At 41.0% G+C, this 142,994-nt stretch overlaps 3 protein-coding genes across 9 annotated transcripts; 1 reads left to right on the forward strand and 2 right to left on the reverse strand.

Moving 5' to 3' along the window:
- Positions 1-296: 296 nt before the first annotated feature.
- POLR3B (RNA polymerase III subunit B) lies at positions 297-79,133 on the reverse strand. 3 transcript variants are annotated; one of them, XM_086611125.1, is made up of 28 exons: positions 79,028-79,133; positions 77,672-77,704; positions 75,203-75,259; positions 75,049-75,113; positions 74,511-74,586; positions 71,176-71,276; positions 67,565-67,656; positions 66,279-66,396; positions 65,130-65,238; positions 57,457-57,579; positions 55,865-55,981; positions 55,241-55,375; positions 49,589-49,750; positions 46,107-46,307; positions 44,882-45,044; positions 42,770-42,923; positions 40,769-40,843; positions 39,904-40,002; positions 36,104-36,231; positions 28,964-29,173; positions 26,960-27,118; positions 25,237-25,354; positions 24,127-24,269; positions 14,524-14,627; positions 13,439-13,605; positions 11,036-11,149; positions 5,281-5,454; positions 297-498 (listed from the first exon to the last, which is right to left on the reverse strand). In XM_086611125.1, the coding sequence occupies exons 1-28, from the start codon at positions 79,097-79,099 to the stop codon at positions 369-371; spliced, it is 3,399 nt and encodes a 1,132-aa protein (XP_086467251.1). In that variant the 5' UTR covers positions 79,100-79,133; the 3' UTR covers positions 297-368. The 3 variants fall into 3 exon arrangements, with proteins under 3 accessions (XP_086467251.1, XP_086467252.1, XP_086467253.1); XM_086611126.1 differs by lacking the exons at positions 297-498; positions 11,036-11,149; positions 13,439-13,605 and having other exon boundaries at positions 5,403-5,454; XM_086611127.1 differs by lacking the exons at positions 297-498; positions 5,281-5,454; positions 13,439-13,605 and having other exon boundaries at positions 11,116-11,149.
- Positions 79,134-80,986: 1,853 nt separating this feature from the next.
- On the reverse strand, positions 80,987-99,284 carry TCP11L2 (t-complex 11 like 2). 5 transcript variants are annotated; one of them, XM_086611130.1, is made up of 11 exons: positions 99,239-99,284; positions 95,607-95,732; positions 93,487-93,656; positions 92,067-92,202; positions 90,968-91,088; positions 90,006-90,226; positions 88,923-89,059; positions 87,728-87,915; positions 85,159-85,340; positions 84,234-84,406; positions 80,987-83,645 (listed from the first exon to the last, which is right to left on the reverse strand). In XM_086611130.1, the coding sequence occupies exons 3-11, from the start codon at positions 93,620-93,622 to the stop codon at positions 83,401-83,403; spliced, it is 1,539 nt and encodes a 512-aa protein (XP_086467256.1). In that variant the 5' UTR covers positions 93,623-93,656; positions 95,607-95,732; positions 99,239-99,284; the 3' UTR covers positions 80,987-83,400. The 5 variants fall into 5 exon arrangements, with proteins under 5 accessions (XP_086467256.1, XP_086467259.1, XP_086467254.1 ...); XM_086611133.1 differs by having other exon boundaries at positions 92,067-92,199; positions 99,147-99,284; XM_086611128.1 differs by having other exon boundaries at positions 99,147-99,284.
- An 11,694-nt stretch (positions 99,285-110,978) lies between these two features.
- Positions 110,979-120,753, forward strand: CKAP4 (cytoskeleton associated protein 4). The gene is made up of 2 exons (XM_086610279.1): positions 110,979-111,341; positions 117,663-120,753. Exons 1-2 carry the CDS (start codon positions 110,979-110,981, stop codon positions 118,992-118,994), a joined length of 1,695 nt encoding a protein of 564 aa, XP_086466405.1. The 3' UTR covers positions 118,995-120,753.
- The last annotated feature ends 22,241 nt before the right edge of the window (positions 120,754-142,994 follow it).

Here is a 142,994-nt window from a genome sequence, read left to right on the forward strand (position 1 = left end):
AGATGTGCATTCAGCTCAGCTCAAGCCTTAGTCCAGCAAAGCACTTTTGAAAACCAAGCATGTGGTAGTTTGAAGTGATGCAAGTGCTTTGCTGGAGCACGGCCTTATTCCACAATTGCCACGTGTCCTGTTCACTCAGACTAAACAAGGCTTTCAGAACTGCTCCTAGTGTACTCTACTGACAGTCTCCCCTGTCAACTTAAAACCAGGTAGAATATGTAAGAATGATTTCTTACACTGTCTTGCACCTCCTTTCTACCCACTCAGGTTTTAGAGTTATTCCAGTTCACAAAAAAAAAAAATCTTCCAGTTATACATGCTGGATTTCAATTTATGTAAAGTACTTTTCTCTCTCTTTTCCATCTCATTCATTCATTGTACTTAGCCAGTTTTAGCCTAGGTATGATGTTCATTGACTGCAATTCTTGGAATAAGAGTTTACAGGCATAAGGTATGCGCAGAGAAGACACATGACATGATGATTTGCAGTAGTGGCACCTAAGGAAACAAAACAAAAAGAAAGTCAGAGTTGGTGCATAAATGAAGCTCTGGAGGAAAAAAACAGTTGCCACTATCCACTGGTTTCTTTGTCTACCTGCATTTAAACACGGCTCAGTTCTAGAAGAAGTCGAGTGCTTGAGACATTTTAGCGCTTACGCAAGTTGTAACTTTAAGCCCTTAAATAATCTGACTGAAGCCAATAGGAGCTTAATGTTAAACCTCCATTGATTCTCTTGGAGGAGAATCACAGTGCTCAGTAGCTAACAGGACTCACTTCTACTTCTTCGTAACTCATGCAACCGCCAACACAAATTCAGCATTGCATAATAAGAGAAAAGAGGTGAACAAACCTATGTATTTCTGAAAACATGGTTAATGGTCCAATGTCTATCTTATATATAGTCACAAAAGAGAGGCAGGAAAAATGTTCATACTTTGTTTTTTTTTTTTTTCCTTATATGCAATTTCACCCTATAATGCCTCAAATCAGTTCATATTCCCAGCTCACAAAAGGGGCATCTCTCACTTGATGTCTCTTTGCATGAACACCCAAAGCTTTAGTCAAGATGGGAAACCAGTAAAACTGCTCTAATACATATTTTCTTTGCACTCTACCCAAAGAATGTTCTTAAAATTCTGGAGGAGAGGGATTTTTTTGTTATATTGATACAATTTTGACCATACCAGTAATAGACAGGCTGGTCACTCAGTCATCTTTCCAGTATCGGGATTCAAATTAAGTGGTGGTGGTAGCAACTGTTTGAATTATTTAATTTCATATTCCATGTACACACATAGGAAATTAGAAATCTTTCTCACAAATATCAGTTTCCCACCTCTCTATTTCCTCTTCTTTATATTCCATCTTCTGGTTTTGGAGAGCTGAGAAAGCCAGGCGTTTGGGAACACAGCGTGACTTGACACTTCCCTAATGGTCTAACAAAGCTCTTTTTTTTTGTTTCTGTGTTTCAAATTTATATTTCTGGCATAAAGTCATGAGAGTCTGAAGTTCCAATTATGGAAGAATTAGCAAAATTCCTACACGCTTCTGTGGTACAGAATGAGGCTGACAATCAACATCTACAATAAAGCCAATGCTTAGTCACTTTTTTCTGTTACCAGTGAACTTGACCCAGAGCACGTGGAAGTCAATGGGGCCAGGTCCAATAAAGTTGGTTAGTGTTAATAAGGTTCTTGGTTATGAGACTCTGCACTAGTCTTCCCGTTGCTTTTTCAGACTCTGCTACTTCTCTTTTACAGACATAGTTAAAGAGCATGTCAAAGAGCTGGTTATTTTCCAAGAAAACTGTGGTTGCCCTGACCTCCACACGCTCGCTCCATACTTGAGGTATTTATTTATTGATTTATTTAAACCAAGAAAGCTTTCAACCAATGGTACAGAAGCCTTAATTACATTTCTGCAGTTTACAATGAGGAATGAAGCTTCACTTATTCCCAGTAACTGCTCTGGCTTTGTCTAGATCTGATTATAAGCAGTAGGAAGGTTACAGACTGAACTAGGTGTTTTCCCTGGAACAGGGTTCTCCTGTAGACACTGTTACATAGGGGAAATGTTACATAGGTACATTTTTATGGCGAGAGGAAGTGACCTAAACAGAAGTAATTTTCTGCTGATAACATAGCAAGCAATTGCTCTCAAAAAAAGCCACCTTGCAAGCTCTGGAAGTGTGATGAGGCACAACTTCTCTGCTATGAGCAGACGTCTACCATCTGATTACAGCTACTAGGGACTGAGAAGCAGCGACTACTCACTGCACCAAGGCTTGAAGCTACACCATTCTGGGCCTCCTTCGTAGAGATCACCCAGATAGGCTAAGGTGCAGTAAGTGCAAAGCTCTGTCAAACAGAGATCACAAAAAATTGATGTACTTTAAAGACTATTTGGTACTAGAATTGATAATAAACTGGACAGAAAAAGGCAACTGTGCCAAAGCTGAATCTGGATCAGAAACAAAAGTTTTTCTGCATGTAGATTTTAAAATACTCAGACTTGAGGGATTGGAATAACTTCTCATCAACAAAAAAAGGACCAAATTCTGCTCATTGTATTCAGTGGAGTCCTGCCCCAGAGCATCTGTACAACAGCAAAGCTGGAAAATCTGCGCAGAACTGGTACGTCACAACAGTACCCTTCTCCTCTGGAAGTACCAGTTCAGGCCCCAACACTGATCTGCTGTTACTGTCTAGCAGAAAAACACACCTAGTGGCTAGTCCTTGTCTTGGACGAAAGGATCACCTTCCTTAAGACAAGTGCCCTTAATGCTAGCCACCAAAAAATATGTTTCTAAAAGGCTTCTTGCAGCAACGTCTTATTAATGCCAGAATCACTGAAAATGCTAGTTCGGAAGTTTCTCTTAATGACTTGGTTTCTACTGTGATGCTCATAATAGGGCCACTTGCTTTAGGGGACTGGTAGGCACAGCATATCATTTACCAGAAACTACCTCTTATTGATTACTCTTATACATCAGACAGCTTTTCACAAAATCAGATTGCAAGAATGTCTGGCTCTGTCTGATGGTAGTTTCTTTCATGGTTATTTTAAAAAGTTACTCAGCTTTGTTAGAAATTTAAAAATATGAACTATATTAACAACACCTTGAAAATAAAATGTAATACTATGTCTAAAGTTCAAATTCCTAATTTTCTTCAAGGTGCCCTCACTTCTTATGGTCTCTGAAAATCTTCAAGGACTGCTCTGAAAGCCAACGTCCTATAAAAAAAAAATATTGAGCTACATCTTCATGTGAGTTTTTTTAAGGTAGTGCTTTACACAGTTAAAAGTGGTTGGCTGTTTGACTTATGGCATGCCCTTCCTTTCAAACAACTTCAACTGTTATTTGCATTGAAGTAGTTTTAAGAGACCTGGATCAGAAAAAGACCTCACTTGTTACATACAGTGTACACACACTCAAGAAAAAAAAGGACTCTCAAAAATACTTACTGCACAAAAGCCAGTAGGACAATGCCCAACTAAAAATCACCACCCACAACAGGATGCACACAGCAGGCCTTGGCTCTCCCCTGGATTTCACATGTATTTACCTACCTCTGTCTGAGCTTCTGCCTCACAAGGAGCAGAACTGCTGCTGCTATTAGCAGACAAACGTGCTGCTTGGTTTCCGGCCAGAAGCCATATGCTTCAGAAGAAAGGTCTGAGCAAGGGCAGGAATGGTAGCTGTCGCTTTTACATATCTACAAACTGAGAACACACCTTACTTTCCTACTTTATTATATCATGGAGAAATCACTCTCGAAGCATTGAAGTGAATGAAGTCCAATTTCCTGCCTCTCTCAATAGATTGATATGGATAACCAAGATGCGGCAAGTTTCCAACAACATTCTTTTGAGGTATTTACAAATGAATCTCTTTCTTTCTCCTTCCAACTCCCCAGCTTCCCCTGACATAAATATTGGAGTAACTAGAACTCGCATTGTTGCTTTTTTCCTCCATTAGTCATGGGATTCCAGGTCACCTGTCTTAACAGAGCTTGCAAGAATTTTGTGTCTCAAATTCCTATTGATCCCACAAGTCTTTTTCTGCCTGGCTAAAACAAAAGCAAGCTAAAGCAAAACATTTCCCTCACCTCTAAAGGACACAAAAAGAAGCGTCCCTATAGTGATGTATTTGATGATAGTGGTGTATTTCCACCATGATACAGTGCAACTTTAAATCTAGCATCTCAAAGTTACTGTAGAGAAAAGATGGTCAAGAGCAAAGCCCATAGTGTTACACATGGTGAGTTTCGCATAGCTTTGACATCCAGTTTTATGCTTCCCCTACTTGAAGAACCAGTTTGTTTGCAGGAGATAAACTCAGTACTGGCTTAGGACCCAAAGTAAGACAGCAAGACCATTAGCTAGTCTAGAGATAAGTTTCTTAGGGACAAGGCAGTTGGTCAGAAGCCAAATGAATTTCCAACCAGACAGCTGCTTGTCTCTCAGGCTCCAAGAAGGGATTGGTGTGTTTGCCTGATGCTTCGAAGAGAAGTTCCTTGTTTTACAAGACTACAAAGCAAAAGGCATTTGGGAGGGGCACAGTCAAGGAAAGCAGTCTGTATGTGATTACGAAGGCCATAGCTACAGAACAAGAAAACAGGAAATGTTGCTTTGTCCTTCCATTCTTCTGTGCCCACTCTCTCTCTTCAGCCTTGTCAGGTTTAACGTGATTGCATAGGGAAGATCTGTGACTAGCCTAGCTAGTAATCTCATTTCTGACGTCAGAAAAATCAAGGACATTGACACAGCTAGTTTCCACTTTCAAAAAACAGATGATATACAGGATTGAGGGTCTGCTAATCCCCTGCAAGGGTAGGAGGAGAGGCAGCAGAGAGGGCGAAGGTATTCTTTCCCAACGGCACAGCTGGCTGTGAAAGAGAATACCTGTGCTTCACAGCAGGAGAGACTCCTGGACCATTGACTACACACTCACTTTAGTCCTAAATTCAATCAAACCGTAACACAGAATTGTCTCTGTCACAAATTCTCCAAATACCATTTTTGAATGTTGACACTGGTTTTGATTAAAGTGCATGGGACTGTTAACCGGTGTCTGTGAGCACTTCAAAAGTGAGAAGCACTATAACCAAGGGCAAGGTTCTATTACATAGAGGCACGTTTACTTTGTACCACTTTGCTTTATGCATTTGAGGTCAAGGGGTTTTTTGAAAATACGAGCATATATGAAACATGTCACATCCACAAAGTGAGGAGAGGACACCATGATTTACAAAAAGCATTACAGTTAGACAACTTACCAGCCAGAGTACCCCAGCAAGCCACACTGCCCACAAACATCCACTTCAAAGGCATCACTTGAAATCATCAGTCTCTCCAATAGAAGCATGCTGGCTCCATAACCTATCAAACAATCCCGTTCCATCTCTCCAAGACGTAAACCACCATCACGGGATCGACCTTCAGTGGGTTGTCTTTGAAACAAATAATTGAAAAACTTAGTAAGTATTTCAGAACATACATTCTACAACTCTAGGAATGCCTGTCTTCAAACTGTAGGAACAGTACAGGATCAACGGACAACAGTTTTCTACAAATCAAGAGCTGCTGATCTCGCAAATGTGTTATTCAAGTTGAAGCACTTGTTCCTGCACTAGCAGCGTGATGTAGTTCTGTGTGTAACAACTGCAGTGTCAGGCCACAACTGTTTACCTCACAGAATGTAGCTGAATAAGTAAGTGAAAACAAAAAACAGACTGAACAGTATTCAAGACAATCTGGAGACAGATTTAGCACTCTGTTTTTGCTGAGACATTCATTGTAGTTTATAGCTAACTAAATGAAACAATATTCAGCAGCTAATAAATGAATCATCAAACTACTGTTTCAGCTGAACTACAGCTAAGTAGTAGTAAGTTTAAATTCTTTAAATAAAACCATTTTTAATCTGGGAGAGAATCCAAAGCGGTAAACAAGTGGTATGCATACTACTAACTCATTATTGAAATCATACTTTTTTCTTTTTTTGCTAAGTAACACTTATCTAGTTCATTTTTTTCATGTCTGACAGTTAACAGACTAATTTTTCCATTGTATAGGCTCCTGGTTCTCTAGTTCCAAAACGCAAATCAAACTCTCATTTCTTGACTGGAAAGACTTCCTTCCCTCATGCTGCTAGAGGAAAGTTTTAACAAAGCAACATAAGTATATGCTAAAGATTTTGAGGTAAAAAAGGCAAAGTATAATACATTATTTAAGAACATTATGATTGTTTAAGCCTTTTTTTTTTGTTGGACAGTCAAAACTTTTAATGTCTTTTTTGTCATTCAGCAGTTTCATACAGTATCAGTTCTCCTTTCACGTACTAGCACAATGCAGTAGTTGCAAACATTAGAGTGAACTATGAGGCAAAACCAGTCTCAAATTCCTGAAGCGTGACAACAAAGCGAAGGAAGGAAAAATGTTACTGGCAATTACAAGAGGGTTCGCTGCTCAGTGAAACCCCATGTTTATGTGCTGTTTCTGATATCAGCAGCAGTGTAATTCACGTAGAACACCAATGACAGCTTGTAACTTTTGGAGGACTTTTTTTTATATTATTTCAAACAACCAAATTTGTTAAGCATACTACAAGTATTAAAAATAAGTTTTTGCCAATTTATTGCAACTCAGAGAAAAGGATTTATAAAAGCCTTCAACATCTAATAATCTTTTGTAACAAGTATAAAAAATATACCTAATTACCAGACCAAAATATCTTCTAAAGATGCAAGCTGTATTTGTTTTTAGGAGGATGAAGTTTCCCTTACTCTGACCACACTGGAACCTTAAAACTAATCTGCTTGTAATTCCAAACACCCTTTTCATTCATATAACCTTGTATTTTTCCCACTGTTGGGTGAATGGATAGAAGTTGTTTACATCCTGATTAAATTCCCTAGGGCCCCCTCCCCAGATGATGCCACCAGCACTGTTCAGATGCTTTTTAAAGGACTAACCTTGTGGTGAACACAGTTTCTCTTCTGAAGTCCCAAGTGGCAGATTTTAAAAGCAGCTGGGGCCTCCAAAGATACAGGCATTTGCTGCTGTGCTGTAAGTGCCTCAGTTCCTTTTACCAACCGACTTCTATAATATTGGTTAATGCACAAGCCTACTTTCAAAAGTTTCACCAGATGCGGTTCTACAGGACAAAATACCAAAATAGCTTTATAAATTTGAGCCCCAATAAAGTCTCAATCCAATTAAGGAAGGAAGGATAAGACATCTTGAAAAATGATGGGGGTCTCAACTCCAGCCCTTTAAGACTTGTTATGGCATGGGTCTTCCAGCAGATATAATATGAAGATTTCTAAGGCAGCTGACATCCCATTTGGGGAAAAAAAAATAAAAAAATCACAAAACCTCACCCAAAACCAAAAACTCCAACTTGAGTCTTAAGCTCTTAAGTGTTTCACTCCCACTGAATGAAAAGATGATCTAATTTAAAAAACAAACCAAAACAAAACGACCAAAATCCTCCCTCCTTAAAAAGTAGTTCTAAAGTATCAAAAATTTTAATATTGAGCTTGGGCCTTTGAAAAGAGTATATCTTATGCTCCCTAAGTCTATCAGATTTTTCTTACAGCTCACATGAGTTTGAAAATTCCTCACACCAAGGGTTGTTTACAATGTTAAAACAGTATTTATAAAGTATTTGTGCTCCCCCTTTCCCTCTATACACATGTACACTGCAGCTGTTGCCCTGGGCAACTACTTCCATTCTTTATTCTAAATATAACATTCTGAAAACAAAGCAGACTCTTGAAAATAAGGTTGGGAATATAATTAAAAAGAGGTATTTTTAATATTTAAAAACTATAAAAAGATAGAAAGTTCTTAAAATTCTTAAGTGCTAAATAAAATGCAGTGATTCTTTAAATAAAAAAAAAATAAGGCTAAGTCATCTTCATACTATTTAACTGCTGCATTTAGAAAAAAAAAGTGTAAAACAATTAACTTCAGCGTTTTTAAGCACATTAAGAATTTATTTGCGCTAATTCTGCATTTTCTGGAAGAACAGTGGGTTCAGCTTTATGGTCCTGTACCTTGTTTCATTGGCCAGTGAGGAGAAATAAGTCTACCCCCATGAATAAGAGCAGGCCTTGTAGGTCTCAGCAGATCTCCCTTGTGCCTGTTACAAAAAACCAGTGGCTAACTCGAAATGGAATTGTTGGCTGAAACACTGATCTCCAAGAAGTGGAGTATTATCTACAAAAACACTGCTTGAAGGAGGAGGGTGTGCTGTGCTCCCACAGCCTCAGAGTGCAGAGATGAACCCTGACCAGCGTCATCATGTTACTCCCTTGCAGTGTAATAGGAACTGGCATATCTGGTAAGTTCAAAAGACACGTAGGTGGCAGCTCTGACAATGTCCATCAAAACGACTATGCATGCAGAAAGCTTATTTTGATCTCTTGTAAGGAAAACTAAAAGCAGGTTATCTATTAAAAAGATTTAGCCCAGGGTATCTGGGCAACACCATATATAGAACTGTTTAAAATTAATTGTCAACTACTCGTGACAAAATAAAGTATTGTGTGATCTAATCTAGGTGGTCCTGCTCAGGCAGGAGGATTGGACTAGATGATCCTTTGGGGTCCCTTCCAATCCCTGACATTCTGTGATTCTGTGATTGCACTTCCTTTAACAAATACCAATTCAGAGGGCAACATTCTGGTGCTTTTTGACTGTGTTGACAAAGAGTGCTGCTTTGCAATTCTATAAAGTCTCGTTTTAACCAGAGCAATATCTAGAATCAGTGATGTTCAAGGAACTCAAAATTTCATCTTCCAGAGGAAATACAGCTTTGCTCTGTCAGTTAAGGTGCATTTGATATATAATACAATGCATTCCCAGACAACAGTCAAATTCCATGTTGGAAGCCATTACAGGATTATTTTTAAAAGCAAAAAACAATGTTAGAGGCAATCTACTCTCCAGGAAGTGCAATGGCTGATAAAACAATAGTAAGTATGAAAGCTGGCAAAGCAGACTCTCTCAGCAGAGGCAATGGCAATAACAAAAGTTTAATTAGTTGAGGAGAGAAAGGAAAACTCCTAAAAGACTAGTCAAGAGGCAGCATAAATTGAACATGCACTAGCTTTCCTGAAAGTCAAATAAAGAGCACTAACTACATAGTATGATGCTACTGACTAGAACAAAGAATTCAAAGAAAGTAAGGGATGGGGGAAATCACCCCACCTTCATCTTTACATGTAAACATTACCTAGACTTGGGATTTAGGTTTCATTTAATTTAAATATCTCTAAACAGATGAGAAGCCGGGGAGACAATACAAAAGCAGATCAAGGGCTCCGGGTGAGCTAGGAGCTCCAGCAAACCAACTGCGTGCATCATTAGCCAAGACAGCGAGTTCTCCTTTTCATGTGAAGCACCAATACCATGACTAACACACTGAAGAACAGAAAATGGGGTAGACAAATGATATTCCCAAATAATGGGCTATGTTCATATTGGCAAACAGCTGTGGTAGGAAATGATGGCTATGCTACACTTGCTCTTCTTAACATGGCTGGAGAAGTTCAGACAAGAAAAATTTTTTGTGATTTCTCTCCCAGTTTAATCACTGGTTATTTACTTCCATGGACACTTCTAAGCCAACTTGCTGTGCAGGCAGACAAGGAAAGAGAAGTGGATCAGCACATGATAAGGGGCATAAAAATAAATCAAGAATTAAAGAATATGCATCATGCTTCTTACAGAGAAGAGTAAGGCAGAATAGACATGATATTGTGCTAACATCTCAAAAACAGTACAAAAGGGACTGATCAAAAAGAAGAGTACCACTATGCAGCAGATGCGGTATGAATGGTGCACGTGAGAGTCCAGAAAGACTGGCAGAAGACATTCAGAATAATATTTGCAAGAATATTCAAGACTAGCTGGCAATTAACTTTCTGGAAAGATTTCGCAAAAAATCCTACTGTGCTGGAGAGAGGTGGACTAAACGATCCACTACAAGCCTCCTCAAAACAAAGCCTGTGCCACTGAACTGTTTCTTGTGAGCCAGGAATATCAGCAACTTAGAACATGACTGCAAGCAGCCACAGAGGTTGGCTTTAAGGAGAAAAAGTAAGTAACATCAGCGAAAGCAAGATGCTTCAAATTCCCCAAAGGTCCATATAATATAAGCCCACCTCCAGGGGCTCATATTAACCTATTACCCAGAGTACATCTGCTTGACTTCAAAATTTCATACCAGAAGACATCAACATAGTAATTAACCTTTTTGTTGGAGAGAAAAACAAATTCAGCCTTAGTGCAATGATCATGACTCCAAAGAAACTGAGAACGCATCTTTAGCTGGGCAAATAAAAATGGAGATTTACCGTTGGCATTTCTGTAACTTCTGCAGTTTATTACTGTGAAGGTGCTGTTCTCCTGCATGGTATTGAGTAACTGTGGACCAGCACATACAACCCTAAATTCAGTTTTAGAGTTGAATGGAAAAGTCTGCAAGGCAAAGTGCAGCATACCAGGGATGCACATTGTTCTAACACTTGTTTGCACTACACTACGGCAGATTTGCTTTGCTTCAACAGGTGAAGACATGGGCCACATCAATGTTAACCTGCTGAATAACGAAGGATGCTGAAATATTAAAAGGAATTCCTTCCTTCTACTCATACTCGACTTGTAAAAGTACAAATTGTTAAATTAAAAAAAAAAATCCTCCTAAAATACCTATGATACGAGCAATCTGAAAGGGAAAAGGGCCAGAGAGTGCACTGTGAGTCAGCAGACGGTATTTTTACCAACTGCTAACAGAAGTCTGAGAAGCAAACTCAGTTTTGGACCACATAGAGCACACCTGGACATTCAGAACAACCTTCTGCCACAGTCTACTGTGAGGGTTTTTAGTCTGTAACAGTATATTAACAGGTAATAGCATTTTGTGTCAAGTATCAAAAGGTAAACTTTGGTTTATACCCATCAGTCAGCTGAGCACACTTCTGAATGTATGCTAAGAGTTCTGCACTTAGCCTGTAACAATACCTGGTGAGCACTGCTCTGGGTCCTCGAGCTCTTGCATGCATTTTATCCAACACCATGTGCTTTAGTTTCTGGTAATACACAGGGCCAAAATAGATATATGCTTCCAAAGGCTCACTGAAGGAAGAAAAAGAACAACCAAAACAAAATCAGAAACAATATTCACAGTTATCACATATTTACCTAAAGAGAGACAAGAGCGTCAGGGTCAGCAGGAATTTGAAACAATTTGGGAATCAGGAGTCCTAGAAAAATGTGTTTGTGCTTTCAGGGCAATCGGTCTGAAAACCCTACAGAGAACCCTTCTGAACACAAGGGCAGTACACTTCCAGCACCACACACTGCTGTATCCACCCTGGTGAAGAACAAGCTCCTGAACTTTCTGCCATAGGCTGTGCTGCTGTAGCTGCAGGTACTTGTTTCAGCTGTACCATGTTTAGTCCCTCCTCTGCCTGTGCAGGAGTGTTTCAATACTGTGATCAGCAACCAATAAAGACTGTGAATGTGTCAGACCCTGCAGAGTGATTTAAGATACTTCTATTTACATTCCTTTGTTCTACACCATTCACACACAAAACAAAGGTAAGCACAAATTTAAACAACTACACACCAGCATAAATGCTTAAAACGTCATTTTTAGAGAAGCATTTCAAGGAATTTGTGTTTGCAAGGATAGTTTAGCACTGGCACACTATGAGCTTGACAGTATTCCCATCCACCAGTTCTCCCTGTGCATCACTTTGAAGCACAACCCAAGGCCCAGATGGGTGGAAGCCCTCCCTGAGCGGCTGTGCATCAGCACAGCTGTCCCTACAGCGCTGCTCGGCAGCTGGATTCATAGGACAAAAACCTCTGCCCTGGCTGGTACTGGGAGCTCAGACGAGCCAGGTAAAAGGGCTCTTGAGAACCATGTTTAGGCACTTGCATCAGCTTGTGAACATCTGTAAGCAGTACGGAGGGTGTTATGCCATTCTGTGAGCTGGATTAATAGCTAAAGATTTCTGTGTTTAAAACACCCCCAACTGTAGGAACAGCCTAAGTGCCTAAAGATCAGAAAGCAATAGTTGAAAGCACTCAGTCATTTCCCAGCTACCACCTTCAGCACTAAGAACGACCAGATTTTACAGACAAACTCAGCATTGCCACTGATTTATTTTTTAAAAATGTATGCACAATGTAAAAAAAAACAAAAACAACAGGAGACAAGTATTGCACCTCCCATTCAGAGTCACTACTGACACCATGCAGTGCTATTCCAAAAGCTGCCTATGAATAAAACTTTAACCAGACATTTGGAATTTGCAAGCTTCCACATTGTTATCAAATCTGACTTCAAATTTTGTAATAAATAGATTAAGTATGTGAAATTTTCTTGGAAGAACATCAGTATCATAAGCAAAGTCTCTAAATAGGGTACTACAAAGTTGAAGTCCGAGGACTTTTTAGAGCTAGATGATTTTATTCTCCCTAGGAAACAAGATTAGTCAGATTTGTTAAAAGTTACCACGATGTATCAACAGAAAGTGTTTCAAACACCAGGATACTTGATATACAATTTATGGAATATAGAGTGGGTAAGGAAAAAAAAAAAATCACCTCTCTGAAACAAAAAGAGAAACAGCATATGGAATAAGTTGCTAGGAAAAGCAATTAAATAAAAAAGTATTAAAAAAAAACCAACTTACAAAAGAGACTTAAACTTGTTCCTTGAGAAGAAGGGGACTGGGAGGATAATAAAAATAGCAGGAAGGTAGGATTAAGATACGTTTTGGAAGGGCAGGCATGTGGAGCCATATGGCCTTTTCCTGTTCCTAAACTATCTTATGTTCTTTGAACTCTGTGTCTCAGAAGCCAGTCTGATCAACACAGCAGGAAGTTTGCAGATTAGAGTTTTATGCCAGACTGAATCATTGTGTAATCAAAAGAAGAAAAAAAAAATAAAAAGAAAAAAGAGCACACACAAAATATTCCCAAGGAATAGACACCTGCCTCCAAATACATACTTTACAGTACTATTAAAGTCAACATGAAAATACTCATCTGATTCCAAGCACATATGAGATTTGCTGCCAACAGAAACTTGAAATTTCTTACAATCTCTCTGAAAGAAAACTTTTTGTCATGCAGTAGAAGTTGGGAAGTTTTCATATGTGCTACAAGGGCCATATGCATTACAGCCAGGCAAACATTACTAATTCTTAAAATGTGGAACCACAAAATACTTCTAAGAGAAGGAAAAAACAAAAACAAAAAAAGTGCACCACTCTTCAGTCCCTTCTTTCCATCTCATAGAGCAGTTTGCAAATAAGGAAAAGTTCCTGAGCTGAGACATGAGATTTTTCAGATGTGTCTCAACAGCATTTCCCCCCTCCCCGAAACATCGAAATCTATACAGCAGATTCTTACCCAGTGATACCAGATGTTACATAGTCCTTCCCTAGGTAGTTATAACCATGGCGAATAAGATCTTCACACACATCCTTAACTTTACTGCCTCCAAAAGCTGTTCCATAGTGAAATCTGCCATCGAGGACCCCAGCCTTTCCAGCCAGGAGTTCAATTAACTTTCCTACCTATGCAAAGAGAAGCAGAGTTAACAGCCTGCTTGCTACTACGGGCACATTGCTGGTTTAGTCACAGCAAAAGTTAGCCAGGCAAAGGGTCTGAGATGGGGGCCTGGGTTATTGCGTGCAATGGGAGGAGAGGAAGAAGCTCAAGAACAGGGACGCTTCTCCCTGTTCACATCCCCTGTGTGAAGGGGTGAAAACCAGACACATTGCAGGGTCTGGGAACACCTTTAAGATCTAGAGTCAAGCAGCTTCATTTTTTCCAGTTGTCTGGAAAATGAGCAGGATCCAGTGTGGCCGTCTCCTCTAGGAAACGGCCTCAGAGATTGACGTGCTACAGTCCAGCAGGGGGAACAGGGAGGAAGAAGCTAACAAAGAAAAAAAAAGATCAGAGGCTGTACGAAATAATCAGTGGAAGTCCCATATAAAGGCCAGGCTGTGATGTATTTAGTGTGACCCTGCAGCACAGGTGCAAGACTTGCACCCAGTTCCAGTGAGGCGTGTGTAATGTTAAGAAGTTACATAGGTCTAGAACTATTCTTGAAACTCCTCTCCAACCTTCATCTTACAGTCTCCTCCAGCTGACTTAGTAGGCATAAGCAACAGGGAAGAAAGAGGGAAAGCAAGAAATTTTCAAACAGAAAGGGTACAAGTGAGGTATTCAGTTGTTTTCCTATTGGCTTGATACACAACAAAAACAGAACAAGGCACAAACAGCCCGCATCCCTACTCCTTTTGCAGTAGGATGTTTCAAAACATGCAAAACAGAGGGCTGAATACTCACAGTGCAGCAAGCGTGTGGTATGATGACTAGAGAATATTCTCAGTGCAACTGTCTTTCAAACTTTTTTTGTTTCTTCTGGCTAATCTGCTTCACTTTCCCTATCGGGGGACACTGTCTCTAATCATAACATAACCACTAACCGTCATACGCGATGGGAAGCCATGAGGGTTCATTATGATATCTGGACAGATTCCTGTATCGCAAAACGGCATGTCCTCCTGAGGAACAATCAGTCCACACACCCCTGCAGAAGAGAAAACATTTCAATTCACAAACAGCAAACCACCAGCAGGGCTGACGCTCATCACCAGATTTTCTTTAGTGTTTTCCTCCTCCTCTCTTTCTCATGGATCACTTTTTACCCAGATTCATTACCATGACCAGTGCTCACAACCTGCAGGCTAGAAGACAGCCCTTGTGACAAGACGCAAAATTAGCATACCCTTACATAATGAATGCTCCCAGTGATTTGTGAGTTAGCAAATTAGGGAAGAAAGCCTTAGATATAGTTTTCAGAGGCAACCAGAAACTTCTGACTAGTCAGACTGGAACATCTCAAGCGAGATCTGTTTTTAAAGCTGATGCTATAATTTCCTGAAAAAAAAAAGAAATCAGGCCTCTTACAGTATCTCTTCAGACATACAAAATTATTATTGATTAAAAATTTGTTTATCATATGTATCTTGGCTAAATACTGTGAATAAAACCAAATCAAGTCAGGACTTTGACAGGGGCTGAGAGGAGGTAAGTAAGGGAAAATAAAAACAAAGATTTTTCAGGTAGCATTCATTTGCTGAGCAAGGATTGCTCTCGATGAATTACAAACTATAATGCACTCCTTAGACTGCTTATATTTTGTCAGTCCATGAACACAAACTGTATCTTCAAAAGTTTTGGAAGTTATTTTTTTTTTAGTCTCCATCAGTATTGGATGTAAAACAAACAAAACCACCCAAATTCTAAAACTATTTAGGACAGATTAAATAGAAACATGAAAACTCTTTTAAATGAGTTTATCATACATTTAAAAATTTTCCTTTCAACCCTTACAACTGCATCTACAGTAATTCTGCAAGTCCAGATACTGCAGCTATAAATGACCAAGAGATCTAACATTCGAATTCAGGTGCTAAAACGCAGCTGCTTAAGCCCATACTCCTTTGAACCAAAGCTACTGTTTCAGTTGGACAATTTCTTCCAGAAACCCTTAGAGCTGAAAAAGCCTGCAACCTATTTGAGATCAGCCTGCTGCAACTGCCAGAGCACACTTTGGGAACAGTTCTGTAGTGGAGGGGGCTCCTGGAAGACTGAGGGTGCTGGTTACATCCCTAAAAAGGCATCCCCTGACCAGCCAGTTCACAGGGGGATATTGGCGTCTGCTCAGGAGGGAGCTCCTCTTCCACTGTCCAAGCAAGACAGGGATAGGTGTATGGGACAGTAGTTAATAGAATAAGAATGGTAAGTATGGGGGGAGGGAGCAGAAAAAAAAAAAGGATTGGAACGTCTAGGGCAAGGAGGGGGTTGCTATATTTAGTTTTTAAACCTATTGAAACTAATTTTCATTGTTCTGTTATGATAAATCAATAACATCCTTCTACCCTCCCCACCAAGCAGCAATCATTTGCTGAAAATGAAAAAAAATCTCAACCCATTATCTCGTGCGCACAGCTTTTTTATCCTAAAATTGTATACATAAATATTTTATTATATATGTATTATGGCATGCACATTCTGCCTTATTCGCATTTACTTCTAAGAAAGCATTAGGCTGCATCTGGACTTCATGGCACCTGTATGCCAAAAATTAAATCTTAGCTAACTTAAAATTACTTTAGGCTCTGAAAACCTTTTATATGCCAAGCCGGTTCCCATAGCAGACAGCCACTGTGTTGTTTGTTTTGTGTGAAAGTGAATGATAAAAGATCCATGAAATCGACACAGAAAGGCAGAACAGCAGAAAGAACTGAGGGCTCTCCATCATAGCGGCTTCTACCCTCCGCTGACTTGTATAACAATGGGACCTACACACCCAACTGCAGATCTAACACAGCTGTGCATTTCATTAGATGAAGAGCACTAGTGACACAAGTAAATAATTAACTTATTCTGGTCCGCTGACTGTGGTTATGAGACCAGTTATAGCTGACAGATTTTAATACAAGTTAACACAAAGAGAGCATAATGAGCTTAGAAGTTAAAAACAAAATATTTAGACAGAATCCAGCAATGTGAAGCTCACTAGGCCGTTTATAAAGTTTCTATTTTACAGAGCGGGGGGGCAGGGGGGGAAGAAAAGTGAAAAAAGAGAAAGCTATAAAACCTCAATTCTAAGCTTCTGTATTTTAAGAAGTTGCTGAGTTTATAACAGATCTATAGCATGCCCACGTGTATTTAGAGAACAGGACAGACCAATGTTTAAAGCAAGTTCATTCTTTCTTATAAAAAAACTGTTTAAAAAGCTGAAAGACACCTTTCCTGCATACAACACTACTTCTAAAAGCAAGTAACTGCAATTCATTTAAAAATGTAAGCTTGATTTCACTTTGCAGTCACTTGCCTTGAGAAGCTCTCTGAGAGACTAATGCTTGCAGGTCTGCACTGTAAGCTTCTGAATTTGCTCCTCTTCTTCATCCTAGATTGCTGAGCCAAGGCTGGCAGCAGGGCAGTAAAAGGCAAGCCTAGCTGTTCCGCATTGCTGAGCAGCTGCGAAAAAGTGGTCAAGTGAATTAATCCATGTAAGTGGAATTATCACTTGCAACTGGTTAATAAAACAGTAAAGGAGAAAAGAAGAGGCTGGATTTAAGACAGCCTCAAGCTCCATATGTTGCTCTGTCCAAGTATGAACTGCATTTCACAACTGAGCTGCCCAACTACTCTCCATAAAATATTCATAAATAAGACATGCTCCAACTAGTAAGTAACTTTGCTCTGGCTCTTACTACAAGTTTTTAAGATTTCCTAATAGTTACTGATTAACATTATCATGTGAAAATTGTTCCCTAGCATTCAGACAAGACAAAATAATTTGGTTTCATTCACTTCCCTTCCCCTCACAATTTTTATATCCTTCATCTGAAATTTAGCAATACAATTTCAAACTAAATGCTATACTGTGATGGGCCTGAATCTGCTCTCACCTATACACTCTGGAGGTCTCATCTAGGACCAGAATCAAACATTAACAACCAGAAAATGCTGCAATTGTTTTTCCAGATGAAACAAAAAACAAATTTTTTTTTAATATGTGAACTAACAAGAGAGTTGTATGTTTGAACAAGAAAGCATCCAGCAGCTTGCTACATCTCATTTCTTTTCAACTGAAAACCAAACTGAATTCTAGAAAAAACTTTGTGTATCGATTTTATAATGTCACTTTAGAGGGAAAATTAGTGAAAATACGAACAATTTCTTTTAAGATAGATATCCCTCTCAAAAAAACCCCAAACCACTGGATCAATAAGCACGGCAGTTTACTGCAAGGATAACAGTTTAAATTAGAATAAACTGAAATCAGATGTCCACAGCAGTTTAACATGCAAGTATAAAACAGCCATGGGCAGAGTTTTTCAATGCTATTGTATGCCAGGCAATAAATGACAGCCCTTTGCCTATGCATGATGGCCCCATCCTCACACACGCTATCAGCATCAATCCCGGCAGCATCTCAACACCCACGGACCTCCCTCCACAAGGCCCAGACAGAGCATAAGGATCTCCCCACCCCTGCACGTTTGTCCTTTAAGAGTTTCTTTTTCTAGTCAGGAGAATTCCAGGTTTCCAGAGTTTCTATCTTTTACGTGGTTGCTTTCAGTTTGCTGACAAACACGAACATACACAGACTTGCAAAACAGCAGCTCAGCGCAGAGGGGGAAGGGGGGCGGCAGGGAGGGAGCAGGGACAAAACACAACAGTATGGGAAAGTTTTTCACCGGCTACGATAAGATGCCTTCTATACACACACGCCAAATGAAAAAAAAAAAATCATCAAATAAGTCAAAACAACCTAAAATAGAAACCTAATTGCTATCAGCAGGAGGGACATTAGAGACCAAAGGAGACTAAGTGAATAGAAGCAGCAGTAATACCAGTTTCTATCAGCAAGATAAAAAGAAGCGCATTACTAAATGTGCTTGTTTACTTATTCTAATGATACGGTGGTAAAAGAGCTAAAACTAACTTGAAAGGCACCTATTTTAGATTTACCACATTTGCCAGAATTTGAAAACACTCCTCTGAGCAGTAAGACTACGTCACGTAATTAAGATGAGACATAATATATGACGCTATAACACAGCGCCATATATCGTGGACCAGTGACAGAGATTTGCAAAAATTAGTAAGGTTAAACAAAAATGTACGTCTGCTTCAAAACTCTCTAATTACATACTGTGTTGGCTAACTAAGCATAAAACAAGTCCAGAAGAAAAAAAGTGCTGCATCACATAAGCTTTGTTCAATATTGAATCATTCACTGATCTATCATATCACTTGCTACATCCCATTTGACATAACAGGTAAAGAACAGAATTAAAATTAACAGATAAATAATGCATAAGTAAACTTGATTAGTTTTCTTATTAAAAACATCACTCTAAATGAGAGGAGGTGCTAGAAGACAATACAGTTTGTACACTGCTTTCCCATGAGCTGCTGAATGGTCTGATGTGATAAATTTGCATAGTCTGAAGCACACAAAGAGCTGATTAATTGAAACCCTTACAATGCTCCTGGAAGCAGCTATTGTAAAACAATAACCATAGGAACTTTACAAAATACACATGGCTGAATGAGTCAAGAGCTTAATAAAATGTGTGTTCAGGATACACTATTTGGAAACAGAATTACAGATTTTTATTCTGTGCCATAAAATGCTAAATCACCCTAATTTCAGAGGTTCAGTTGAGGATTTACTGAAAAGGTCAGAAGGTTACCTGTTTGCTGCCTGAGATAAAAAATGCCGTAATTTTCTTCTTAAGACAGCAAGCTAAGCAGCAGTTTTGTTAAAAATAAATAGAAAAAACGGTATGAAAAGTTTTAATGGCATTCTGACATCTCATTTTCTCATATTCAGCTTCTGAAGATAAAAATAAGGTAAGAAATTCCTACCTTTCCTGATGCCTAATAACTACTAATCATCCCACATTCCTGCAGTTGGTAAGAGCAAATTCTTTCTACTGCCACTTCAACCATCTAATTCCTATAAACCCACTGATGTTTTATTAGAGATAAAGTTACGTCTGACTTGTAACATGGGGGGAAAGACACAAGTAGCCACTCAAAACTAACATCTCACTTCACGTGTTCTGCTTACATGTACTGCACAAGTGTGCATTAAAAGGCGAACGGTAAGTTGTTCTCAACAACTATGAAGTTAGGCAAGCAGAAGGCAGATGCTCAAACTAGTAAAAATTTTAAAAAGCAAGCAAGGTCAGACTTTGGTAGATAAGCCATATTGTCATGACGTTTATGCAGTTGACAATGCTGTGAATGGATTTTGTTTTGACACCAAAGAACATGGTTCATTTAGGAAAACAAAGACCATCTTTCATGAATTTAAACTCGCTTCCTTGTCTTTAGCGTTGTTTAAGTGCAGATACTTCAGAAAGGTTTAATCCTTTATCTTAGATCTTCAGCTATTAAAAAGCTTCTGTTTGCCAGTTCAAACAATCTCTTGCTTAAATACAGTTTTTCCACTCCTCAGGAATACTGTTCAGTATTGCTGCTTAGTTCTGTGATCTACAGGACCTTTGTTGGAGGTGTTAATCCTTTTTCACATGAGAGACTGAGAAATGTTCTTTCAGAGAAGTGATATATTGCTTTTTTTCACATCAAAGGAGCCCAACTTTTTCCTCATTGTGGCTTGTAGCAAAGCAAGAGGAAATCTGGAAATATAATAATTTAGCTTGTATGGAACTCAGATGAAGCTTCTTTAGTTTAACAATCCTTTAGCCTTCTGCGCTTTGAAAAGTGACTTTGCCTGAAGAATGCAAGATTAAAAAACAAAATAATTAACCAAAAACTTTCTTTATCCTTCTGGAAAAAATATGATGCAATATAGTTAAAACAAAGTCCTACAGTGCAAGATAAGTCCTCCCTGGTAGGTATGTGTTTTTTTTGTGAGACATTAGAAGCTTAAGAGCTTAATAGACTAAAGCAACAGTCCCACTCACAAAGATCTTACTGCAACATCCAGTTTGAAGCTGAATATTGAGATTGATCAAAATATTTGCTGCTGCGTTTCCCAACACCACGTGATGGCCTCATTCGGGTTTTTTCTCCTCCTCATACACTTCTTTCTTGACAGGTCTTGAAGGATAGGCTAGCTTTTACAGGCAGTTTGCAAGAAGTGTACTTAAAACACGGACTTGAATGACAAGAGGGTGTAGTGGATAGGCCAGAGTGGTGACTTTTGCCAATACCGTGTTGACATGTGAGAGGACACAAAGAAGGCAGCAAAGACATACTTGGTGGCATAGATCTACATTATTATAGAGTCTACAAAATCTACCTACATATTTAACGAAAGACTCTTCTGTAACAGAAGGTTAAAGCTTGTTTGTGAGATTTGATCTGTCATATCCCAGGCACTTTCCAATTCTGTTACTCTGCTTTCTGCCTCAGCAACAAAGTATAACTTCGGAATACAGGAAAAAGCCCATGAAAAAAACTTGAGAAATGAAGTTTGTGCAATTTCTTATTTTGCACGTAATTAATTATTTTAGAACTACTACTATAATTCCGTGAAATCAAATCTCATCTTCACACATTCCTTCTAGAAAATAAAACTACTTCACAGAAAAGATCAACAACAAAAAAGGAGAGGAACAGTCTCTCTCTCTCCTCACTGAACCAAGGTACTTGTTAGTTTAAATTAATCATAGGTTTAAATGGCCCTATGATTGGCTTAAAGCTAACGTCCACAACTTAAACTTGAACTGATAATCGCCTGCATTCAGATGAAGATGAGAGAACAAATTCAGGGCTAATTAAAAATCCTCTCAATGGAAAATGTTGAACCGTTAGTATTACAATTTCTGTTTCAAAATTGTCTATATTCCTCTGTTATGACTAATCCTTCCCCGATTTGATGTCAGAGAAGGATAACGCTAGCTGTATTTTTAAGCAGGAGATTTTCCCTTTCCTTTTCATGCCTTTTTTTCAGTTCTATCATTGCCTGTAATCTAACATTAATGTCAGTATCTGCTTCTTCACTGTATATTGAAGCTGCAGAACAGTAAACTACACAGTTCTTGTCAGTATTTTTTTTCTTGGTATCTAACACATGTATTTTCTCCACTAAGCACATTTCTCCTTTCTCCCATTTATTCTAAAATTTTTTGCCAAAATATACTACAAGCCAGTGAACTGAGAGGTCTACTACTAGGAAGACTATGTATCTTAGAAGAATGTAATAATTTAGAACATGATCACTGCCCCAATCACAAGAGATTACTACAGACTACAAGCTATGAAGTTACTACTACTAACAAGCTACCAAGCTAACAAGCACATGCCTGCCAACTCTGTAACACAATTGTTGCAATGTTCTGACGCTCTCTCCAAAACTAAGCTGAAAGGGACATTTGCTATTCTGAATAAATTGATGGTTTTGGCCTATTATTATTATAGGTCTAAAGCACAGATAGATGGGGGATCAGTCACCCTAACCTGATGCAATGCCAGGCGTAATTATGGGCACCCTCAAAGCTCCCTACAGTATTTAGGATGTTGTTTTTCATTATCATGGGATTTCCATTTTACACTGGAAAAAAAAAAATTACTAACTTTCTACAGCTTTTGGGATATTAAAGAAAATTCCACCAGATTCCAATACAGTGTGTTAGTTGTTTCTGCATTTGACCACGAATATCAGGTTTGATAAGTAGCAAAAGTACTCGTGAGACGTCTGTGCTTCAAGACATCTAAAATGAGCTTGCTCTAGACTGTGAGATGCCTTATGTGCATTTAGTAGCATGCTAAGGCCATATTGCAGCCTGCCTGATAGAATTCTGTTTCCTTCTGTCATTCTTCCATCTTTTGTCCTCTGTCTGTTCTAGATTTGTGGAGCACCCTTTTTCTTGATTTTTGGAGAAATATGAAAATCAGTCGCATTTAAATCTTGTTCAACTAGGTGAACACCAATAGCCCAAGATAGGAGAAAAAACTTCCCTGATTAAATTTTTCATGCGAATGACCATATTTATCACGATTAACTGAGCAGCTTCTTTAATATAATTTGTAGGCTGAAAGGGATGCTTTCAGAGTGCTCCTCCTAACAAAAAGCACTCTCTTCTATGTGTCTTCTGACAAAAGAGAACACTGCTCACGAAAGGCCAGTTTGTTTGCAAGACAATGTCCACTAGCAAGTATCATTAATTTGATGTATTACTGCAAAGTCCATTGACTACAACTAGTTTTAAGTATTAATGTTTTAAATCTAAGCAGCATCCTCTATTATTTCCTCAGTTCCCTCTCTCTGCCTTCCACATAGACCTAGCAGATACTTGTGTTACCACTGTAAGAGGCTGGTGTTCTTTCTAAACTCCATCTGGTTCCAGCTCCTCAGAAATCAAAGCAATAAAATAAGCATTTTTTTCTTCCAGTAGTTATTAAGACAGTGTCATATTTGCCCAGTAACAGGAGAGGAGTGTATGTGCTGCAATGGAAGGGATTTGGTAATATCAACCTCTTTGCTGACCCAATACATCTGACGAGATCAAGCAATCTTCTCAAACCAAAATAAGACCTAAAAATGTAACAAGATTATAACGTTCAGGTAACAGGTTTAGCACAGCCTATACAGTAAGGCAGAAGGTCATGCTGAAAGTACTAAAAAAACAAATCAAGATTTTTCAAGTGTACAGATAGATGAAAACATGTCAAAACCTGTCCCAATTTGAGATCAATGGGATCAAAACATGCTTTTAAGTCAGTTGGTTAGAAATGTTTTCAGTCACTTTCTTAACACCTGTCCCACACTGCCCAGCCCTTTGAGATTCAGAGAGGATGTTCTGAGTCCCCTTTTTTTGCCATTAAGGTCAAAGGGAGTCCACCGCTTTTTCCAACAGATATGGAAACAGGCTTCTGATTTTCACCTTACCATTAACACTAGACAGCTACATGCCACCAAGCAGTTTTCTAGTAGGTACCCGTTTTCAACTCTGTTTGAAGATCCAGAGGTGCCCCAGATCATGTTCCAGATGTACTTTTAAAAACTTTTTCCCCTTCTTTTCAGTCTCTGCTGGTGTACTCTTAGTTGCATTCCTGATTTGCTTCCTTTTCACACCATGGCTCTGAGCTATCCATCTGTAGTCTTGTTTTTAGAGCAGTATGTCTGCACAGAGGACTTGCAAATATACCATTCCATCTCTCATCTTTTCTGTTCATTTCCTCCAATCTCTTTCGATAACCTATTAACAAATCTATCACTTAAAATCAAATTCATACTTGGGGTGAAAAAACCCCCACCAACCAAAACTCAAAACTCTGTTCTTGTTTAAAATAGGCAACTACTGTATTTTTCAGGTTCATAAGTCAACAGAGAGTTGTGTTTGCCAATTCTTCTCCTCAGTTCCAGAAACATCATTACTAAATTAGGTGAACTTAAACAAAAAAAAGGGATATGGTCTTCTACCACTGCATTCATAAAAGATCTGAAGCATTTACGGAGCATGCATGATAATATTACGTAAGTATAGTAGGCTTATGTATGTATAGTAGGCATACTCGAATATGTAGCTTACCTTTCTGCCCATGACGACTGCTAAATTTATCTCCAATTTCTGGACGTCTAGTTTGCCTCAACAACATTTTGATCAAGAAAGCATCCTCTGCATTTGACGAAATCATGACTTTTTCAATATAAGAATCAGTTGCACCTTTGTAGCTAGTACAAGAAGACAAAACATGAGTTTTACGTCTATGAACCAAACACAAGTTACAAACAGGTATCTGTGCATTGGTAATCTTCTGGCTGAACTATATTCTTCATGGAACTTATATGTGGGAGGTCAATGGAGCAAAGATTATATGTATATGAAGTTCCAGATTAGGGTATGTTTCGGGGGGAAAAAAAAAAAAAAGGCTTAAGAGATACAATAGAAACAAAGGGAGAATTAAGCTGAACTTCTAAAGAACAAGGTATAGTTTTTTTTGTTGCTTGGGCTCTTCTTGACAGGAAAAGAGCTTCCTAGTATATTGCAAATTTCTGGATCTTCAGTTAAACAAACAAAAGCCTAATAGACAGTTATAGTTGAAGAAAGGAGTTTAAGGCACATACCATGATAATTTAAGAACAAAATTAAGGCATAATATCCTGACTGAAACTATGCATCAGGTGCAGGTGTGGAAATGAACCAAGGGCAGAACACAGTATGAAGTACAGAAAGAGATGTCCATTTTCTCTAGAAGCCAGTATGGAGGAGATGTGCCCCCTCACTAAGTACACTCGTGTTCTCTACCTTCCCACTCATCCTGCTTTTCTCCTGTTTCTCCATCACTTTATCCATGAGTGACTCCTCTCCCCTCTACCGCTGTCTTAGCTTTCTCCTCAGATTCTCCTGGGAACCTACTCAGTGATTCCTCTCTATACATACATCTTCAGAAGGATTCCTCCTACTCTTTGCAATTCCAGCCTTTCAGGTGTCAGAATCTAACTCATCAGCGATTAAGCAGCTAGGCACTTCTAAAAACAACCTAGGATCTGAAAAATCCTGTGAAAAATCAAGACCTGGAGAACTAGGTCTAATTTGCAGAGGGAAGTTTATTCCTTTGACTTTTCTAGAATTGAATATTTTCTCAGATACCTTTCCTCCATCTACCTTCCCCAACTATAAAGTTATGATGCAACTTACGTTACTGGCACGTCTTTGTACTGTGGCTGCTGAGGCACGCTACTCCCTTCCAGAGGTGTCTGGGTCACAGTTGGCATAGATTTGTTCACAAGGACTTGCTTATTTTCTACTTTTTCACCTACAAAGAACAAGAAAAAAAAGTATTATGAAAACATATCATAAAAGCTATCTGTGTTAGAAATACATTTTAAGCTTTAAAAAAAGGTAAGCTGGAAGACAAACTGGGAGGAACATGTCCAGGAAGTATATCATGTTATTTTTGTAAATACTGCATGGTAAGGGAATCATTAAACTAGCTTTTTTTGGTAAACAAAATGGAACAGCTTGTATGCTGGGTGCATTATGAGAATAGCTAACATATCCTGAGTCTAAAGAATACACAAAAGCATCTGAAGTAATCTGCCATGAGTATAGAGAAAATTAACAAGCAACACTGTAACTGACAAATTTTAGAAATTCACACCTAAATTCGGGACACACATTCACTTCCACAATGAGTTGTGCGTGCTACTTTCAGCCTCTCCTTGCTATTAGTTTTTCCTATTGCTTCTGATCTCATACATCAGCTATTTTCCCTCCATTCCGTTATCCTTCCCTTCACACAGAAAATCAGACCAGCAGCATGCCCAACAATACTAATGCACATCAAGTACATGCCTCCCACCTCCTCCACAAAATTACACTGAACTTCAGCCTATGTCTCTTTTGTGTCCATATGAACTATTTCAAAGAGGTTTTTACCTAAACACCTGGAACAGCCTCAGTGTGGAGTCCTCCCCAGTCCTATCTATCCTAGTACTTCAGAAGATTCTTGCTCTTTTTTTTGAAATTAACTTCGAAAGCTCCATTGTGATGTGTTAAAGAGCAAAAGTGACCCAATTGTGTTGCTATAATGGAATAACATTTAGTGCCTTTTACAGGACCTTTCTTATTAGATCTTAGCGGATCTATTAAGCTGTTTCGTGACTGAAGGATGACAATAAGGGAAGATTCTTTCTCAAATTTATTACCATTGGGAAGTTATACACCTATCCTCATAACTAAGTGTAGTTGTATTTATTTTCTTATCTCTCTCCAAATAAATTTCTGAAGTGCTAAAACCACTAGGTTTTACTTCCTCAAACAACTGCATTAACTGACAGCATGCTAGGAAGATTTGACATACGAAATCAAAGTAATAAGGAATCTGTCCTTAAAAACCAACAATGACAGAACACATGAGACACAAACAGTAAAAAAACTACAGTATTAAAAGTTTGCCAGTTTGGAGATATAAGAAGCATACAAGTTCTAATGCTTCAACAGATTCACGCTGTTAAAGACTCACTGAAACATAAAGCTCCATTTCCTCATGCACAAAAAAAACCCTGACTGGTACCACACTGCTTTCAGAAATTAACATTTTTTAATTTTCCATTGAAATACTGCCACCTTCAAGAAAAGAAAAAAATACACTAAGCATAAAACAAGGTGCACAAGAAATATTAACAGAACATTAATTTCTACTTCAGATTATGAACATACCATGACTTAAATCCAGAGAAGTTGTGGATGCCCCATCCCTGGGAGTGCTCAAGGCCAGGTTGGATGAGGCTCTGAGCAACCTGGTGTGGTGGAAATTGTCCCTACCCATGGCAGGGGGGTTGAAACCAGATGATCTTCGAGGTCCCTTCCAACCCTAACCGTTCTATGATTCTATGATTAAACATGTAGCTTGACATACCTGGAGAGCAGATACCATCAGCATCTAAAATTTCATGGCGCCAGATTGGTTTACGGGTAGCTGCATCCAACATCGGACCCATAACTTTATCAAATGTCTGGTTTGTGTAACGCTTCAGTGTACACTTGGCATTCTTATATACAAGACACCTTCCGAAACCTAAAATGTAACACAAACTCGTCTGCCTAGGAGTTCAAAGATTCTTTACAACACATTATCAGAATAAAATAAGAATGCTGATCCACTTGATGAGCTACCAAACATAAAATATTTTTTTATTGGTTAGATTATTCACTGTCTTGAATATGCCTAACATTGTACACGGATACTTAGTAGCTCACAATTTAAAAATCAGATCATGCATGCTACTTTTTTCAGACATTGGACTACGGTTCAATTCTGAAGTTGTGCTAATCCCCTTCTATATCTCTGCGCGCACACATCATTTCTCTTACCTTTGGTGGTTCAGAGAGACATAACATAGAACAGACTGTCACAGGACAAGAACAGCACTTCTTCCTTTCGGGAGTTCTAACAAACCTGAACTTTTACTCATGTTTGTGGTTGACACAAGCTAGCCTACTATGAAAGTACTGATTGAATATTTCATATAATCACCCCATTACTCACTCTTCTCCCAGCTGAAAGAATTCTGAATTACAAATATCGTTATAAAATAGATTTGATTTGGGTTTTAGATGAGAAAAGTAGCATATCTGGAATTTCTCTCCAAGTACAGCAACTAGTCACAATACTAAACACTTGCATCTCATTTAGAATTACAGACAGCCAAGAGCAAGGCTTTCTAATAATCCTACGTTATTTTAGTTCATTTGAAAGATGGTTGTGGTCACATACAGTATATCTGTATCTTTAGATTACGTCAAGTAACTCCTGACAAGCACCACAGCTCCCCCTGTAAATGTTACCAGCCTACCAGAAAAGAAAACATTCAGTTTTAAATCATGCCTGTTGTTGTTTTAGAAAAGGAGGCATAAATTAAATGCGGCAGACATTAAGGCCAAAGATACATGTCTAGGAATACTATTATTGCTGCCTAGCAACTAGGAGGAAGGGAGTGTGGGGGGAATAAAGTCATGGAAGGATCTGATTTTGGCCACCCGAAACTAAAACCAATTTCATCACACTGCACTATGTCTTCTCTCAAGGGAATTTATTTAGAAAAGAGAGAGAAAAGAGACTAAGTTTTCAGGCAACTCTCCTCCGACCGCCAGCAGCATTAACATAAAATGCTGAAGAATTGCAGTGAGACAGGCCACAGCAGCACAAACATAAGTTTCACTTAGTTACTTTCTACTTGGTGCTTATTCACTTTTATTTAAAACACACTGCACTTCATAGATTTTTTTTTTTTTTTTTAAGGAAGTGAGTCATTAGTTTATGTCTGATAAACACTACATCATTTTGCTCTAGACAATGCTATTATTTTCCCTCAGAAAGCAGGCAATACTGCTATTGCTCCCTCAGAGTATCAAGTTCACAATGACAAAAATTGCCACGTGTTCCATTCCTTTCCCAAACACATTCAGAAGTCTAATTTCATCTATTGCTTTCATTTCTGGTGAAAATGATGAGACCCCTCTGCTAGTAATGAACAAAGGTTCAGGTAACCATCCAAAAAGCAAGTGCAACAGAACAAATTATCAAATACCTTACATTTTTGTAAACTAAGTATTTTCAAAAAGGGACCGTTTATGCTTTTTTATTTGAGGTCAAAAGTTACTCATTTTTTCTTATAATATCCATACTCAGAAGTTTATTCGCACGTTGGCAACTTGACCGCACTATTGCAAGCATGGAATCATAATTGCTATTCATGCAGAAAACAAACAAAAGCATTCAAAGCAGTTTTGGAATTCGACTTCTTAATTGGAGATGTACTGCTCATAACTGCAATAGAAGTTATTACAGAACAACACCATAAGACAATACGTTTATTAAAACATGTATTAGAACACACAGGAAAGAATTGATGGTTCTTACCTCTGTCCAAAGAGGCCTTGTTTAAGACAAGGGCATCTTCAATATCATAACCACTGTAGCTCATCACAGCAACTGTGGCGTTCTGTCCAGCAGGCAGTTTCTCAAAATCTATCAGTTCAATTGTTTTTGTTTTTACCATTGGCTTTTGCGGATAGGCTAGAAGATACATAAGAGTATCTATCCTGTTTCTTTGATTGTATCCAATAGTACCTGTATGTAAAAGAAAAACAAAAGTGTTTGAACATTAGCAAGTTTCCTAGAAAGGTTTTGGCTAAAAAATTACCAAAATGCAAATGAACTAAAAACCACAAACTGAGGAATTTAAATAGAAATTTTTCAACAAAAGAAGGAGGAAAAAAAAACAACGTAAAAGAGAACAAACCAAAACAACTTTACATTATTATATTTAAATAAAGATGTAAGTGGCTTCTTAACTTAAGCTTCCAGAAAGAATTCTTTATTTTTTTCTTAAACAGGAAAAACCTAAGCATCAAGACAAAAAGATCAACAAAAGAAATCAAAATCAAGTCCTACATGACTGAAAGCAAATAAGATTTCTTTTTTAATCATGACACTGAATAATAGTTCAAGTATGAAGTTGTTTTTTTTTCAGAGAGTTGAACTTGTGTTCCATAGACCTGATCCAAAATTTCATGAGAATCAATAGAAAGACTCCCATTGAGTTCAAGAGGAACTGTGGATCAAGCTTTGTGTCTTCCACATCATATTTCCTTCCTTTTTCTGGGCAATAATTAGTTCAACAGCAGCCTGTGTTAAGAGTGTCACAAAGCATGAACAAAGCATACAGTTAGCAGCAGCCAAGACTGATTTACTTTCTGAAATTAGAGGTGTCATTGCTAGAAAGACTACAGTAGAAATTCACTCACAATATATTTGTCTTTTTACATGAAATTAATTTTAAATTTATGGTTCAGAATTCAATCCTTTGTATAGACCTCCCAGCTTGAGACTGAAATTTTTGGCCCTGTCCCATCAGACTGCCAAAGTGTCTTCTGAAATCTGAGGAAAAAATAATTAACACCCAGCAGGGAAACATAAACTGTTGTATAGCTGAACAAAAGTTAAGGCAATCGTATGTTATTAGAGTTTGCTGTACCAGGACTATGCTATGTCTCTAAGCAATTAAGAAATTATAGTCTGAAAAGTTTGTTTTAGAGTTTTAAGTACTAAATATTCTGCAGTACTTGTACTTAGGAGGTAAGCCTTTCAAAACCTTTCCATGTTCTCCTGCAATTTCAGAGGCTGGTTCCTTTCAAGGAAAGGTCAAAGCAGTCAGTGTGTAATGAAGTCTTCACATAGCTAGAATATAGCACAGCTGAACACAAATCTGCTCTTAGGGGAGGCCAGCTTCATGTTTTATAAGCAACTACTTGCAATTTCCAAATGCCTGCATTTAAATAAAATGTCTAGAAAATCAAATATCTCAAATCAGGCAGCATCAAGGGCAGTTCCAAAGACCTACCCTGTCCATGGCACTAAGCTCGCTCCTAAACCGCCACAGGTCTACACTTCCCAAGGACGAGAACAGGGAGACAGCTCAATAGATACTGTCTGAAAATAGACTGTTATGACCTGCTCTTGCACACCTGGGCTTTCCTTGGTTCTAGAAAATGGATTTGAAGCCACGGGCATTTTCAAACAGCGAGGAAGATTTGGTGGAGCTGACACTTTATTTGTCTCTTGCTTTTGGGCAGTTGCTTTCCTCTCTTTTTGTTGGAGAAGGAAATTAATCATCCTTGAGCAGTATTTTCTGTCTCCAGTAAGAAGCAACCTGGTAGGGCCTGGATTCGTCAACACTGAAGACTCCTCCTGTCCCCTTTTGCAAGGCCCACCATCTGAAGGCCCTATTACTTCTGATATTCCCTTAGCCTAAGTATTAAACATTGTTTTCATTGTACTTTGATAAATAAATTGGTTTTCCCACTATACAGCTAGGAAAATCTACTTCCAAATTAAAAATTTAAGAGGTTTAGACCATTTTTTTCCCTCTGCACCTAGAATGACTAATCTGTGTGCTTTCAGGATAGGTTTTCTGCTGTAGACCTCATCTGAAAAGTTTCATGGATAGGTATATTTTTCTGTTGTTGAGAGAAATCTGCTGCTGCGTATGCCACACCAACTTTCACTTTTGAAATGCTTGCAATTTTTTTCTCCTCTGAGAAGCTTATATGCAGTACCTGCTACAGCTCACTAGCTAGAGACAGTAAGATGGGATGAAGTCTGGAGCACCTGATACTGTCCTTTATACTTCAGTAACAATCTGTTGAAATCCCCTACAGAGCAAAGATTACAGATGACACTTTTACCTATTTTAGGTAATGCAAATTACTTCTCTCAGATGCTTCACGTATTCCAAAACTGGTATTTTTATCAGAGGTTCAGATAAACCTAATAGAACTGTTACTGTTCGTATCACACCAGGAGCCATGAGTGACTGACATTACTGGTATTTTGAGCTTCAATAATAAGCTCTATTCGGGCAATTCTTCAGGAGTTGAATGCTGTATCATATAAAATGGAAAACATAAACATATATATCAGTGATGGATATCCTAGTAGGAAAGAAACTGGCTAGAGAGTGATTGAAGAGCACAAGCGAAATAAATTAGCCAAAAAGCATGCCATACATCAGCACTATTTGTCTTAATTGCTATGATTTAAAGGTTATACAAATAATGCCTTCTCTAGACTGGTCTAACAAACCACAGCCTTAAACCACAATCTGCTTATTTAAAATTAAGAAGCAGTTCTCTTCTTTTGAGGACTGGTGTGTTGGGACGAGATGTCTATGGGGGCGTTGAAATGAAGGAAGTCACTAGTTTTATTTCTGTTTTCTCTCTGAAAGAACAGAGCCCTTGTCTGCTTCAGCCAAACAGCCATGCAAAAGTAAAGTATAATTAAACTTCACCATAACAAACCCTGCTCATAATGACCCATATTTATAATTATCCCAACAGCAAGAACCGATTTTTTTCATTGGTAATTAGCCCGGTTTAAAGCAAAACACACAAGGTTGACCTGGATACAACAAAGATATTTTTCTTGCTTTTCTCAGAACTTGGTATATTGCGAATGCACGTGTGCATTCTTTCCTTTTTTCCATTTGCTGACAAGGTTTTTTTCTCTTTTAAAGTATCATTTGATCATGCTTCAGTGTGAAGTAATCACTATAAAAATGCTATCTATTGATATGTAGCATAAATGGGATACTGTTATTCTGATGTAGAAAGTTTTGAGAACTCACCAGAACACAGAGCCAGATAAAACAAGCGTTTAACCAGATCTCTGGTGTATTTCTTACAGCAACATTAAACTGTATAATCAAAATTAACAAGGATAAAGAAATCAATCTACTTAAGATATGAGCCAAAAGGGCTATTATCGCACATGCCAAGAAAAGAATTGCTGTACTTCTGTATTTCCCCAAATTTCACCATGGATTTTCTACTATTGTGTCCTTTTATATGAGCACAAACCAACAGAGAAAGAAGTATCATATTTAAATGCTGCACTGAACATTGTGGACAGGGCTATAATTCAACTCAGAGAGATTTTCACAGTACACGTATTAAGTGATCTGGATGTTCAGCATTTGAAGTATTCTTTTCACCACAGAAAGATTAAGAAGTCAGTTAAAAAGATTATGGGTAAGCTAGAAGAGGTAGTCTGGCTCATTTCTCTCTCAGCACTTCTGTGTCTGCTACCAGGGAGAGAAGACCTGGCAAAAAGAGACCGTGTTGCAGGGCACAAACACTGCTCCTTGAAGAGCAGCAGCAGAATCAAGCCCTGGCCACAAAGCACCCAGGTCCAGCTGTGATCACCAGCAACACCTGGTTTTGACGTTTGTTTCAAATCTCTGCCAACAGGCTAGCTGTACAAAATTTGGCAGCATTTTGGCTCCCAGCCCACCAAGCAGCCTTTCACAACTAACAACCCCAGCACTCAGTTCCTTCAAACGTGTGTCTTCTCAACTCAATCTTAACACATTCATCTGGTTATAGCACAGCGTATCGAGGGCTCTGCTATTTCACAGAAGCAAAGCAGAAGGTACATGATACAGTGAGAGGTTTTTTTTTTTTGTACTAAAGAAGTTGCTTCAACATAAACCTCAGCAACAAAGTTCTCACCCACCCACCACTCTCCCCTCAAATACCTTCTGCTCCCTCACAGGTTAAAGTAATAATTAACACTCAAACCCTCCTTTCCTTATTCCAGGCTTGTGTGATGACATTTGGGTTGAAACTTCAGTGCACAGTTGGGCTGTGAGAGTGTACAGCTTGCTTTGTGTACCCACAGTGCCGCCTTCACAGATGTGCATGTGCAATATGGTGGATTACTGGCAGGAAAACGTGTATGTTTTCATTTCTTACATTAGGCTTTTATACAATGCTTCACAGTCAGAGGTACAGTGTGTAAAACTGATTGATTTTTGTATGTCTTAATGGAATTGAAAAGCTCCATTTAAAATTATTTCTCTAATTGTAGGTGGCTTTGCTCCTCTTAAACATTATTTTAGAAACACATGGAATGCAAACAGGACAGACTCTTGTATTTTAAATACTTCTCAGATTTTAAGCTACAACTGTTAACTTTGCACTGAAATGTCAACGTTCAACTGAGGTCCTTGCAGCTGCTGTTGTATTTGCCACTGAATCTAACTTCCCCTCAGCCTTAGAATTCAACCTGCAACATATGGTAAATTATCTATGCCAAACCAGAAGGATTTCATGTCAATTTCATTTCACCGAAATTCAGTTTGCTCACTAAGTGCAACCCTAGTCCTCCAACAAGATGACTCATTCTGCTATGAAACGGAGGTATTTTTCAGGATATTTAAGGTTATCCAGCAGTAACATTCATATTTTAATACCTAACACTTGTCAGGGGTACCAGATTACAGAGCTCATTGCAAACTCTGATGCCCACCCTCCACTTAACTTGTGCTTTCACACCTTTCCCTAGCTTGGTGTCGCTTGACAAAGAGCAAAGATGGTCCAGAGCTGCTGGCACAGCCCCATGGCATGGTCAGAGGGGGTCAGCGTTGAAAAGCACAAGGCTCTCCTTTCCCAGCCTGAGCCCCGGGCTCCCTCCATGTCCCCAGGTTTTGACAGCCCAGGGAGTGACACAGTGGGCTTAGATGTGAGACTTTCCACATGGCAATGTTAGACCAGGAGCTGCTCTGCAATTTCAGGATGGTGAAAGAGAGCAAGAAGGGTGGACGGTCACTTAAAGGTGAGAGTTTGAAGCACTACATCACATCTCTTCATAAATACAAAGAGAAAAAAGTACGTGTAATGTTTCAGGAACATCCTCTAGGTCTCATTTTATCAATAAGAGTAAAGAAAAATACGTTCTGCCCCTACATATTGTCACTTACAGTGGCCTTTTTTTAAAGCAGTTATTACAAAAAGCTTCAGGTGTTTGCAGATACTTCAGGCTGAGCAAAATAGAGCTCAGGTCATGTGCCAACTTTTAAAATGTACTTTTATCTAGCTGCTTATTCTTCGAGTCAGGTGTTTTGTCATAACAAACCGAAACAAAGGCTTTTTTTATTGCTCAAGATATTCAATGGCTTTTGTGTTCCTAGCGTCAGCAGGAACGTCAGAGGATTGTATCCAAGGAGCTAAATGTGCAAGACCTAGGGTCAAAGCAGCTGAATACACCAACCTCAGAAAACACAGACAATGAATTGCAAATGACACTCAAAACAAAACGGGAAAAAAACCTTCACACAGAAAACTACAAAAGAACTCCACAGATACTGAATTGGCTTTCTGTACACACTGATCCTGCTTAACTGTGTGTGGTAACTAACCAAACCTTCTGAGACTAATAGTCATAAAATAGAGACTCGGGGGTGGGGGAAGATAATGAGATGGGGGAGAACTGTAAGGAAAAAGATTGCCTTGCCCCTCTTTTTTTCCTTTTTTTTTTTTAAAAAATAAAGTTAAAGGGTGGACACACATCTGTTGCTATTTTCTGCTATTTTGATGTGCTGAACATGACAGTTCAGCACAAGGCAGTTACTTTGCTATTAATTCCGCTGGAGAAGCCTCACAAAAGGTGCAGTGTTTCAGTTTCGGACACACAGCACAAAACAAATGGTTTAGTAAACCCAACAGAAGTGGTAGTTTTTTCATGACACAGAGTCGTTCTACTGTAGCTCTTAACTTGCAAGCAAGCCATCAATACAAGACATAAAACTGGCACGTACAGCACAAGTCTGAATACAGCTGTCTGAATTGATGTACTACTGGTCAGGTTCTTCTCGGGACTCGCTCTGGCTTGATCACAGGCCATATGACTTGGATGCCTTAATGCTAGGTTAGCTGTGCATTAAAGGAAGGATTAGGACTTACCTAGTGTCAATTACCCACCAACAGCAAATTTACAAAATGGTTGGTTTTTGTTGACCAGCTAAAACATTTGTAAAGAGAATTATTAAGTGATTGGGAAATTAATTTTGTTTCAGTTGTTTTGCTGAGAGGCTGTTACTTGCCCTCTTCATCCAAAACAGAAAATCCTAAAATCTAAACTATCACTGCAGGAAGCGGTCAAGTAATTAAGCACTCTCTTGCACATTTGGATTCCTCTTGTTCTCTAATGTCAATGTAACTATTTATTTATTTAATTTTAGGGCACCTACTCCATTATTCAGGGAAATTCTCCTCTCTCCATGCTCTGTCTCTCTTTGTGAGAACACTTTTTTTAAACTCTTTTTGTCTGGAAACCCACAGCACATCACAGCATAAAGAGAGAAAAAAAACATTCTGCCAATCCTGCACCTACACTGAAAACTTGAAAGTCATGATGATTATTAAAAAACCCAAAAAAACACAAAAAAGCAATACTACCGCAGTTTCTCCAATTTTTATTTTAAGACTTGCAGATCTAGTCTCCATTAAGTAAAACTGTTTTTTTTTTCCTTTCAATTTTTCCAACTTTTAAAGGTAAATTCTTTCTTCCTCTAAGCTAAAGAAGTGCTCTTTTCCTCTTCCTAGCAAAGCTTTTATGTGAACTAGGAAAGAAAGAATTTCTCCATTTTGTCACTTTTGCTACATAGCTTCAGAAACATAACATAGCTACATGACACTCCAAAGGGAATAAAGAAAGTCTTACCCATTGCTTGTTTCCCCATGGCACACTGGTAAGTGTTCCTTGGGGACTGGTTGTGGTGAGGATATGGAATCAGCCCAGCACAGACACCAAGAAGCGTGAAAGGCTCAATCTCCAAATGCGTTGTATCTCTAAAAGAAGAAGTACCAATTATAGCAGCCTTGCGAACAAACATCTTAACTAGAATCTATGTAATCTAGTAGTATCACATAATACTTCAGTCCTGTTCAGGAACATGTAAGTCAGTAGGACCTCAAAATACAGATTCACTATGGGATTTTAGTTTTATTATTTTATTTTAGTTTTATTTAAAAAAAAAAAGCTTTTCTTTTGGCTCTCAGTGTTTCCACATGAAAATAAATGAAAGAGAAGTAAATGAAGGTTTATGAATTTCCATCATGGAGAAAGCCCCCAGATAATGACAACCTGAGGGACCTCAGTAAGACAATAAAACATCAGTTTATGCAGTAAGACCCAAAACGCCTTAAGGAACGTCCTCTCATGTAATGAGAGTCCTCTGCACCAAATCACCAATCTCAGAGATCTAGAAATCCACTGGGGAGTTGGAGGAAAGAAAAGCAAGACAGAGGCAGGTATTGAAAAATATAAAAGCGTTGTTTTATTTTTCCAAGGCCAGTTATATAACATGGGTTAGAGGGAAAACATCTGTGTCCAAACCAGACCCAGTGCTATGGGTGATATGGCATAATAAAACACCATTTGAAAAGCTCTGCAAATGTTTTAGACGTGATTATGTTGTTAAAAGGCAGTACTGATGAGAAGTAAAAAGAGCAACAACGAGTAAAGACTGAGAAATAACAAAATTTGTTCTACCTGGCATGAGCTTCCGAGGAGAAAGACAATTAAATCATAGCATGCATTGGGATGTGAGTGGAGTGACTAATAACTAAAGATGGAGTGTACAATAAAGCTTGGCTGGAGCAGATCTGCTTTTTAAATCAAGATAAGTAACTAGGAAATGGGGAATTTTGAAATAAAGATAATTATAACTAAACTGATCCAAAACATATCTTTCACAACGTTCTGGAGTTATTATACAGAGCTTGGGCTTAGGCACACATTGCTTCTCCCACACATTTAAACTCACTACATTTTGAAAATCCCATCTTTAATGTTTGACTTCTCTTGGAAGTCTTTTGGAAGATTGTTTTTTTTTTTTTACTAGTTAAAGAAATTAATTTGCTTACTAAATTTTAAGAGTTTACAAAGGAAATGACTGGAAAAATCTTTATTATGACAACACTCAAATGACAGCAGAGCATCACAAGCTCAAAAAGGCTGAGCAATTACCCACAAGTACATACAGACCAATGACAAGGACCAGCAGGAACTTACATAAAGAATGTATGTACTATTGGAAAAAATGAAATCTGAAAACTGAAAAAAATCTGGAAACTCTGAGGAGTAAACCTTCTTAAATTATCTATCAGTTCCAGAAATCTTTATAAATCACAAATATGCTTGAGCAACCTAAACATCACTCACTGGCCAGAGGATAGCAACTATTTTTCTCCACTTGATAAAAAGCAACTATGTTAATTGAAGCCTGTCTTAAAAAAATATGAATGGTAGAATCCCAATTGCAGTCAAATAATCGCAAAATGGTCTTAAAAGACAGTAGTAAATTTAAAGCACAGACTGCTCCTCCGTTCTGCAGAACTTCTCACAGAACTCTTGACACTTCTCAGAGAAGAAAGCTTAAGACTTACTGACAGTGAAGTCAGCACATTTCTTCAGAAGGTACTAGTGCATGGAACTGCATAAACATTTTCAGACAGGGTATTCAACACAAGTATTTTTCCACTGAGGTCAACTTTTATTTCAATCAAAGAAGATGCAACATACGCAGATCCTAGTATCTCATCAACTATTGCACAGTGCTAATGAGAGACTTTCAAACTTTACAGAGCAATTCAATTTCTGCAAGTCAAAACGCCACTGCCAGAACTGAGCCCAAGAAAGGAAGGCAACCTCACTGGTTTGAAAATCAGAGTTACAAATGGGTAAGGAAGAAACTGAACGCATTAAACAGAGTCAAATCCTCTAAAGAAAAACCCCCTAATTGGATTGCAAAGGTAAAGAGAGGATACTGTAGCTAAAAGAAGCCTACATTACAAAAGCAGGAATGTTAATGGGATACTTCACAATAGTGGATTGTATCAGTTGTATTACCAGAACAAGTTGTACCAACATGGTCGCACCATTTAAAACGCAAGATGATCAGCTGGGGGAAGGGGGTACACAAATCAACTATTCAGGATGTAGGGAATATCATTGCTAAATACAAGAAGCAATGTGCTCATACGGTGCAAGCTCAGATACTTACGGCGCTATTAGCTACCAGCATTGATGCTAAACTCAAAACAAGTTGATGGACAACACAAGAATCTCCCCAACAGTTATCGTGGAGTCATTTTCTCACACTAGCCCACTGGAAGTTCACTTCCTATTTTTGACTAAACAGCGATTTCATGTGATAAGCTCCCATTAAACTTCCTAGCTGAGACAGGTGACCAGTAACTTAAACTTTTCAGCTCTGGTGCTTTGTGGAAGTTATTTCATTTTGGTGCAAGTTACAACAATTGCGTGTGCTGCTCTTTGCTCACACATAGAGCATAAATCTACTGATAACACTTTTCATGGAGATAACTTCTAACATCTTATATGCAGCTTTCAGTTGAGAAACATTAAAAAAAGAGTATAAAGATAGGAAGACTTAAAAATTTTTAAGAATTCTTGTTTTAATGTGGACTCTTTAATCACAGTCAAAAGACAGAGGTCCTTCCTACATGTGGAAAACACAAAAAATCTGACAATCTTTCTAAGTGAAAATAACCTACCAGGAATGGGTTAAACAATTGTGGTAAAGAATACACAGAATGATACAGATATTTTTATCAGGGCCTATTATACATCCAAAAGTCAAAAGGAAGGTCTCATTCCAACATTTCAGACATTTAGTGTTAGTTGTTTAGGGTCCCTCCAGAGCTGTAAGAGAGAGAAATTTTTCCAAATGACAATCATGATATGCTAAGACCATCGTTTAATGTGTGGAACCATTTGCCTTCTGGATTCCTATTGTATAAAATTACTTATGATGAGCAGCCCAATGGTTAGAACAAAAAAGCGCCACATCCAGAGAAATTAAGGATACATCTTTAAGTATTTCATATAAGTATTTCACACTGCAGCCTTCCAGTACTTAAAGGAGGCCTACAGGAAAGCTGGAGAGGGACTTTTTACAAGGGCATGTAGTGATAGAACAAGGGGCAATGGCTTTAAACTGAAAGAGGGGAGATTTAGATGAGATATAAGGAAGAAATTTTTCACTCAGAGGGTGGTGAGGCACTGGAACAGGTTGCCCAGAAAAGTTGTGGATGCGCCATCCCTGGAGGTTTTCAAGGCCAGGCTGGATGAGGCTTTGGGCAACCTGGTGTAGTGGAGGGTTTCCCTGCTCATGGCAGAGAAGTTGGAGCTAGATAATCTTTGAGGTCCCTTCCAACTCTAACCATTCTATGATTCTATATTTTTGAGAATTAGAAGCAGGAACAGACCTCCCAAAACCCAAAAGCTAAACCACTTTTTCTAACTATCCCATGGAAAAATTAGGATATGTGTAAACAGTTTTCTTTTTTTAGCTTTCATTTGGAGTTGTTTCAACCATTAGCAAGAGAGCAGTGTGTATGTGTGAAAACAGTAACATTATTAATATGCTTGCATTTCAGAGAGTCACTCTATGAAAGTTTTTCCTGTACCAGTGTTTAGTCTGAATGCATACTTACTTATTAATCGTATGTTCATATAGTGCAATGTTACAGTCGTTTTCTTCATTCACATCCAAATACTCAACAAGGCCTTCGTGCAAGAAGTCTTCAAAATTCCTACAGTTACATTAAAAAATTACGCTAAAAGTATTGTCTTACATTTCTGCAAAAATAAAACTACATAATACATATATGGAAGGAATGTAATGTGTACAAGTTAAACTAAAGAAATACTTTTACATTAAAAGTTCTATGCATTTTACGTATTTAAAGAAACTGTATTTTTTTTCATTAATCCCCTTGCTCATTCACTGCTTCACACAGTCTGACTGACCAAGGTTACTTATTTGAACAACTAAATAAAATCTTCCTGCATGTAGCCATCATCACTATAAATGTAGGCAAGTATAAGGGTGATCTAGTAAGTTTTTGTGATGGTTTTGCAAAATTTAGTTAACGCTAAATTTAAACGCCTTTGTGTAAGTGGGTTTTTTTTTTGAACACTCAAACTAAGAATTTGCAAGTAGTTTCAAAACTAATTCTGAATATGCCTAGTTTAGGGTAGTTAAGTTGATATTCCTTTGTTTGGTTTTTCTATCAGGAGAAGCACAATACTGCCTCAGGCCTTCCACTTGCAGAAAGATGGGCTGTGAGATGTATTTATTCTGTATAATCACCAAATTTCATAGACAAAGTAAGATGACTAGACTTAATTCAAATTTAAACAGAAAACCTTCAATACTTTGATCATTAATTTATACAGGAGAGTAGACTTGTCTACATAGCTAACCCCAAGATCGTGAAATACTGAATGATTGAAGTATTTCCACACAGTATTTACAGATAGATGTGAAGATGAATATGGTCTATTTGAATCATGTACCTGTATCCCTGAGCCAGTTCTTCCATATGCTTGTTTGTAACCGCAGGTTTTTGCTTCTTGACAATTATGTAGGGTCTACAATTGAGGAAAAAAAAATATTAACATAGCAAAATACTTAGGTAACTTAATTTCTACTTACAGTAAGAACTCTGCCTACGCACAATTTATTTTATAAATCACTTTTTAAATTTATCCACCTTTAACTGATATAGCCACATAAATACAATCAGTAATTATTCAGACCTTGGTTTGATACACAGATCTCCTGAACTGACATATTGCCTATGAAGTACCCAAAAAGCGTAAAACAATTAAGATTTCAATTTTGAGGAGAAAGCCTTTTTTTCCTCCCCCTCTCTACATCTTTAAATTAACATTTTATTAGTTTTACTTACACATTTTGCTGATGGCTTTAAAAGATTTAATATTTCCCAATCTACAAAGTTAAGAACAGCGTTAAGTTCTATGGATATTGCAGGGACTTCGTACAACAATTTGCGATGAAGCGTCCGCATGCAAGAATATATTTTGCTGTTACTTACATGATGTAAAGTACTGGCATTTACTATGGGTGACCTCAGATGAATCCATGAATTTGAACAGCACATGGATCTCTGAAGGCTTCCTTACCGCAAGGAAACACTGACACAAAGGATGGCATGCAAGAATGAAACGTCAAGGGCTGTTGCTATTTGGACAAGTTGCTCTTATAAGCAGCAAATAGCTACAAGACACTTGTGGAGTCCACTCTGAAGTCTAAATAACTGATTGAAGACTATTGAGCACTTTTAAATGGTTAACAGGGGTATCTGAACAATTGCAGGGCGGGGGGTGCCACAAAGCAAACTTGGTAAGCTCCTGGAAATCCACATGATTTCACTTGTCTTTATTTTACAAGTCGGAAGTTTTGCTGCACCTCCAAACCTGCAGAATGGCCGGTATTAGCCCTGACTGGAGATTTTTCTGCCACTGAATATGCCCCTGCTCTGGACCTCTTGACCAAAATGACTAACTCATGGTTTGTACACGTACTATTTTGGAGCCTCTAGTGTGCCTCAAACCACATTCAACACACTCTGAGTTTCAATCAATGAATTAGGCGGAATGCCAACTGTAGTTGTGACTGCTACTTCTTTAAAGTACGCACAAAATATGCACACAGCTAGTCAATGCTAAAATATGCATATATTTATTAACTCACTCTGCCTCTCCCAATCTCTGCTTTGTTCTTTAGGCTAATTACTTGGGCCTAGAGATGTTTTACTTGTAAATAACCTAGCACAGTACTGCCATAAGCTGACTGAAGTCTCTAGCTTCTACGATAAAACAACCTGATTTTCTGTCTCAAAATCTTATCATCTTCCACTCTTTCCTCTGTGACATGACTGCTATTCAGACACTCTTTCTAGCAAAGAGTATAAGCATCTCAAGGTGGAGACCTTCCTTATAGGTTTATTGAATTCCCTATCCACTTAAGGGTAAGCAATGAAAAAAAAGAAAATTGTGAGACGTAGTTCTTGGTATTATAGCAAACAGCTATACATGCCTGAAGAAGTTTTGCACCAGAAGTAAAGGTCCTTGAAGAGAAAGAGTAGCTTCTCATCCTAAAATGTGATGTCACACCCACGGGATTATCAGGCGAGTGGCTGCTTGCTTCTTGCTTCACAGGAAGCAAAACATTCCATTGGACATTACTGCAGTTGCCAATCAGGTTGATTTTAACTCCTCCTCCTTTTTTTTTTTTTTTCAAGAAGATGGAAGCAACATTTTGTTTTGACTTTTGTTTAAAGATAAAATGGGCTTATTTAAGTTGCTTGACTATACAGTATGTTTCTCATATCTGTTTTGAATGGGGGCTATTTAAGGAGAAGGGAGATGCTCAAGTTCTACTGAATTTGCTTAAATCTGTACTAGTGAAAGTCTTAGCCCTGCATATTTACATTGCATAAACCAGTGTTTATAGTAAGTACACTAGTGAGATAATTCTGATGACATGTTTACCTGCACAGTCTCCCACCATCAGAGGAAATGTAGACACATCTGTCCGAAAGATTTGTAGAAATGGAAACAAATTCATTGATGTAACCCGCTCGACGCATTATCCGAAACGTGTTGACTAATTTCTGATGATCTCGTATGACACCAAGGATGTTACCTATTCATAACGAGAGTACATTCATAGTGAATTCTTTGCATATCCAAAACTCTACTTACAAATTCTGATCATGTCTAGCACGCATAGAATTAATTCCTACTTCTTGCAAATAATAAGAGTTGTCATAAAATTTCCCTTTTCTGGCATGAATAAGAATTGGCTCCTTTTTTCTCTCAGTAAACATAAAAAAAAAGTGTCAGATTTTCACAGGTCATCTATTTGTTTGCTTCCAAATAGCTTCAGAAACCAAATGCTGTGCTTCATCCAGCTTTCTTCAAATATGTTTCTGTTCAGGTGCCCATTCATGAATTAGTATACAAGCAAATAAGACTTCTGAAGCCTGTAATTTCAGCTGTACTGAAATGGAACCAAGTTTTCCAAGAACATACCAAGGGACTGTCCTGCTGCCTTGTTAGAAGTTTTAGAAAGACCTGGTATTTTTGATATATGTGATCACTGACAACAGCACCAGAATTCCTCCTTCAGGAACTTAGCTCAATATGCTATTGCTATCTTAGCAGGGCACTTTAGCACATACTTAAGTATTCTGATGCATGATGAACAAACGAGAGTAAAATTCATTTTTAAAGAGTCACTGACCAAAGTCATCTTAATATATAAAATAAAAATAAGTATGGTGTAATTTTAAACAAAACTTTAAAGGAGGAGGCACAGCATGATAGTTTAGGGAGTTCATAAGACAATACAAGGTCTTTATAGCTTAAGGGATTTGTACTCAACAGATTCTTCTGCCCTCTTATGTCACAATTTTAAATCAGAATCAAGTCAGCCATTCACAAATCTGGATTTTTTTTTTATGGATTAAATCCACAAACTAGTAGACTGAAGAGTAGATGGTTCTGCCTCACTTACTACTACATCATGTACATTTGGGAACATAACTATGTGAATGAAGAGTCCAGTATTTCTGCTCTGCATTCCCCTTTGGACCATAAAAAAAGAAAGAGTGCATGTGGTTTCACTGAACCTTATCTTTAACATACTGCTACAGAAAAGCAGAGCAAAGGAATGCAGGTTGGTCAAGTGTTGCTTTTATGTTACTGAGAGAAGGGAGGATTGAAGAACAACTGCTGTTTAATTCAAAGGTAAATGGAGAACTATTCATGGTGACAGACATTAAATACTGTTCCCTGGAAGTGGATGCTGTTGACAAAAAGCTATTTTTAAATCACAGTTGTATTTTGTAAAATGTCCGTATTTTGAAATCTGATATCAAGGTACCTGCTGAGTTAGAAATGCTAAAGATCAGTTGTAAAAGGAAAATAACCGTGCAGATGCAAAGCACATATGCCAAATCATGTCTTTAGCAAAGCAAAAAGGCCTGTTTTCCAAGGTCTGATTTTTTCTAATCATTCACAAAACAATTTGCCCTTTAAAAGGTAGTTTTAAAAAACAATAGCATTGCTAAACTTTGCAAACAATTGCTGTTTCCTTTCTGTTTTTAAAGGCACTTGCATGAATATATATAATACATAAAGATCACAGTAAAATGAAATACTTTCTGTGAATGAGGCTCTGACTTTGTAAATCTAAGTTATTATAAATTTAGCAGCGTTATTCTCTTTTAAAAGTACTTAATGAATGGCACCTCGTTTGGTGAATGTCTGAAAAAACAAACAAATCTGTAAGAAAATGTACATGTTTTTGTGCCTATTCATGCAAGTGTGCTTAAAAAAAGTACTGAAATTTGAAAAAGTTTCCATTTCCCAGCTACACACATCTGTAGTCAGAGTTCTGAGGACACAACTTCAGACAACTAAGTGCCATCATCTGCCCTGTCTACTCTGCCTAACCCTATAAAAATATTTACTGATTACATTATCCGCACGTGGAAAACAGCATCTGCAGTTGACTGTGCTCCAAAAATTGTCGGAGGGTTTCTGAAGCCTCTCTCTCCATCAGCAACAAATCAGTCAGACTGCTGAAAAGTTACATACCATTAAGGAAAACAAGGAACACATTTGGATAAGAAAGTTCTTCACCACAGAGCAAGTTGACATCTTCAACTCCAAGATTACTGGCTAATTTAATAATTGGGCCATCTTCCATATCCGTAGTAATGTGAGTCATGAGGGCAAGATTTTTAACCAAACCACAAGCCTAAAATAAAAAAAATACATTTTTTATCCATTTTATTCCAAAATATTAATACTCTCTCTACATTTCTCTTCCAAAACTGTACTTATGAACAGCAACAAAAAATCAACATATAAAGTGAATGAAATTAAACAAATCAACTACACTGAAAATTAAGAAGGAAGAAAGGAAGAATTTTCAATATCACACTGAAATGAAATCTTTTAGCATTTACAAACTAATAAAAAATATAGGCAATAGAGTTGCAGTTCTTAAGTTATCTGACCATGTATAACCTGTATTTCTCTCTTCAAAGCAACAGCTACTAAAAAGCATAATGGAAATACAAAATTAGTCTATTTATCAATTTGCCAGATATCCTGTGTGCTCTAACACAAACTTTAGCATTTTAAAATAAAAAATATTCAAGTATCTTACACAGTGCAATTTTATTAGCTCATATTGATCACATATTGATGCCAGAAATTCAGAGTTTCCTCAGTACTTTCTAGTCAGGAAAAAAAGAAAAAAGGAAAATCAGAAAAACTAAGACTGTCAGCGTCAATTGTTTGGTTGAAACAGCTGGATGATGTCTTTAAAGTAAAACATATAAAGGTGTTTTTCTTCCTCAATCTAAAGGCTAAAGCTGTTTCTGTATTGTAATATATGTTTCTAGAAAAATCATAGGTTGACACTGCCATTTCAAAACAGAACATTTATTACAGAACAAAGGGATAAGAGTTTAGGACTCCTCTCTTTCTGCCCTGATAAAAAGAAAGCAAGTAGCTCTGCTGCAAAAACGGGAGGCCTCATGTCAGTCTCATATACCCAAATGATTTATGAACAGCTTCCAGCCAGTCCACTCCAGTAGGAGAAAAAAGGCAATCTAGTACAGAGGACCAGGATGTAAATAGATGGGATGTGAGAAGACACATAAGTTGTGTTATCAGGCTGAGGACAATTTATCTCTCCAGAAATCTCCTCATTAGGATTATTCCTCTTGAGGGAGGCTCACTTGCTTCAAAATAAACGGTATCTCCATTCCTCAGGACAAGAAATACTGGAAGCAAAACAGAAGTTCCTCACCTCTCCTTCAGGCGTGTCAGATGGGCAGAGCATCCCCCACTGAGATGGTTGCAGCGACCGAGGACCACTCACTTTCCTTGTCTTTTCAAACTGAGAAGAGATTCTAGTCATCATTCCCAGAGCAGATATATAAGACAAGCGGGACAATACTTGCGTCACACCTTGGCGGTCCATTTTGAATCTCTTCAGAGACCAATTTCCCTGTAGAACAAAAAGAACATTTCAAAAAAGTTATTGCAGTTTATCCCTGTCTCAACACTATGTGCCTTTTTCAGCAAATGTTGCTTGTTTATATAAAATGACTTTCTAATTACTTATCTGCATATCAACTACTAGTTAGAACACACTTGTACTAAGTATTAAAAAAAAGTTGAAACAAAAGAACTGCTCTTTCAGATGAGAGGATATTTTTGCTATTATATATTCAATGACACAAACTTTCTTCATCATCTGTGCCTCACAAGTAAATCAATACTCAAATTTAGCTAAATTCAATTATTTTCTGTTGTCCCTTTATTGATTTTTTGAAGTATTATTTTTTAAAAAAGTATTTTGAGTGAAATACATTTTTACAATAGCTCTCACATTTTCAGTTCTGCCTTTTTCGTGATTTGTTTTCTTGGTAGAAAACACAGGCATTTATGCTGGAGAAGTCTGACATCAAAGTCGACGGCACTTTCTTGAAGCCTTTTGTTTTTAGAACCTAGATGAGAAAGACTGACTGATGTGTCTTCTCACAGAAGAAGAGTGTGTAGGGTCAGGCCTATCCAACTTCTCTGGCAGGATTACACTACCTATGAAATCCAAGATCCCTACCTATGTCAGAGGTTTCATGTTTCAGGACTGTCACAGGCAGTGTCACTTGTGGTTTTAATTAGGAGAACAGAGGAGTTCAGAGAACGTTCTAGGACACAATTATGTTTCTATGCCAAGCAGATTTAATAATCTCTTCTGTAAGATCTTGAAATTTGGTGCTACATTTTTGGACTTCATGACATCTACTCTCATCTACAGTTCCCAGCACCTGAGTCAGTGGATACAGTAAGTTTCTGTCCCAATTATTACTATTTACTCCAGCCACCATGTTACTGGTCAGCCTAAAGGCAATGACAATCTCAAAGGTAACACTTTCCCAAGGACTGCCTTCTGCTAATTCCTGCGGCCTTTTGGATAAACTCCGCTCACCAATGTTAACAAATAATTTGAAGCTCGCTTGCTGTACTATACTGAAATCCTTTTAAAAGGTGATTTGCTTGGCTGATTGATTTATACAGTAACAACTGTATAATCCCATTTTGTGATGTACAGCAAGAAACCACCACCCATCCCAATGATTTTGCTGTTTGCTTCCACTGAAGAGACTACCAAATAGTCTGCAGAACTTCTCTTTTTCCCTTGTTACTGAAAATGGGAAGACACGATGCCCAAAGGTAATTCAGTCAGAAGAAATCTGTCCACTTGTTCACTCTTCTCAGGAACAGTTTACTCACTGACCATTTAATTCTTTAAGGCCTGGGAGTTATCAAATTTAAGTGGAAGAATACAATAAATAAGTAGTTTTTCCTCCTACTGGAAATGATTGCATCTGTAGTCTAAACTAGCAGTGGTTTCTTCTTTGCTGCCCATAAGACTCTGAAATCTCAAAGACAGGAGTGAAGGGGAGGTAAAAATGCTGCCTGAAGAAATAACATGAAAAATTATTTGTGCTTTCGAAGTGAAAGACTGACTAAATCCTTCAAAAGTTGTCCAAAACACCCAAAATTGGGCCAGGGCTGTTGTGAGATCATCCGCAGTATACAACTTCCTGCTGAAAACTCCTGTGAACCGAAAATTGCTCCCTCAGCGGCACTGGATGATTCTGCAGACGCTGACTGTCTACGAGGCCTGTGGCATTCCTGCCTGACCTACCCTCTCTTCTGGTATTTTCCTGGGTAAAAAGATGACCTACAGAAAACATGACTGAACATCACTGCACAGTTGCTGTAGTGGCGCTACGAATTCTGTTGCATGCTACTGGTGTAATTATGAATCCATTGAGTTATTTCATGCTCTTTGAGACTATCACTGAAGCATTCTGGTGAGATTGGAGATCGTCATTTCCAAGAATGATTTTTATGGTATTTGCTTAATCTCTTGAATAGTATGTACTGGCCATTGTTCCTGCGAAATTATTTTCAATGCTTAAGAGCAGATGGTGTTTAACTGCTTATGTGGCAGTAAAAAAAAGTCCAAAGATAGTGGAAGAAGGAAGACTTTACAATATGTACTGAATAGTTTGCAGATTTATCTCTGTCAGTCCAAATGGAAAAACTGGCACTGGCTAGAAGAAAACACTAGCATTTAGAGAAATAAATCTGTCAATTGTTTTGGTTACGTGCACTGTGGAGATTTAACTACATTTGGGGCACTCGTAAAATTAAATAATGATAAGCTTTAACACTGGGATTTGTAAGTAACAGACCGTTGGTGGTTTTGGATACAATTTGTGGAGTTAATTTTGTTTACAAGAACTGAAGAGAAACCTCAGTTTCATAATAGGCAGAACAGCCCTCTCAAGAGTTCCAAAGATTAAAAATTAAGTTGCACAATTTTTACCAGCTACTAAAATACTCAGACTAATCTAATTTCTTAAAAAATAATGGATTTCAAAGTCGTTTACAAGCTAGTAGCTAGATTTCAGGAACTATCTCACAAATTGCTCTTGCAGATGTGTGAAGAGACAAAGTTAGTAACGCGTTTTTGTTCCTGTCCACTGGCATGAATGAAAATATCCATTCTAGTAAAGGCAGACATAGGCTAAAATCTAACCAAGACAAATATTTAAAGGCTTAATTATGTTTTTCTTTTTTCCAATAATGTGGTATGTAGCAGTTTTCCATGTTGAATAGTTCAGTATCATTAGCAGAGATATACTAATTTCTATGATGCAAATCTGCTCATACTAGCAACTTCATATGACTAAAAAGGTACCACTCTTAAAGAGCTCAAAATGAAGCATTTTTTTTTTTTTTTTTTTTCTTTTTGCTTCCCACTCCCCTCCAGTTGCCTTTTGTTCCTGATGTTTTCCTGCTGTTTTTCAACCACCTTTTGGACATATAATGTAACCTGACACTAGCTAAATCCAGATAATAAAAAAATACCATGAAACACATAGTCAAGTAGAATCTAGAAGACAGTAAGTTGGATAAACACAAACATGGTTATTTTAAATTTTACTGTTTCTACAATTCCTTCACAAATACTAAAACATCACCTTGAAATAAATGTTGAAATAAAAAGTGGTTTGATGATTAATGATTCTTTAGTGAATTCCAAAAGCCCTGCCTTTGACAGAGTTTTGCAAGTTTAATCTGTAAAGAATGTCAAATGGATTTGCTTTTATGACCAAAGATAGAAGAGTCATCAGAACAAAATTTACACATTTCCATCATTCACTATGGTGGAAAAACTCTACATACTAGAAAGAAAACAAAAATACTTACTGTGGATATGGCATTGACCATGCCATTGGTGATTTGGTCTTGACGCATATGCTTCACAACATCAAACTGGGCTGCACGTTGCTTGGGGATGACCTGGTCAGCAATCTTTTTCAGTTCAGAGTTAAATTTTTTGAACAAATCTTCAAATAGAAGAGAAAGAAGCTGGAAATACAACACAATTGGATTAAAGGAAGGCACCTTTAATATTTCTACCTTTGTACTTCTTGTCAGTTAAAAATATGCTGTTTCTCAAATCATTTTTCTCACAAGTTTTTTGCCTTGTTAAAGTGCAATATTAGATAAATTATCTCACAATAGAAAGTAAATTAAGTAGAAAAATGGTCTAAACCTATGCATTTATCCTTTTCGGGTTGCTTTAATCCTTCTTTCACAATATTTCAGCATACCCATCCATCTCTACGCTGTCCATCTACTAACTGTTTTCCCTAATCTGCTACATTATAATTCAGTTGATGTACTTCTTTCTTCCTAAAGTCACAAACTCTTTTAAAAGATTTAACATCCTAAATGTACAACCCTGAATTGCATATAAGATTCAGAGGAAAGACCAGCTTCTATTCTAATACTGGATGGAATAACTGCAGTAAAGCAATACATAAAGAGTCAATTTGAGATATTCTATTATCAGAAGTGAAAAAGTCTGTTTAAAGTGCCCCTTCCCAGGAGCTACTTAAAAGAGACAAGACAGACACCCAAGTGACTGTAAAGGGCCCTTAGGTGAAGCAACTCAGCAGCACGGAGTTGCAAGATCAGACTGAAGCACAAAAGGTACACAGTTACCATTGCTTCTGGACAAGCAGAACTAAAAGAGACCTTTTTAGGGGCCCGGAAGCAATCTCTGCTCTTGACAGTGGGCAAGACATATCTCAAGTTATGTAGGGAGCTTACTCAATCAGTAACCTGCTACTTTCTGCCAATCACAATCTATGTAAAACCAATTACACCCACAGAGAGTTTACTTGGTTCAACACCTGCCATCATTTTCTGGAAGTGCTACTATCTGGAAAAAGTGCAATGCTCTTTGCTCTGTATCTTTCCCTTAAAAAAAAAAAAAGGTCTATAGTTTAAGCAAAGAAGCTACTTAACTGAATTGAAAAACAACCCAACCCAAACCAGCAACACAACCCTTAAAAAGCACTGAAATTAAAGCCCATTATTTCCTGTGTAGTTATATTACTTCTAGTTCTTAAAACGGCTATAAAAGAAGAAGGCTACCAAAGTTTGTGATGTGACTTCTTTTGCTCTCCAACCTGCTTTCCTTTTGCAGTTTGCTCAACAACTTCTTGCAGACACTTACAGCTTCCCAAAACACTTAAATCTGCATTACATGATACATTTTAAGTGTTCACAATGATTAGCTTTGCAAGTAAGCAGTGTAAATTCTAAAGCTTGGCAGTCCTCTCCTGTGACTCTATTGACAGCGGCTCCAAGTGTCAGAAGAGCTAAAAATGCAGTAGCTACCAATGCCAGGAATGGTAGTTCCCAGTGTGCTAAGCATTGTAGGGCTGAACAAGCTAGGTATTCAGCCACCACAAACTAAGACATTCTGGAGTCAGTTGTACAATCTAATTTCTGTACGTGCAGAATTAAACTGAATTTTAACTGTCTCCATCAGACATAGTCCCAACTTTTCCTCACCTTCTGGAAACAAAAAAGCAAACCATTCATTCCTCTATCACTGGAACAGGCCGCTAGCTTTCATTTGCTTTCTTCTACTTACAGGCCTCAGCTGGGCTGACCAAAGTGTTCAACAAATGACACTGTAAAGCAGCTAACTAAATTATAAGATACCCTTTTTACTGGCATCACAAATGCATTCAGGAACTTTAAAAAATAACAAGTAAGACCTGGAAACTCAAGACAGACACCTGATTTGCAATAAAACACTCCCCCTGGTCTTCATGGAAGCAAGACTGGATTATCTTTGACAGTCTACTCTACAAGACATAAGGAACACTTAGTGTTTAGTCACTAAGTTGTAAATCCAGCGATAACACACGCTGTTATGCTAACTCTTGACAAAAATGGGATCCTATTTCCACTCTGGACAGAGAGCTGAAAACTGGTTAAGTGGATTTTTTTAGACCTGGCCTTGACATGAGAGGAAGGTGTTGTAGACTCTCTTTCCCTTCCTGATGGTTGTAGTACCAGTAACAAGGCGATACCTTCTCACCATTGTCAAAAGAAATCCAGTCACCTGTGATGTCACAGCTCATTTAAATCAGATTTCCATCGGAAATAAAAGCATCTTTTATGAAGCATCGTATTAGGAAGGAGAACCCACTGGAGTCTCCAAAAACTAGATTATGAGGGAACTATTTCAAAAGTAGGGAAAAAGTAAAAGGAAGGAACGTGTACAGTTTTAAAACGTCTGATAGTCTTGTCAAATAAGAACTAGACTCTTTTGAAATCAATCATGTTATACACTTGATCTTAACAGGTTTGAGCAGGACTTAAAACATTTAACAAAACATTTAACAGAACATTTGAAAAAAATGATTCAGAACATGTTTTCATATTCGATTTCTTAATCATAAAATTGCAAGTCTCCTAATTCCGCATGCCATAAGGATTACAAAGCCACGTCATCCTTCTTCTCTGAACTAATAAAGTAAGTTACACTCCAAGTGCATCAACTTGCTACTATTTGCCAGACTGAAAAGCCTCATACTTTGCTAATTTCACTCACAGACTCTCGGTCTGAGAGAGCTCTGACTATCTGGCAAAGCAGAGTCTCACAATAATCACATTATTTAGGTCAAGAGCAAGTGATTAAAGAAAAAGGATGGAATGCCAGTGATAATATTCAATGGATTTCGTAGTTAGTCCAGGCCTTTCAGCCTGCTTCAGACAGGAGCACTAAAGAGCAAATTATATTTAAGAAAGAAAAATACTGACAGCTCATCAATTGATTTTCATTGAAAATCCTGAGAAAAATTAATAAAGAAGTTAAGCTGCTGAAATACAGTTTCACCAATTAGCTTAATGTCAGAGAATTCTAATTAGGCGCCTTGAGATTGCTATTTAGTGTTTAAGCCTTTAGAGTGCCAAATTCTCCCTTTCACACAAACTGGTTGCAAAATTAAAGACATTAGGCAGCCTTAATTATATTATCAGAACAGCTGGGATTAGGCAATCTCTGAAGTCAAGGCGGTATTCTTTTGTCACAGGGTAGAAATCCCTTGCTTTCCAGGGTGCCGGATTTTGGTGCTGTTCCATATCTCACCCATACAAAGCAAGCTGCATTAGAAACAAAAAAAAAAAAATGAAGACAAAGAACAGAGTAATGCTTAGCAAATAATGAACACATTAAGGAAAGAGAAAAGGTAGGTGAAAAGATTAAGCCTGAAATCGGTAGGTTTTGCTAACACCTCAGCTGGCACCCAGCCTACCGAGCCTCTAGTGGCAGAAAGACTAAGAGAAAGCTCTGTAAACCAGCTTGGCTAGTGGATACAACTCTGTTATCTAAAGCTAAAGCACATTTTGTACTCTCTTGTCCCATGGGGTGTGAAATTAGCAGCTATTGTTTTCACACATTTTTATAAACACAATGCCTTTTATGTCTTTACATTGTTTAGACTGCTATGTTTTTCTCCTCACAAGGGAATCTTTTTTTTCCTCTTTATTCAAATTTTAAACCGACAGGATTTTTATTCTAAGAACACGCTGGCTTTAAAAAAAAACAAACAAACGCACCATTTTATCGACACAAACTTTAGCTCAACACAAACATTTAGAAACTGGTAAAAAAAAAAATCTCTACACTTTTTAGTCTGTAATTCAATCAAATTACTATTACACAGATAACATGGCAGAGAGGAGTTCAAGTGTTCAGCTTGAAACAAGCTTTTAATATATCACAAGGGAGCCAGAACTACTCTTAATCAAGTGTTACAACCTCCCTTACATAGTTCTCCTTGATGTAGAAAAAAATACGCATTGGCTTTGTTATGATGATCCTCTACATTTAAAACCTCTCCCCAGTTAATTTGAAACGACTTCGGTTGTGAACATCTGTGTGGGCAGAGGCCTTTTTCTTACAGTTTGTAGAAAACTTTTTAACTGCTCTACTTTCTGCCTCTAAAAACATTAGGAAAAACCAAACTACTCCTTCAATCCAGTTAAATAAGAACAACATAATGACAAAGCAACAACTAATTTTCCTGATTACAGTCACACTGAACTACAGCAACAACACTGCAGCAGAAACAAAATAAATCCATTACAGCTTAAAACATCTGCCCCATTGGAATATTGCACTAATGCCCTCTTACAACTCCTTACACTTTAGAAACATGTTCTGCTTCAGCACAGAAGTTTGAAGAACAGTCACCATATTAATTTGAAGAAAGAATTTTTTTTCCCCTATCAGGTTAAGAGGTTTTTTTTCCTTGTATTTGGGCTTAGATTGTGTTCAAGAGTGGTATCTTAGCTTTTTCAGAAACTAGGAAGCAAAGTACATGTTTTTACTCTAAAATGACTGTACAGTCTGTGTGTGCGTTCACATATGTGCATGGAGGATGGGGCATGGTGGGAAGAAGAACAGGAGTATGAGACAATACGCAAGTATACATCCTAAAAAGCACAATAAGGTGAGACTTCCCACTGGATACGAACAACAAGGAATGGATATTCTTATTTGCACTGCAACAGAAATTCCAAGACAAAGGATGTGGGCAGCAGAGATGCATGGTTTCTCCAACCTGGTGCATCATGTATACTTGTCTGAATTTCTGATGCATGATCAATAACCAGAGATGACACTGACCGCCAAAACTCCAACTTAAGCTAATACAGAGCACAGCAAGGAAATCCAATCCTTATCTAAATCGGTTAATCAAATAACCACACATAGGAAGGAAAAATCCATGCCATGGTAACTATGCAGTTCCTTCATCTGATAGACAAATTCCTACTGCGTTCAGAGAATGCAGTTTGGCCAACAGCTGTGAACTGCCACCCTCTCTGCAAAGGAACAGTGCTAGTAAGATACCTCAAACCGTTCCCTCCTTCACAGCCCTTTGTCACTGCTTCTACCTCCAGTGTCAAAATTCTGCAAGCAGAGAAGTCCACAAAAGCCACTATCATTAGTTGCTCAAGTTACCTTTAAACCACTTACTTTGTTAATTCATGCTATGCTAGAGGCTAGAAAAGCAGTTGACATCAAATAAGTAATCTTACGGGCTTCTCCAAATTTCAGGAGGCTTGAATGGCTGTTCTGTTAAGTTGCTACACAATCTGGGTTCTCCAGAGCTGGACAGCCTGGACCTCACATGCAGCCACCTACTTGGTCACAGTTTAATCCCTTATCCAGTTGCTCAGAGGAGGTCACTGGAAGATGGATCTGCTGCCTTCTTGGCACTAACAGTGTTACAATGGAACTAGAACCAATGCCATATTTACACTGCTGCTGTTTTACTGGTATAAAGAGGCAATACAGAAGTGAGGATATAATTTATTAGTCCCAATCAGGGAAGCATATCTGTGAGTCAACACAGCAAAGCCAACAAAAATTAAATGAGAGGAAAAACACTTCAATCGAGAAGACAGAGATGCTCCTTATTCTGCATCTTTTAAAAGCAGATAGTACAAGACTCCAAAAGACCACTTTGCTCTGAAGCAAAAACTCACCTGCCCTGCCAACTCCAAACGTTTATTTCCATAGTAGTCTCTGTCATCTACTTTATTTTCTCCTTGAGCCAAAATTACTCTGCGCACCATCACTGCTGTGTATATGCACTTGGCACGAAAATTGAATTCCTTTACCTGTAAACAAACAAGAAAAAAAAACACATACTCATGTTTCAGGATAAGTTCCTTAGTTCTTATTCAGACAAACACATCCATTTAAATCAATGGGTAATCTGGGCTGACTGAGGAGTTACGAAAGAGATTTATGTGCTTTACCCTCTTAAAAAAATGCTAAAAGTAATATAAATTAGCGACATTCAAACAAATAGTAAGTGAAAACAAATCAGAATAAAGGTATAGATCGTGAGAACAAGTTCCTGAACTAACAGCTAATACTGCCTGAATATGCCGAAAAAATGCACAGTATGATAAATAATTCAATGGTACAACATTTCATAAACATACAGATTACTTTTGACTCAATCCAAATCTCCTTTATTTTGAGGATTATTTACTTTATCTCAGCTACAAAGCAATCAAAGACATTTTTCCCTGCCAGCACTGCTCACACCATAAATTAACCACACAAATTTACTCCAGTTTAAAAAAACCCACGTTACTTACAAGAACGTGGGTCAGAATAGTTGATGCTAGCAGCTCTCGTGCTTCTTCCATCTTTGTCTTCTTTGGGCCTCCCCACATTCTTTGCCTTCGTACTTTATTTCCAATGTACTTCAATGCCTGTCAAGGAGTGAAATTAATTCGAGTTAGTATCAGAATTGTAACCTATACAAATACACACACACACACACAGAGATCTGTATGTATTCTTCAGTCAGTGCAATCCCACCAGCCACAGATGATACAAACTCCAAGCAAAGTGCAAAATACTAAACATGTAAGTGATGCTAATAAAAAAAAAATTCTTGGAAATAGACACAATTGATTATCATTAAATATATATGTTGTTTATCATATGCTGATAACATCTGGAAAGAGAAGTGCTGAAAAACCATGATTATCACAATATTAAAAGAAAGAGGATAGCAGAGATATAGGAAAAAGGATTAGAGGAATTCAAAAAATATCTAGTTTATTTAATTTGACTTTTCACCTCCAGTTCTTTTGTGTACTTGCTAAGCTTCATTCAGATATTAAACCATGAGGTGGTACTCACTGTTTAATAGGCCCAAACTCTAACCGTGTGGCATCCACATCTGTCTCCAAGAGTACCTCCCCATGATTAATGGATTCTTACTCTCTTACCAGTTGTCGAAGAAACAGAATCAGTCTGCAGAATTCGGGGTCAGATGAGTCAAAGAAACTATCCAGGTCCACAGAGGAAGATCCTGCCTCGAAATGAAGCCATGTGCCCTATGCCTAAGAACTATCCTCTCCACTAAACGATAGACTATCCTTTCCATCTGTTACTTTCTTCCCCAAATAGCTCAATTTCTTTTCATTTCATTTGGCATTTGTTGCACAGATTAACTTCTGTATTTCTGGCTTTCTACTTTCCTGGATGCTTCACCTTTCTCTATGTTCCTCCAGCATTACCGTTTTACTCTTCTGACTCTGAATTAGAAAGGTCTTCATGCTACCTCTAACCCTGAAAAGCCCCAAAAGATGCAAACTAGAAAGACGTTCAATTTACAACACTCAACATCACACATGGATAGACTTGATAAATTTTACAATAAAATAGCAGTCAACAAAATGGCCTATGTTCTGGCTAAAAAAGTACACGAGCTGAAGAGAATTCTGGCGAGTCTTTAGCAGGACGGAGGGTGGCTATTATTGTGGGCTTTATGTAAGAGACTGGAATTGGAGAACACCTACTCATGATGAAATGGTCATGTCCACAACAATGGGGCTTCCGCAAAATGGGGCATGCAATTCGTTTTTTAAAAAAATGGGCATCATCCTCAACAAAACCCTCTAATCTTACGAACATCCCTACTTGTCACATACATTAAAACATAACCCTGGGCTTCTGAAAAGAAAGCATTTCTTGACTTGTTTTTTTTCCAGTTAGGCCATGAGAGCAAAGCCTCATTTTTGACAAGTCCTGTCCCCTTAAAAAACCTCAGCTTGAAATAACCCCCCAAAAAACAAACCTCAAAACACAAAGTGTATGTCGATTGCTGACACAGCAAAGTGGTCAATACCCACCGTCTTTAGATTCTTATAGCCTCTGGCCATGTGAAAAGACACACCTGCATCTGTGTAAAAATCTGAGCTTTTTGGCATTCTTCCAGACTAGGAGCAAATGCAGCCATCACATGTTCCTCTGTGCCAATCATTTGTACAATCTCTTGGTCACTCTCAACACCCATGGCCTAGGAAAAGAAGAAAGGACAGAAATAGCACAGGCTTTATGTTAACTCACTGACATTTGCTTATGCTAATTTGGTATTGTTTGTCTGCATTACTACTAAGCAAGAGCTAGTTCTTCTCTAAGAAACTGTGCCATCTGGCACTGGCAGCACATATTCTAGCTATGGAAGAACGCTAAATGGAAATCTTGATAAGCAGAACACACACACTCTTTGGAGAGCGTCTTTTTCTTCGCTGACAGGAGTTAAAATCTATGCTTTTTCTTAAGAAAAAATAAATACTAGGTAATAACAATTCTACATGCGTAACAACAAAACCAATTCAGAATCTACAACAAACACAGGAAGGTGAAATTTCTTAAAAGATTACACACAGCCTCTCATCACAAGCAATTCTGCAAACTCAGGTGACTGTGATGTAGCACGTCCCATTTGAAAAACGTTTACAATTTACCTCTTTTGCAGCTCTCTGCATTTAGAAGATGACTTCACTACACAATTCCACTTGAAAAGCCATTCCATTATTCCACTGATCCTTGGGACACCTTGTTAGACTTTATACTTCGGAAAAAGCTTAATAAACTAGGAAAGCGCTTAACAGGTTTAGAAAAATCTCCCTAAGTGTTTCAAGGTGGCAGCCAGCAGCGAAGGCCTTTGTGGATTCCAGATGGTGCTAAAGCTCTCCCCTTCACACATTTGCCTGGAGCTCTGCCATATCAAGAAACAGAATAATCTCACTAAACCTCTTCTGGCTGAGTTATAATATGTTTCTCAGAACTCTGTGAGGAAGTTACGTTCGCATTCATACTATTCTTCAAACTGCCTGCCACAAAGACCGTTGTAAATAATGGCCTATGAAGACCCTAGTATTCTGGTTCTTATTAAAAATTGGCAGCATCCCAAAAAGTTACATTTTCCTCAAAAATGCACAAATACCTTCCCTTCTTATTGCCTTCATTAGGTGTCACTTTGCTTAACACCTAGCTAAGCTATCCTCTTGCAAAACTGTTGCTCTAATTGTGAAGTATCCAGCTTTTTTTTTTTTCTCCTTTTTTCTTTCATTTCTTCTGTATTTTTCAAGAAAGAAATGGTTGGTTGAAGTCACTTTAACTTAAAACTCTGTCTCTTCACATTGTGGTTTATTTGAAATTAAAAGCAGTGCAAATGTATTACTACACATCCTCACCCTTTTAAATAAGGTCACACAGTAGCCAAAAAACCTCAGCAAAGAAGTTAACAAAATCCCTCATTACCTGAAAGCTGGACTCATAAGAAAGTCTACAAAAGCATGAAAGCTTCACAACAGTCATTTTCCATGCGCCTAGGACTTCACAGTTGACCAGCAAACCAATTTAGGAACTACGACTGCACTCAAACAATTATTGCACTCAGACTACAGAAGAAAGTTTTATTCAAGTAATCTTTGTGCCGTTCTAGGCACATATACCAGGAATATATTTATCTAAAGCACATCAAATGCAAGCTGATAAGATCACCCTATTTCTGTCCACCAGGTTAATTTTAGGATTGCAACCAGATCGTAAAAGTCTTGTGAAAAGTGAACAACACAACTGGTGGGGAAAAAAGTCAACCTGTAGTTTTACTATGCTCTTTTGTCCGTTAAAAAAAAAAAAAGCCACAGTAGATTCAAGAGAGTTGATAATTTCTTCTAACTTGATTAATTCTTTGATCAAAAGTCTGACAGCAAAAAGATGAGAACAGGACATGTCTTTACGCCTGTGTACATTTTCTAATTGAAGTCTGAAGCAGCAAACTCACTTGAGAATTCTGAATTTGTTTGTGGGAAAGGCTGGGATCTGCCACCAAACAATGTATGTTGTATTGTTAGATAAGTGCAAATTAGGGGAAATTAATTTAAGAGTAATGACTAAAAACTTAGGCAAATGACTGAAAAAGATGTGCTGATACAATAGGCTATAAGTAAACCCTTTTATTCACCTCTGTGCTCTCAACAATCAAAGGCAGAGCTGCACGCACAAATCCATCTACATGAAACACTAACAGGGCAAGCAACAGGCTCATGCTGGTACCAGGTAGATTTGTAATCTTAACATTTTCTTTTTTAGTAAATTAGGCCCTGGCGTCGCACTTCTAAAAAAAAACAAAACCAAACCCAAAAAAGTACTCCAGAATTAGCCTATAGCATCACTAGGATAGAAACAAAACGTTCCTGGGTTGTTGCTTGCATTACAGAAACACTGAGGACATGAAAAGTAGGAACGGGTCTTACACTTACAGTGCTCATGACGCCAGGACAAAGCTGAGGGAAAGGGAATTAACATAAAAGCAAAGCAGGAGACAAGATGTCTTGTTTATTTTTGATTGGAAGGCAATGTTACAAAGGGATAATTTTACAGGATTGTGGAGGGGAAGGAGACATTGCAAAGGGATAACTGAACAGTAGCAGTGAAAGGATGAGGAGGGAGACAGTAGCAGGCTGTTGAAGAGCATGGTTGGAAAGCTAGTATGGACATAAGACAGACCAGTCAAAGAAAACATTCAGAATATCCAGACCATCTTGAGTTCAAGTGGGAGAAAGCAGTCCAGCTGGGTCAACAGCTTCCTAGAACTGGGGAGGTTCCTGCTGCCCAAAACATGTGTGTGTGCACGAGCATGTGTGTGTGCGCACACACACACGTATATATGAGAGAGTGTACATGAGAGAGTGCAAGCCCAGCTATTCCTGCCACAGCTTGCGTCTTACTGGTGATGTCTAGGCGTTTCCATGGCACTTTCCCAGAATGTGGTTCTGCAGTCCATCAGGCTAAATTACAGAACGGAGACAGGCAGATGACTGGATTAAAAAGATGTCAGGGAAGTTCAAGGTTGACATCACAGACAGAATTGGTCTGAAGCTTTCATAATTCAAAAGATACGAGCTATGAAACTGCAGCCATGGGAACCTGTAATTCTGCAGATCCAGTGAGACCACCATTCAGCTGTTCCTCTAGAGTTGCATCTTAACAGCTCCAAGACTAACACAAGTTTGTAAAAATGAAACTTGACCTGCTGTTCAAATATTTTTCTGCAGGTCCTAGAGCAGCTCCTTATAGCTCCCACATAAACTAAAGATGCTTCACCTAATGATTCAGGTTGTAAAATTCAACTTTCAAGTTGCCTTAGGTTACTTCTAATTCTCTTCCTTCCCCAGTCAGTTTTGGTGCTGCATGCAACCTTCATTTACTTCAGCCCCCAGGACTCACTCAAGTCCACCAAATCAAGATGACGCATCCAAAAGAAAAATAGCCCCTACCTTAAAAGAGCTCTAACTCCCTGCCATGTAGGGAGCTTCCTGCAAAAGCAGCAGCCTCACCTCACCTGTAACCCTGATGTTTTTCATGACAGAAGCACCCTTAAGTACTACACAAATACTCCACACCTCCTCTAATGCTGATTGCTACCTAAAACTGTCCAAGCTCCCCCAGATAAAGCGTGCATAGCTCATAGCTTGACATACTCAAAAACCCCACTGTGCACTGTCACACAGCGCTGTCATCGGTGCACAACTGACACACAGCTAAAACAAAGGTCTCTTGGGGTTGCAAATCAACTCAGGACATCCTAAATATCATTCTGGTTGCATGTGTATATTAACTAATGAAGCAGTGTTACACAGTAAGCAGGAAGCAAATTAGTTGTATCTGTTTCCCATTACAAGGCAGTTAACAGCCCTTTAAAAACCTCAACAAATACATACTTTGGGAACACAACTGTCCAATTTACAGCACTATTTCAATCAAAAAATTGCATGCACGTATAAAAGGGCTGCACAAACACCTCTGTCACTTTCAGGAAGAAAGGTTAGGGAAAAAGTGTTTAAGCTAGCACAGCAACAAAGCACTAACTCCCCCGCATCTGAAGAGCAGATGCTTCAAGTCTATCCTAGAATAGTGCCAGAAACGTGCCTTTTGTAGCCTACCAAATTCCAGTTAGCTGTGGTCAATACATTAAACTTTACAAAACCACAACTTACATGTGTTCAGCACAACTAGCTGTTAAATCTCTGAACATACCAATCGCAAAGATCCTTACAGGTCTCGATGGCAGAAAAGCAAAGCAGTGGAACACGTCATTCGTGCTTGCAGTTTAGAAAAGACTATGGATAAAGATGAACTGCAAGGCAGATGCCCCCTTTAGGGTGATACTACACAGTCGAGTCCCCCTACCTACCCAGATCAAGGGACCTTTACATCCACACTACTATTCCCACCCCTCTCCACAAAACATGCACCTGCGTATCCTTCCTCTTCATGAAAGAAAAGAAAAAAAGGGTGGATAATACTCAGATATTGCTCGGGTCTTGCCCCAGCATGTAGCTAACGTGTCCGTGACTCATGCCTGAAACATGGAAGTGTTCTTAAATTCTAGTTAAAGGGAGCTCTTCATGAATTTTAGGCCCCAGGCCTGAAGGTGGGTGGTATCTGTAATGCTCTCTATTTCACAGCCCTTGCTTTAGATGAAGATGTCTAAGGGATATTAGTATACCTCCACTTTACAGTTGCAGTAGCTTTAAACCCAAATGAGATCACAAATCTCCAATACTTGCTTCCTTTTCTATAAAGCTACAATGATTTTCCGTACCTGACCTACATCTTAAGCCATCTACAGGAACACTGGGCCATTTAACACTTTGGGATTAGAAAGACAGTCCAAAATTGCCCAACTTTCTCCTACTGACTCTCAGATAGTCCCTGACAAAACGGTCCCCTCTAGCTGGCCCATGCACTGGACAGCAGCCCTCTACTAATTACCAGTCATTTTCTTAGTCAAAACACAAAGGTCTGTGGAACCTGGTTGCAACCTAAATGTTGGTCTGGGAGGAAATGCAGAGCAATAGATTTTTGTCAGTCTTCTCGGTTTATTTTTTAATTAGAAATTAAACAAGCAGTTAAGCAAAGTTAAGGATGCAAAGGCACCCAAAACTTCAGACTTTAGATCTCTGCTTAACTGTACCCCTTGCAGATGTTTATCTCTATGTTACAAGAAGCAGAACACTTACTAGTAATGAGGAAGAGCCATCTCCATGCCCAAGGCTTGGGTCTCAGAAGAAAGGCATTATTCTCCTTGCTTTTCCAACAAATATCCTGTGTATAATACCACCACGTGAGAGACCTGAGACTACATGAGGATCCTTAACCTAGGGATTTTCCAGTTTCAGGGCTATAGTGTCTGTAACATCACTTCTAGCAGTTAAATATAACAAAGTAATATCTGTGTTACAGCAATGCCCAAGAAATAAAGATCAGAGGCTGGTGCCTTTCTAAGAATCCACTGAAAAGACTGTCTGGGATTTTTAGTTTCCATCTGGAAACTCATCAAAAGCGGACAGAAGATGCCTCAAGTTCACATGTCATTAAAGGAAAAATAAGGAAAATGACCACTCATGAGTACAGTTAAGTGCCAGTAAAGAATGTAACAGTCATAATAGTTAAAATGGGTGCAGCAATTCGCTAATGGATTAAATTAATATAAATCTTTGAAAAGTACTACTGCTGAGAGCTTCTCACAACTGTAACCCCTTATTTAATAAATAAATGAAAAATTAAGCAACATTATATAGAATATAAAAGATATATATAAGCAGGGGGATAATTAGAGCAAGGATTGTCAGAAGATGATCAAATAGTCAGTACAATGCTGCTTAAAAAAAACCAACCACAACCTCCTCAGACTTAATAACTCAGAGCAGTTACTCTTCTGTGAGCAGATATTTATCTATACCAGCAGGGGGTGACAAAATGTAATAAAAGTCTGCAAGTGAAGCTGGAATCCAGCCGTTTGGTACTTGGAGCAAATGGATTAAGAGCCACATTAACACTTTCCCGCAACAGAAAATGGTGAACTTAATTCTGACACTTTCACGTGCATTTCTGCCCACAAATCATTTCTTAACACTGGTCACGAAAACCAGATGATCTTCTCCAACTACTTGAAGAGATTAGCTTAATCAGAGATAGCAGACATTTGTTTCTCAAGTCTAAATCCAATTATTAAACTATTTTCTAGTACCAAACTCAAAGTGCTTCCTAGAAGAAAACGGATTCTCATAACTCTCTATCAGCCAAAGAGCTGTGGTACTGCAGAAAAGTCTATAGTTGCTAACGCCAACAGATGAGCACAGCTGGCAGAAACTGTTTGGATGCTGTGAGCAAGTGCTGCCCTCTCCTGGCAATTAATTTCCTTGAGCGATTATCACCTTGACAAAACTTCAGTGCTGTAAACCATTACAGTGAAGACCAAAAGGGAGCTATAGGATTTACTTCTGTTGGTTGCTAGATCTAGTTGGAGGCATTTTTTGTGCCTAAGCCACCTTCCTCACGAACAGTACCTCCAAGACTGCTGCCCAGTTTCCTTCCGCACATGCACTGCACCAGGCTGCAAACCCACAGGCAGCAGCAAAGCCTACGGGACAGGAAGGAGCTACCAGCTCTTCGGAGACCAGGTTGTAGGCTAAGGCCTGGCCATGCCCTGCTGTCCTCTCCAGCAGTCAGACAATGCACGTCTGCCCACCACCTTCCCTTGCTGTAGTCCATGCATTCAATATCACAGACAGATGTGCTGCCAGCTCACTTCCAGTCCTGTTGGGCAGCTAGGGAGTAGTCATCATTACGTCTTCAGTTGTGTGCACCCTTGAGGGAACTAAGATGAGAGAAGCTGAGGGTGAAAGAAAGCAGTTCTGGCAGTTTTACAGGAAACGTGAGGCACTGTCACCAGCTCAGCTGGCAGGGCAAATACTCCCCAATTCTTGCCCAGAATCAGTGGTGGATGCCTCTCACAGCCCTTTGCCAGTCCCACTGGAGATCACTTCAAAGTTACAACGCCTTGTCCGTGCATTCACTGCACTGAAGATACTGGTGAGTGCTCCTGACTCAGGCAGGGACTCTGCAGAATCCTGACTGAGGCAGAGTTCATTCTCAGGGAAAGGAAGTACACTGCCAAGAAATGCAAGCCGCTCTAGTACTCTTAGAGGATTAAGGAACAGGTCTAAGAATGCAAGACTTCCCCAAAGGCTATCAGTTTTGATTACGGTTATGAGTGGAAGTCATGTATAACAAGCTCACGGCTCTGTCATGTCCCCAGATCCGAAACAAAGGTTGTTGAGCTACTCAGCAGTCCACAAATTGGAGGCGGGGGTGGCAGAGACCAAAACCAGAAACTAAGACCCTTAACACAAGTTTGCAACATAGCTCCTAACAAAAGAAACCAAAACGCTTCTGACTTTCTGTAGCAACAGGAGCACAGGCCACAGTGCAGAGGGACCTTACAAAGCAGTAAGGGGGTGGCAGCGTTTGTCTTGGCACAGCAATGCTCTCCTTGGAGAAAAATACAGTGCTTTTTCTCCTTTCTGCTGTACAATAAAGACGACTTCTCAGGGGAAAAAAGCTTGCATTCTCTAAGCCCTGCCGAGTCCTTCTGTACGTACTGACTTCTGAGAGCTACTGCTGATCTTCATTCTTGAGTTGCAGCACGGCTTTTTTTTTTTTTCCTTTTTCTTTTTTTTTTTTTTCCCTCCAAACCGACAGTCGTATTACCTTAAATATGATGGCAATGGGAATATCTTCTGACAGAGTGTTGTGCCTCAGGTAAAATCTTCCTTGTTTAACAACCATATTTGTTCTGCTCTTCTTCTCATGAGTGGAACTGAAGTTAAAAAAAAGTAAATATGTCCAACAGAAAGATTGCACTGATGTTCCTAGAGTCTTCTGTATAAAACTGATCAAGCTTGAGCAATCTTTCAGCTGAATTAATCCCACTTTCTCCTCTTTTAAAAATTACATTAAAACAGCCAGACATCACCCCATAACTCCAAGGTAATAGGGTATTATCACTTGTGATGGGGAAGGTCAATATTCAACTTAAACAAGTAGCAGCCTGTACTTTTCAAAATCAGCTTTACATGCTTTTATCATCAACTTGGATGTAACTGGCAAGGTCAAACTGTGCACAAATATTGTGGCAACGACAGGCATAAGGTAACAGTATTTTGTGTTGTATGTTTAACCTCATCTAGGCTTACTGTGGAACAGTAAAGGAGCTAGGAGAGATTCGTGTGAGAGGCCTCTGGACAAGAAAAAACAGCCCTCACACTGAACAGTGACAAGCACCATATTATACCAGCATGCAGCTTAAAAACAAAATCAAAAGGCAAACAAAATATAAATAAAACTCAAGTTGAAGAGGAAAGACCAACTTAGACTATCTTGCCATTTTCAATAATTTGTGCAGTACAAAAATATTTGATTTTTGTTTCTGTCTCAATTGCCTTTAAAAGCTTTCCACCAATTTGATTTAAGAGTCAGACAAAAGGTTACATCCAATTTCCACTGAAGTAACTTCATGTTACTTGCTGCAAAATGAGACAAAACACCATCAATTAGGAAGCGTACTTTGTTATGTTAAAAATTAGAATTTGCTTTTCCTAGTCTGGGATATTCTGGGATGAATCCTGAAGCATATGAGCAACTCCTACTGATTTCTGCGGGAATACTATACTAACTGATTCTGGGATTTGATGTTTTAGTGTACAAAATGACAGCAGCAAAAGAGGGGTATTGAACGTCTACAGCTTTTTCCCATTAAACTATACTTGGAAGAAAAATATCCAGCTACATCAACTACAACAATGAACTTTTAAAGCTTTGGGTTTATCTCCCTTACGTAATTGCAGGCATTTACCATACCTGGTAACAGAAGCGCCAACTGTGCCTTTTCTATCAGCTTCCACAATTATTCTGTTTTTGGATAACTGCTCTTGAATAAGAATGACCTTCTCTACACCTTTAACAATGAAATAGCCACCTATTCAATAAAAAAAATAAAGATTTTGCATGTCAGAACCCTTGCGCCTTACTCACCTCCTTCAATATGACTTGGAATATAAATTATTAGAAAACAAATAGTAAGTACACAAAGGACAAAACAGGAAAGTAAATTCTCCCTTAAAAGAGTAAAGAACAAACTCTTGTTTGGAACCTATGATAACTACGAAAATGTTCCACTAAACTAAACAGAACTTTTGCTAGGCTCACACATGGTATTCAGCATCCAAGACTTTATTTGGGAAGTACTCAAACAGCAAGAACTCACAGGCAGATCGGAAACTGCAAAGCTGTAAAATAACCCAAACCTGTAAGGTAACCATACTTGCTAAAAGATGTTACAGAATTGTTAGTTCTACAAATTAGGTAAAGAGATTGCCTGTCAGAAGGGTATATCATAAGGACATGAAAAATACCCAGCTACTTCAGATACTTAGTACTAAATAAAGAGAATAATTCTTCCATAATTACCAACTTGCTCTCTCCAGGGAGAAATTTCTTTTGCATTACTTTAAAAAATGTATTTTAATGCCTTTGTTGTGTCTAAGACAAAACAAGGAATCTGCACATAAGCCATGTTAGATTCCTCTCTTAGATTGTAGCTATCTGTTAATGCTCCTCCAGCACAGCATGCCATCACACCGTATCTTGCCATCACAAGCAAGCACAGCACGTCCAGGTCCAGCACATGCTTCAAAGGCAGCAGGTTAAAACCAAGGAAGTTGCTTAGTTTAACCCTTCATTTCCTCTCTACGTTTCAAATATTATCATGTAACACTTTAGTCTTGTTTTACAAAAGGCAGCACGTGAGAGTTCCTGCTCTGGAGGACATCATTATACTCCACTCTTCCCTGATCCGCTTTATTTTCATGAACGAACTCCATCTCTGTTCCCATACAACATATCACTGTACAATACTATAGACATTTCTCAACTTTTTCAAAGTTTTGGTGTAATGTTTTTGTGGCTGAAAACTCTGTCAACCATTTCTTACTGTTTTCAAAAGCCTTTTAGTTACAAGCATCATTTGAGAAGTTCCCACAAGGACTTCACAGTGGCAGGAAACATACCAATGGGGTATTTCTTTGATGAAACAGATTTAAAACTAAAAGCACAAATTGGAAAGAAGAAAATAAGTGCAAATGTACCTGGATCTAAGGGACATTCGTTAAGTTTGGCAAATTCTGCTGGAGTTTTCCCAGTAAGAACACAATTGGAGCTACGCAGCATTATAGGCATTCTGCAAGAAAACCAGTCACACTTTTACTTTAGATTCAGCTAGAAAAATACGAATAGTCAAATTCAGAATAAAAACCATGCTGAACAAACTGGAGAAAACACATTTAAGGTAATTAGAACACATGCAAGCTATGAACAACAGTTTTTCCTTTAATCCCACCTTATTTCATTGAACATGTAGTTTGAAAAGAGAGACCTAAAACTGGACATCTACTGGCAGAACATGCAGATTTCTTATTTATTACGTAGCTACTACAGGCATCCGTGGCAAGCATAGTCACCAATGATTACCAGTGCAAAGACTCCTGGGCCCAAAAAACGTACAGTCTGCAATGAAGAACATGCCATTGGAGATCTGCTGTTACCAGTTTTAAGCAGAAAAGGCTAGTTCAGATCTGATTTCCCACACCACAATCACACCTTATGGCTGCAGACAGATAGTGCCTCTAATACACAACCTAGGCATGAAGCTTCCCCAGTAGTAGCTCTGATTTCTCTGGAGTCTTAGCACAGAAGCCTGCAGCTAGCATTTCGTGAAGTGACATGAAATGGTGGAAAAATATTCCAAGAATTTAAAAACAAATTTTATGTTTAGGGAGTAGCGGGGGGGGGAAGGGAAGCTCAAGATGCACAGACTGGATATAAGGCAAAACTTCTTCACCATGAGGACAGTCAAGCAGTGGAACGAGCTGCACGGAGAAGGTGACCAGTCTCCATCTATGGAGGTCTTCAAGACCTGACAGGATAAAGCACTGAGCAACTCGGTCTGATCACAGAGCTGACCCCAATTTGAGCAGAAGGTTGCCCTAGAGCCCCCCATGAGGTCTCCTCCAACCTGAATTATTCTATCACAGTGTGATGAAGTCAGGGAATGTTCACGTTCATTTGGGTTTATGTGTTTATATTGCAGTCTTACTAGGAATTTGGCTTATTCAGCAACTAACTAGCAATGATTTTGCAGTTATTATTAAAAAGAGTACCTTTACAGTCAGCTTCATAATGTACCTTTTCACTCTCAGATTTTTTATTAAAACTTTTGAAAGAGAGCATATTTTACTTCCAAAGACAAAGGTGCATTTTGCAGAAGATAAAAAGAACTCATCACTACATTTACCAAAAGACCTACATGCTCTTTCGTCTCTTCTACAAAAAAGTGGACTTTTGATTCAGCTTACAGAATTTCACTTGGTGGTGGACAGCCTTTGTGAGACCTATGTTCCAGGTGTTTGCCAATACGCATTTCAGCAAAATTTATCCATGAGTTCTACTATGCAACTATTTGCAACCTCAGAGATATTTCATTCAAAATTACTCCAACAAAAAGTAAGATTAGGCCGCTCTTGCTAACAAAGTTATATTTATTTTCTTTGAATCTTAGAAATTATTTGAGTTTCTTGGCCATTTTCATATTCTTGTATCTTAAAAAAAAATTGATGAACTCAAAATTCTATATTTTTGAAGCGGATAAAAACCTATCTTGTCACCACAGTGCTCTATACAGATAACCTACTTGGTGCAGTCATTTCACTGAGAAAGTGTTTCCTAAAGATAAGAAGCTTCATATGACAATCATAATCTTGAATCACACACACAAAAATTCTAATGCATTGCCTATTTATATTAGAAACACTAACCAGCTGGCATAAAGAAACTCAAAACGCAGTACATAAATGCCATCACTGAAAACTCCAGTAAAACAGATGTCACCAAGTATCTATTCTTTATTTCACTTGCAAACAATAAAATATTTTGCAGCTAACGTAAGAGACCACAGTAAGTCATTCTCCTTTTGAGGGCAGAATCTAATTTTTTTTAATATCTGAAGTTATCAGGAAGAATGAGAAGAGAATTAAAAAAGAAAAGGGAAAATAAAGTTATTGAATTTCTGTGCATAGATACAGAATTTGGAATGCTATTAAGCATTCACAGGAAATTTTCCTTTTTAAAGACCTAAACATATTGACCTGGAGTTTTTTTGTATGTATTTTGGAGTAGTATAAAAGAGCACTGTATATACTTACCCAGCAAAAGGAAACCAGCATAATACCAGGGATAGATGAGGAAAATTATTTCCCATGGAAATAACAACTGGATATTAACAGTTTCTAACAGCAAAAAGACTTTTTGCTTGGATGCCCTTAAAACCAGATGGAAGACATAAATTTATTTTTGAATGGAGAATATTTACTTTTTCTGCCATGATCTTGCTTCATAGGAAAAAGAAAAGAATTTACAGGAACAGGCCTTAATGTAGGATGCAACACACTAGTGCTGTGCAGTAATTTAGTCTTTTCAAGTATATTATGGATGCTTTACAAGTCATCTTTACCTTTTTTGGTTTTAAAGGGAGATGTAGACAAATGTCTAGACTAGTTTTTGTTGTGCTTCTTTTAGCTATAACTTAAAGTACTGTCTTTTGTACAGAAATTGATAATGTATTTTGGTGAAAATGCATGTTTAGTCAAGCTTTTTTCTTTGCCTGTAGCACACACCATGAAATAATTCAAAGGACTCAAATCCAGATGGTCTTGTAAAGAATTTTCTTTTTTTAAGGAATGACTTCGTACAATAAACTGTTACTACAGCTACAGAAGCTTGGTTTTGTAAACGCATTGCTGTGTATCATACTCTATTGACAGAGTTAAAGTATATTTTTTTAATATGAAAGCCTAAAATTTCACTACAAGAAGTGTAGCTCCTGAAGTAACTATCTTCTCTTTCCTGCCAGTATTCGCCCTTTGGCAAGATGCACAGTCACACAGTAAACAATCTCTGTAAGACACTGATTTTTAAAGTCAGTAGGGCTGGTCTTTAAGAAACCTTATCTACCAAGGACAAACAACTTCATTGCCTTTAAAATGGAATTTTGCTTTCCATAAATGCTACAATTGCCCGGTATTTTGCCTTTTTGGTATGGTTAAGAGCTTGTTTTTCTCCCTAAGACGCATTAATTTTTTCTTTAAGAAATTAGATGTCCTTCACAATACTAATAACCTCGAGTCATTTGACAGCCTTCAGAAAAACAAAATCAGTAAAAAATCCTAAACATCTCTACACAAAGTTCAGTCTTGGCTCTAAAACAAAACAATTTTAAAGGAGAGCTTAACCCATATGCAAGAACTAATGCTTGCTTTACTGGTTTTACCATCCACAGATGTATCTCTACATATTATGTATGAAACACTGAAGTAATTTGGCTACAAAGCAAACATGGTTATTTCCATTTTGCAATAATGCAACTTGCATCTCTAGTAGTCTCTCATATATTTCCCTCTTTGGTTTTTTATCAGACAGACAACATCCATCCTTATATCCATCCTTTGGAAGGAGAGAGATTTCCATAACCTTTTGCAAAACAAAATCTTATAATAGAACCTAACAATCACATCCTGTACAGATGTTCATCAAGATTTGCCTGCTCACTTTTTCTTTTAGCAAGGAAGCAAGGTTAGCCTACATTTATTTTGCAGTAAAAACTCTTCCCAATACAGCACCAGAAGCTCAACATATGGCATCTTACCTGCCAATGGGTAATGCATTGCGTATGATCCTCTGGCTACCTCGTGTGTATTCAATGTCCACTGTTATCGGGGCAGAATAAGTCATGTCTCTCAGGCGGCACTAAAAGAACAGTCATGTGGTTAGATGTTGGCTTACAAGCTGAAGAGTCTTTCTTAAAACATCCCATGTTTGTCCTATCTCCTGCAAGAGCTCACAAAGAAATCAAACAAAACGAAGCTTGACCAAGCTCGTCATGGTATCTGGACTATGTTTGACAGAGTTTCCTGTTTAAAATAAAACAAACAAACAAAAAACCCTAACACAATTAATGTGATGTTTCAAAAGTAGCCAGTGGATTGACATCTTCAGAGGACAGCACTGCAGAATATAACTTCAAACTGTTTTAATTACAAGCAGGCCTAATCAGCAGAGCTGACACAAAGACCATACTATGCCACAGGCTCTGAGAGCAGTGCTCAGCTCAGGGACGTTTCCATATGAAGACTCTTTAACAGCTGAAGAGTTGTGCTGTCATACAAAGTTTGATAGAAGGGAAACACACGAGAGTAAGAGGAACACTGCACTACCTTATTACCAGAACGAGCAAATCTCACTGTACGGTACCATTTCTAAAGATGACTTACAGAAGGCTCACTACAGTATCACTTCCTGTAAAGATGCCCAGGATTTGTTTGCTAATTCCTCAGCTAGCAAGAGAAGCAGGATGCACATATCTAGGACATTATATTGCTCAAGGCTCAATCTTTTCTAATCTGTTCTTTCTGGTTCACTCTCCTCAGTCTCACTCTATGACTCTGTTGCTAGCCCTTAAGGTATTGAGCATCTTCATGCAAGACAAGGTTTATTTCATTTGCTGAACACAACAGAGCAACTCACAGCAGGTCATTCATGACTTCACTGAGCATTCTATACCTTTGAGCTCCAGGATTTTAGGTTTATCAGTATTCAGACTTGTACATTTATGGTTCTATAGCCTTTCAGTGTATTGATTATGCATTAATAAGAGGCAATTAAGATTCTGCTGTGCATTGAAGATGCAACTGTATGGAAGAATATGCCTCAAGAATCATTGCAAACTGTATACTCCTCCTCTCCACATTAAAAAGTAAACTGCTTCCCTAGTAATAAAATACTGATGTGCACCAGCAGTTTTCAAGATGTGACTTGTAGGGAACTAGGTCTCGTTGTGCTCCCAGCAACTTCACTGTATTTAAAAGTAACTGAGAATACTTCCATCTTCTAATTAAATTCATGCGTATGAATAGTTGATGAAAATCCCATAAGGACTGCATGAGAAGGAGAGTTGGACAGCTTCATTAGTATTACCTGGGGAAAAAAAGGCTTTGGGATTCTTTGTGTGTGCTTTGTACACACGAGAAAGACATTTTAAAATAAGAATTACACAGTGTAATATTCCAGCACTTGTATTTTTGTATCACCTTCCTTACACTTCTCCTACAGTAGACACCTAGAGGTAAAAAGACAGGCATGACTTGATAGTCAAGGAAACCAAGGACAGAAAAACTCCCAAACTTGGTTGAAAATAGGTAAAATACTCAGATCCATTTTAGGTGTCTTTAGGAAAGAATTTTATAAGCCCCTAACAGAGAAATGTAATGACATACTTGTATGCATCCAATCTTTCTGTTTTGTTGGTTTGGTTTGTTTTTGTTTGTTTTTTTTTATTGCACCCTGAGTGGACCTGATCAGTATCCTTATTAAGAAAATAACTGTGGCCTTCACGTGTGCAAAACACACTGTAAAAAAAAAAAGACAAATTATGCACTAGTATTAAGCATCAATGAAGATATATAACTGAAATGCAAAAGTAGGTTATTCTAAATTCCAGATCAATATGCTTTATGAAGCATTTATTTTGCCCTCTTTTGCGTGTACAATCACTTTAGTTACAAGACAAGTAAGCATTTTAATACCTGGATTCTTGGAGATGAGTTGATGGCCACAAACAATTTTCTGCATGCAATTTTATTTATACATAAAAAAATCTGTCCCGTTGCATTTTGTGAACGTTCATATCTACTGATTTAACATTAGCTACACGTTTATGAGATTCATGAGCTGCCCTGTATTACATCTAATTGCACTGCTGATAGCGGAGCTATGGGCCTTACATAAAATCTTCCCATCAAACTAAATGAGATTTGAGTCAGGTCACTGGAGACAGAAACATGGCTACGCACAAGGAGCAGCGACTAGATGGCTTTTTTTACAGAATTTCCCCAAAGCACAGAACGTATTTCATGATAGACTCTGAAGTGTGCCCCATACATTACATGGAAAAATAAAAATAAAAATCTAACTTCAAGTATCAAGTGTATACAGCAAGAAAAAAGTATCTGACATATGAACTGATTTATTAGGTTGCCAACAGGCTGTATGGAAGTAAATACGTGCAAGTTTCAAGCTCAGTTCCCATTCTGAGGCCAAAAAGTGCTGTCAGTACCTCTGTTGCAGTGGTATAAATCTCAAAGTACAGCAGCAGGAGAGGAATACTTTGCTCCTGAGCAACCTCTGAAGGGAACTGAATGGCTTTAGATACCTGGAAGCAACCCTAAAAGGTTCAAACCTTACCTTAGTTTATGGCTTTTTTATATGTACAGAAGCTACCTTATATCCTGCCAAAAGCAAGACTCTCTGATTTCAGTCACGGCAGCATTTGTTGTCCAACATGCATCTTTATTCCAGAAGTACACAATCCATTTGTTAACCTACACGCTTGCCGCAGTGCAAAGAAGCTCAATATATTCCCCATAAGGCTAATGTGCTTCTGCTGTTTCTTATAATTTTATCAACTTCCATTTGTTTCTGCTCAGTTTCCATGTTTGCTCTGCGACTCAGCCTTAAAAACTATGAGCAAAAAAGTCAAGGGATACATTCAAAAAAAAGACTGGGAGGGAAAGACAGACTGAAGTGACCTACTGTGCAGAGAGTAGCAAGGCTAATATTAAAAAGAAGTTAATAAAATCATCAAAGAACACTACACTGTAGCGTGAGGACTTCAGCTCTGTTGTAAGGAGAGCCACAAGATTAAGCACAAGAAGTACTTTTCACTACTTTCATGGTAATCCGCTCAAATATAGCTACCATGAAACACTGAATACTGCTATTCGTAAGTCAGGAAAAAAAAATTTAAAAAAAACAACACAACACTTATTACACAATATTTAAATCTCTGAGGCTTCTTTCTACAGTGATGCTCGCATGCATTGTACCACCTAATGTAGCATGCACGTACTCAAAGTTATATGCAGCTACTATCCAAGACATTCCCGAGATCAAAGAAACAAACAAGACAGATGCAAACATTAATACCTCGTGAGGTGACACAGGTCGTGTCACATTGAAGCTTTCTTCCACATCTGGAGTACCTACATAGATATTGAGGTACCTGTAATACAAACAGTTCCAAAATGAGCAACGAGCCAAATATTTTTCAGGTGACCTGAAGGAAGCAGAATTCTACATATACTGAAAGATGAACGCAGATTGATTAATAATGAGCAATGATTGTATTTGAGCTGTGTTCTGGTTAGGTAAAATTTAAACTGCACATGCAATAACTCCCAAGTTACCTTTGCAAATAGACAAAAAGAAACTCGTCTGTCATCTGAGATTACTAAATCACAGAAAAATGGTGACATAACGTATTGTTAACAGTTGGCTTTTAAGTCTGCTTCACATGATTATTCTTTAAATCTTCCCATCTTTCAATGCTGCAAATAAGAGATAAGTCACGGAAAACACTCTTGATTTATACCTACACAGGTGGTTATAAACATTTTATAGTTGATAATAAGCCCATGAAATAATACATATGCTACTACTGATATGCAAATCATTTCATGCTTACTTCAAGTACCACATTGGGTCAGCATCACTTGTAACTTTTTCATTGGCCTTCATGATTTTCTTTATCTGGAGGGAAAAAAAAAAAAAAAAAAAAATAGAATCACGTGTCTTTTCTGAGTATTAAGAGCAACTCTCTTCCCACCAAGAAAGCATACCTCTACATTGATGAAATAGTTGAATGAGTCTATATGCTGCTTCACAAGTCCTTTCACCTGGAAAATACATGCATGCAGCAAAGAAAATTAACTTCTGTAACACTAATAGCACAAGGCAGAAATAAAGATATAAGCATTTATAAGTGCTTTTGGATCTGTGCTAAATTCTTTCAGTTGACAAACTTCTGAGAAGGGCCTGCATAATCAGTCTGGTTCTACACTGTACATTTCCAGGTTTACAACAAAACTGTCATTGTTCTTTGTGTCAGAAAAGTAATTTGGTAACTGCACAAAGTAAACACCCAATAGACTTTGAAATTAATATAAACAAATAAGAGCCATTGCTAGTCAAAATATTATATCAGTTTGCCATTATTTTTAAATAACTGTAAGCATCTATAGTAGGATTAACCATCTGTGCTGATTGAGCAAGAAGTTGACTGCACCACAACAGCAGCTGGCATAAAGAAGAATGAGGGGGGGGCCCAATGAGATAGGGGAGACGGAGCACAAGTGAGCTGTGAAGACAGCAAGGAAAGAGTCACAGGAGGGCAGGACACTCATAAGAAATCTGAATTTGATTAGTAGGCAGGAAGGGAGAGAATATGCCCGGGGTAACATCACACAGCACAAACAGTACCCTGTTCCTCCAGGTAATGAGTTGATACAGTACATTTCAAGGATTCAAGTTTAAGGCGTTTAGAGCAATCAAAAGAAGGGGGATTATACTACGTAAAACAATCTGGGATTAAAGAAAAAAAGAAATATTTTGGCTTGAAGGAATACTAAGAGAAGCATTCATTTTGTTAGTAAATTGGCATTTGCAGAAATAACAGGTGTAACTATCCTAACTACAGTGCAAAATCCAGCCTTGAAAAGGAAAGAGTGCTAGCTGATATCGAGACACGTGCTTACATGCTCACAAAGGGCTTTCAGCTTTGAAGCCTCTCATGACAACTAACACGTTACAAGATTTAAAACTTCACACAGAAAACAGATGCGCTTACACAGTCCGCATGACAGGCAATAGTTCATTCTGAAATTATTAGAAAGAAATGGGAAGCTTGGAATGACAAATCCAGCTGCTCAGTGAAGCCTCCACGGGTTAAGACAAGAGAGGAATGACTCCAGAGAAAAATTATTTAGATAAGATTTTCCCTAATTTACAAAAACATTGCACATCAGATGATATAGGCAAGAAAACATTATGGATTTATTAGTGTCTAGAAATCAGGCTGGTAGTTATTCCAATTTTTTTATGAGGTGATATCAACAGCTTTATTGAAAGAAGACTCCACTATAGAAACTGTAATGCACAACCTCAGCTCTGTATAACTGTATCACTGCTGGCAAAAACAGACCAAAATGCAACAGAAAGACCAGACCACCATCAGCAGTCCTGGAGTAAAGGGCTCACTGGCTGGAAGTAACATGGGATGGATACACTTGGCATAAAGCACGCAGTAAATTGCACCTCACAATCAGTAGTCCTCCCTTTTTCACAGTCTCAAGAATTCAGACAATTATCACTAGCTCCAGCTCATGATGGAAGCTCATGTGGTTGCTAGGAGAGACACAGAAATGGGATTTATTAGGGCCTGAAGCATCTTCACAGTCCTGAACCAAAGTGACAACATACACAATCCGTAACTGACTTTTGAACCTTATTTTCCTGCCAGGATCAAAGACTCAAGAGTGCAACAAGAACAGAAGTGCAGGTATTGAAAATGGGAAGGAAAGGAATTAACAAAATGAGGCTGAAAAGAGAAGTGGGCAGCATTTCTGAAGACTGACGAGTGCAGAGGTGGTTGCAATTCCCTAAAGGTAACTTACACACATCACAGACTTTACCTGCTGTCTTTATGATACAGTTTTCATTACTGTCTTTCTCCTTCCACATTTCCAGGTAATTGTTAGCCCTGTTATTACATCCAATAGCATTTTATCTAGCCTTCGCCTGGTAACATTATATGAGTAGCACTGAAATTAAGACACTAGTAATCTTTCAGTTCAGTCAAGCTTTGACATTCACGAGGGAAAATATACATATATTCAGGCCTTTGCAGAATCCAGATCTATGGTTATATGCTTCCTATGACAAACACAACTACAAACGTAACACCACAGTCTCATATATAAGGACTACGAATGGGGTCTCTGGGTATCAGTAAAACTGTAAAATAATCTGGAAACATTACACCATATACCTTGTTCATTCAGAATGGCCACACGAAAAATGCCAACCTCTAGAAGGATGCCTCCACAACTTAATTTACAGATTAATCAAGAAACCAATCTATGTAACGAGTTTATTCATAGTTGCACAGAACTTAAAAAAAAAAAAATCAAAAAATCCACACAGAGAGTGCGGACAAGTATTCTGGGAAACATAAAAAGATAGAGGAGGGGAATGTAAAGTTGGAAAGGAGACAGAGCATTCATGCCATTAAATAAGTGCATAACACTAACCTTTAGAAATGCTGGAAGAAGCCTCCATTTTTCCTGAAAACAAAAAACAGTTTGAAATAGATTTCCAAAGAGTGACCAAACATCTAAGATGCTTGAGCTTTTTTGTTTGTTTTTTATTATTATTATTTTTAAACAGCAATATTAAAATCAGAGGCACTTAGAAAAAAAAAAAAAAGACTGCCCAAAGCCAATCTAGATGAATAAAAACAAAACAAGGAGATGACTCTGATCATCTTAATAAGCCATACGTGCTATGCAATATTTACTCAGGACACAACAGGACATTGTCTTTTCTAAAAGCAATTTATGTGAGAGTATATATTTCTTAGAAAATTCCTTATTACCATGTCCTCATTTAGGAAAAACTAGGGGTTTTTTTTGTCCTTTTAACACTGTAAATTATATTCCTAGGAAGGGAAGACTTGCTCTGCTTTATAAAATACATGCAAGAATCTCAACCCTGAGAACAGCACTTGCAGACATGAGTCTCTGTAAAACCCATCAGTACCTTAACTCCTACAAAGATTTAGCAAAACTATCTAAACAGTGTTAAGGTAAGTCGAGGTTCCTACAAACTTTTCCTCATTTCTGTTCTTCGGTGATCACAGGAAACACCTCACATCAGCCTCACTTCCTACACCTATTGGCACGGGGAGCCCACCCCACGTGTGGAATGAGAGATGCAGGAGGAGGACAAAGGTGTGGAGGACCAGACAACACAGACCGAGGCTGCGCCACTCAGCTCCAGAAGAGGGTATGCCATAATATTCAGAGCATCAGCACCTCGTAATTCCAGTTTGACGTTCAGCATTTAGAAGTACACGGCAATGCTGTAGTTGTGGTGTAACGCTGCCCCTCACATAGAGGAATTCACGGCCAAACACAACACGAGGCTCTCGGGCTCCATTTCAGACGTGCTCTTCCTACACCGAAAGCCCGGTCTAGCCTGAGGGTCCTGAAACCTGACCTCCATCTCCTCCCTCTCCTCATGCGAAGCAATTTGCAAACTTTAAAGGGCACCGAGGGCAGAAACCTCTGATTGCTCGTGTTGGCAGGACGCAGGCCAGGCAAACGCCGGGGGCGGAGGTGGCCCCTCAGCGGACCGAGCTCAGGTCCATGAGGAGCAGCCCGCGGGCACCGCGGGGCTGAGGTCGCCCCTCACCCTGCGGCGCCGCGCACGGGCTGCAGACCCACCCGCGACCACCTGCGCAGGCAGGTGGGCAACTCCGCGCATGGTCTCCTTCCACCCCACCCCAGCCCAGCCCACCCCAGCTCCCCTCCGGGAGGCTCCGACGCGTGTCCACCCTTCCTCTGCGGCCGGCCGGCCAGTCGGTGGGTCCCCAGACCGCCGCTAACCTCCACCGTATTCACGGGAGCCGCCGCCTGCTCCGGAGTCAGAGCCCCCAGCTCCGTGGCCAGCGCCTCCATCGCCGGCCCTGCAGAGGAACCACCGCGGAGGCTGGCGGCGAGGGACGCGCGGTGCAGCAGCCAAACGCGTCCTCCCGCAGCACCGGCGCGGCGACCGAAGGTTCCGGGCCCACGGAGCGCTGGCGGCAGGGCTGCGTGCTGACGCACGCACACGGAAACGGGGCGGAGGCTGCGGGCCTGCTACGGACGGTCTGGGCTGCCCAGACCACCGCTCCCCAGTGCCGTGGCTCCTCGTAGGGGACTTCAGCCTTTCAGCGTTTGGCGGGCTGCCCTCCGAATCCTTGAGCTGGTACCCACCTGCCGCCATCACCCCGCCCCGCCGGCGGCGGAAGGCCGAGGAGCAGCAGGTGGAGTCCCCAGAGGAATTAGGGTAGGAGCTGATTTTTTAGCACGTAAAGCAACGTGGAGCATAACCTTTTAGCATTATTACTGTCTTTTTCCCGTCTTAGTGTTGAATGCTGTAGCTGGATCACCTAGAAAGTGACTTTTTTCTTTGCAAGTGTTGATGCTAGAGAGACACCAAAATCCCAGTCAAATAGGGGACTACTCATCTTCACCAGTTTAAACAAGAAACAGTGAGTTTTGCAAACTCCTGTGGCAGTGTAAGTTTTTGCCGGTTCACATGTAATAATTAATGTTTTACAGTAATTACACACATCTGCTCTGGCTGAGATTCTGCGTGAATAAAGTTCAGTGAGTTTGATCTGGGTTCCGCGCATGCTGGGCATGAAGGCCCAGGTTAACCATGAGGGTAGCAACATTTCAGACCATGTCCATTCAGTGTCCTGCCTAAAGCGGACAGTCACCAGGAGAGTTTGTTTAACACATGGCAATCCCACAACATCCTACACGGCCTTGCATCTACGTGCTCACGGAGTAACTACTTTCAGTCTGGTGACCCATTACCCTGCAACCTGGTCTGTTAGCTATGGTTAGTATCTACTTTCTATCTTCCATGATAGAAAGCAACAATAAATTAAAAGTAGGAGTTAGAGGATTAAGAGTTGTTTCTTACATTTCTAAACCAAGCACCTATTAGAACCTTCCTGCTTCCCAGCTCTACCTCCTCCCCTACCTCCTCCCCGCAGCGGCACAGGGGGATTGGTGAGTCAGTTCATCCCACATTGTCTCTGCCGCTCCTTCTTCCTCACAGGGAGAACTCCTCACACTCTTCCCCGGCTCCAGCATGGAGTCCCTCCCACAGGAGACAGTTCTCCACAAACCTCTCCAAGAGTCCTTCCCATGGGCTGCAGTTCTTTATGAACTGCTCCAGTGTGGGTCCCTTCCACAGGGTGCAGTCCTTCAGGAACAGACTGCTCCAGCATGGGTCCCCCACAAGGTCACAGGTCATGCCAGCAAGCCTCCTCCAGCATGGGCTTCTCTCTCTCCACAGGTCTTGCTAGGAGCTTGTTCCAGCATGAGCTTCCCACAGGGTCATAGCCTCCTTTGGGTACATGCACCTGCCTCGGTGTGGGGTCCTTCATGGGCAGCAGGTGGATCCCTGCTCCACCATTAGCCTCCACAGGCTGCAGGGGAAGAGCCTGCCTCACTGTGGTCTTCACCATGGACTGTAGAGGAATCCCTGCTCCAGCCCACACTGGGTCCATCTTAGAGCCAGCTGGCACCAACTCTATCACTTCCAGCAGCCAGCCCTGCAGCCCCCCACCTACCAAAACCTTGCCACACAAACCCAATACAACCTTTCAAGAGTGACTGTTTCAAATGTTATTTGTGCAGCTGGATTAAAGTCACTACACTCCACTGCAACTGAGAAGTTACAGAAAAAGAAGAGTCACAACATAAGAGTAGTGCAGTCGTTTATCTTCAGCATCTAGCAATCCATTACATATAAGAAAGTTTGCATAAATGAATTTTCACCACCAGTGGTATCACAAACAAAATTTAATGCATACAAAACCTCAAATATTTGTATTTCAACAAAGAAACCTGCTACAGAATGGCATCTTGTTTCACAAGGACAACTTCAGAGTAGAGGCAAGTGCATTTCAGCCACGGTAGCATAAACAGCATGCAACACATGACATTAAACAGATGCAATGTCCATGTTCAAAACATTAAATAAAAATTAAGATACACTAAAACAATCACTTGAAACATAGGCCATGCTATAAAATGCCCTTTGCAAGTCACCTTAATCACCAAAAAAACCCCAATGAATCCTCATTTTTTGAGTATTTACTGGTAAAAACTAGTATGACAGTTTCCCCAGTACATTAAAGATCTATATTTTGATATTTATTTTTACAATAGAATGTATATAAGTATTACAATAAAAAGTTCATAATCATGTTATAAATCATCTTCAAATGTTCATAAAATCCTCTTTTGGCTGAAGCTCAAAATAGTTTAGGTATTTCTAAAGACGTAACAAATCACTAAGACTTAATTCCCCATAATTGCTTTTGAAATGCATTCTTCTCTCAATGACTTTGAATTGCATATCAAAATTCCATATTCATCTGAGCAAACCTGTTTTACCTGGTGGCACACATACTATAATCTAAGAGTTCCTTTCTCTCAGGTTTTTCAGGCTTCAGGAAACAGTTCCCTTTAAAACAAGTATTCATCTTTGTTTTGTGCAATATTTTTACAAGGGATAGAGCAGAAGTGCACTAGAGAAATTTCTTTTCTAAAAAGGCATTTTGAAGAAACTTTTTCTTATCGTGTACATGTGGCCAAAGTCCTTGGACACTGAGGAACAACTGACTAGAAGTCATTTCCTTTACTAAAAAGAGTACACAATTCTGTAAAAATGGACTACAAAAACCACAGTCTAATAATGCCCAGATTTTTAGACCTTTATGATAGACATAGTAATGTACATACGCAACTTGTGTGACACATTAAGCTTTTACAGGTGATTTTTTCTCCCTTCATAAAAAATAGATTGTAATATAAAATATTAAAAACAAGCTATATAACTTGTACCACATAGAGTTTTTATACATATACGACATTTTAAAAGGACTACTATATGGTAATATATTAAAAGATAATTTTCAAGTAAATTATGGTTCAATTTCATAGACAAGAACATGTCTATAATACATATTCCAGCAGTATCTATTCCCAGTAATCTGAAATATGCCAAATAAAGCCTGTGTAAACTTACAGAAGTTTACCTCCACCTTTCTCAATTTCAAGTCTATTCATCTTCCATATACAAGATTCCTGATGCCTTAAATGGGAACTAAGTATTGGGGCCTATTCCAAAAGAATTTGAAGAAAATTGCAGTATTTCTCACAGATGCAGTGAAAGTGAATTTAATCACATTTGCAAGAATGACTAATCATTTGGGTTCTTGCTCTCAGACCCAAGAATGTTTTGAAAAGATTAAACCCTCATCCAACAGAATATAAAAGGGGAAGTTTACTTACTCTTACTCTGTAAGGTCACTCTCAAGTGCTTTTAGGAATACAGGTCAGAAAGACCTAGCTTAAAAATACTATCCATTAAGATCAAAGATCAGTATATATGCATATTAGAGATTAGATTTAAGATCTGTATGACCTCTATTGGATAAAGAAAATGCTTATAAACATTATATACAGAAATTTACTCCACCCCACAACACCCCCCAACATCATGTTTCTTAGGTGTTTATCATTAATCTCAATTACAGTTGAGAAGTTCTGAATGATTCCTACTTTAAGTGGGGAATGCTGCTTCTGTAACTGCTATACTCCAAACATCTTATAATACTGGCAGTTCCTTACTACAACGGGCTAAGTTCAGGTTTCAGTTAATTGCAGGAGCACCAGAACTTGGCCTAGTATGAACATGGTTTTGGTTACAAAAGCAGTTATGCTGTACTTTTTTTGCTTCAAAGTCTTTTCAGAAACATAATTGTTTTATTAGGTTTTGCTCTACAAAAATACAATGTAAGCATAGTACATTTTATCTACAACTGTTTTGTCATTTCATAATCACGTTGCTCTATGTAAATGTATTTAAGTTGAAAAACAGCATTATGTTTTAATGGTGGCAAAACAGTAAATACTTTGCCAGCTCTTTCCCGCTGCAAATCATAATAAATGCTTGCCCTGAAAACTAATAATTCACTGGCTATTACAAGTGACACAATCCATTAAGCAAATTTAGTCTATTAAAATATATATGTCCTTGAAATTAATTTATTTCCAGTGAATTTCAGAAACTATCTGCAAATACCTTACAAGATCGCCCTCATTAATAGTCACTGGAGTGGGCTATTCTTAGGGAAAGTCAGATTACTGTCTTGAAAGGTAAAAAAAGCAGTACAGAAATAGGTCCTATTTTTTTAATTGGTAGGTGTTTCTGTTTCTGCTTTCCCCATTGGTGCCTCAGGAAAAAGCAGTTTTCTAAGTATGTTTGCATAGAACGGTCCATATACTTGTTTATTAAAGTTTACAATGCTTGCGTACTGAGATCCAAGAAATTCCATCTCCGTCTGAATCACGGAAAGGCCACCTGGCACAGTAGGCATTCCCTTCTGAAAATTCGGAAGAGCAAGCAAGCTTCTCATGAAGAACTGGATTCGTTTGTCTGAAATAGAATATAAAGTATGCTCAGAAAGAGAGTAAACCCCAGATGAAGCCCCAGGATGAAGCCACACTCGCTTTGTAAGCACCCTGCACATCAGCACAGCAAAAAAAATAAAATCCAACAACGTAGGTAACAACTCTTTCCCAAGCCCATGCTGCAGTGGGAAACAGTACTGAAAGCTTCTTCAAGTCAGCTCCTGCAAGATGGACACAGCCTAAACCTGCTGCAACAAGTTTACATTACTCAATATGAAGTCGACTCAAAAAAACCCACTAGGTTTAAAGCCAGAACTGACAGAAGAGAGACTCAATAGCACTAATTTTTCTAAGTTCTTTTCCAAAACACCAGCATCTCTAGGCTTGTTTGTACAGACACTTTTAAAATTATTTCTAGCTGCGACTAACCATGCTCTGCAGCATACCAACACCACTATCTAAAAGTAAACATTTCCTTACTCTTAGTTGACCCAGTATTTTACTGCAGTTAAGAAAGTGCTTTAAAAAAAAATAGACAGCTGATTAAGCTTGCTGGGAGTTAAGTTTCTATACAGACACGTACAGTAAGACAATTATGTATTATCTTACTAACCAATCAAGGAACTGACGGGATTATTCTCCTCAACAATATGAGCAATTTGACCCACTAAATTACTCTGCATTTCTTCATTAAGAGTAGGAAGACCTCTTTCAGTTAGAGACCTGTTCACTTTGCTGCAAACCTGGACACCAATAGCATTCAGAGCCTCCTTCAAGTCAAAGGTTCTGGAAGAAAGAAATAGAAAAGCATTAACTTTTGCAGCTTCTGTGGCATAGTTTGTAAGGTGACCTCACTTGTGTCCTTTTTTCCCTTTAAACCTACTCTCTCAATGAAAGAATTTAGAAAAGTATCTTTTGCTTTTGTAGATTTATGTACATCTACGGATACAGGTCAAATCTCCACGTGGAAGATAAAAATAAGGACCTTATTGTGATTCAAACGGGAAAAATGAAATTAAGTTTCAAGTGTGCAGCAGTGACACCAGTTCATTTTGCCTGTACGCTTAGGTGTTTTCCTGGGCCACATGAATAGCATTTCATGAGAAAAAACACAGTGGTAAGCTATTTTATGAGACGCTTTCAGATCACATCAGACTTGCTTGTTGTGCAAGCAGCAGCAGAAAGAGGCAGCCAAACTTAAGCTACCTACAAGTTTGAAGCAACTGGCAAGACCATTTAGTGAACATATTGCCACAGTCTCTCCAGTATTAGGAGTGTATGAATGAACTTTAGTACTGGGCTCCAAATTCTACAGAGTAACATGAAGATTAAGATTTCATTAAAATAGAACTTTAAAAACATTGCCCAATACAGTGGACTTGTACTCTAAAGGGAATATAGATATAGATTATTAAAATTTGGTATCTTTCCGTTATTAACAAGCACTGGCTATGACACTTGAATTGTTTTCAAGCATTTTCGGATCCACCTGGTATTTCCTGTTTAAAAAAATATAAAAGAGAAAAACAAGGCCTTACTTCTTGTTCATGCCTTCAAGAAGGGGAACGGAGATTCTCTTCAGTTGGTCAGCAAAATCAGGCGCATCTACAATTGCTGCACCCACCATATTGTTTGTTATGAGACAAACACAAGCTATGATTTTTAATTGATTGAGCTTTTCTCTCAACTCCTGAAGACGAACTTCATCTGTTGTTAGAGTCTAGAATTGAAATAACACTGATTTAGGAATATGGAGAGAGAGAGGGGCAGGGAAAAGGACAGATATTGGATGTAGTCATGAGGCACTATTATTTTTAATCACAAATTTGCAGAGTCAGAAGAGACAGCTGCTGAAATACCCTGAATATGCAGTACTGCACCAAGTAGCATTACATATGAGTACCAGAAGTAAGCCTGTGGTGGGAAGAAAAGTAACACCTTCAGTGCAGAGGAAACTGAGGACATTGCACCTTATTCCTCATCAGTGCTGACAGAAGTCTGCGACCAACAATTCAGCCCATGATGCAGAACGCTCAGGGGATACAGAGGACATTGTAGCGATCAAGGTTACAGACAGCATAGTCTTCTGGATTCCTCTGTCCTTTGAAAAAATGGATCATCTGTATCTGATGGACAGTGATGAACAACTGGGCATGACAATCACCAGTTCAACCACCAGAGCAGGTTCTGCAAGTGATACACAACGTGCTACAGGCAACAAGCCAGTTGATTATACCAAGAATGCAAGTAATTCCCATAGCAAAATGTAGCTGGAGTGACTTATTTTGGGTTAGAAAGAGTTCATCCTAACCAAATCCCTCCACTGAGAAGCACAGGGGCATTAATACTCCACTGTGTTCAGTAGTGATTTCACAGTATGACAAACTAGATCCACCAGAGATACCGGTGTGTAGCTCTTACTCAAAACTGCTCAAAGGAAGGTAAGAATAAGGTGGTTTCCCTTTCATCCACTGACTGAGAGCACTAACAGCACCCATCTCACAGAATCCAGAATAGTTCGGGTTGGAAGGAACCTCAAAGATCACCTAGTTCCAACCCTCCTGCCATGGGCAGGGACACCTTCCACTAGATCAGGTTGCTCAGAGCCTGATCCAACCTGGCCTTGAACACTTCCAGGGATGGGGCATCCACAACTCCTCTGGGCAATCTGTTCCAGTACCTCACCACCCTCACTGTAAAAAATTTCTTCCTTAGTTCTCATCTAAATCTCCTCTCTTTCAGTTTAAAGCCATTGCCCCTTGTTCTATCACTACACGGCCTTGTCAAAAGCCCCTCTCCAGCTTTCTTGTAGCCCCTCTTTAGGCAGTGGAAGGCTGCTAGAAGGTCTCCCTGGAGCCTTCTCTAGCCCAGGCTGAACAATCCCAACTCTCTCAGCCTGTCTTCATAGCAGAGATGCTCCAGCCCTCAGATCATCTTCATGGCCCTTCTCTGGACTCACTTCTAGCAGCTCCATGTCCTTCTTGTGTTGGGGACTCCAGAGCTCAATTTTGGCTCTAGAGAGGGTCCTAACTCGGATCATGGTTCTAGCTTGCTTGTTGGTTCTAGAGCAAGTTCTAGCTCGCTTGTTGGTTCTAGATTGGGGTTTGTTTTGGTTCCTGATTGTTATGTACCTAGTTTGGGATTCAATTTGCTTCCTGGTTCCTGATCGTTATGAACAATTTCATGTTCAGGAAGATGGTCTTGAACTTCTAGCTCACTTGCTGGGTCAAGACAGTTGTTTTGTTTTGGATTGCAGTCTAGCTCACTTGTTTGCTCTAGAGCGTGTTCTCGCCTGCTTGTTGGCTCTAGAGCATGTTCTAGATTGTGGTCTAGCTCAGTTGTTGGTTCTAGAGCAGGTTCTGGGACAGCAGTTCATTCTAGAGGAGAGGGTGGGTTTTTCTTTTTTCTTCTTCTTTTGAGAGGAAGGCTCATAGAACGGTGATCCTGTCATCCTCCCATAACGTATCTCCATGCATTTAGCAAATTCTCTGCCACGCCACCCTAAGTATAGCCAAGGTGCTCACTGCAGATGCTAATTTTAACCCTGACTGATGGCCAATTTCAAATTGGTTTTATGGAAAGTTGCAGAGGTCAGTAATCAGGAGTTGGAGGGGGGGGGAAAACTGAACACTAATTCTTGAAGCAATAGTTTATATACACTGAGAAAGGGTGAACAGCTGCCTTAGATGATTTCAGGTTTCTACCGATTCTGTTCTAAAGCAAGAGTGATCCCACCAATTCCTCCTACTGTTAGGAAAACAGCATGCTATAGTCAGTTCTCTCACAGATACAAGAAAGACAAGTGCTGTGAGTACAAGGCCCAGCCTTTGACCATGGCCAAGACTGCTCTTAGGGTGGAGCTGGTGAGCTATGATTGAATAAAGGGAAAACAACCTCTACGTTGTTCTCTTCAAGTTGTTGACTTGGCCATCTTGTATTTCAGAAACTAGACTGGTGTATATACTCTCCGAATTCCAAATTCACTATTCAGAAATTTAAGAAGTGCAAGAGAATACTTCACCTCGTGTCATCGATAACAGGGTTACCATACTAGACCAATGTTTTCCTATAGCTAGAAAACTGAAGACACTGAAATACACTTCTTACCTCTGGAATTGTTTTGCAATAATCCCATTGTAACAGTTTCAAGTAGCCATTGTTTAGCACCAGCGTAGGACTAATAATTGGTTTAGAACTACTATCAGCACCAGGGGATGATGACGATTCATCAGAAATAGATGACAATTCATCTTCTATCGAGTCCTTTATCCATTCTGTTGTGAGGTCCAGGGCACCTATGCATTGCAAATCAGCACAGATTTACTACATGCTTTCATCAAAGTAAGCACTAGCTTGAGGAAAAGAGCTGTACACAAACAAGAGTACTGAACTTCTGACAAAGACAATGAACAGCTGAGTCTTCACACATGTAAATTCTCTCTCTCGTTTATTTTTTTTTCCACCGACCATCTTCCATTGGTGACCTTAATATTCTAACCAGCTGGTACAAACCCAACAACAAATTATTAAGCTTCAGGCAAGATTTTTGGGTACAAAAGCCTCAAAATCTAAGTTCCCAAAGCATTTTTTTCCCTTTTTCAGGGAGGCCACTTAATAGTTGGGGCATAGGACTGGAAAGTAGAGGTGAAGGGAGATATATTAACAGCAAATGAAATGCTTTTTATTACAGAGTTCTTTCTCAAGCTGCACATATAAACACTGCAGGGTGTATCAGTGGCTCAGGGTTCCCATTTAAGAAGCCTCTGCTCCAGATATTAGTAAGCTTACTTCTTGGAAAATATATTTTCTGAACACTGTTTAGCCATATTACACAAAACCTGTAATAGTGGATCAAGTTGACTTTGCATCACCTCAGAAGTTTTCCTCAGAGACTGCCTTTTGTTTATTAAAAAATTAACCCTTCCAACTTTCAAGCACACTAACTGGTTTTACATGTTTACTTCAGACTAACAAGAGATTTGCTGTGTACAAAAGATAAAGTTTCATCTTTCAGTACATAGGGCTTCTGCCTCCAGACAGTAAGAGCCATTCTTTGTTTTTCAGATAACAACCCATTTAGCAAATACAAATTTCTCTGAAAGCACCCCAGATTACACATAAACGTACTTTATAGCAAGTTAAGCAATTGTCCATACGTAGCTTGACAAAAAATTTTGCATTAGTTAGATACAGACAAGAAACTGAAGTTTTCCTCCAAATTAACTGAAATTGATAGATTTTATGGCATATCTTTAAATAGTCTGCTTTTTAACAAAAGGTTTAAGTAAAGCATGATACCTACTTGGTGTTTCTTCAAGAATTTCCTGAAATTTTGTTCTTTCATAGTCCACCAAGTTACGCTGAAGGTATGGCCTAAGGTTTTGAATTGTGTAATTAGCCATATCCACTTTCATCAGGTCCAAAACACGGAATATTTGTCTGAAAGGAGGAGTTAAAAATTCGAGTTACAATAGTCTTACTGATTTTAACCAGCACATGTGAGGTACACCTACATTTGCACTTTAATTTCAACTCTGGGAGAAGTAAACTCCTCCATTGATATTACAGTGTAACAGAGATGTTCCCCATCTTCCAGGATACTTGAAGGAGTATTGTGTATAAGGCTTGGTGTAAGCTACAGAGAACAGGACAAATCTGCAGCATCACTAAATGCTACAACTCTAACAGAAAAAGAAGGGTTTTCAAGAACTATATCAATTGGTATGTTTCAGCTTAAATGAACAGATTTTAACTTTCTGGTCACTAATTGCACCAAGAGAAACAATCCTTCTGACCAAGTTGCTTTGGTCCCTGTATATGATCCAAGTTGCAATAAAACAGTAGAACAACAACTATCACTTACTCTTCCTATTTCAGTGTACCTAAGGAGCAGTAAACTCGTTTCTGCCCTTTTATGCAAGTGTTTCACTCAAGCTCAAGTAATAAGATCTTTACTAAAGAGATTTTAAATCCAAAGATTGGCCTCCTAGAAGAAGCATGCAATAAACAGTTCAAGAAGGAACAGTACAAGTGTGCTGCTTAAATTTAAGGGTGAACAAGACTGAAAAAAGCAGTCTCCAAAACACAGACTATTGCAAGAGTGCTTTTTTTGTTGTTCAGTAGCTTAGATGTTCAGAGCTGGTAGTGTTTGATCTAGGCACTCTACCCATTTCATTAAAATGTAAGATACACATAATATTCTGGTCACAGTGTGTCATAGCTCCTCCCCTTTAATGCTACTCTATAAAAATAAGTTTTCCTATAGTTTGAAAACAGGTGTTACATAAACTGACACAATTTACAATGACTTTCCCCTCCCTTTTCCACTGCCCAGTACTCTTTCAGAGAAGAGATTTTTCCTCTAAAAAACCACCCAAATACCAACCTCAGTAATTCTACGATATTGTCAGTAGCTTTTAACTGTTTTATATCGTTGTCTCTTATTGGAGCACATAACTTTCCCATAGTGTTGATGATATAGTTAGCTAGCCCATGAATATCAACAGCATTATGTTCTGCCTGCTGTCTTATAAGATCTGTATCTAGAACTTCACAAATTTGATTTTGAATCCTGTTTGCTCCAGGAGTCAGGAAGGAAAGAAGAATCTAAAGTAGGGGGAAAAAAAAAGGAAAAGCTTATCAATAAAAACCAAACCACTTAGTAAACATGCTGAAATAAGATTTTAATATTAATGTCAAGTGTATTTAGCTGATGGCTATAACAAGATACGTTAAGACTGAACGTTATCTAAGGTAGCAGGAAAAACAGACTCTTAAAAGGATCACAGCACAGTTCTGCAAAATGCTCAAAGCTGGTAAACCTGAAAGGATGTCAACAAGGAGACTCTTGAAAACTGGGAGGCTGCCCTGTAGAACAAACATTTACTAACTTAAACTTCTGAAAGACTTGTATTGTGCCAGGATTGAAGGTTTGTATGCTTCCTTGTGCGATGATTATAAACAATAAAGTCTATGTGGGCAGGTGCAGTCACGTTCATGCCTGCTCATGCTTATACCCCTGTTCATGCCCTAAGCTCACAGCATGTTGGTAGAAAGAGGCTAGTACAGATACAAAGCTTTGAGGAAAGAGCTGACTTGCCACTAACCATCACCCAGTGAAAGCCAAGTGGACATGCCACTGTGTGTTTGTGGCCACAATCATGGCTAATCTACTAAAAATAGACACCTATTTGCATAGCTCTGAACAAGCAGTTCTGGTTTCATATTAAAAGGAAAAACTTGAAGGTGTTGACTTGACTGAGTTAGCAGACCCTTCAGTGAATAAAAGAGACTGTCAGACCTAAGCTGACAAAACAATACTGGGGCACAGGGAAGGGGGAACATTACCTCTTTAATTTCCTCAAAGAGCTTGATAGCATGTTCATACTCTGGAGGATCTTCATTCAGTTCTGATTCCAAATGATCCCAAAATGCCTTGTGCACAATTTGTTTCACTGTGCCTGCAAAGCTGTGGAATAAATCAGTTAGACACAGGAAAGACTCCCAACTAGCTTTCATCCTTGGTAATTACCAAGTGGTATAGATTAGCCTCATCACTTGTTGGGAAACACATCACACCTCACCAGCTACTGTGCCCTGCAACCACATTTCTTGGTCTGTGGATCATGAGCTCCCAAAACATGGTCTAGACTTGACAAGTCTTTGCCAAAACACCTGTATTTTATAAAGTGGTGCTGGCAACTCAGACATAGGTAAAGAGAGATTACTTTTCCTTTTTCCTTATTGAATTTGTACTCATTGTCCTAACCTGGTATATTATATACTAAGCTTTCTCAAAAACTCTTCTTTTATATAACCAATTGTCAGTTAAGGGACTTGTGTAAGTTAAGGGACATTTGTTTCTTTACATAAGTTTCCTCAAAGTAAAGAGCAGGGTCATTTTTAAGTTAGACATACCTGTAAGCAACATTTTAGCTACCTACACTAGGGCAGTTACTTTCTCACTTCTCCTGGATCTGCAAGTATTTTTGCTTCTCTTCTGGGACTATTATTTGAGCTATGTTCATGATGAGCTCTATTTTTTCCACTATGGCACCAATGGGCTACTACATACAACTGTACAGGAGGCCACCATTTCATCTTTTCCACAGGGCTTGGGACTGCACAGAACAGACTGATACTCATCTTCACTATGGACATTCATATTGCATTAGTCTTCCACGTGACATTTAAGACAGTAATATGCTCCAAGAAAGTATATCAAATCAACTGGACCACAGCACTTGTTCCAAGCAAGATAGCTTTGACAGTGACTCCTGGAGGTGCAGGATAAAAATCCGTAGCCTTTCAAGATGTTTTGGTTTGGATTTTCTTGTTTGTTTCATTTTGATTTTGTTTGGTTGGCTTTTTTTTTAATTTGCTGCTCCATTCATTTCTCCTCTCTTCCCAGCCCCAGTGCTGCTTTTTGCAAAATTCAGGCTCTTACCTGTTCTGTGGTAAGTCTTCCTGTTTTATGCAAAAATTTGCATTTACAGCAATTTCATGAGCTAGAGTCAAGTCTGTCAAATTTCTTGCAGCTGCCATCAGTTCATCAAATGTAATAATCTTGGGAGGGCTTGCTGCTGGAACAAACAAGATAAATGCAAATATCTATAGTTGGTAAGCGCAATTGAAAACATTAAAATTTAGAAATTTTACTGCTTGTTAATTGGACTCTAGAAGAAACAACACAGGATTGAGGTCTTTATATCTTCTTAAAACACTAACTCAGGAAACTCCCAGCTTATCAGGGGTGTGTGTGGGTATTACCACACAAGCCTTATAACATTTTGAAAAGCAATTTCATATTTCTGCATCTTAACTAAGACATCTTTTTTCCTTTTAAAACAGGGTCTTGCATTCCACAGATTTCCTATTGACTGTTCTTTAAAATCCACCAGACCATAAGCACGGGCAATTACAGGTACCAGATGTCTATTATAACTCTGAGCATATAATGGATATATTGTGGTTTTATTGCCTGTAGAGAAGGTTCTTAAGTTACTGACTTCAACCCCCACTTACGGTCCATAGCGGATGCATCATAAGTTACACTCCTTTTTTTACAAAAAAGTATTAACAACGTAATAGAAACTCTGCATTTGAAAGCAAAAGTAAATTTCCAAAGTTTCTAAACCCCCAAATTCTGTCATTTAATTTAGTATTTGAAATTAAGCCGGTGAAGGCCGGTAATAAAGAAAGACAAAGAGCCAGCTGCCAATTGCAGTGCCACTAATAAGCCTGTTCTAATGTAAGGCTGCACTTGCACAGACACTCAAAAGTATGCATGGTCTGAGAATGCTTACAGACATGAACATGAAGGCACATCTTAACCAAGGATTTTATTTATCATTACTCAAAATACTTTCTTTTTGCAAATGTGTGTTTTCTGTTTGAGCCTAATATTTATAAAAACCATGAATTCAAGATTAATTTCATGTAACTTGATGTAGTATTATAAAACCGCAAGTTACAGATTTAATTTTTAAGCCTATAGACCCAGCACAAGAAACCCACTCTTTGCACAAAGCTGTATCTGGTTGAGTGAGAGACTGCTACAAGCATCAAGATTATCTCAAGATGAGGGTGTCCATAGTGGCACACTTGTCTTACACTTTCTGAAGTGAAGGAGTGCACAGGGAGACACACACACACACACCCCCCCCCGCCCCCTGATACAGCTGCTGGTGGTGTTCCACTCACAAGGAGATGAGCTGCTTCATAGCAGAGAGAAAGCCATGTCTTTCTCTTAATACACTTAAACAGGGATTCAAAATCCCAGATTCTGCCCATGACAGCAAAGAGAAACAAGGTAAGTTAGCCTTATCTGTCCATGCAGAATGCAGGTAAGGTTGAAATAGGCTTACATGCCGGAGAACTGGGTTTGCTTGAAGAATCACTGTTAAAGCTCTGTCTTGAATACTCAGAGTCACCGGAAGAAGCCGTGCTTTCAGAGAGGCGTGAAGAATCTGAATCGCTGGTCTGGTCATCATTGAGAGGCATTCTGATTCACTTTAGCTGCTACAGTAAAAAAGACCTGGAAAGACAAATACACTTCCCATAAAACAAGCAATTACTATTTTTTTTTGGTGCGTTTTTTTCTTAAGTCAGATACTGATCACATTGTAAATGAAGAACACAGTTGCCTTTCTTAAAAAGGTGTTACAGAAAGAATCTGACTTGATATACATAATCATACAGTTATTAACAAACTCCACCTGTTCTGCAAGAAAGTTTTGTACCTTCTGCTGTTTCATACCTTAATGTTTAAGTTAGAGACAGTCTGTAAATGTTATGTTTAAAAAATAAAAGACTACCCACAGTAACCCCTGAAGTTACTTGTTGTCAGAATTTTAGATGTTATCAACATCCCTAAAGGCATCTCATGATGTTACCATCTCCCACCTGACTTCACCAACAAGTGATGTTTAGCAATTAGCTTCCTTCCACAGACTGCACTGAGTGTAACAACTCTGAAGCAAACATAGAAGTTCCTGTGAGAGAACAGGCAAATAATTCGGAATACTACATATGTGACAGGGTGTAGCTGAAAGGCTGGCCTGCTGCTTTAGCTGGGTCTTTGCTCAGAATCAGATCTACAACGGCATAGACCCCAATAGAGGTGAGGGTGGATGTTTTTTCTGATTTAAGTCAAATGGTAACTCTGAGCCTCTAACATTACATTCAGCATACATGACAAATAACCCTGAGAAGTGTCATACTTCATAGTGCTTCTGTCTACACAAAGAAACTGCCTCCCAGGCAGATCATCTGCAACTGCAGAGAATTTGGACAGCTGCATAGTGTCATAGACATGATTAATAGCTGTAGGACAGGAAGTGAAAAATACATCATATTAAAATGAGAAACTGGAAGTCAGCCATAATTACTACCAAAGGAATTTGGCCCAGATACCAAAAGTAGCTGTTCATCTTCGATTACAGCCATTAAGCATTTTGTAGTAAACTTTATGAAGAGACACAGCCAACAATGCTCTCCGTCAGCAAATTTAAGTAATATGACTTCATTTAGAATTAAGTTGCATCAGCTTCAGCAGGCAAGGAATACTGCACTTTGCAACTCCTGAACTTGGAAAAAAGCCACTTTTGGCAGCAAAATCTTTTTGTGTGGTTATGTGAATCAACGTATTATGGGATCAAGAGTTAGACAAAAGAAAGTAAGAATTAAGATTTCTTTACACTGGCATCTAGTTACAGCTTAGAGCATTTGATTTTTTGGGTACCAGCTCATCCTGAATAGGCCTTTATAACTTGATGAGGTATTACACTGATGAGTACTCCCCTGGTAATTCAGATGATTAACATCTGTTAAGTGTATGTTTACTCTTCCTGCTCTCCCAAGAGGAAAGAGGGTGCATTTGGATGCCTCATGTAATATTTTATGCTGGGTTTTGTGAAAAGAAATAATCACTTCAGCAAGAACACAGCTGAGTTTATTATCTTACTGGAGAAGCCAGTAAGAGAGGCTTAATCAGGATATAGAGGTCATGGATTCAAGACTTAGTGTTAGTTGTGATCCTCAACATCATAACTTTTATTAGAACAGCAATTTTATAATTTCTAACAAGCAACTGAAAACAAGCAGATAGTTAAAATAGTATTGACTAAAGACAGAGTTGCAAGAGAACCTAGAAAACTGAAAGGCTGAGACATTTTTGACTTGGAAATTGTATTTAAGTTACAACTAGAAATGAGTCACTAGTTAATGTTACACAACTATTTCTTCTATTAAGATCAGTGTTACAGATCTCAAAGCTAGCGCTGACTAGAAACTAGTTGTGACGAGTAACCTACCTGTAGAACGCACTCCAGGTTCTTGATCTGGAACCACTCAAATACAGTAACCCTACAGAGCCTGCCAAGCTTACATTACCCTCCCACTATTGTTTCTGGATCAGCATCAGAACACTATTTCCAAGATTTAATCATGTATAAACCCCTATTATTTATACATATAAATAACTAACCTCCAAAAGGTTAATGTTGCACGTGGTCCATTGAAAGATTTGATTAATGTTGTTAGCACTGTACTGGCCCAAAAGGTCTTGTAAATCACTTGCCTAGTACGAGCACTTCAAGTCTACTGCTTCAGTCTAGGTGATAAGAACATGGAAGAAATTAAAAGACCATTAAAAATCCCCAAATTCTCACATAATTTACACACCATTTCAAGAACTTCCTCTTAACTGTCAGTATGATAACTCTAATAAATATTCACATTTGTAAATATTAAAATATTCAGATTTGTAAGGTGCTCCTGACAGAAGAACTAAACCAGCAGGCTGAGAGATAAAGGGTTTGAGAGCAGCCCTGTGGAGAAGGACTTGGGGGTACTGGTGGATGAAAAGCTGTACATGAGCAGGCAACATACGCTTGCAGCCAGAAAGCCAACTGTATCCTGGGCTGAATAAAAAGCAGCAAGGCCAGCAGCTTAAGGGAGGTGATTCCCTCCCTCTACTCTGCTCTCATGAGACACCCCCTCCCCTCCCCCCGGAGTACTGTGCCTAGCTCGAGTCCTCAGCACAGGAAAAACAGAACTGTTGGACTAGGTCTGGAAAATTCATCAGAGGGATGGAACACCTCTCCTGTGAATAAAGGCTGAGAGAGTTGGGGTTGTTCAGCCTGGAGAAGTAAAGGCTCTGGGGAGACCTTACTACAGCCTTTCAGTGCGTAAAAAGGGCCTATAGAAAAGATGGGTTCAAACTTTTTAGCAGGGCCTGTTGTGACAGGACAAGAGGTAGTGGTTTTAAACTAAAAGAGGGTAGATTTAGACTAAATATAAGGAAGAACTTTTTTTACAATGAGGGTGGTGAAACACTGGAACAGGTTGCCTAGAGAGACAGTAGATGCCCCATCCCTGGAAACATTCAAGGTCAGGTTGGACAAGGCTCTGAGCAACCTGATCCAGTTGAAGATGTCCCTGCTCACTGCACAGGGGTTGGACTAGATGACCTTTAAAAGTCCCTTCGAACCCAAACAATTCTATGGAGGCAAGTCAGCATTGCCATTTCCTACCCCAATCTTGATTCCCAAGACCACCAAGATAAGATTCCTATCTTAAGACAGAAATAAAAACTCTACACAAAATCTTCACATACTAGTCCTAGCAAAGGCTCTTTCAGCAACAAATACCTGAATTTCAATGAGGTCCATGACATATTTTGATGTGCTGAGAGCATACCCATTCCTACAATACATGCACACATATAGACAGCAAGAGTTGTCAGTAGAGTGCTTCAGAAGGCTTAATTTAAGTAAGACACTTCAACAATTCAGCAGGAGATGACACACTGAAACAATATTGCAGTCTTTGCCACCGTAAATACATTTCCTAGTAGGATACCTCAAATGGAATAGTAAGGAAGAATGAGTGTATTCTTCAGGTTCATAGCATTATTGCTAAATTCTAAGTTTGAAAAAATAAACAAAGCAGCAAGCATATCATAGTAAACATACATGAATACACAAGCAGAACCTGGATATGTCATCTACAGCTTTTAAATACGCTGCCCAACAGTGAAAGTTTAGAGAAAAGTACATTCATTGAGCATATCAAAGACAAGTACAAACAAAAAAGCCATTTCTAATTAGTTACAGCAATAGACAACTGAGTTACTCTCGTTATAGCATACACTGGATGAGCTGCTTTTCCTTATGCTTTTGTAAAGAGAGCTTCTCATAAATCACTAAGGGCCAAGTTCACATGTAATTTTTAGTTCAGACTACAATTTCCAAGTAAAAATATTTCTGAAAGCCCTTTGGCCTTCCATGATCTCTTTGTAACTCACCATCTTAAACAGACAATACCATCCTCTTTTTTTTTTTTAGTTGTTCATTAAGTATTACATATTAGACTGTTGTTTTAATACACAGCCTAATATCCTACCTATTCTATTAAATGATCAGCCTGTGGTTACAACCTGCTTTACTCTTCCTGCATTAAAAACAAATGATGTTTACTTTTGTATTAGGTTGGATACCTTCACAGCAGGCTCCATTATAGTGTTTGCTTTCTTTCAATCAGTACTATTTTGCAGCTTTTTAAGGATAAACTCTAAATGGGAGACCAAGCTAAAAATATCTTCTAAATATACAAAAAACAAGATTTCAGTTAATTTAACAAGAAAAAACTCAATTATCATGGTTTCTGCTGCTATTTAGACAGTTTGGGATTATTCTTCTTAGGAAAGATGAATACAACACTGTAGATGCCTAAAGGCATCTTGCTCTTACACCATCACCACATTACCCACCCCAATCATTCACTTAGAACTGATCAAGCTCACAAGATCAGATTAGTTTTAGAGAACACAAACATGCTTTTTATTCCTGAAGGCTTCCTTAGCAGTTATATTATTAAGTATCTTGAGGGAAAAATAAAAGACAGTTTGGAAGTTTTTTTTTCCTTCAGATACCATCTTCAAGAAAAGTTTTTCCACGGCCCTGCTTTGTTCAAGTAAGTCCCTCCATCCCTACGCATTTTTGAAGTGCTCTGTCCAGTTTTACCACTATAAACGTCTTAACTTTGTTTATTCTACTGGGCTCGGATCCTTACTATCTTCAAGCTGGCACCGACTGAATCTCATTTGCGCTCGAGTTTCCCTTTCATTGTCAGCGCTCACGGCACAGGGGCAGAAAAGAGCCTTTGTTAAGAGTTGCGGAATTTCCTCATGCCTCATTTTTGACATCTTACAGCCGACGTTTCTCTCCTTTAGCTTTCTAGTTCTGCAGCTCTGCCCTTTACACACGAGCTTCTCTCGCTGAAGGCTTAAAAACACGTAAGTAAGAGCGACGTGAGGACGCGACCCGCAAGGTCTGTGCGCGGGACAGCCACGGGAATTACCTTCACCTCGGACGCGGAGGCGACGCGCCCCCCCCGGGGCCGTGCCGAGGAGCCACAGCCTCCGAGGGGAGGCCGGGGCGCCCCTCCCGCGCCCCCTCAGCGGGGCGCGGGGGGGAGCAGCTCTGCCGCCAGCGGCTCCTCCTCTTCCTCCATCTGTTTGGCTGCCTGTCTCCTCCCCCGGCCCCATGTTTTTAGCAGTTACCACAGGCAGGAGTTTGGCACTCGTCGACCAAAACAAACAGCGTTTCCAAGGACAGGCCCGGGTGAGAGGAAGGGAGGAGGAGAAGAGAAAGGAGAACCCTCTCTCTGCCAGCCCTGGGGAAGGCGAGCCCGGCTGCCCGCCTCCAAGCGTCCCGGCCTCGCGTATCCCGGGAAGAAGCCGGGGTGCCCTTGCTCCGCGCTGCTGGAGCGGGGCTGTAGGCGATAATGCCCGCGGCTGCGCCCGTAGAGACGGACCGTTCCAGCGGGCATTAAGGGACAGAGACAGCCCAGGAAACATGGGGCAAAGGGTGTACCACAGACCCGGAGCGGAGGCTGCGAAACCCACCTGCTGCACCGGGCGCTCCACCGGGGCAACAGAGCGGAGCGCCAGCCCGCCACCTCCCAGCCACCCCCACCACACGGGAGGGCAGCAGCCCCCGGGCCAGCTCCGATCCGGACTCACCCCGCGGCTCATCGCCTGTACATGCCCGGACACCCAGGCGTGTGCCGTACGGTACCGCCGTCGGGACGGAGCAGGTCGCCCCGGTCACTCACCGCGGCCCCGCGGCTGCAGCAGCAGCTCGCCCTCCCGCACGGCGCTCGCCAGGGCTTTAAACAGCCCCCCCCGCCGGAGTTATATACCCGGCCCGGACTATTAGTGGCTTCCTTGGGCGCGTCCATCTCTACCGGCGACGGGGGGGGGGGGGGGGGAGGCGCGTAACCTTTTCCTGACTGCCAACGGCGAGTTAGCCGGAGAGACTAGGGTCAACCGCGTGTATCCCCGGAGAACAATCCGTGTCCCCTCGTTCTGCCCAGGCCCGACAATAAGCGGGGAGAAATACGAGCTGACAGGGAAAGACGCTTCCGCGGACTCCCCCGCCCTGAATGGGCCCTGCTCCGGGAGGGGGAAGGCCGGGGGAAGGGCTGGGTGGTGTTTACGGAAGAGCCGCGTCGGTCAGGGATGGCCCCGCCCCTTTCCCGGCCCGGGGCGTGGCCTCGGCGTTAGCCCCGCCCCGGAGCCGCCTCGGAGGTGGGGGCAACGTGCCGCCCCCACAGAGGCGGGGAGGGGGCGGGCGCATCTCCCGTTCTCCTTAGGGGAAGAGGTCGCAGCTCGGGGCGAACTTGCCTGTCTCTGTTCGCTATGCTGCCAGGGAAACTTTCAGGACGCTCCCACAAGCTTTCCAGCCCTGGGTTCCGTAGTGTCTTGACGGGGAGGGGGTGAGGTGTCCCCTCTGCGCCGCCATCTTGTCCCCCGCCATGTTAGCCTCAGGGGAGCCACTCAGGACCACGTCGAGTTTAGTCACTCGTCTTTCTGGTGGCTGTGGTGTTACAAGACCTGCTGAGCGCCCGCTGAGGAATGCAGCATGAAGCAGTACAGCACTATTATTATAAATGCTTTATTGCTGTATTGACTTCATCCACCTGGCAGCTTCATGTACCCGCTGGGCCAGCAGTACCTGTCAGGGTCATCATTGCTAACTGTCACAGGAGCTGAGTGCCACCATTGCCTCACCTCCCAGGAAGCACAGAGGGTAAAACACCGGCAGTCATCTCTGAGGAGAGACTCGGGAGCTAACTAAATCAAGCCTTGCTCGTCATGAAGACACGGAGCTACCTTTCCTGAAAATAATTACGTCATCTTTAGCATGTGTGACAAACTATAATGGGGTAGATGTCACATTTGCACAGACCAAAGCCCACTCTAGGTCCTATTAACCTCTACTATAGAGTAAAGGCTCAAACCAGGGAAGGAAGTTGGCTACACGAGTGCCAAGTGCCCTGCTCAAGCAGCAGCGCTTGCTCCCAGCGACGCCGAGCACCTGTCAGCCCTGCCGCTCTGAGCCCAGCCATCAGAGATGTTAAACGGGATTAAGTCCAACAGCCTAATCCGATAGCTTCCGTAAAGAAGACAATGTTTTAAGTAACTGTGTTTGCACTACTTTGCCCCAGTTTGTGCATGTCACACAACAATGACAATCAGAGAGAAGCTCAAAAGAGCTTTGGAGAAGACTGTCTGTGATGGCGTACAGATGGACTGTCTTTGTATAGGACTGTTTTCACTTCCAAGGACATTATTTATTATTTTCTTTTGCATCTATTATGGCTTAAATGCCATCTGAAAGATGGGGGACATGAGTTCTGGTCTTTGCTGTGATGGCTGCTGATACCTTTATTAAGTAACGAGCTATATAATCTAAAACTGCACAAAGAGTACTTGCAGCAGACACCAGGGCCAGTGATGCAGCGTCCGTTTTGTGTGCCGTCCGTATGGACTGGCTATGGTGGAAATCTGGGGTGCTCAGTGGCCTGTCTTGCACCGGGAGGGAAAGGGATGTCCCAGCCTTACCAAGTAAACTACCTTCTAAATATTTATATGAAAGCTCAACTTTAAAGTAAAAAGTATCTCAGGGCTATCACCCTACATCACAGAGTAAGAAATGGAATTCCAGAAAAGGATGGCTTTAAACCGACTTTTTTTTCCCAGCTGTAGCAGTACCCTTCTCCCACAGCACAACAGCTGTTTGGGAGCCCATTCTGAAGTATCTAACTTGCTCTGTTGATCTATCTGTCTGTCTGTCTGTCTATCTCTCTGTCTATCCATCTATCCATTAGACAGGTATGTGAATCTGTGTATACAGCTGAGGCACCAAAGACATGCTTCAAGATTCCAGTCCAAAGGCCAAGAATAAGTTAGACACTGCAGTACTCAGCACTAAACCTCCTTTTTGGTTTCAATTCCTTCCTGACCCAGAGGCTGAAGCTATAGACCACTATATGGATCTGGAAGTAGATTACCTACTGTAGAGATTTTCTCCACAGAGAAATGTCACTCATTTCTTGTTGTCTGTGTCTTCTGCAATGTCAGCCAGGAAAATAATAGTACAGCCTTTAAATCTGTTCTGCTCAATTAAGAAGATCAATGTCCTTATGTCTTATATAGGACATGCAGGTATATGCTGGTTTTGGCTGGGATAGAGTTAATTTTCTTCATTAGCTGGTATGGGACTATGTTTTGAATTTGTGCTGAAAACAGTGTTGATAATGCAGAAGTGTTTTCATTGTTGCTGAGCAGTGCTAATACAGAGTCAAGGTCTTTGCTGCTTCTCACCCCACTCCACCAGCGAGAAGGCTGGGGGTGCACAAGAAGTTAGGAGGAGACACAGCTGGGACAGCTGACCCCAACTGACCAAAGGGATATTCCATACCATATGACGTCATGCTCAGCAATAAAACTATGGGGGAGGTTGGTAGGGGAGCACAGCTTAGGGACTGTATGGGCATCGGTCAGTTGGTGGCGAGCAATCGTTTTCGTTTGTGTCGCTTGTCTTTCTTGGGTTTTATTTCTCTGTTATTTTTATTTTCATTACAATTTATTATTACTTTATTTTATTTTATTTCAGTTCTTAAACTGTTTTTATCTCAACCCATGACTTTTCTTGCTTTTACCTTTCCGATTCTCTCCCGCAATCCTGCTGGGGAGAGTGAGCGAGCAGCTGTGTGGTGCTTAGTTGCCAGCTGGGGTTAAACCACGATAAGGTACAAATTTGGAATTTTGACTACTGTCTCAAGTTGGTCTTAATTCTTGACCTTTCACTACAGAAGCGCTGTTAATTGAAATGAAGGACTAGTTTGTGCTCAGCATTTGCAGGAAGTTCGTTCATAACCTTTCCTTACTCTTACCAGTAAAACTGGCAAAGTCAATAAAGCCTACAATTAATGCACTGCTTTATCTAGCAAACAGCAACGCAGCTACTGAGTGGGTAAGACATGCAACCACATTTGGCCCCGCAGGTCAGAAATGTGCCAGTATGTGGCTAACTGATGGGAGTGGGAGGAGATGGAAAGGGCAAGGCATGTTATTGTTTACACCAGGGCCCATGACAACTAAGTTGAGAACATAACTTGAAGTCACAAGATATTTTGCCTTAATCCTAATAACTGAGCCGAGCAGACTGGCTTTAGCTCTAACAGATGGATGTTAAGACTCTGGGTTGACTGAGACCATCAGGCCCAGATTTGATAATAGGCTCAAGGATGAGACAGAAAGTCTACAAAGCAGGTGTAAGGATGCTTTCTCAGCTTGCTCTTCTGTGGAGCTTCCAATGTTCCAAGGATAAGTCAGTCTTGTGAGAGGCAAACAGGATTGCTTCTTCTCCCCATCGAAGCATTCAGCTTCGAATTCACACAGAGGCAAAACAGAATATTGAAACTTCTGAGAGAAAATGGTACCTCAGTAAACTCCCCAACCGCACCAGTCTGCAGTGTCTAGCTACTTTATCACCTCAGCAAATTCCTAATACACACTCCCCTCAGCACTAGTGGTCTGTCTTTCTGTACAGAGGAAAAAAAGAGTTCCACTGTGTCAAATACAATGAGAAGCTGCGTGTAGAGTGGTACTCTTGGTCAGAAATAGCTTGTATTGGTTCCTTGGTGAGAAAAAGCCTTAGCTAGTCCATTGCCAACATTTTCCTTGTCATTGCCAAGCTGGAGAAGGAGAAATGGAATGAGTTACCTATACTGCCTTACTACCTGACACAGAATTACATCCCTTGATGCTTAACATTGATGATCCTCTTTATTATTGTCTCTGGTAACACTCGTATGTCTCAGTTCTTACAGGTAAACTCTCTGAAGTAGACAGCTTCAGAGCTAAGATTCTGAGTCTTAGGGTACTGCTACAAATCCTGGCTTTTCTAGGCCCTTCCTCCATAAAAGATTTGAGATCCCCCTTACCGTAAAGTGTGAGACCTCTAAGGCTGTGGCTAGATGTTCACTGTGGAAACTCTGCTATTCTAGCCTTCCCAAGGTGCTTCATTTACTGCTGAAGATTTCTACTCCCACGATACTGAGGAGAACAGAGTATTTTAAGAGCATCTCATCCATTTCGGCACAAGCATACCCGTATCAGCTCCAGTCACCTCTGGGATATATTTAAGACAATCTACTGACCCCATGCGAGCTCTCCGCTACTTGTTAGGGTCAGGACAATCAGCCAACCAAGTTCTGCTGTGGTGTCCACAACGTGCAGTCACTCCAGCATCCTCTCCAGCTAGTGACTTTTGGCTTCAGGTCTGTGCATTTGACAGAATTATGCTGACAAAATGCCTGAGACAATAAACTATAAATTCTCCTTCTATCACCCGTTCCAGTAGTTACTGACTAGAACACCACATACAGACCACACAGTCCAGTTCATCCTAAACCTTGGCAGAAGTATTGAACAGAACTGGTTTTGCTGGACTGAAATCAGGGGCTGTGATCCTGCCTAGGTTTAAGATTCAATATCTCTGAAGAATATTCAACCTAAAATTTATTAAAAAAAAAAAAAAAAGAAAGAAAAGAATGTACCGGGAATCAAAGGGAAGACCAAGGAAAAAAATGTCTTCCAGGACAAAACTTGATTAGATTTCTTGCTGTAATCAAATAGAGAAACAGATAAATCAGCACCTCAAGCTTTTATCTTGCAAGGAGTTGCAGCTTGCATATTAATGTAATGAACTTCCACTTAAGGAATGACTCTTGGCAAGCAAATGCATTTCACTATAACATAAAAGCACGAGAAGGATATAAATCAAATTTGCACTGGCAGTTCAGCAGCCTAGGTGCAGAACTGGAAAGAGCTTGTTGCTACTAACATTTTTTTATGTCTTAGAGACACTGAAGCCACACGTGTAAGATCCTTGCCGAGAAGCCCCAGTAGAGCTTTAAAGCATTTTCATTCATTGACTCTGTGTCTTGAACTGAATTTTCTTTCATCTCACACAGATCTTTAACATGGGCAAATATTAACAGATACAAACATGAATACAGACTTTTAAATAGTCAGCTTTAGATAGAAAGATACGTATTAAAATACAGAAGAGTAGTAACATGTCTGAGGGAGAAACCGACTGCCAAGAACTTTTCATTGTATTGTTCTTAAAAAAACAAACAACAAATCCTTTTGAAACTACCACCATTACTACTGGTTGTCTAGCAGTTGTTTGCTTTTAGCCCAGGTCTAAATCCATTATTGCTTTGCACGATACCAGTCATGAACCCCCTGAGAGAACACGAGACAGAGGCAGGAAAAGAAGACTATCATGTAATCCTCTTCGGTCTTAATAATTGTGAAAGAAAGGGGCAAAATGGGATCAGCTTACTTTGTTCCTTGATCATCTTGTGATGAAATGAAAGGCAGTTTTCAAAAATACTTAAGAGTCCATCATGATACCCTAGCTACTCAGCATGTCTATCAGATAGGAGGAAGGAGGTGTTAGAAACTGAGTAGCCTCATTGGTCTGGCAGTTGGGCTAGAGGATCCTTGTAGGTTCCTTCTCACTGGCACTATTCTATTCTATTCTATTCTATTCTATTCTATTCTATTCTATTCTATTCTATTTCTTTCTGAAACATGAGTAAGTATGGGGATGAAGCTGTGGAGAAGATTTTTTAGCATGTTTTTATTTTTAGGATTCTTCAATACAAACTCTGTCACATTGGACACTTTAATACAACGCTGTCCTAGATCCAGAACTCTGGGTCCAAATGCCAGCAACATGCAGACTGTCCCTGATTGAACAACTCTCTTCTGCTAACTCTGAAGTAGCAACTTCCACTATGCATCTTGCTTTGAATCTTAAGGCAACTCATGAGACAGAATTTCTGGACAGGAGAATAAGCCTTGCTTCCAATCTCAAAGGGAGCTGTGAGCAAGACATCAGCACAGGAGACTCAAAAACTGAAGAAGGCCAAGGAAATACAAGTGCAAGATACTCCATCAGCCAGTACAGGAGAAAGCTGGTATTGCTGTTGCCTACAATGTACCTACTGATGTTAAAAGAAAATATGCCCCAGTCCTTTCTTGTAAAAAAACAGACTCACTTCCAGAATTGTAACCCATAGTTAAAATAATCAGATGCAGTGACACACCTTAGCCTTGCACTGTCCATGTATGGACAACTTTGCAAAAAGGTTGCAAAAAAACATTCCCTGTAAGCCATCATTGATTAAGGGCCTAGACCCAAAAAATCATAAAATTCTTTCGTGACCTGGCAGAGCAGTTAGATGTCTATCAGACAATAGTCACTACATTAACCTTCCAATTAGGGCTAAAGGACGCTAAAAGAGGTACAATACTCCTACAGAATCATAGAATGGTTAGGGTTGGAAAGGACCTTAAAGATCATCCAGTTCCAATCCCCCTGCCGTGGGCAGGGACACGCTCCACTAGATCAGGTTGCTCAAAGCCTCATCCAGCCTGGCCTTGAACTCTTCCAGGAATGGGGCATCCACAACAGAATCACAGAATCACATAATGTTAGGGATTGGAAGGGACCTCAAAGAATCATCTAGTCCAATCCCCCTGCTGGAGGATTAGCTTAACTTCTCTGGGCAACCTGTTCCAGTGCTTCCTCTCCCTCAGAGGGAAGAATTTCTTCCTTAGATTTAATGTAAATCTCCCCTCTTTCAGTTTAAATCCATTGCCACTTGTCCTATCACTATATACCCTTGTAGAAAGTCCCTCTCCAGTTTTCTTGTAGGCCCCCTTTAAGTACTGGAAGGCTGCTAGAAGGTCTCCCCAGAGCCTTCTCTTGCCCAGGCTGAACAGCCACAACTCTCTCAGCCTGTCTTCAAGTCCTGTTTTTGACTGGGACAGAGTTAGTGTTTCGTTTTAGCAGCTAGAAGAGCTCTGTGCTTTGGATTTAGTCTGGGATTTGTTACAAGAAGAATGTTGATAGCGCAGTGATGTTTATAGTTGGTACTGAGGCATCAAGGACCTTTCAGTCTCCCGTGTTTTTGCCAGTGTGCAGGAGCACAACAGGCTGGGGGGAAGCATGGCCATGACAAAGGGCCTGCAACTCCCCTTATGACTCAAATTTAGACTTACGATTGAGGGCTAAATTGGCCAATGGAATATTCCGTATTATGCAACTTCATGCCCAGTATATAGATGAGGGTTGACTGGGAAGTTGGGATCTCTCTTTTGAGAAATTATCTTCTGAAGGCTCTCTCGGACTCGGGAGTTCTCTCTCTCTCTATTTTCAGGCCTGTCACTCATTCGGGACTGCAGTGCTGGGACTTACCTATTTCAGGATCACGTCACGTGCTGGGATGGGACAGGTTTTGGTCATTGTGCATCACTTGTTTGTATATATTATTGTATTTTTTAATAGATATATACACATATTATCATTATTACTTTTAATTTTATATTATTGTTAATAATAAATTGTTCTTATCTCAACCCATGAGTCTTCTTCCCTTTTCCCCTTTAATTCTCTTCCACATTCACCCAGGGGTTGGGGAGGGTGAGCGAGCAGCTGCCTGGCATTTAGTTGCTGCTGGCTTAAACCACAGCACTTTGTAGCAGAGGTGCTCCAGCCTTTTGATCACCTTCGTGACCCTCCTTGGGACTCGCTCCAACAGCTCCATGTCCTTCTTATGTTGAAGGCCCCAAAGCTGAATGCAGTACTCAGGTGGGGTCTCACGAGAGCAGAGTAGAGAGGCAGAATCACCTCCCTCAACCTGCTGGCCACGTTTCTTTTGATACAGCCCAGGATACGGTTGGCCTCTGGGCTGCAAGCACACATTGCCAGCTCATGTTGAGCTTCTCATCAACCAACACCCCCAAGTTCTTCTTCTGAGGGCTGCTCTCAATCCATTCTCCACCCAGCCTATATTTGTGCTTGAGATTGCTCTGATCCATGTGCAGGACTTTGCACTTGGACTTGTTGAACTTCATGAGGTTCACATGGGCCCACTTCTCAAGCCTGTCAAGGTCCCTCTGGATGGCATCCTTTCCCTCCAGTGTGTCCACCACACCACACAGCTTGGTGTCATCTGCAAACTTGCTGAGGGTGCACTCAATCCCACTGTCCATGTCACCGACAAAGATGTTAAACAGCACTGGCCCCAGTACTGACCCCTGAGGAACACCACTCGTCACTGGTCTCCATTTGGACATTGAGCCGTTGACCGCAACTCTTTGAGTGCGACCATCCAGCCAATTCCTTATCCACCAAGTGGTCCATCTGTCAAATCCATGTCTCTCCAATTTAGAGACAAGGATGTTGTGCAGGACAGTGTCAAATGCTTTGCACAAGTCCAGGTAGATGACATCAGTTGTTCTTCGCTTATCCACCAGTGCTGTAACCTCATCGTAGAAGGCCACCAAATTTGCCAGGCAGGATTTGCCCTTAGTTTAGCCATGTTGGCTGCCACCAATCACCTCCTTAATTTCCATGTGCCTTAACATAGTTTCCAGGAGGATCTGCTCCATGATCTTGCCAGGCACAGAGGTGAGATTGACTGGCCTGTAGTTCCCGGCTCCTCCTTTTTTCCCTTTTTAAAAATGGAGGCTATGTTTCCCTTTTTCCAGTCAGGGGGAACTTCAGCAGACTGCCACAACTTCTCAAATATGATGGATAGTGGCTTAGCAACTTCATCTGCCAGTTCCCTCAGGACCTGCAGATACATCTCATCAGGTCCCATGGACTTGTCCACCTTCAGGTTCTTTAGATGGTCTCAAACCTGATCTTCTCCTACAGTGGGCGGTTCTTCATTCTCCCAGTCTCTGACTTTGCCTTCTCTGACTCGGGCTGTGCAGCTGGAGCTCTTGCCAGTGAAGGCTGAGGCAAAGAAGTCATTGAGAACCTCAGCCTGCTTTATATCCCAGGTAACCAGGTCTCCCGTTTCCTTCCAAAGAGGGCCCATATTTTCCCTAGTCTTCCTTTTATCACTGACATACCTGTAGAAGCTTTTCACGTTGCCCTTGGCATCCCTGGCCAGATTTAATTCTCTCAGGGCTTTAGCTTTCCTAACCTGATTCCTGGCTGCTTGGACAATTTCTCTGTATTCCTCCCAGGCTACCTATCCTGCTTCCACCCTCTGTATGCTTCCCTTTTGTGTTTGAATTTCTCCAGGAGCTCCTTGTTCATCCATGCAGGCCTCCTGGTGTTTCTCCTGACCTTCTCTTTGTTGGGATGCATCGTTCCTGAGCTCAGAGGAGGTGATCCTTGAATATTAAGCAGCCTCCTTGGGCCTCTCTTCCCTCCAGGGCTTTATCCCATGGTACTTGATACTGATGAACTCAAGGTGTATTTTTGAAACAGTTAAGTTTTTCTGTGCTGTCGCTGTCATGGTTTAACCCACCAGCAACTAAACACCATGCAGCTGCTCACTCACCCTCCCCTACCCCTGGGAAATGGGGAAGAGAACTAAAGGGGAAAAGGGAAGGAAACTCATGGGTTGAGATAAGAACAATTTAATAATTAAAAGAAAAAGTCATAATAATATATGATAATATAAAAATTATAGTAATATATTCTAACAAGCGATGCACAGTGTAATTGCTCACCACTTGGTGACCAACACCTGTCCCGTCCCAGCAAGCAATCCTGAAGCAAATAAGGCCTGAAACTGCAATCTCAGAAGAGCGAGAGGCCCACAGAGAGTGAGAGAAAGACAGAGCTCCAAGAGTCAGAGAGAGAGAGAGAGATCAAACTTCCCAGCCAACCCTCGTCTATATACTGGGCATGATGTCGCATGATATGGAATATTCATTGGCCAATTTAGCCCTCAATCCCAAGTCTAGATTCAAATTTTAAGTTACAAGTTGCAGGCCCTTGGTCACGGCCATGCTCCCCCCCAGCCCATTGCGCAAAACATGGGAAGCTGAAAGGACCTTCATGCCTCAGTACCAACTATAAACATCAGTGTGCTATCAACATCCTTCTCGTAACAAACCCCATACTAAATCCAAAACACAGAGCTATTCTGGCTACTGAAAAGAAAACTCTGTCCCAGCCAAAACCCAGACAATCACCTGTCCTATAGCCTGGCCCCACAGCAGTAGGCAGAGAGCAGAAGGGGACTTATGTTCTATTTTTTCAAGTTTCCCCAATCAAGGAGGTAGATGATAACAATTTAAGATACAACTACGCGGTTTCTGAAAAGTGTTTAAGCAGCTGTTTGTGATGCTGGAAAATTTGAGGGATTTTCAAAAGAAGTTTTGAAATTATTCCCATATTATATCTCCCTTCTACCCAAATGCAGGTGTAAAGCAGGTTCTCCTCCCCTTTCCACCATGTAGAAGAGTACTCACCTCTCAGTCCTCTACCAGTGCCCTAAAATTGCAGTGTCAAGCCTACCCAGTTCCCTTGCATAAGCATCCTCTATTACATGATCAGATGCAATTTTTTTTCCCCCAATATGACTGCTAACTCAACGCATAGCCGACGGTTTCCTCTACCAACACCTTATTCCTTTGCTCTGCCTTGCTCTCCTTTTCCCCACTCTCCTTCTCTTGCCGGCACGTCCAGATCCATCAGCTCCCACCTCCCTCTGCCTCCCTACTAGCAGGAGAAAAACTGAGAGCATGAAGATCAAATGGCGGGTCTGAGCTCCGCACCCTGGCAGGCAGCGATGCAGGGGAAGGAAGGCTTGCTCAGCCTTCCCTGTCCTAGGCTGAGACATGCTCTGTTGGGAAGATGAATGCAGTGGGCTCACGCCGACGTGGTGAAGCAAAAGAGCGTTCTCGGAGCTCGAAGGCTCCACCGGGAATTTCGGTGCTGAGCTCCCAGCCTCTACCGAGTGTACGTTCAGCCAAGGCAGCCCCTGAAACTTTTGCGTCGGGCCAGACGCACTCCCGGCAGTCGAGGGCAGCTGTCGTGTGCCCGAGGGACCAGCCTGATAGCAAGCCCCTGCTCTGCAGGCACTAGGAATGGGGTGGGTCGCGTACGGAGAAAACGACTTTTTCTCCCCTCCTTGCTCTCGGAGCTCGCTGCGATCCCATCGGCCGAAATCATAATCAAGCAAACAGAAGTTGCGCGAGGCGGGAGCCCGCTGCGCTCTACCACCAAAACTACCTGCAAGACTAAAAACGGGCAGCGGGACGGAGCTGGGCTTGGGACACCCGGAGGCCGGGGACGGCGAGGGGGGAAGGCGCGGCGCACCCTACTCCGAGATCCCCGGGCCGAGCCCCGCGGGCAGGCAAGGACGAGGCGGCCCGGGCCAGGAGAGGGTCTGTCACCCGGCGGCTGGGTGGGGGGTGCCTCGCCGCCGTGCCCGCCGCTCCCCCGTCCCGTTTCCTCCCTCGGGACAAGGCTGAGCCCGTGTGCGTGCCGGCTCCCCGGGGAGGGACCGGGGCCGTCCCCGTGTGCGTGGCGGCTCCCCGGGGCGGGGGCCGGGGCGGGGCGGGGAGTGCGGCGCTGCCGGGGCCGGCGCCCCCGCCCTCTCCCCCTCTATCCCTCCCTCCCTCTCTCGCCCGCTCTCGCTGCTCCCGCTCAGCGCACGACGGCGGCGGCGTCCCGCCATGTCGGCCGCCAAGCACCGGGGCCCGAAGGGGGGCAGCCCGCCCGCCGCCGCCGCCGCCGCCAACGATCGGGGCGCGCAGCCCGGCGGCGCCGAGGAGGCGGCGGCGAAGAAGCCACCGGCGGCGGCTCACGGCCGGGGCGGCAGGGCCGCCGCGGGGGGCGGGGGGGGCCGCTCCGGCGCTAGCCCCCGCCGCGGCTGGGCGCTGCTGCTGGGCGCCGCGGTGGTGCTGGGCGCCGCGCTGCCCGCCGGCTGGTACGTGCGGCAGCTGCGGGAGGAGGTCGGGAGGAGCGCCCGGGAGCGAGAGGCCTCCGGCCGGCAGCGGCAGGAGCTGGCCGCCACCCTGGACGCCGTGGTGCAGAAGGTAGCGCGGCGCCGGGCACTGTCGGGGGGCGGACAGAGTGGCTCGGGGGGCCGCTCCGCCGTGGCGGCGCCGGGAGGGCGGGCTGGGGTGCGGGCACCGTCGGGGCGCTCGGCATTGCGCGGCGGGGCGGGGGAGCAGCAGCTGCCCCTGCAGGAGCGGGGACCGGGAGGAGGTTCACCTCTTAAATAAGTAGCCGCGCAGCTTTCGAGTAGCCCGGCTTATGGGAAAGCAAACGTGTCCCATTCCCCTCCCTCCTCCCCCGCCTGTCCCGCTCCGTGCTCCTTCCTTAAAGATGCTTTCATGGCACTAGAGGGACAAATCGAGGCTGGGCCGCGGTTTTCCAGCGCCTGCAAACGTGGCCTCGGTAAAGTGAAAAATCCCTGGCAGGCGGAGCGGGGCCGGGACGGGGCGGGACCCCGCGGCGGGCGAGCGGGCGGCCCCCGAGACAGCCCGCAGCGGCGACCGCAGCCGGCGCTTTGCCCAGCTTGCTCTTCCAGAGCTGGGGCGTGAAGCCATTTTATGTAATGCAGTCAGCACGCTTACGCGTTGGCAGCGGTGGGGACCTGCAGCTCTGAAAGCCCGCTGGCGGTAATTTCCTATCTTCCACTCTGGCAAATCATGCGAAGCCGAGTGTGGCAGACGGGCTGCTCTTCGTTGCCACGTCGAGCGGGCAGGTGTGCGCACCAAAGGGAGATGGTGGGGCAGCGCAGGTGGACGTGGCAGAATCCTGCCTCGATGTCCCTGCACGCTCTAGAAAACAAAACCTGGGCCAGCTTCACCGAACAGCAGGGGCCGTGCCAGAAACGCCATTCCGGCCATACCCTGCCTTCCACGTTCCTGCCGCTGCCTCGGGCCCAGGGAGCAGGACTTGTGTCCATGGTAGTCCAGGAGAGCAGAAGTGCTGTGAAGTAGTTGGCAAATGGTATGGCTCAAGCAAAGTGAAAGAAATGCTCATTTCCCTCCTGATTTTTTTCACTCAGGCCTTACTAGCCTCCAAGGTAGAGTTTCACAAGTGGCACTGACTATCTGGATTTGTCTTAGGTTGCCTAAAACCTTTAAAAAATGGTGTATGTGGGGCATATCATCAACATATATTCAAACTCCTGTCTAGAGAGTAGGTAAATTAGTTGGAAAGCAGTATGTAAAGTTATGACTGAGTCAGATCAAAGAAAAGCAAATTCTTGTCTTAGCTTGGCTGCTTTCTGCACAGTGAACCGTACAGATTCCCCGTGTTACCTGCGAGCTTGGCCCTGGGCCGGCAGCAAGGGGACAGAATGGTGGGATTGGCACTGCCAGAGATTCTCCAGCCGTTCTGTGGTGCTCCCGGAAGCGCAGCAGCCTGCACTTGTGGAGTTTGTAGGGTCAGCCTTGGTATTTCCTCTCCTTTACAAGAAGGAGGAAAAGGAAGACTCATATGAGGGGGAAAAAGGGTTGTAAATTGCAGAGCTACAGTGTTGTTTCTGAAGCTAATTTCGAATCCTGGGGTTTTTACTCACTGATGACTGGGCCATGATTTGAACTAGGAAGAGTTGTTTTTTCTTAGTTTTTAAGGCATTTTTACAAACTCTTTGTATGAAAGATAACATTGCAATGGCAGGACATGCAGGACATAAGATCACAATACATGAATGGAATCCAGGTGTATGTGCAATATATAAGGCCTACCAAGCATAGGAACAGGTACAATTTGCTGCTTCCATCTCTGTGTTGTTGCAGAACATCCTAAGTATATGTTACATAGTCTAGGAGAGAGAGGTATATACCAGAAGTTTAGAAACTGTTTCAAAGAGAACTTAAACTATTTGCCTGTATGTAGCAGGTGGCTGGTTAGACAGACATACAGTAGTGCAAGAATAGAAGTCGGGGGAAGAAATCACGCAGACTTTCGATGTAACCCTTGAAAGCTTTGCTTGCTGTGGCTTGGTGATGTCTTTACGGAAGAATATACTCGAGGGAGAGGAGACCGGGCTTTATTTCATTGGTTTACAGAAGTGCAAGGTCCTGCATTGTACTTTCAGAGTGCCATCAGCGCAGACTGCTGCGTGGAACTGGCTTTCCCCTTCAGTCTTTTACTGCAGAGAGCTGCTGTCAGGAGTAAGCATTATATAAACTCATCTGCTTTACACATCAGCAGTAGGAGGAGAAAGGAAATGATGTGGAAGTTTAGTCTTCAGTATAACACAGTTCTCAGAGAGGCCAAGGTCGTTTGGTGTTTAAATAGAAGATAGTATGACCAGTCAGAGAAGACATAGTTATTGGCTATAGACATATTTTTATGTGCTATTTATGATGTTAAACCTTGCAAGGGCTATGGTTTCAAGCCTTACCAGCTACCAGCCATGAACACTAAACAGGCAAACTGTACATGCCCCTGTAGTCGGCACTGGTGAGGTTGCACCTCAAATACTGTGTTCAGTTTTGGGCCCTTCACTGCAAGAAGGACATTGAGGTGCTGGAGTGTGTCCAGAGAAGGGCAGCAAAGCTGGTGAAGGGTCTGGGGCACAAGTCTTATGAGGAGCGGCTGAGGGAACTGGGTTTGTTTAGCCTGGAGAAAAGAAGGCTCAGGGGAAACCTTATCGCTCTCTACAACTACCTGAAAGGAAGATGTAGTGAGGTCAGTGTTGGGCTCTTCTCCCAGGTAGCTAGTGATAGGATGAGAGGAAATGGACTCAAGTTGCACTAGAGAAGGTTTAGATTAGATATTAGGAGAAATTTATTTACTGAAAGACTGATCAAGCATTGGAACATGTTGCCCAGGGAAGTGGTGGAATCACTATGCCTGGAACTGTTCAAAAAACATATAGATGTAGTACTTTAGGACATGGTTTAGTGGGCATGATGGTATTGGGTTGACGGTTGGACTTGATGATCTTAGAGATCTGTTCCAACCTTAATGATTCTGTGATTCTATGAAACTTATACGAATGTGCACACAAAACCCAACTGTGTAGTGAATGTGAACTGTTACTTTGAAGTTGTGAGTTTTACCCTTCTCATGCAAGGGGTTTGATTTGGACCCTGATGGCTCTTGATTAGGACAGATCAGATTAGAAGCTGGTCTGATTTGAAGACCTCAGTCCATTCTATTGTATCATAGCTCTCTGATCTTCAAGTGGCTATCCCAGCTGGAAGTATAGGAGAATAGCTTCGAGTTACACCAGGAGCACTGCTCAAATGCATGTATAAAGTACTCCTACTGCAAAGGAGTGGGATTACTCTATGTCAAATCTGCAGCAGTGGAGACATCCTGGCCCTCTGAAGAGTTCTTCTGGGCATTTCTGATGCTTTTTCTTAGACTAACATTTTGTCCTGGTTTAGGCCAGCTGGCAACTAAACACCACACAGCTGCTCGCTCACTCTCCCCTACCCTTGGAAAATGGGGAAGAAAATTAAAGGGCCAAAGAGAAAGAAACTTGTGGGTTGAGATGAGTACAATTTAATAATAACAATAAAATAAAATCAAAAGTAATAATGATAATAATATATACATATATGTATGTATAATAATATATACGAACAAGTGATGCACAGTATAGTTGCTCACTGCCTGGTGACCAATGCCTGTCCTATCCCAGTAAATGATTCTGAAACAGATAAGTCCTGACACTGCAATCCTGGATGAGCGAGAGGCCCAAAAAGGGGGAGACAGAGAGAGAACTCTGAGAGTCCAAGAGAGAGCCCTCCCAAGAGAGTTCCCAGAAGAGCAAAAGCCCTGCTTTCCAATCAACCGTCATCTGTATACTGGGCATGACATTGCATGACATGGAATATTCCATTGGCCAATTTAGCCCTCAATCCTAAGTCTAAGTTCAAATCATACGTTAGAAGTTGTGGACCCCTTGTCTCACCATGCTCCCCTTCTAGCCTGTTCAGCTCCTGCACACTGGCAAGAACACGGCAGGCTGAAAAGTCCTTGATGTCTCAGCACCAACTATAAACATCAGTGTGCTATCAACATTCTTCTTATAGTGAATCCCCGACTGAAACCAAATCACAGAGCTCTTCTAGCTGCTAAAAAGAAAAACTCTGTCCCAGTCAAAACTAGGACACATTTGAAGATGGTTAATTGCAAATATGAATTTGGTGATTTGGTCAGAATGTGTCAAAGAAAAATAAATTCTGTCGTAAGAGGGGAAGGAGAACTTGCCTGTGTCCTCGTTCTAGATTTCTGAAGTCTGTTTATAGTGATACAGAAAAAGCTCTCTCTGTGGAAAAAATCAGAATGAATGACAGCTAAGATGTAATGAAAGTGAGGTTGGTAAGTCAGTGTACTGGCTGGTGTCCTGCTGCAATACATATGGTAGTACTACATGCTCCGCCCCCCCGCCCCAGCTCATTTCTAGTTTTGTATGTGAGCACTAGTGAATACAAGTATAGAATCATAGAATCATAGAACGGTTAGAATTGGAAAGGACCTCAAAGATCATCTAGTTCCAACCCCCCTGCCACGGGCAGGGAAACCTTCCACTACACCAGGTTGCCCAAAGCCTCATCCAACCTGGCCTTGAACACTTCCAGGGATGGGGCATCTACAGCTTCTCTGGGCAACCTGTTCAGTGCCTCACTACCCTCTGAGTGAAAAATTTCTTACTTATATCTAATCTAAATCCGCCCTTTTTCAGTTTAAAGCCATTGCCCCTTATGGAAAATATTACAAACCTTTTCATGTAAGAGGGGGAAAAAGGAAGTAATCTTTATGGGTATTCTTCAAACTGCAGGGATCTGTTGGAGCAAGGGCAAGTCTTGTGGCCAAACTCTACAATCCTTCCACAGTGTAGACTTCCATGAAAACCAAGGAGGATTTGGCCTGGGATGTAGTCTTGCGAAAATACATGTGAATAACTTAATTTCTAATTAGCAAGTCCATTAGATCTTTTGAGATTAATTTCTAGTTTCAGAGGCTGACCGGGAGCTGCTGGAGCGTCCTTCAGTGAGAAAGGGGGGAATAAAACAAAGGAAGCTCTGTATATTTCTTTCTAAGAACATATAAATTATACTTCCTTCTATTATAAAATAAAGCCAACCCTCCAGCTGTGTATCTAATCAGTAAACATGGCAGCTCATGTGGCATGACTGATTAATATACCCCTCAGACACAGGGAGTAGTGTGAGGCAAGGCAACATGCATTACGCAGCACTTGCCATGCTGCCAAAGCCTTGAGGTATTTTCTACGTGACGGATTCCTGTTGCAGCCAGTGGGAGTTCTTGCATTGCTTTACAGAGTTTAAAAAAACACAACCCACACACGCACAGAAAGATTTCTTCACAGTCTTGAGACTGATGTTCGCTTTGGCCTCAAAATCAAGTAACTTGTGCTTCCCCGTTGGCGTGCCTGGATCTTACTTTTAAACGTGAGGGTAAATGAATGCGGTGGCTGCTCACCTATCAGCCTTTTCCCTGTTGCTGCTACTAAAACCAGCAGTAGTTTTTGTAACTGGGAAGCTTGATAGCATACCTGACCCAGTGGTAACACTTTCTGTGGGTGTTAACCTGAGGCAGATGCAGGTCAGTCCCCTTGGCAGCTGCTATGGCTTTGTTCTCTGCCTGTGCATGTTCATGTGCCCCTGGTCACTAAGCGCGTGTGGGTGTATGCGTCTATGTCAATAACGAAGTACTAAGTATTTAGAACATTAAAGCCTTTCTATGTTTTTATTTTAAAAAGTAGTTAGCAAGAAAAATCTGTGTTTCCGTTGGTGTCTAGGAGCAGCAGAATATCATGATTACTACTTCCGTTCCCCAGCCATTCCTAGCTCCCCTTTTCCTCTAATTTTTCCTGTTACTCTTCTTTGTCTACTTTGAAACTGCCTTCATGTTCAGGAATTGGCCTAGGGTCTGATTGCCTGCTAAAGTCTAATCCCAGCTCTTCTGTATTCAGAAGCTGATGCCAGATGTTCTTTAGGGTAAACAAACCCCCCTGTTTTTTCTTTTTTTCCCCTCCGTTTCCTCCTTTACGGACTTGTGGCCCATAGAACCAGGAATCATATAGGGGAAGGATGGCTCAGGAGTCCAGATGCAAACTCTGGAGACTTGAGTTTGATTTTCACTGCCATGGATTTCCTGGATCAACTATGGCCGGTCAGTGAGGCCAAGGATCCTCAGCAGAAGATGGGTGTATCTACAGAGCTGTAAGGCTCTAGATGCTGGGCTTTTTGTGCTTCCCGTACCTGTATGCCATAAGGTTGCCTCAGGTAGGGAGCATGAAGGATTGCAAGGTGACCATTTCATATGGTAACAAGGGCTATAAAGATCTTAGACACAAAGGGTAAGGATGTAGGTAAGGATGAAATTGTAAGTATTAACAATGTGGATTTCTGTTTTAGGTGCGTTCCCTTCAAGCCACATTTGGAGAATTTGAATCCATGATGAAAATTGCTCAACAGAAGCAGGAGGTAACTGAGAAGGCTGTTAAACAAGGGGAGAGTGAAATAAATCGGATCAGTGAAGTGCTTCAGAAGCTGCAAAATGAAATTTTGAAAGACTTATCTGACGGCATCCACATGGTGAAGGATGCAAGGGAACGAGACTTCACATCTCTGGAAAACACAGTGGAAGAGAGACTAACAGAGCTAACCAAGTCTATAAATGATAACATTGCTGTATTCACTGAAGTCCAGCAAAGGAGCCAAGAGGAAATCAACAATATGAAAGCAAAGGTTGATTCACTAGAAGAGGCAGATGTGTATAAACATGAAATTAAGGTGCTAAAAGATGCTTTTGATGAGATGCGAGTGTCCATGAAAACCAAAGAAAAGGACATAGAGACCTTGAAGAGTACAATAGACTCCATGGAGTCTGATGTGTATACTGAAGTGAAAGAGCTAGTCAACCTCAAACAAGAACATGAGAAATTCAAAGAGGCTGCAGACACTGAACACCTTTCATTAAAAGCTTTACAAGAGAAAGTTCTGAGAGCTGAGGATTCTATTATGCAGCTCCCTGGTGACATTAAAAGGCTCGATGAAGATTTACTGCAAGTTAAAGCTGATCTTAACAAATGGGAAGAAAATGAACTCTTCAGAAAAGCATTAGAAACTTTTGGGAAGAACAGTGAAGGACTGGAGTCTCGATTGAGGCACATGGAAGACAGCCTGGAGTCTCTAACGTCTGTAGCTGCTCAAAACAGTGAAAAGTTGCAATCTTTCCTTTCTAAGGAGGCAGAATACAAGAATAAGCTCAGTACCCTAGAACAAAGCATCACTGCTCTTCAGGGAATCTCAGATGTGGACATAACTTCAGTCACAGATGTTCTGAAAAATCTTGGTGAATCACAGACCTCGCTGTACAATGATGTGGAAAACTTGAGGAGAAGCATCAGTGACCTGCCATCCTCCGGTGCTCTTCAGGATGTTCAGAAGCAAATTAGTACTTTGTTGGATCAAGGAAATCTTCAGACGGGTCAAGCACATTCTCAAGGCTATCTTGAAAAATTTTCTTCTGTGGAAGGCTCTGTAGATGAACTGAGATCTTCTGTCAGCCAGGTTGATTCCGATTTGAAGATGATAAGAACTGCAGTGGATAGTTTAGTCTCCTACTCAGTGAAAATTGAAAATAATGAGAGCAACTTGGAGTCTGTGAAGAGCTCAATAGATGACCTGAGGAATGATCTGGAAAGGTTGTTTGTGAAAGTAGAAAAAATACATGAAAAAGTTTAGGCAGTGGTGCTCCTTGTGCAGATAATCGATTAAGGAGAATAGCTTTTGTATGCCCATTTTTTTACTCTTTTTAAAAGCAATTTGATACCTCCAAAGAGAATACTTTAATAATAGAGACAGTTCTGCTTATTTCCTTTATTTCTCTTTTGTGTAATGTTTTTGGGTTTTGTTTTTGTTTTTTTAATTTTGTTTTAAGAAAACATGAGTTTAGTTGAGGTTTGAGTTTCTAAGGGCTCATCTTCTCTGTGAAGTTGTACCGCTGTTAACTGTAGTGGTGTAACTAAGGCATTACAGCCTCGTTAGCATGGGCACATATTTAATGGCATGAAGGTGTTTCACACTATGGCACTAGATATCCCACACAGAAGGGCTACAGCTGTTCTGGTACGGCAAGCATACTGCTGTACGCACTGAGAACTTTACTGGCATGTTTTGGTTTAAGAAACAAATGAACAAAACTACACCTCCATCTTAAACTGTTTAGACTGGTAAACTTGTGTGGACCAGGTTTGAAGCAACTCATCCGTTTCTGCAGTTTGGGACTCAGCCATGTGGTCCGTTTACCAGGTGTCAGCTGAGCTGTAGTCTATTTCTGTGAGTCCTTAATCTGTACCAAGGAGCTAATAAGGGGTTCACTGAGACCCCTCGAAAGGAAAGTTTGATCTAAGTGGCATTCCTTTGAGCTAAGACCTAAGAGAGGTGTTGTACCACGTGGCTGGAGAGATTCATTCGTTGTGATTACAGGCTTCTTTCCCAGCATCTTCAGCTGCTGGTGCACAAGACCAGTGCTGAGAAGGGACATCTGAAGGATGGAATTAGTTTCAAGAGGGGACAGTAATATTTTTGTTATATTTTTAGGCTGTTTACATGATGAGGCTATGTCTTTCCTGGAAAGACCTAATTTGTCTGTCGTACAGGATTTTCTGTAAAAATGATTGCGAATTTGAATAAGGAAAGAGAAGGACTAAAATCACACCTCTCGTGTTCCGTGTATACCAAGCATGCTAACGATAATAGTACACTCCAAAACACACAAGGGGGAAAATCACCATGAAATCAGCAGAATTGCTTCTAAAGTGTATACATTTCCAAGTTTTCACACAGCTGACAGTGACCTGAACTGTTGTTACATATTCAGGACTTGGTGCTGGATTCTTGTCACCATTGTTGTCACTGAGTGCCTGCCTGGGGCACGGGAAGCAAAGTATCTTTCTAAAACTGTCTGAGGGTGAGGAAAAAGTGTTGTAATTCTCTAAAATTGGAGAATTTAAAAAACACTTTCTCACTGAGTTTTTTTGTTTTCTTTTTGGAAAGGATTTCTAATATCCCTCCTTTTCAAGCTTACTTTTGAACTTTATCTAAAGATTTGGTAAAGGGGTCTGCATACAGATACCTTGGAAATAGATCATGTGCGTCATGCCCACCTCAGCTTGCACTAGCCAGATCCGTGGCTATGTTAGAAGAATAATTCCTAGAAACAGCACCTCCCAGAAGTGGTGTGCTTGTGGGAACAGTGCAGGTGAAAAGGAGTTCTCCTAGGTAAATAAAGATACTGAACCATATCTAGTGTTATTCCCACCGTAAACAGGAAAGAACTGCGGGCAAAGAAAGAGGGACCCATGGCATTAAGGTAACTGTTGTCACTGTTGGAACTGCACTGTTCTTTGTTGACTTCTCAATTTCTTGAATGATATTGTTTAGGTTACTGTGAAATGAACTGTATGGCTTATTTGCAGTATTTTTAATACGTAATAAACATTGGGAGTATTCTTTGCACCTTTTTTTTTGATTGCTGCTTACTTAACCTTGTGTTTCCTAGGATGCTTCCAGTGGGGTATCAGGAAAGGGCTTGGGGGCAGAACCAGCCCTATGCTTGTTCTCAGCTTTCATAGGGGAACGTGGAGGCAGTCTTACCTGTTGTGGTTATGAACTCTGGAAAACAGGATTTGAACTGGATCAATGCAGCGGTGTTGATCACCAGGCTCAGAAGTCCAAGATGATAGTTGTGAGGTGTGAAACACATGATTTATGCAATGAATGTCACACACTGCCAGCAGTGCCTTGGTAAGGCTTTGACAATGTCCAAAGCATGCAGAACAGAAATAACGTACAGAAAGGATCTATGTAATTTTTCCCAAGTGGCTGCTCCTTTTGCATAGCTTTGAATGCTGGATCACAAGGCCCATAAACTGATACCATCTTCATGGTACCAGCTTTCAAAAGTTTGGGAAAGGGTGATTTCAGGAGTATGGGCATCATCATGTCCTGGCAATTCCTGAGGCCAAATTCATAGAGGTAGGTAATTGCTGGTTTTAGACTACTTATCTATTCAACAAAAGAGGTGAGCACACAAGCCCATCTGTCTAAAAGTCAACATAACCTGTTGACTGGAAGCTGGCCATGAGCACAAAGTAGCTTTAAAGGGTAGTAGCCACGTGATGAAGGAACTTAAAGAGGCTGTAAAGCCAGCAGTGGAGCTGGGCCAAATTTGATCTCAAAGATTAAATGAAAAATTACTAGTTATGCCTCTAGTAACTTGAATTCTATGTCAAACTATTGAAACGACTTATTTCACTAAATTAGAAGAATAATTATCGGTAAGTAATAATGTTCCCTTGGTGGGCAGGAGGTTCAGCTTTTATGTGTGGTTTGAGAGCCTCATCGAACACAGACACTTCCTAATACCTTCCTAAATACTCACAGAGCACGTCCAGTCCGCGTGCTGCTCTTTACCATTGTGTTACACTTTGCAATAAAAGCAGCGAAGAACGTCTCAAGCAAGACATAATTTATGTTGCCAATGTTCTTTTACATTATTAGTAGTTCATCAATAACGTGCTGTTACGGTAATAAATTTCAACAGAAATATTCCACCTGATTGATGAGGTATTGATCGAGCTGATTCATTAACATTTGTCTTCATGTTCAGCTCTCATCTAAATGGAGAAGCTATTAACGCCGAGGCACTGTGGACTTGATCACACTTGAAAGGACTTGCCCAAATATCTGCACTGGCAAACGTGATGGAGATAAATCTTGTGCTGCGCCAGGGTCTTCTCCTGGTAGGGCTTCGATTGCTGCTGCAAGCGGTGTAACAGCGAGAAGAGTTTCTGGTGGCCTAAGTGTCTATGTTAGATGTTTTATTAAAATGTGGAGTAGTGATTTAATCTTTTTAGCATCTTATTTGACGTAACTGAGCTGGTAGCGTAAGCAAAGCTGCGAAGAAGTTCAACGATGACAGGAAATGAGGGTTACTGAGATGTACAACCGCCGCGATAGCCTGAAAACATGCAACGTGGGCCCTCCAGTCTATGCAGTGCTGCTGAGGATGGTCTGTCCGGTTTGGGGCACTTCAAGGTGTGGCTGAGCTCAGGAGGCTCAAAGAGGAAAGTGATGATGATCAGAAGTTAAAAAGTTCCGTGAAAGATTGAACAATTGGGCCCGTTTAGACTTAAAGAAAAAAATGAGGGAGGATTGAAGGGAAAAGAGGAATGAAAGAAATAATAAAACAATCTTCAACTACCTAACAGGCTGTTCCGTAAAAAGAACGAAGCCGTCTGTTCACGGTGGGGAGGGTGGGGCGTCGCAGGCGGAAAGGCGGCAGGGGCACGGCAAGGATGGCGTAACGAGAGGCTGAGCACGTAAGAAAGACAAAAGCGTTGCCGGCACCGAAGGGACCCCCCGGTTTTGCCGCTGCGGCGGGGCGGGCAGGGGATCCCGCCAGGGACAGCGCCAGGGGCCGGGGGAACGCTGCCGCTGCCGCCGCCGCCGCGCCGGGCCGGGGCCGGGGCCGGGGCCGGGGCCGAGGCCGGTAGGGGGCCGGGCGGGCGGGGGCGGGCGCCCCCCGGTGGCGGCGGCGCGGGGCGGCAGCCGGCGGCTCGGTGAGGCTGTGCGCCTGGCTGTTGGTCCGCCCTCCGTTCGTCCGTCCGCCCGACGCACTGGAACTCCCGTGGGCAGGGGGTGAAGGTGCCCAGCCTGCCGCCTCCTGCTGGCGAAGGCCGGGCGCCAGCTCCCCCCCATCTCCCTCCTCCGGGTCCCACAGCCGCGTCCGCTCACATGTGCCACGTTTAATCCTCTCCTCATGTGCTATCAACCCCCTGAAAAAAACCTTCTTCCAGCGCTGGCTGATTCTAGAGCAACTGCTACTTATCTTGCCTGCTTTAGCCTTTTTGCTGATAACGGGTCCCTGGCCCATTCGTTGTGTCATCATCTGCTTAGTTCATAGATATTTAGGGAGGGGGAAGCAATGGTTGTTTTGGGTTTGGTTTTAATACCAGCTGTGTATGATATTTAGCACTATCATATGCTACAGTATGCTAATCTCTGTTGGTGCTCTGAGTGCTCGTATATTGCTGCTCCCCTGCCCTTTTAGTGCACTTTAGTCATCATCAGCCTCTGCCAACCACGAGCAGATACTCCCCGATGTCAGAGATGCAGAGTTAGAATATTTACATACAGGACTTTATTGACACTTATTTGTAAATCCTGGCATGAGAGGGTCAAAAAGCATACAAAGCAAATCCCCTTCCCAGGAACCCCTTTGGTGTGACCAAGGAGGCTCAAAGAGCAATTCTGCCTTGGACAGCAAGGCAAAAAGTGTATTTTTTGCCTGCTCATGTAGCGAAGCCTCTCCAGAATCTCTAGTATAAAATATCTTGCAAGCTCACAATATAATGTATCTTCTCAGGAGTCAATGCTTGCTCCTGCACTGAGAAAGGGAACTCAGAAATCTGTCTATAAGAGCCGTGTTTGATAATTCCTGCATTTATAATGCAAATACTAAACCCGAGAGCCATTCAGAATTAATGCAGCATCACAGTTGTAGACTGCTAGATCTCAGACAAAGAGATCCCTGAAGTCTGCTTGCCTTTTTTAAAAAAAAAAAAAAAAATATTGGCGCTTATGTAGCAGGTGTTTCTTTGGCTGATATGGATATACAAATAATGAATCTCTTTTCCAAGACGATGGTATCTAGATGCTCAGCTTAGCATTGCCGAGACAAATCTTGATTCTCAAGTGATTCCAATTTCACTGAGAGAGGAATAAAAGCTGAAAAAGCAATTTCTCATTTTGCTAGTTTAGATGAAATACATATTACCTAGTTAACTCCTGCGCCCCACCCTGGTGTCCATCCACAATTCTTGAGGAAGAAGCTAGTTCAAATAAGGCTGGCTTTGTTCCTCTCAGAAAGATTTTCCTTTGGCACTCTTGAGATGTAAATATGTCAAATTCCTGTGGATAATCCTTTCCCGTCACTACTGCTTAGGTTGGGGTTGGGATGGAGTCCTACAGTTATGAGTAAGGACGGAAAACATAACAAGCAAAGAAAGAATAAGGGTTACCTTGAAACTTTCAATTTTTTAGTGCTCTGACTTTCAAACAAAGTTCTGATAATGTTTTCTTTTCCCCTCCTTTCTCCCTTTTAAGCAAACTTCCCATCAATATATATATGTCAGGGGGATGCAGAATATGCTGTTTAAATATTCTTTGCTTCACAGTAATAATTTGAAGCCACAAGCAAAACCAGGGCTTGAGATGATAGCCACTGCAGAGCCACCTGTTTAGAAAGAGCACTACAAGAGACACGATCTGAACAAATAAGTTGACATCTTTGTTTAGTGGCAGGTAAAACCAAAACATTGCAGTTCCCGGGGTGTGTTTAGATGTTTCACACTTCCATGTCACTCAGGAAAAATAACCAACTTTCCACTGAGTACTTCCCTGCCCTGGAAACTCAAAACACTCTGCACAAGGGAGCAGGATCCAACCCGCAAGGTGGTCTGCCTGGGAGCCAGAGACCCAGGAAGGGCAGCAGGCTACCTCCAAGCTGCGCAGCCTGGGAAGTCTTGCTCGGACGACCTTTGTGGACTGCTCGAAGTCTGTAAATTGAAAACAGTGAGGTCTTAAAGAAAATTTCCAATCATATGGGAAACTTAGAAGTTATGGAGAGACAAGGGTCCTGATCCAGATTCCGCCGAAGTCTCAGTAGCTACATTCCCATTTCCTTTCCTGGTACAAAATCAAGGTCATAGCACTTCGTCCAAAGCCACACTGAAACCACGTAGTATATCCAGCAATGATTTCCAGTACCTACAGCTCCAAAAATACTCTCCTTTCCTTTGAATGCATCAGAGCTGTTTCCCAGAACACCTAATAGCTAACAGATCTTCCCATACTGAACGAGCCTTTCCTTTTTGAAATTCCCTTCTCAAGATCTGGACATAGCAGCGTAAGAGCATTATCAAAGGAGGTAGTATAGTCTTGTATGATTTATGGTTTAAACAAATATGGTTTATGGTATTGGGGAAGCAGGCTGGGCCTCAGGGCATATTTCCTAGCTATTTCTGTTCAAAAGATTGCAAACATTAACAGTACAGATAGCCCAATGTTCATCATTAAGCTCCAGAGTAAATGCCTAAGCAAGAGACAGCCTTCTTGATGCTATTGTTTCCAGCTGCCTGGAGTTTCAGGCAGAGCAGCTACACTGATACACATTTAGCTGATGCCTTCAGAGATCTCATCACCACCCTCAGAGCTAGAAACAAACAGGGCATTGACTGATGTAAATGTAGCACCCTGAATGAATGAAGCTGCTGTTATTCCTACATCATTCATGTAACGTCATCGCCCAGAGGTTCAAATCCTATCCTAACAGGCACTGGATGAGAAGACTTATTTAGGCACCTGTCTGCTGGAATGCTCTGGGCACCAAACCGCTCTCCCTGTCGTATATTTTGTAGGATTAAATGTGGACTTCAAGCACCCCATTCTGATAGTTTTTGCCTCATCCCCATAGGAGATTTCTAACGTCATACACTCAGGTCTGAAGATGGTATTTTTCTTAGCATTTTCGTGAAGTATTACACATTCTTAGGATGGTTTCTGAGAGAGGGAAAAAACTCTCAGTTCTGTCTAATGTATTTAACATTTAAAAATACGATATGCAAGAAAAAGAGCAGCTTTTCCATTCAGGAAGGAGATATTTGTATTGCTAAAAATAGCCCTACTAAGCTTTCATGAGCATGAGATTGATGGAAGGCTAATTAACGTTTGCTGAAGTTTGAATCCTTACAGATAATTAACTGAGCTGATAATAACCTCTTAAACCCATGAAAAATGCCTCTGTACTCGAATGCCTTCGCTAATCAAACTGCATTACAGCATCCCAGAAGAATGCCATAGCCTTCCAGTGACTGCAGGTTGGTGGCACAACTGGAAAAAGCCTTGTACCTCCTCCTTAAGTCCTTGGGGTCTTAAAGCTGCAGCAGCTGTAGAGGATGAGTCCTCATGGCATCCTTTGGGTTCAGGGGAACCTTCTTTGATTAAATCAGGCCAGGACTTCATAGAACCTTCAGAGTGTATCATCACACATGCACTTTTGTGTTGTCCTGTAACAACATGGGGAAAAAATGCAGCTGTGGAGCTGTAGGAATTGAGCGTGAAGGCTACATCCATCTTTTGTGTCACTGTTCCCTCCCTCCACTGCATTGTCACATAAAAGACTACCTGCCCAAAGGAGCTGATCAACCAAAGACAGCAGACTGACAAAGATGAGGTGTGCTAAAGCAATGTGGCACACTGCAGAGAGATCAACCGGTCCAGGTGGCTGGTGACAACCACCGTGCCTGTTATATTTTTAAGATGTTAACTTTCAGGTGTTTCTGCACCTTCCCCTCCCTGTCTTCTGTAGGATCACATCTTTCATGGGGTGTGATCTGAGGCTCACGGACATCGACAGATCCTTCTCTGTTGATTATCACAGTCATTGGATGAGTTGCCTGTGGGAAGGAGATAGGGGAAGGTGAAACATTCTGTTACAGAGCAAAATTTGCAGGTAGATACCTATTCTTTCCAGCCTCCAGCCCCGTTACACATTTTCCAGGGTTTGGAGAGCTGTATTAGTTTACAACTTTTTCCAGGGCAAAGAATCTTCTATTTCTTCTGTCTGTTCTTTCAGATGGACAGGGAATACGTATAATGCAGTTGCCAATAGATACTGGTATTATTTTTTAAATACAACCCTCAAGAATACTTTTTGGTTCCGGTCACGGAAGAAGATCAAAGACATTAAGCATTAGAACTAAGTGCTCCAGAAATGCTGGCAGCTCCATAATGCAAGACAGAAATCATGTGTTTGAACTTTCTAGAATTAGTGTATTTTCACCAAAGCACATAGGAATCACCAAGGGTCAGGTGAGGGGCTGTATTTAGATTTCACTCATTTGTTCATCCGGTTTGGGGGATCACTACTCACATGTAATCTTGCTGTGATAGTAGTGCTCTGCAAATACTTCTGGCAGAGGAGTATGTGTCTCATATTAATGCCTTAGGTTCATGTGCCTTGCAGCATGCATGCTGACTCGCTATTTAACATGGCTCAGTGGTGCAGCTTGTGTGAAGGTCTGTCCTCAAACCTCAAACTGCTGGAGAAAAGGCTTCATCTATTCAAGAGTCCTACGACGTTTCCTTTGTTCAGATCCTGGTTTGTCTTCACTTGCCTTCACAAAGCTTTTCAGTTTCCTTAGGTTTGCTATTTTGTATTTGTTAGTACTGGTGCAATTTACTACTTTACCAACAAAATTAATCTGGTAACAGAGCTGCTGTTTCAAATGGTTGCACAGAGCTAAAGCCCTGTTTGTGAAAGTATTTGAACTATAAAAAGAAGCACTTCCTTTAAAAAGAGTTTCTGGAGTGCTGTTTATTGCTCCTTTCAATTTCTCTTATGTCACCATAACATAAAGTTCTTCTCCTGAAGAGCAGTGAAATAAATCTAAGTGCTTACAATCTCCACTGCACAATCCAAGTTCAAGACTAGATATACTTTCTTGCGTTGGCAAAAGTGAAGCGAACTGAGAAAAGATGCACTGTAGCAAGTGAAGTTCAGTGTTTGCATTTTTGTTGGAACTGTTAGAAGCAGCCAGGTGGTTAACACAGCCCTGATTTCATTGTTTCCTGGATGAAATTTGGAGACAAGTTTGTCTCAGGATGATGGCTGAGGTTAGTGACTTGCACTAGATTCCTGCCAAAAGCAATCAAGAATGCATCAAGCAAATGCGCGTCACCACGTTCTTCAGTTAATCCAGCTGACCTCAACACCGTTGCCTGCAAAAGGGAAGGGAGTTTCAGAGGGTGCAGCTATGCCATACCTTGAGTGTGAGCCCAAGCCCATGTTCAAGCCCAGACTTCCTTCATGCCTAAACCATTTAGACAAAAGCCTGTGCTCAGGATTGGAGTTTAGTACATATTTGGGCAGAGGAGCCCAGAGGAGCTCCTTTCTTCCCCTCCCTTCCAGTCTGTATCCATAGAGCAGAAGCAGAGATTTACTATGGGTTTATACAGGCAAAGTGGGCTTGGGGGCTCAGGCTCAGAGCTCGCTCTCCTGCCAGCACAGTGAAAACTCCCAGCCCCAATTCAAAGTGCTTACGTCCCTCTGAAGTTCATACCGAGTAAAGATAAACCTGTCCTGATGTGCTTTGTTAATACCACAGGGATGGGCTTGACAGAGGGACCTGGTTTGAGAGAGGAGTTCTCCACTCCAAATGAAAAAATATAGTCACTAGGTGATTCATTAGTCCCTCTTCAATGATACTTTTGTTTTAAGAGGGCTTCAGTTACCCTCCGCTGACTGGAATTTTTCGTTTATGTTGGAGAAGTATTGCTCCTTGACTTGAAAAATGACTTCCAGTGAGCAATAAATGCTGCGGGCCTCATCCTGTGGCTTTGGGCACGACAGCTCACTGCCAGTCACTTTGCCATGGGATCCTTGCCATTCTTTCTCTGTTTTCTTTTTCTTGCCTTATGCTTTACACGTTTGTAATTAAGTTTTCATTTTGGTTTTGTTTGTTTTTTTTTTTTCAAAAGCTGCCTTTTTACATCTCCTTCTGTTCCAGGCTGTCAGCTATGGGTTTCCCCATATTTAAGTCCGAGGCATTCCTCATCAATGCACTCGCTGAAATGCTTTTACTGTGGGAGAAATTCTTTTTCCACATCGCTTCCAGTACAATGAGGTAGAGAGAGTCCTTGCAGTTAAGGAAAATTCCCTCTGGGGAAAGATCCTAAGTGCACTGAAAGACTCAAGACCACCAAACAACCTGTTTTCAAAAATAACGGCAACATTTAAGGTGTAGCTGAAATTCTTTTTGTACATTTTGATCCTAGCCATTATATGCACATTTCTGAAACCTCTGGCTGGATGTATTTTTCAGTCTCCTTCATAGTTAATCAAGGTTAAAGGCTGGGTGTTTTGGCAGATCTCTAATGCAGATTCTACCAGTAAGTTTCTTAAAAACAACTGTTTTCTATAATATGAGTCTTGATCTCGTGGAGAATCTTACAGCTTCCTGTGCTTCCAACACAATATTGCTCTACCTTGTATTAACCGTTGGTGGGGAACTGTGGGGTCTGTCTGCTCTTTCCTGCCTTCTCGCGCTTCTTTCATTAGGAGTATTTGTTACAGTCAAACGCTGTGTTTCAAGGCAGTTCAACTCAATTTACTCTTTTCAAGGTCAAAATTAAACCATTTAAAGTAGGTTTTTTACTTATCGAAAAAACTCTCGCATACTTACAAGCAAAAGGAAAAAGGCACTTTGTTATGATGCTCTAACGATGTTAAATGTGTAAATGTGAGCAAGCAGCTGTGTGGGAAACCACCCGTGTCTGGCCTGGCAGCACAGGGAAAAGAAGATTCCAGTGCCCTTAGGATGCGAGGAATGCTGAAGCCCCTAATTCTGCAGCTTGGTTTGCTGAGACGTGAGAGCCCTTTCTCATCACTCTGGCAGTGCAAAAGTACTATAAGGTTAAACCAATTCCACAATCAGTCAAGAACTTGCATTTACTTTAGCAGTCCGGAACTTGCAATTGCTTAAGATATTGTGTAGAACAGGTCTGATAGTGCCCATCTTTGGGCTAAACATGTTGATTAACCAACTCTTGCTGTCCCAAATCCCATTCTCAAACTGGGGCAGAATTTCCTATTTGCTGCCCTAGCCATATGTAGGGAGGCTGGCTGCTGCAAACCAGGCTTTCTGTGGCAACTGAAGAGATCACATGGGTGATTCACACACCATTTGCTAAAGTGCATGTGGATGACTGAAGGAGAACATTGATCGTTTTTTATAAATATTGTATAATTATAAACATGTACAAGTCTTCCATTACCTTTCTAGCTGATTTGCCTGTACAGATTTGGACAGATCTCCAACACTCTGATAGCATCTTCTGACAGTGCCTGAAATTCTCCTCATATTTCCTTATATCCTTATACAGGATAATGGGAGTTGTGGCTGGGGATCCTTCAACAGCCTCCAGCTGCAACAGCAATGAGCATTACTCAGTCCTGTGGGAGTCACAGTGCGACTTGCTTCATGCAAGATTCAGACTTCAGCTTTGCACTGAGACTTCTTCAAAGGCGGCCAGGAAGAGCAAGGTTGCCAAATCTCACTGCAACCCTCATGGGATTCAGTCACTCAGTTCCCCTAGGCTGCTGTGAAAATTCCAATCTCAGCTCCATATCTTGCTATTTGCATCATGTTCACAGCCCCACACTGCAGCTTGGCTAGCGTCCGTCCCTAGGAGGCAACTTGTCTTTGGCTGTCTTAAAGAGCTGAAATTTAGTAGATGTGCCTAAAGAAAAGACAGGAAACACATCAGAGTAAAGAAGGAAGTCAAGAGAAAATCAGATAACAACACTCATCCGCAGCATTGCCTGGAAATAAAATGAGTTAGATGCAGAGAACAGAAGAGTGGCTACCAACTAAATAGGTCAGGTTACCAGCATGGGGCTATTTAGACAGTGATAGTAGGAATGGTGATCAGATATGTGAAACTTTTAAGATGTAGATTTAAATTCCCCTGGTCAATGGCATTGCTCCAGATGTTCTCTAGTGTAGTCAGGCACACTTTTTTTCCCACTGTAATTCTGCTTTCTCCTCCAAGTTTCACTGACCATAAACTTTTCATTGATGCCCTTAACATGAGGCACAAACGCCTTCAAACTAACACCTGTTGCATCTATTTTTATAAGCCAAGAGACTGATCGGTTCCACAGGGGATTCAAGAATAAAACGTATTTAGTAGCCACAAAGTTTTTCTATTAACTTTATGTTTCTTTTCCTTTCAAAACTTGGGACTATATAGCCTACATGTGCCACTTGCCGCTGTTCCTTTTTGACATCAACCTCTCTTTGTTTTGCTCCTTGAAACTCGGTGCCAGACTCTGCTCGCGCTTGTGCCCAAGTGGATCCAAAATAACTCCTTGGACGCTAATGATGCAATTGCAGGCTCTCTCTGAGGTAACTGAGAAGAGGAGCTGGCCCTTGTTGGTTTAAATTTACCCTCGATGCAACTTCATGGAGGGTGAAGGAGCTGCCATGAGGGTATTTTGGCCTCACCGCCTCGTGACGCTAAGTGTTTCCTGCGGGCTGCAAACAGTTTGAGCGTTGTCCAGCCAAACGTGGTGAGTGTGGCAGGTCACATACCTCTCATAAAGCTCTGGAGCTAAACTGGGTCAGCGGAGACATGACAGTCCACATCAGCTACAGAGTGGCCCGCGTTATTCGTGTGAAGGAAGAAAAATATGCGTGGATGCATCCATCCAAACCTGTAACTGGAAGTGACAGAGGCGAGGGGAGTTCCTCGTGCCGCTCACTCATCGCAGATCCTCGATAATAACCCCCGACGGAGAAAGCCTCTTCCTGGGCAGCTGCGGATTTAATTCTGGTCTTTGTCCAGCCCAAACAGCTCAAATCTCTAAAGAAGTGGATTTTCTATACAATAGGGGTGGAACGCACCGAAGCGTGAGGAGGAGGCGGGACACCAGGTGTCTATGAATGAGCTAACGAGGAGCCCGAAATGCCTCCGTATCCCTCCCCTGCCCCCTCGTTCTGCCCTTGGACTGTAACATGGAGCAGCACAATGAATCAGTATTAGCCCCGGTGCAGCTGCAAGAGGTCAGGCCCTGCACTTTTGTACGGGCGTCTTTAATTTAGGCTCCTCAGGGACTCGTTTTTCAACCAACGAGAGGGCTAATGCTCGAGCTATCGGGGGAAACGACAGCAGACGAGGAGCGGACAGGGGTTTAAGAAAGGCAGCTTGTACTTTAACCTTTCCTACCGCACCCTTGTTTGATGCTTAGGTAGCCTTTTCTGTCTTGCTCTCTTTTTAGTAGCCTCTATAAAGTCAATAGCCCAAATCCTTTCACCTATCCTACCACTGATTTTCAGGAACGCAAAACTTGAGGAAATAAGGAACTGCTTTTGCTGGCGTACAGCACAAGTTAAGCCCAGTGAGACAAAGTCTGACAGTAAAAGAGGCAAAGATAGATGTGTGCTTTTTGCTAACTGCATCATAGGAAGAGTTAAGATTATCTTCATTCTGGGCTACTCTCCCGACCGCTAAATATTAAGCCCTTTTCATTGGCCCTGATGCCCCACAATGCTGCCTGTTACTTGTACACTATTATTTTCTACCTAGTTTTACTGACATAGAATCATAGACTAGTCTGGGTTGGAAGGGACCTCCAAAGATCACCTAGTCTAAATCCCCTGCAATGCGCAGGGACATCCTCAATGAGATCAGACATGGCCTGTGTTATTAACCACAAGCTATTTCTTCAGGGGAAATTAGGTTGCCCAGCCAACCTGCAAGGAAGAGAAGGGATGCATCATGCACAGGGAGCACGACCCCTCTGTCTCCAGTCTTTGGACAATTAACGAGTAGCATTAATGAACTACTGAAGCACGCAGACCTTCCCAGGTGGAATGGTGGTGGCTGTGGTGGTGGCAGGAGGGAAATGCTGGTGAAGGCACCACGGCAATCCTCAGCACCAGTAATGGGATACACCCTAGGGAAAAACACTCACTCCAAGGAGCGGGTACTGGATGTGGGCACTGAAGGCCTGGCTACCTTCTCATTGAGACTAAGAAAATCTGAAGTGAATGCAGAAAAATCAGAAGAACAGCACCTGCAGAAAAACTTAAGACTAGGAAAAGAAAGAAGCTATGAAAGTTGTTACCTAGCATCTGTGCTGAAAATAAAAATTTCCGCGACTTACACTGGTATAAATTAGTATTATTCCTACCAAAGTAAGTGGAGCTACACTGGCATACACACAAAGGAAAATGAGGTCTCATAAAGAACAACGGTCTCTGGATTAAATCCATTACTGGTGTAAGCAAATACATTCCACAGACCTCAAAGGAGCCGTGCCTGCTTGTACCCGTGGTGAATTTCTTTCATTTTCCCCAGAGGCTTTTTTCCATTGTAAATACAGCATGCATGCAGATGGCCAGAGCTACAAGGGGGTGCCCAGCTTTGTATTAAAACAGGCAGCTTGACTTTGGAGTGAATGTAGCAACGTGCTCCACTGTGATTATATTTTTAGAGCTATCAGTGAACAATATTTCAACTCTTTCTCAGCTTGGGCTTTCAGATCCTCAAGCACCAACATAAACATAAAAAGATGTTTAATATTGATGGCTAATATTGATAGGATTCCTAGTATAGCTATTTAAGCAATATGAGCTTGCACGTGTAGATACATACATACATGTAGACATTATTGTTTATATATATATTCATATACATCTATGCTGCTGTTTGTTATACCATGGACACGCACACAAATGCACAGAGTTATTATTGATTGTAATAATCTCTTGGAAATTAGATCCTGCCATGTGTTCTGACCCAATTTATCTACTTTCCCTCAGGGTCAATCTAGCCTTCTATTCAGGAGTGCTGAAAAGCCACTGCTCCCATTGAACGCTGTGGCAGCCATGCATATTCACCGCCTCTGAAAATCACATTTAGCTCTCACAATCTTGCCTATGATAGGTCCTGATCTGCTGATACTTCTCTTATTTTCAAATAAAAATATTCCTACTATACATCTTGCAATGCTGGAGGACGAGTCATAACCATACCGCTGGCAGCTGCTGTTCTTGAAATGGGACTCTGCAAAGCTTTATCTCAGACTTCATTTCAGGCCCCTTTGAGCTTTTCCTGTGATGTTAAAAAATGTATTTTTGAAAGCATATCTCTGTCATCAAGAATCCTGGATCTTCTGCTGCTTTTCCAAACGGCAGCACCTCAGGCATCTCTGGCTGTGTCGTAAGTTTGCAGGCAGGCAAAGAGAATGGTCACCCAGTACCGGCTTTATTAATTACAGGAGTGTTAGCTGGTACAGAAGAAGGTGGCCTTTTATTCCTCCTGAGGCTTTTTTCACCTGAGCAGCCCCTGTCAAGGGGTCCCTCCCGTTCCTGGAGGCAGAATGGAGCTAATGTTGCTGTGGCACTGCAAAAGGTCAGTGACGAACACAAGCCTCAGTGTCCTCCTTTTTGGCCAAGAGGAAAGTAGGGGTCATTGGCTGAGACTTAATGATACCTATGATTGATGAATGCAGCGATTAAAGGGGAACGTGATAGCTGAGAGGCATATTACACAGTGTGACTTTCTAAGGGCTAATTAAAGTAGATGCAAGGACTTTGCTTCTGCATTGAAACTCGCTTAAATCAGTTTTACTCAGATGTAGTCTGATGGTCTGGTCCCAGGAGTGGTACTTTTAGTCTTCCCATGAGTCAGATTTGTGGGTCCAAATAATCCATGACCAGTGGTCTGGGCAATGTGGGTGCCCTCTTATACTGGATGCTTGTGTGCTCCTTAGGACCCTGTTGGGAGCCAGATTTCACAGGGGACATCCCAGGCAATCCCTCTGCCTGCAAGTCACTTTGTGGTGCGGGTGAGCTTGGGCAGCCAAGCTCTCCATCATAAGAAGACTCAAGGCAAAGGCATCCTCCTTGAGCAGCAGCCCTGAGGGTAGGGCAGTGACAGCTTATATCCCGTCATATGAAAGAGTTTCACTGATCATTTATCACTCATTTATCAATTTTACACCAGGAGCCTTTCATGGAACCAGGAATCAGATCTTGCCTTCATGTCTGATTACATCTCTTTTCACAGCTGTTCAAATCCAACTCAAAAATTCACACAGATTTTTTTTAGAAGAAGAAAAGTAAATTCTGCTCAAAAAGCATTAAAAGATCTCACCTACCACTGATTCCTGATACCACTGCTCAGTGAAAAATTTATCAAACAAAGACCTATCTACCACTCCGTGTCCATAGCATCCCTAATGGAGCCAGGTCCTGGTTCACAGCTCAAGACATCTGCTCACCCACGACAACAACAGGTAAGCACTGAGTTTTTTTCAGTCTTCTGACAGCTTTATAGAATCATAGAATCATAGAATGGTTAGGGTTGGAAGGGACCTCAAACATCACATAGTTCCAACCTCTCTGCCATAAGCAGGGAAGCCCTCCACTACACCAGGTGGCCCAAAGCCTCATCCAACCTGGCCTTGAACACCTCCAGGGATGGGGCATTCACAACTTCTCTGGGCAACCTGTTCCAGTGCCTCACCACCCTCAGAGTGAAAAATTTCTTCCTTATATCTAATCTAAATCTACCCTCTTTCAGTTTAAAGCCATTGCCCCTTGTCCTATCACTACATTCTGTTGTAAAAAGTCTCTCTCCAGCTTTCCTGTAAGCCCCCTTTAAGTACTGGAAGACTGCTATAAGATCACCCTGGAGCCTTCTCTTCTCCAGGCTGAACGGCCTCAACTCTCTCAGCCTGTCTTCACAGGAGAGGTGCTCCAGCACTCGGATCATCTTCGTGGCCCTCCTCTGGACCCGCTCCAGCAGCTCCATGTCTTTCTTGTGTTGGGGACTCCCGAGCTGAATGCAGTATTCCAGGTGGGGTCTCACAAGAGCAGAGTAGAGGGGCAGAATCACCTCCCTGGATCTGCTGGCCACGTTTCTTTTGATACAGCCCAGGATATGATTTGCTTTCTGGGCTGCAAGTGCACATTGCCGGCTCATGTTGAGCTTCTCATCCACCAGCACTCCCAAGTCCTTTTCCTCAGGGCTGCTCTCAATCCATTCTCCGCCCAGCCTGTCCTTATGCTTGGGATTGCCCCGACCCATGTGCAGGACCTTGCACTTGGCCTTATTGAACTTCATGAGGTTCTCACAGGCCCATCTCTCCAGCCTGTCAAGGTCCCTCTGGATGGCATCCCTTCCCTCCAGCGTGTCCACAACACCACACAGCTTGGTGTCATCTGCAAACTTGCTGAGGGTGCACTCGATCCCACTGTCCATGTTGCTGACAAAGATGTTAAACAGCACTGGCCCCAGTACTGACCCCTGAGGAACACCACTCGTCACTGGCCTCCACTTGGATATTGAACCGTTGACCAACTCTTTGAGTGCAACATTTCTAATACTGTCTTCACCCACACACTGGCCAGCTTCAGTGATGTTAATCTCAATTTACATCCAGGTTTGCAAGCTTAAAATCATGTTTAATGCTTAACATATTGTGAAGTATTTGAAAAATGTTGCTGTGAAGCACTGCTGCATGCTTGTTCTCAGATGGACTTTTTTTCTTGCAGAGGCTCAACCACTTGGTGGTGCTACAGAAAAAGTCTGCTTCGCTTCCGAAAGCCAAGAGGGTATCTTATCTTTCATGAAGCTTATCCAGAGATCACGTTAGATAAAGCTGTTGCAAGCACCCTTCTTCCTTTCTCTTTTTTCATATGAGTATTGCCTTTGCAATGCTCAGGTTGAAATCTTAGCAATCTAGGTATCATACTTCCCCACCGAATGTGTGTAAAGTTACAACCTTGGCTAATTCATTTCCTTCTATCGGATATTTGATCTACACATTTCCAATGGAGCTGAAAACTGCAGGAGAGCGGGCATCCCAGGAGAATTCACCCATTTAAAAATGAACGTGCCCCATGCCACTTTTTGCTTGTTTTCCCTGATGGTCCAGCACTAATTTTTGTTTTTCTCTGGCGCTATCCTTTGCAGACAGCAGACCTTCAGATCACACATTCGAGCTCATGCCGCAGTGACACAGAGCAGAGGATGTGTGTCACTCAGTGCAAAGCCAGCGAGATCTGGGCACTGACACCCCTTCGGCACCTTGGAAAACCCCCAGGCACACTCTGTGGGTGCCAGCTGGCACACAGGGATGAAAGGTAAAAACCCTCTTTTTTATTGAGCCAGGGCAGAAAGGTCATGAAATCCCCAATGAAGCAAAGTTCTGGGGCTTCATGTCTAGGTCCGGAGGGGGAAATGTCCACAACCCTGCTGCATCTGCCCCAGCAAGTGAGAGTGGGTTGGGGACCGAGGGAAGGGAACAGAAGCGGGGAGGGGTGAGACAGAAGACTTCAGACTGTATCATGGTGAGGGAGGAAGAATGCGGAGGGAGAGGATTAGTAATTTCCAGCTGTTTTGCAGCAGCATCTGGTTGATTCTAGGCAGCCTAACTGATGTCATCTTCATAGGCTTCAGCGACAGCAAAGGCTCCTGTACATGGAGCCCTTGCGGAGATTAGCACAAGCTAACAAGGTGAAGTGAGAAGGATATGGCCTTGCTAAAGCAATGGGAAGTATGCAGAGGTCACGTTGCTCCTCTTATTAAATTTGAATACTTTTTTCATCTTGGTAACAGACCTTCAAACCTGTTCTTTAGAAATGAGTGTCCTGTTCCATTAAAAATAAATCTGTTTCTTTCTTATAACACAATTAGTGTCAGCAAAGCATTCTGCAGATCCTAGAAGATTTATTTTTGTATAATTCTTGGGAGGCAGGAAAGAGTATTCTAGTTCTGGAGGAGAGATAAGGAGACACAAGTCTAAAAGTGTTTTTAGGCCCTGGGCCAGAATTTCTGACTCTTCGTAACTCACAGAAGCGAGGGAGACATCTCTTCAAGCCTCTGTGGACTTGCTGAGGAAGGTAGCTGTTCTCTACAGTTAGCATTATCCAAAGTGTTGCACGCTTCACATTGATACAGAGAAACTGGAGGCATCAATGTGTTGCCTTGCTTCTTCCTGTAGGATTGTGGCTGCATCTTCTCTGAAGATCTGTGTTTTTTTGGGGTTGTTGAACTGTGATTGTCTGTGGTCTCAGCGCAGGCTGGAGAAGCCTAGGGGTGGCTGTTGCAAGGATCAGCTAGCATCAGCTCCAAAGTAAATGACCCGTCATCTTAGCATAGCAAGAACATCTTTTCCACAACCTTAACTTCACCCACCTCAACTCTGACACCCGGCAAGGAGGACGGTGTTGAAGTCACAGGGGCTGTCACTGTCCTCCTGGACGCCAGTGCACGAGGGGGTGGCATCGTCTGCTCCCCTATGCCTGCTATGGGGATTTCATAAATTTGCAATTCCCTTTATACTGCATGAGAAGCACAAAGGAAATACAGAGAGTCATCAAACCTTCCCCCTCGCAATTCCCTAGCCAGCGAAATGAAATTTTCATGCATAATGAGGCTTTGATCAAGTTTGTCACTTAGCCCATTTGCTATTGATTTAAAGAATTCTCTCTGCTAGCAAACAGGCATAAAGGATGGATTTTAAAAAGATCTAATGGAAAATTGTATTTAATCCTTGAGCATCTACACACAAACAGATTCGTTTTCCATTTAACTGCTCTTTGTAGTTTGCTGCCCCAGATTTCTGGGCATGTCCTTTTCCTGTGGAAGTCATGCTGTATCGTTGTACACATCCTAACGTCATAATATTCTGTTTACATCTTTCTAATCACTCGCCATAAAATGATTATATTGCCATTAACAGTTTTTATTATTTGACCTGATTTTATTCACAAGTCACAGACAACACTATTTTCCAGAGCCAGGAAGTGGCTGTAGACAAATGAAAAGTAAACAAAATAAAGCTAAAGGAAGCTGGCAGCCGCCGCGCTGAATCTATTTTCTAATTTAGCATTGTTTTGACTTTGACAAACTAACGATCAGTGAAAGAAAAATGCAGCCAGTCTTACAGCCACGAAGCCGTGATGCACACTATGCTGAATGCCAGTATCTCAGTGGGAATTTAGAGGGAGGTGCGAGTGGGAGATTATTTCTCAGGGCCAGATTGCGTCTCTAGTGTGGAGTTCGTGGCAAGTGATGGAGTTCTCCACCATTCCCCAAAACACCCCCAGGAGGGGAAAGGGCTGCATTTCGGGAACGCACGATTCAGTCCTTGCTCCCATTTTTCTATGGAGGGAAGGAGGCTGCTGGCCAGCCCGCATCACACATGGGAAAGAGGGAATAGAGAGCTGCTTTGCCATCTGTTCCCCACAGATTTGTCTCCTAAGAGGAGTAAGGTGGCACACGGTGCCCTTTTCTCCTCTACACTCGAACCGTGCACCCACGCTGGCAAGCCAGGGCCGTACCCAGGGAAGTGATGTGTGTTATCAGTCGGATATTATGTTCTAAGTGTCGTGGAGTCCATTTTCAGTAACCAGGAGGAATTTGCTGTTGTTATCCCAGATACCTGCTGGTCAGTGATAGCCTTGGGGAAACACTTGTTTAGGTGAGTGCATCCAAAGGCTCACTGACGCCACATGCAGCATGAGTTTTAGTGTAATATCTTGTGCTTAGCCTTCTTCACTCTAAAAAAAACATATATTTTCCAAGAAAACTGGCTATGCATCCAATAGCTGTGTGAAGAGAGCTATACAATCTAGACACACATCCACAGACCTCAACATGAAAACTAACGTCTTCTGCAAAACATACTTTTGGTTGTCTTCATCACAAGCATCAGCGCAATAAACACCACACAAAAGCCACAAACGAAGCTAAAAGGCTGCTCCTTGTAGGATCTACCCAGAGGCTGTGCTATCTCCATGCGATCGGACTGGGCAGGAAACCCCGGAGTCCTGGAGGGACATATCTGCCCCATCTCATCCGTGAGTCATCCAGGATGAAGGGGTCAAACCGGCAAAAGTTCACGCTTCCCCGTTACATTCCCATACAAACACCCCTGAGTGAACCCCCCCGCAACACGCAGCTCCCCGGCACGGGCCGGCAGCCCCCAGCAGGATGCCCTGGGGCCCATCAGCACCTCAGCTGTGTTTTGCTTCCTCCTCTTCACTCCGGCTGCCTCCGGGCCCCAACCCAACCGGTGGCCGCACAGCTCCACCCTTTTCCGCCAAAACCCACAGGCACCGCCAAACTCTGCCCTTGTTCACCGGCTAAGGGCTTAGGGTTGCGGCGCCGAAACCCAAGTTTAAGACACCTTGCTTGCATGCACCGCTGTGCTGGGGGAGTTGGGGACGGAGGCATTGCGAAATGGTGGCCGGGCGATGACTGCTCTCAGTGATGCTTTGGAGAAGCCGTGTGCGTGTAAGCTACAGCAAGAGCGGTTGTTCCACGTATGTAAGCCAGCAGTGGGCAAAATGGGCTGGACGGAGATCCGGCTGATGACATGTGGCCTGACGTGCTGATGGTTCAAAGTGATGCAGCCAGTCAGCCTCTCAAAGTAAGGGCAAAAAAACAAGAGGCAGCGGAAGGGAGGCAACGGAAGGCAAAGAAGGGAAGTGATGAGAGGAGGGGAGCGCGTTGTTGAGTGACTTAATTACTTTTTTCACTTCTTTTTTTGCAGTTTGCATTGGTCAGATGCGCAATCCAGTGACCGTAGCGCACCACAACTCCCCCGCTCACGATGATGAAAGCTGCAATGTTGGTTTTCCTTGTTACAGCCTGCTGATGTATGTGGACTTTAATCCCAAAAGGATTAATGTGCAGGGGGAGGGAGGGGGGCTGGTAGTTTGGATTGTATGTCTCATTTATTTAATAAAAATGGCATATAAACAACAAAATAAACACATAATCAGAGTATTACTGAAAGAATATCTAAGCTGAATGGGAAATAGGAAAGCAACAGCAGAAGAAGGAATTGTGTGTGCTTAATCCTTGTGGAAACCCTGCAACAGAAAGAAAGACCTTGAGCCTCAGCCCTTACATTTCAGTTTTCTCTCCTGCGCAGTTTGGGTTGTTTCTCTTCACTTCTCAGTAGTGTTGAGTGTCCCAGTCTAGCAGCAGCAGTGAGGAGTTCAGGTATCACACAGAACTGTTGAGCATAGAAAAGCAGATTTTACATGGATAAAATTGTGTGACATAAACATGCAGGCACACACACACATATGTAAATATGTAAATGAATTTTCAGATCTGGAGATGTAAATTCAGTAGGCGACTGGTATCCCTCTGTGCTATAGATATTCCAATAAAACATACCAAGCAGTAGAAGAAAAAAATCAGTATTACAGCAAAAAATGATAACACATTTGTTGTCTAAACTCTCTGTGGAAGCCACTGAAGCAAAGGCTTGAGGCTTGGAAATGGAATTTTAAAAGATGTTTTATGAACATCTGGCTCCTCTCCTATTTTATACTCTTGTGAGGAACCTCAGCCTAAATTCCAGAGTCCTCTCCTAACAGACATTACAAGTATTCCTCAGTTTCTTCATTGCCCACGTAATGGGTCCAGGATCCAGATTCAAAAGCCTTAACTCCACCTAAGTCTCTGTATTTCCCATTGTATGGACATCTCAAGAGGCCTACGGGCAATCCTATAGTAAGAGAAGATACATGAATTTAGATGCAAGTTATACCTCTGAATCTGGGCCTTGGATCCTGATCCAGGGTGTGGGTTTGGGCCAGGTTGTTCATTACTTGAAGTATTGTTTTAATAGCGAACTGACATCTGTGGGATGCAAACAAGACACACCTCAACAGACCACTACTTGTCAAGGTAATGTTTTTTATCTGGCTCACTACGGAGAAAATCAGTGTTACAGTCTTAATCCCAAACTTGTGTGACTCTTGTAATTTTCACAAAGCATGTGATTTCGAGGATTGGATGTGATCTGCCAGGGCAGATAATATGCAGATACCTGCTGCAGGAAACAGATGGATGCCAGCTGTCTCTGCCAGCCGCCTCTTTCTAAAGGATAATCCCTATCATTGAGTGGAATACATTAACATGCTTTCACTACATCCAGCCAAAAACTTCCCGCTCAGTATGTACTTATACAGAGGAGAAAGTTCAGTTGCGAGAATGTCCCCCCGTTTCGCCTGCCAGCATCTTCCAAATATTTGCGTTTACGTCACCTTTAGATTTGCAGACTGGACAGTGCTGAGTACTTCAGCTTGGTCCAGCAAACGTGTAGGGCTACATTTAGTTTGACCATCAAGCATGAGCAGCCAAAGCAACTCAATCGACCTTAAGACTATGGTTATGTGTTTCTTTGCACACAGACTAGAGCTCAATGGAGAGGACCAAAACCTAAGAGAGCAACACATTAGTTTTAGAGAATACAGGTCCATTGAATCCAGGAATCCCTTTAATAGGCACTTCTCCTCTTTATCTTACACTGCAGGGAATGGTCAAAGAAGGTATTCCAGTTCTCCAGCAGCCCCCTGGAAGCTGACCTTTCCAGGGATGGCAACAACACTGTTGAAAACTTCACAAACACTGGAAAGTTCTTATGAGCAAAAAGTCTCTTTGTGTACAGAAGATATCATCTCACCAAGTTAAGCTGCAATATGCATAATTGTTGCACAGAAAGCACCTGGCCTCAGTTTGTAAAATAAGTATTTGTTGCAAGTATCTTTGATCTCCAGTGTTTATTTTTTTTTATTCAGCTAAATACATAGACTGAATTAACATCAGCTCTGTGAATCTTATCTTTCATTACAGGTGTTGAAGACTTTGTGAGGAGACCTAAACATTTGACTGAGAGCTATTAAGCCAGTGTTTTTTTTATCCTGAGTCTTTCTATGCCAGATAACAAATAAGTTGTGCTGGTTTGAAAGTTCATGGCAAAAATCAATCCTAAAATGTACTGAGATTTATGATGAATTTATATTGCTGACATGTTGCAACCTTTTAAGATTTTTTTCCAGCTCACACTGACTTCAGGAAGGTAAGCCTACTGAAACCAACAGCTTTATTGTTGTTACTGTGATTATCGGTATAGTTTAGATTTGGTACAACATATTCTCCAATACAGTTTTGCGAATTAGAGCCTAATCCTGTTTCCTTTGAAGCTGGCTAGCAGAAGTCTGCTGCTTTCAATGGGAGAATAATTCCTTTTTGTGAATAAGGAAAAGCATTTACATAAAATAATACTGTCAGCAATGAAGA

This window comes from Tauraco erythrolophus, chromosome 4, assembly GCF_009769465.1.
Source record: "Tauraco erythrolophus isolate bTauEry1 chromosome 4, bTauEry1.pri, whole genome shotgun sequence".
NCBI lineage: Eukaryota > Metazoa > Chordata > Aves > Musophagiformes > Musophagidae > Tauraco > Tauraco erythrolophus.

Bases quoted from the DNA above. Each gene is read 5' to 3' on its own strand.
- POLR3B (XM_086611125.1), bottom strand. From the start codon at position 79,099: ATGGAGGCGCTGGCCACGGAGCTGGGGGCTCTGACTCCGGAGCAGGCG. The intron at 29,174-36,103 runs GTAAGACTTTCT...TTTTACATACAG, and splicing joins CATGGGGAAACAAGCAATGG to GTACTATTGGATACAATCAA. The intron at 27,119-28,963 runs GTAAGAACCATC...GTTACATTTTAG, and splicing joins CAAGGCCTCTTTGGACAGAG to GTTTCGGAAGGTGTCTTGTA.
- CKAP4 (XM_086610279.1), top strand. From the start codon at position 110,979: ATGTCGGCCGCCAAGCACCGGGGCCCGAAGGGGGGCAGCCCGCCCGCC. The intron at 111,342-117,662 runs GTAGCGCGGCGC...TTTCTGTTTTAG, and splicing joins TGGACGCCGTGGTGCAGAAG to GTGCGTTCCCTTCAAGCCAC.
- TCP11L2 (XM_086611130.1), bottom strand. From the start codon at position 93,622: ATGCCTCTCAATGATGACCAGACCAGCGATTCAGATTCTTCACGCCTC. The intron at 89,060-90,005 runs GTTGGTATTTGG...TCCTCCTTTCAG, and splicing joins AATATCGTAGAATTACTGAG to ACAAATATTCCGTGTTTTGG. The intron at 83,646-84,233 runs GTTAGTAAGATA...ATTCTATTTCAG, and splicing joins TCCCGTCAGTTCCTTGATTG to ACAAACGAATCCAGTTCTTC.